Raw genomic sequence first — 130,601 nt, forward strand, 5'->3', positions numbered from 1 at the left:
CTGGTGTCTTAATAAGAAGATAACCACGTGAAGACAGAGACACACCTGGAGAATTCCACGTGACAACGAAAGCAGAGATTGGAGTTATGCAGCTGCAAGCCAAGGAACACCAAAGATTGCCTGCAAACCACCAGAAGCTAGGAAGACTAAGGAAGGACTCCTCTGAAGGCTTCAGAGGGAGCATGGCTGTGCCAAGACCTTGAGATGGTGGCATCTCTGTTCCTTCCCCATGAACCTGGGTGGACTTTTGTAACTGCCTCAACCAATAAAATGCCGTGAGAGTGATGTTGCACGACTTCTGGGGCTAGCTCATAAAAGGCAACATAGCTTTCACCCAGTGCATGCTCTCTCTCTCCCTCCCTCTCTCTATGTCCGTCTGTCTATCTGTCTCTCTCTCTCTGCCCTTGGAATGCAGATACTATGTTGTGAGGAAGCCCAGTCAATACGGAGAGACCAGGTGTGGGTGTTCTGACTGACAACCTCAGATAGGCTCCTAGCCAACACCTAGCATCAATTGTCACACACGTGAGTGAACAAAGCCTTAAGATGATTCCAGCCTCTACCTTCGAGTCTTCCAACTGAAACCCCAGACATCATGGAACAGAGACAAGCTATACCTTCTGATGCCCTGTCTGAAACAGAAGCCAAGGAGGTAATAAATGGTTTTGTATTGTTTTAAGCCACTAAGTGGAGGGGTAATTTGTTACACTGTAATAGGTAAGTAATGCAAATTGTTCATAGTTCATAGTTCTCTGGAATAATAAAAAGCTACCTCTGGATATACTTGTAGATGACAAATCCTGGACTTTGGAGCTGATGCTATAATAGGATAAAACTTCTGGGGTCTTGGGAAAGGTAAGTATATTTTGCATATAGGAGGAACATGAACCGCAGGGACGAGAGGGTGGACTGTGCTATATTGTTATATTAATCACCTCCAATGAACAACACCTCTCTGTATCCACGCCCTTGGTTAATCTTCTCCTAGGCTTGACCATGTGACTTGCTTTGACTGATGTGATTCAATCACAATCTTGAAAGTACTTGTACTTTGGGGCTTGTCCTTTCTCAATGCTGGGACCTGTAAGATCACTATGTGAAGAAGCATGGCCTTACCTGCTAGAGGATAAAAAAACTCATGAAGAGAGAACCCAATTATCCCAGTCATTCCAACTGAGACCCCAGAATTAACCATGCAAAAAAGGAGCATAGTCATGCAAGGCAGAAGGAACAACACGAGCAAGGGCACAGAGTTATAAACTAGCAGGCTTCATGCAGAGGACCAACTAAAAGCTGTTCTGTATTACTGTAGGGTCAATTTTGAGAGGTGGTATAGCAATAGTGTCTTGGAAGACCAAGCCACAAAGATATTTTATGCTTTGCTTTCATTCTTCCTGAGCATCATTAGGAGTTTTAAGCAAGGGAGAAACATGATCAGTTTGCAATTTAGAAAGATCACTTTGATGGCAAAATTAAAGATGGGTTGGAGAGGTGAAAGATAGAAGAGATATAATGAGGCTGTGATAATAGTGAGGACAAGAAATGATGAGTGGCTTAATTGGAGCAGTGGTAGAAGAAATGGCAAAGAGGGAAGAGATATGGGAAATATTTACGAGATAAAAACAGTAGGACCCTGGAATAGATTGAATGCCAAAGTTGCAGAGAAACAGAGATATCTAGGAGAGTCTCTGGTTTCTAGCTTGGATAGAAGTGGTACCAGTCACTGAAAGAGGAAATACAGGAAGAGTAATGAGGCCTTTGTTTTGTTCTGTTTCACTGAGGGGAGGTTGAGTTGAATTTTGAGTATGTCAATTTCAGTTGCTTGTCAGACATCCACGTAGAGATGTTTGGCTTGCAGTAGAGTATATCACCAGGCTAGAGTTTTAAACGCAGGAGTTTTAATTATATATGTGGAATTAAAACAAGAACACATGCAAGAGTGCAGTGCATTAAGAATACAGCTTTTGGGGGGAGCTTGGGAAAATGGCAGAGTAGGGGGAACCTAAACTCACCTCATCCCATGCATACACATAGATTACAGCCACATCAGTACAACTAACTCAGAAAACAACCTGAAAACTGGCAGAATAGACTCTCCTCAGTTAATCATAAAGAGGAGGCCATATCAAGAAGGTAGGAGGGGCAGAGACCCAGTTGGAAACCAAACTCTTGGGGAGACTAACCACAAATGGGAGGGACACCACAATCATGGGGAAGGGAGAGGAACAGACCCCACACCAGGCACCCCACACATGGAGGAACTACACTGGGAAGACAAGTCCCCTTTAACATTTGGCTTTGCAAACCAGTAGGGCTTAACTTCAGTAGTTTATACAACCAGTGGGGCTTAACTCTGGGTACCTTAAAAATCAGCAGCCTTGGCTCTTGGACAGCCCGATGGTTACAGGAAACTAAGTCCTCACCCTTAAAGAGACAGCATAACAAACAACCCCTCAGAGATACAGCATAGAAGCAGCAGTTTGAAAAGTATTGGGGTATATGGGAGGGAGAGTTATTTACTAATCTCAGAACACATGCTGGAAGGGCAGAGATCTTTGGGAGACTTCTCCAAGAACAAAAGAGTTGGAAGGCAACATTTCTCTCCCTGCTCCTCCCAGCCTGGACCCAGACACCTGTGGGAACCAGCATGAACACTCTCCACTAGCTTGTCAACACTGCAAACCCCACCCCTGCATTTTCCTGAGGAGCCACCCCATTCAAACTGCCCCACTCAGCAGGAGTCCCTCCAAAGTGGAGTCTCATTGTGCAAGCAGCCATGACAGTGACCAGTGCCACTCCAAAATGACTCCTGCCCTGGGGAGAGGGGAAGGTAACCACACATACCAGTTCGACTGCAGCCTGAGTGCAGCAGGCTGGGGGCGGACATCTGATCTGACTGCCGGCCCTACCCACTAACAAAAACCTCACAGGGAACAGCACAAAGAGAAAACCCTGTAGTCTGGGATCACTGAAAACCTGACAGACAGGCAGCAGTCATCTGGTCCGACTGTAGGCCACACTCACCAAAAAAAGCCACTCAGGGGTCAGCCCTGCAGTTGGTGCCACCACAGCCCCTGCAAATGAGCTGAGGGCAGGCATCTGGTCTGATTCAACTACAAACCCAAAGCAGCCTCAGACTGGACCCTTAAGAGCACAGGGACAAAACCCTGCCCACAAAGACAAAGTGGGCCATTGCAGCTGACTGGACTAAAGGCAAATGCAGCTCAGCCACAGAGTAGGGCGCATGCAACACACATAGGAGATACCCCTGAAGCACCTGGTTCAGGTGAACAGGGGACACTGCACTACAGGGCACTAAAGGATCTCTTCATAAGGACACTACTTTCAAGATCAGGATACATAGTTGACTTTCCTAATACATAGAAACAAACACAGAGTGTTGGACAAAATGAGGACACAGAGGAATATGTCCAAAATAAAAGAACAGGACAAAATCAAAGCAAAAGAGCCAAATGGAACAGAAATAAGCAATATGTCTGATAGAGAATTCGAAGTAATGGTCATAAGGATACTTACTGGACTTGAGAAAAGAGTGGAGGATCTCAGTGAGACCTTCGACAAAGAGAAAATATAAAAAAGAACCAATCAGAGATAAAGAGCCCCATAGCTGAAATTAAAAATATACTGGAGGGAATCAATAGTAGCTTAGAGGAAGGATAAAAATGGATCAGCAAGATGGAAGATAAAGTAACAGAAAGCAACCAAGCTGAACAGCAAAATGAAGAAAGAAAAATAAAAAATGAGTATAGGTTAAGGGAACTCAGCAACATCATCAAGCATGATAACATTCACATTATAGGGATCCCAGAAGGAAAAGAGAGAAAAAAGAGAGCAGAAAATTTATTTGAAGAAATAATAGCTGAAAATTTCTGTAATCTGGGGAAGGAAACAAACATCCAGATCCAGGAGGTACAGAGAGCCCCCAACAAAATCAACCAAAAGAGGTCCTTACCAAGACACATAATAATTAAAATGGCAAAAAGTGATGATAAAGAGAGAATTTTAAAGGCAGCAAGAGAAAACAGTTAAATACAAGGGAAATCCTGCAAGACTATCAACTGATTTTTCAGCAGAAACTTTGCAGGCCAGAAGAAAGTGGCATGCTATATTCAAGTGCTGAGAGAAAAAAAAACCTGCAACCAAGAATACTCTATCAAGCAAGACTATCATTCAGAATAGGAGACAAAAAGTTTCCCAAACAAAAACTGAAGGAGTTCATCACCACTAAACCAGCCTTACAAGAAACGTTAAAGAGAATTCTTTGAGTGGAAAGAAAAGGCCATAATCAGGAGTAAGAAAATTAGGAAAGGAAAAAATTTTCACAGGTATATAGAAACATAATAAAAGTAATAAAACTTATAAAACCAGTATGGAAGTTAAAGCACAAAAGCAGTCGAATCAATTCTATCCATAAAAATCAGTCAAGGGATTCACAAAATAAAAGGATGTAAAGGATGTAAAGTATGACACCATATACATAAAACATGGGGGGGGGAGTAAAAATGTAGTGCTTTTAGAAAGGGTTCAAACTTAAGCAACCATCAACTTGATATAGACAGCTATACGCATAGGATTTTTTTTAAAGCTTTTTATTTATTTATTTGACAGAGCGAGGGAGAGAACAAGCAGGGGGAGCAGCAGGCAGAGGGAGAAGGAGAAGCAGGCTCCTCGCCAAGCAAGGAACTCAACACAGGGCTCAATTCCAGGACCCCGGGATCATGACCTGAGCCAACAGCCGACACTTAACTGACTGAGCCACCCAGGCGCCCCCATGCATAGGATGTTATATGTCAACAGATTGGTAACGACAAATCAAAAACCAGTAATATATATGCAAAAATAAAGAGGAAGGAATCTAAGCATATCACTAAATAAAGCCATCAAACCACAAGGGAAGAGATCCAGAAAAGAAAGGAATAGATAAGACTACAAAAACAATCATAAAACAAGTAACAAATCAACAATGAGTACATACCTGTCAATAATTACTTCAATTGGAAATAGACTAAATGCTCCAATCAAAAGACATAAGTGGCTGAATAGATAAAAAAGCAAGATCCATCTATATGCTGCCTATAAGAGACTCATTTCAGACCTAAAGACACATGCAGATTGAAAGTGAAAGGATGGGAAAACATTTACCGTGAAAATGGAAGTGAAAAGAAAGCTGGGGTAGCAGTATCTATATTAGACAAAATAGACTAAAACAGACTGTAACAAGAGACAATGACACTACATAATCATACAGGGAACAATCCAACAAGATGATATAATAATTGTCAATATTTATGCACCCAACATGGGAGCACCCAGATATATAAAACCACTATTTACAGACATAAAGGAAGTCCAGACAAAAAATCAAAAGGAAACAGTGACTTTGCATGACAGATTGGGCCAGATGGATTTAACATATATTCAGAACATTCCATCCAAAAACAGCAGAATCCACATTCTTTTCAAGTGCACATGGAACATTCTCCAGAATAGATCACAGGTTAGGCCAAAACAAGCCTCAACAAATTCAAAAAGATTGAAATCATATCATGCATCTTTTCCAACCACAAGGGTATGAAACTAGAAATCAACCACAAGAAAAAATCTGGAAAAAGCACAAACACATGGAGGTTAAATAACATGCTACTAAACAATAAAAAGGTCAACCAAGAAATCAAAGAGGAAATTAAAAGAATACATGGAGACAAATGAAAATGAAACCATAACAGTCCAAAATCTTTGGGATGCAGCAAAAGCTATTCTAAGAGGGACTATTATAGCAATACAAGCCTATCTAAAGAAGCAAGAAAAATCTCAATTTAACCTTACACCTAAAGGAGCTAGAAAAAGAAGAAAAAAATCCCAAAGCCAGTGGAAGCAAGGAATAATAAAAATTAGATCAGAAATAAATGATATAGAGACTTAAAAAATAATAGAACAGATCAATGAAACCCGGAGCTGATTCTATGAAAAAATCAACAAAATTGATAAAACTTTAGTCAGACTCATCACAGAGAGAGAGGACACAAATAAATAAAATCAGAAACGAAGAAGGAGAAATAATAACTGACACCAAAGAAATACAAAGGATTATAAGAGAATTTTATGAAAAATCATATGCCAAAAATTAACCAACCTAGAAGAAATAATTTCCTAGAAACATATAACCTTCCAAAATGAAATCAGGAACAAGTAGAAAATTTGAACAGACTGATTACTTGCAATGAAATTGAATCAGTTCGGTAGAATTCACCTCTGAAGCCATTTGATCCTGGACTTTTGTTTGTTGGGAGTTTTTTGATTACTGTGTTCCAAAGTAAAAAAAAAAAAAGAATACAGCTTTTGGAATCAGTTAACTTGGATTCAAATCTCAGTTCCCAGTTCCATCACATAATAGCCATTGCCATTAGATGAGGTTTTGTGAGGATTAAGAGATGAGTGTTTAGCATAGCGTCTGAAATTAGTAAATTCTCAATAAATGGTAGTTATTGTTACTAAATGCCCAAGAGAGCAAAGAAGTAGACCAAACACATGGAGACAGCAAATGGCCAACAAGCATATGAAAAGCTATTCAACATCACTAATCAACAGAGAAATGCAAATCAAAACCACAATATCACCTCACCCCATTAGGAGAGCCACTGTCCAAAAAATGAGAAAAAAAATGAACAGAAAATAACAGTGAGGACATGAAGAAATTAGAACCCTTGTGTACTGCTGGTGAGACTTTAAAATGGTGCAACCACTATGGAAAACAGTACAGAGATTCCTCAAAAAATTAGAAATAGAATTATCACATGATCCAGCAATTTTTCACCTGTAAAATCCAGCAACTTCCGAGTATATAGCTAAAAAACTTTGAAGTAGGGTCTCTAAGAGACATTTGCACACCCATGTTCATAGCAGCACTATTCAAAATAGTCAAGAGGTGGAAGCAACATAAATGTTCATTGATGGTTGAATGGATAAAGAAAATGTGGTGTATACATACAATGTAATACTATACGGTCTTAAAAAAGGAAAAAAAAAAACCTACCATATGCTACACCATGAATAAACCTTGAGGACATTATGCTAAGTGAAATAAGCCAATCACAAAAAGACAAATAACATGTGATTCCACTTATACCACTTATGTAAGGTATCTGAAGTAGTCAAATTCATAGAAACAGAAAGGGTTATCAGGGGCTGGGGAGGAGGGAAGAAAGGGGAGTTGTTTAATGGGTATAGAGTTTCAGTTCTGGAAAATGAAAAACTTCTGGAGATCTGTTGCACAACAATGTGAGTATACTTATCATTATAAGATGGTAAATTTTATGTTTGGCCAGCTCTTTTATCACAATAAAAAGATGCATAAAAAAACATGGAGGCAAAGTACAAACTCTTGACACACCAGGTGCAGTCTCCAGCCCTTAATGTATTTACCGTCTAGTGAACTCCTAGGCAGCAGGGACTATGTTTTACTCACTGTTCTATCCTCAGCACCCAGCTCAGTGTCTGGCATAGGGCAGGCACTCAAGAAATGTTGGCTAAGCTAACGAGAAGGTAGAAAGAAATAGGAGAAAGGGGGGAGAAAGAGAGCGAGAGAAGGCCAAGGAGATGAGGAGCCCAAGACAGGAAAAGGGAAGACAAGGGAAGAAAGCATTGAGCCCTAAAAAAGTTATTGTGCCCTATGTGGGACCTGGAGAGATGGTATGCCTAGGGCAACGGGGGGTCATGGTATCTATAAAGTTGGCTGATGTGGAAAGCCAAGCCTCTGGCCCTAGGACAAACCACACAATTACTCGGGACATGTGTTGAACAGAATCACACAGCTTGTTGGGCGGGGGGACAGGAAGAACTGTAAGAATTACAGCCAGCTACCCACTGACACAAGTTGGTACATTCCGGTTTCGTTTAAATGAGGGAGTGTTGGGACTCCTGGGTGGCTCAGTGGGTTAAATGCCTTCCGCTCAGGTCGTGATCCCAGAGTCCTGGGATGGAGCCCCCCCGTGGGGCTCCCTGCTCAGCGGGGAGCCCGCTTCTCCCTCTGCCTGCCACTCCCCCTGCTTGTACTCTCTCTGACAAGTAAATAAATAAATAAAATCTTTAAATGAGGGGTGTTGCTTTCAGAGAGAAACGTAACCTCCGCCGCGCGCTCTCACACCACACCTTTGGACCACTTCCCCAAACTCTGAGGCTCTTAAGCCCGCGCATGCGCTGAAGGTTCGCGGCAGCAGCGTGAGTGGTGAGCGGTCACCGCTTCCTCTCCCCTCCCGGTCGGTTCTGCGCGATGAGGACGTCAGCACTCCAGCGCGGAGCGCCGCACAGTGAGGGGCGTGGCCTAGAGGACGCGTTACCCTGGCGACCACCGTCTCGGCGGCCCAGACTTGATCAGAGCTTAGAGCCGGAAAGGTGTGCGTGAAGAGGAGAAACGAAGACGGCTTGCAGCCCTAGCCCCCGGCACCCTGGGGGCTGACGGGCGGCCATGGATCTGTACCTCAACAACTGCTATAAGGCTGCTGAAGCCGCTGCCACTAAGGCAGCCGCCAGCAGCCTAACAGCCGACAGAGAGCACGGCGACACTGTGAGTGGCGCCGAGTCTGTAGTCACCCTCCTCCTTGCTCCTGGGAGGGGTCTCGGGGTGGCGGGCGGACGGAAGGGGCGGAGACCTCATCAGAGCGAGGGGGAAAGGGGTCGGTGCTTGACGACTCAGCTTCAGGCTCCCAGGCCCCGCAGCCAGTAGCGCGAGCTGCCTGTGGCCAGGACCCGCCTCGGGTGGGGCCCAGAGATAGGGCCGGTAACCCGGGGAAGCTGGGAGGCTTCCGGGTTGTCAGCAGGGAGGGTTCTTTCAACCCTGAGTGTAGGATGGTTTGGTTTATTTGGAAATATTAGCCCATTTTAATGTGAGTAGATTGGTCTAAACTAAAAGAACAGTTCGTAAAAATCGACAGACTTTCTCATTGTATCTGACAGGGCTCACACAAAAAAAACATTCCAGAGGTCGGAGCAGCTAATCTATTGGATCTTCCTCTTGGGGTCAAGCTGCCTATTATCCCAGGAAGCAACAATATATTCTATACTACAAATATAAATGAAAAGGTAAACTGAGTTTTAATAGTGCTTAAGTGATTTTCTTTACCCTTTTTAATAGCTTGCTATTAAACTTGAAACACTGCTATGATTTTGCTTTATGTCAACTTCAACTTAACACACCAAGTTAAGTTAAATGAATTGATTAGTGTCTGAACTTCACTTTATGATGGAAGGCCCCATGATATGCCTCAGCCGTGCAGTTCAGCCTTATCTCCAACCCAGAGCCTCAGTTCCCAAAGGTTGGGTGGGGTCTTTTCTGCCTACCTACACTTATCTTGCTAATTCTTACATAAGTGTCTTTGTCCATCTGGCTCCCACAACCTGGCAGGCACTCTTCTCTCCTTCCTGACCTTCAATTTGAGCCATCCTTTAAGAGCTACTATACAAAGCCTTTCCCAAGTGTCACAACACCCAACTATCTCATCTTTCCTTAGAATTTACCTGCCCTTGGTCTGCACTATCTTACTCAGCACTGAATCAGCACTGTTAGTGATGCAGTGTGTTGCACTCACATTGTTACACATTTTAAGGCCTCTGCCTAACACCCCGTGCTCTGTCCATAATTAAGGCCAAGCCCGAAGGAGGTTCAGAACTTTCTAGTTGAGAATGTGCTTTGATCACAATAGCAAAAGATTCTACAGGAATAATTCTGACTTCCTTACTCTTGCACTGTCTAGCACATCATCAAGGATGAGTAGGGGCTTCTTGGTATTTCTGATAATTGTCTAATATATATGATTATTTTAGGTTTTATTGCTGGAAAACAATAGAGTTTCTCTTTTGAAAACGCATAATGTTCTACTAAATATATGCCAACCTCACAGAAATTGACTGAGTCACACTCCCACAAATTAGCTTTCCTGAAACATACTCAAAACCTATTTCACTACTAGTAATAACACTGCTTCCTACTTTGTAACTGTGGCCCTATCTGCTGGGTTTTTTTCCTCAAATATCTTCTATTTGCTATTATTTCTATTCTGTTCCTGTTTTTCACTTGCTAACTACTTCTTATTTCCAGATTTTTTCTATACTAAATTATATTGATTATCTCTGTACTTTATTATATTGATTACCCCAAAATATATGCATTTGATCATGATCAGGCACTATATTCAGCTACCCTGAAGACTAACTTTGTGGGACCTTTATCTTTTACCAGGATCTCCTCAAGGAAGTAAGACTTTATATTTTACACCTTTAGGTGTTGTTGTTTTTTTAAACTCATTTTACCCTCATGACCACCTTGTAAGGTGAAGCTATGATTTATCTAAGGTCACAGGTAGATAGTAGCAGAGTTCAGACCAGAACCACTGTCTCCTGATTCTTAGGCCATACTCTGTTACCTGACCTTGCTGCTTCCTCAGCTGCAGACCACTTTAGCAGATCACTACAGAAACAGGGAATTTAAAGGTCTTTCATGTTGTTTTGAATGCAGATAGAAGCAAAATTATGGTATTTGACTGTCTTTTTTCCAGTCAGATTAAAATGTAACAATATAACCTACCTATCTTTAGCTATGCATTAATCCAAACCTGACAACTGATCCTATACAACATTTTGATACCAAACTTATTCTCAGGTAATGTATTTATAAATTAATTTGCTTATTAATGTACTATACTTAGGTAGCAACTGTTCACAAACTCCTTAAATTGCTTTTATTGAATGTTAATAGTAAATACTTTGCCAATTAACTTAGACATTCTGCTTTTAAGAAAAGATAACATGTTAAGTGAAAGGAACAATTTGCATACTTTTGAAAGTCTCCCTTGTGACCTCCCCCTGGCACATAGTGATGCTATAATAGACTCTTCAGTTCAGGGAAACCAATTACTGTAATTGACAATAGAAAGCTTACACTGGCCTCAACAAATGGATTTGTCTCTTGCTGGATAGGTCAGTAGCCCAGCGTTGGTCAACACATGTCTGTTACCAACAAAAGTCAACATCTAAAAGAAGAAGCAATAATCAATCCGCTAATTGCAGCAGTGTTTCAGCTGCCATCACTGTTGATCACTTCTCTTCTGGGAAAGATATGGGCTTCCTATCTAGTCTCACTGTAAATTAAATCATTGCCCAGAAGGATGTCTTTCTTTGCCCACATATGAAGCATCCTACCTGCCTTGCAGGACTCTTAGGGCCACACCTCAGTGTTCATGAATTGAACTGAGGTTGAGGCTACCACCCCCAGCCTAAAGACAGCTCTGGTAGAGGAGAGGGGAAGAGAAAGGGCGTTAGATTTACCTAAATCAATCCATTTTCCGGATTCCCTCACTTCAGGTTCTGCTTTCATGTTTCATTTTCACTGACCAACCTAGTCATTTCAACAACTTGAGGTTTAAAAGTGCAACTTCATTCATTTTACACACATAATACTTTTGAATCCGTGTGTTTGCAGCTTTATCAGCCTTCTTATGACTTTAACCTGACTGATCCTTATTGCCAACTTTTGGAAACCAGCTATAAAAGTCTGCATGATCCCCATTTAAAAGCATACCATAAGCGAAAGGATATCCTAAGGAGATTAAAGAAGGGCGGTTACATCACCAGCAATAATAAAGTAGGTTGAAGCCTCCTTCCTCTTAACCAGTAGAAACCCCTAGGGACTTGATAGACACTCGGTTCTGTACTTCACTAGGAGCCTGTTTCAGCTTTGGTTAAACAATAAAGAATATTTATTAGAAAACTCAGTTACTCAGTATTTGGATTTCTAAATAAGACTACTTGTTCCTTCTTGACCTTTTTTCTTTTGTCAAATATGTAAAGACATACATACAAATGTTTTTATTTATGTATTTTTTCCCTACTGTAGTGTAGTGCCCTTCCTCTGGCTTTAAAAGTAATAAAGGCACAGTATACCTATGAAGGGATATTTCCTATACTTTTTGAGAAGAGACAAAATGGAAACCTAGCAGAAAACAGCATGATGAAATAAATTGGGGGAGTGTTCAATGTCATTATTATACTGGTGTTTTAATAAAAAATTCATTGAGAATTGTAAATTTCTGATTATGATGTGAACCATATTATTGAAATAATACTATTTAGATAGAAATTTCCTGGTGATACAGCAGTTTTAGATACCGCTTTCCAAATTGCTCCCAAAATGTGCTATTATTACCCTTGATCCTAAAATTGTTACTAAAATGAATATTCTTATGACACTCTTCTCCGGAAAGCTTTATGATTGTTACAACTTTCTATTTATATGTTTGGTTTTTGATTTTGCTTTTATAGGTGATATGTACCTTGAAAGAATTGAATAAGTACAGGCAGTATCTGACCACTTTAAAATTAGATTTTGAAAGAAACTATGTAAGAGAACAAGTAAGTTAATACTTAAATTTGTTTTATTTTGGGGTCTGTAAGATAGTTTTTATGTAGGGTTTGGAAGAAAGGTTTGGTCCTTTGCAGAATATTTACTTATAATTACCTGACTTAGAATTATGAAGATAACAAATCAAATAAGATCCCTAGAGATTTATAAGATATAAAAAATTAGACCTTTGCCTTTAATTTACAGAGAGAAATTTTCACTTATCTGGAATGGAGACACACTAGACTTAAATGCAGGTTAACGGAATTAACCATTTGTAAAGTGTAGGAGGTTTACCAAGCCCTACACTTAAGAGGGCCTATCGAAGGACAGGTCTATTTCTAGCCAGTATAAAGACTTTGATTTTTTTTCTCTCAGAAAATGATTGAAAAACAAGTAAATAAATTGTATGAAACCAGAAGAGCCTATAACAGTTATGGAAACAAACCTTTCCAAGAATGGCTGTTACAGGAAGATACACAAGCAACTCCAGACCAAGAGCTGATAATAAAGCACAGGTACGGCTGAAGGCAATACATGGACATATTGTAGACCCTAGGAAGTTGTGAAAGTACTAGAAAGAATTGCAAGCAGGACTCAAAAAAAGGATTAGACACTACTGAACCCCCTATAGTTTTAATGTGGAGAGAAAGGAAAGGAGATTAAGAGGTAACGGGATTGGGAACCCCCTGGTACCAAGGCTTGGGGGGAGAGTTTCTACCTGAGAAACTGGACTCACTAGAAGCCCAAGAGGTAAGCCAAACTGAATCTGAAGAAATCCAAAGTCCAAATCCCTGAGCTTGGGAAACCCACATCCATAGTAGCAGAGAGAGAGAAAGTGTGTTAAGCATGTTTCAAAATTAAGTTGAAGGAAGTCACTGCAGGGTCAGAAAGGGAGAGTTCCTATAACTTTATCTGATGCTAATACAAACAGGTGTTGTTCCCCAACCAATCATGTATGTTCATTCGGCTACCACCCACACACATTCAGTGTTACTATTCAGAGGCCAAGCCCATGCCCCAAGAGGCAGAGATGAGCTATAGTTCTTTCTCTTTCTCCTTTATCAGGGACAAGGGCCAGTTCCCCTTACCCTGCCTCTTGAAGTCCATGGGTTCATGTCATGATATGCCAGAATACATGCTGATCCACCAGGGTCCCAGACTGGGAGTCTGCGGACCTCTCTGTACATGGAAGGTCATTCAAGGACTTGGGAATTACAGAGAGGCCAGTACCCACTTATTTTTAAAGGCAATTCAAATCGACTTGTGTTTTGAAGTCAGTCTGTAAGTTGATTTCAGCTGTCTTTGGAAATTCATGTTCCTAAAACTGCAGAGCTGTATGTAATCTCTATGTAAAATGCTTTTAATCACTCTGTTCCACATTTTGCCATTGTCCCAACCACAATAACAGATTTGTATAACAGGGTCTGGTAAAATTAGTGCAGTATGGTGAGCTGGTGGATCAGGTTAGCTTAAAGGTCCCTGAAAAACTCTACATTTTCTGTATTCAGGAAATAAAAAGCAACCCAGAAGGTGGTTTGGGAATATCAAAATTGATAATACCATCATAAGGGAAACACCTAATTTACCTTCCCTTATATTTGTACTTTTACTTAGATATTTAGATATGATTAGTAGGGAATTAGACAAGGTTGAGCACACGGCAGCAAAGCAGAGCATACTCCGGATGAAGGAAGAACAACAACGACATCAGGACCACATTAGAAGAAAACTTCATCTCCGTAGACAAATTGAAGAGGTGAGGAAAACCAAATTTTAAACATTGGAGGGGAAATTGCATATGTTTGTTGCATTGATAAACATTTTTAGCAGTCCCACCATATTACCTGAAGCTATTTCAGGTCTAAAAATTAAACCACTATTAAAAATAATAAAGAACCACTATTAATCTTTTATCACTGTTATAATAGACACGCTTTTACTTAACATAGTGAGATTGATACCACAAATTATTTTGCATTTATAGTAACACCTCATCTGCTCTTAAAGCTTTAGAAATTAACTAGTGAAAAATAATCATGGTTGTTGGGGTGCCTGGGTGGCTCAGTCGTTAAGCGTCTGCCTTTGGCTCAGGTCATGATCCCAGGGTCCTGGGATCGAGCCCCACATCGGGCTCCCTGCTCCACAGGAAGCCTGCTTCTCCCTCTCCCACTCCCCCTGCTTGTGTTCCCTCTTTCATTGTGTCTCTCTCTGTGTCAAATAAATAAATAAAATCTTTAAAAATAATAATAATAATCATGGTTGTATTCTCTCAAAATTCAGACAAGCCCATTTACTTATCTTCTCTACCAAAATACATTTAAGGGCAACAGATCACATATGATATACCCTTAGGCAATAAGAGAAAACCCTCTTGCCAACATCTTCTTAGATCCATCTTTGAAGCCAGGTTTATACTTGAATTAAGTTTCCAAAAGCAAAATAATTTCCTTCCTTTTGCCATTCCATTGCATCCACCAACATATTCCCAGTAAAAAGCAGTGAGAAGCCCATTCTAAAGCCAACATAAGATTTTCATTATTGTTAACCCAATTTTTGTAAGGCCCTTGACTTGATCTAATTTGCTTTTTGACATGATACCAAAAAAAAAAAAAAAGAAAGATAATGAAAGAGAACCCCTGCTAACTACCATAACATTGTGCTCCTTAGGAATGGAAGACAAAAGAGATGTTACTTTTGACAAAGATTGGAGAAGAAGTAAAAAGAGAAGCAAGAATTGAGGAACAACGTCAAAAAGTCAGGGAGGAAGCTCACCGGAAGGTAGAGTGAGCTTTTACTGATAACTTGGGCTATTTGAGGAAAAGCTTTTGCCAATTTTGATATTTTAAAGTGTGACTTAGCAAAAGTGGCCTAAACTCACGAGGATAGCTATTGATGGAGAAACCTGGTTTGGTCTGAACCTGGACTTCAAGGACTACTCTGAAATGGGACCAGTCTGCAGAAAGAGCACTCTTCTTCATGCTGGACAACAAAAGGAAACTTACCCCTTACTACCTTCCTAGTTTTGTACTCATTGTGACCAGAAATCTCAAAATAGGAATGAGGGTGCCCTTCAAGTAGACCATCATATTTGAAATATCTGTTTTGCATTTCCAGTGGCAAGCTGCTAATTAAATTTTTAAATGTTAAATATATATTTTTAATATTTTAGAAACAAGCACTTCTAGAGAAAAAAATCGCTTATCACTTACAAAAAATGCAAAGAGACGACGTTAAGAGAGACAGACCGGAGGGAAATATATTTGAAAACAAAGGACAGGATAAAAGAGAAGGTGAGAGAGAAACAATAAATGATAAAGTATCTAAGTAGAAGATGCATATCTATGTATTAAATATTGGTGGCTTGGGGGAAAAAAAAAAAAAAACACCTCCATGTGCTTATGTGGTGAGGTCAGAAGACCCCTGGAAAGGGAAATCCTAGAAGCTCACACTCCCTGTGCCAAGCACTATGCAGGGCATCTCCCCGTTACAGCTCAAGTTGTAAAGAATGTACACGTACAATATTATTATATACATTATAACAAATTCAACACTTCTATAAAGTGGCTCAGTAGACAACACTGCCTGTACCACAGGTTTAAAAAGGAGCCAGGGCCACCTGGGTGGCTCAGTCGGTGAAGCAGTGAAGCATCTGACTCTTGATTTCAGCTCAGATCATGATCTCAGAGTCATGAGATTGAGCCCCAAGTCAGGGTCGTGCCTGGCGTGGAGCCTGCTTGAGATTCTCATTCTCTTCCTCTCCCTCTCTACCCCTCTCCCCACTCCCGCTCATGTGCGCTGTCTCTCTAAAAAAATTAGTTAATTAATTAATTTAAAAAGAGCTAGTAAGATGGGACAGTACAAAAAAAAAAAAAAAAAGATACGACAAAGAGGGAGAAAGATGTATATAAAGGGAGAGAAAGACAGAGAAGAGGAGCCAGTAAGAGAAAACATTACCAAAAAAATAGACTGCAACAGAGGGAAACAAAAAAAAATATTTAAAAAAAAAAATTTAACTGAGGACTAGTAAGAAAAGATTATACAAAACACAAAGAGAGCAAGCTAGTAAGAGAAAGAGAGAAAAAAAGTGTTTTTTAAAGGAGACAAAAGAAGAGTCATTTAAAATATACCAAGCATGAAACAGAGATAGATAAAAAATAAGACCAAAAAGGTTAAAAAGTTAGTGGCAGTAAGAAAAGATGGTACAAAAAGAAAGAATGAAATGAAGAGAAGAAGAGGGAAAGAATGAATAAGAGAGAAAAAGAAAGAAAACTGAACAGAAGAAACCAGTAAGAAAACACACACACTCACACACACATATATACAACACACTGGATGAGGCGGGGTGGGAGGAAAACAAAGGCAAAGAGATAAGAGATAAGAGACAAAGAGACTAGACGAAGGATAAAGACAAACAGGCAAAGAAAAAAGGGAGTGAAAGAAAAGAGAGAAGAAACAGACATACAGGGGATAAAATATATGAACAAAGAGAGAGAAAGGGAGATGGAGAAGAAAAAAGTTTAAAAAGCATAAGTCAGTAGGACAAAGCCAAATAAAAAGAGAGATTGTGAGAGTGAGAAACAAAGGAGTTTGAAAGAGCATCTAAAAAGAAGTCAGTTTAGGGGCGCCTGGCTGCCTCCGCTGGGAGAGCACGCAATTTGATCTCGGGGTCATGAGTTCAAGCCCATGTTAGGCACAGAGCTTACTTAAAAAACTTTTTAGGGGCGCCTGGGTGGCTCAGTCGTTAAGCGTCTGCCTTTGGCTCCGGTCAAGATCCCAGGGTCCTGGGATGGAGCCCCGCATCACATTGGGCTTCCTGCTCAGCGGAGAGTCTGCTTCTCCCTCTCCCACCCCTCCTGCTTATGTTCCTGCTCTCGCTGTCTCTCTCTGTCAAATAAATAAAATCTTAAAAAAAAAAAAAACATTTTAAAAAGAAGTCAGTTTAAAAATACATTAAAATTAGAAGGATGGATCAATCAATTCATACATACTTACATACATACATTCATATACAGACACGTAGATCTGATTTTTAAAAAGAGAAGCCAGTAGTAAAGACAGGACCAAAAAATAGAGAAAAAAGGGGAAAATAAAGTAGCAAATATAATGAGATTAAAAGAAATGGGGGGAGTGGGGAGGGGATTGAATTAAGGGAAGGAAGGGGCAGGAAGTAAAGAAGTTTATAAAAGGGGTGAGTCTGGGAAAAGGAATTACAAAGAGTATGAACTGTAGAGACAGAGACAGGATGCTGAAAAGAAGAAGCTAGTGGGAAAATTACATAATCATGGACAGGAGGGGGGAGATTGAGATCTAAAAAGAAGAAATTAGTTAAGAAATACAGTAAAATAAAATAGATACAGAGAAACATAGACAGAAAAGACTGGACTTTAAAAGTACATTCCACTGAAAAGGAAAAGGAGCATAAAAAAAATAAATAGGAAGATGTTCTAGGAAGCAGGTATGACAGCTTAAGAAGGGAGGAAAGGATGGAAGGATGGAATGGAAAGGAGGGAAGGAGAAAGCAAAGAATTTTGAAAGGGATGAGGCTAGGAAAATTGGTAAAATAAAAAATAACAGGATGTGAGAGTAAGGGACATAGGAGTTTAAAAAGCAGGAGCTACTGTGAAAATTAAGTACAACTGAGGAAGGCAGGGAGAGAGAAAGATCTAAAAAGAAATTACTTAAAAATAGAGTAAAATAAAGACAGGTAAAGTGATGAGACAGCTCAACAGTAGTGGGTGGATGGATAGACAGATAGGATTTCATATAGGAGAAACCAGGAGTAAGACAGGACAAAAAAACATACAAAATGAGAGAGAGAAGGAAAGAAGTTGTTATAATGAGCCACAAAAAAGAAAAAGAAAGGGAGGGAGCAATAAGAAGCAAAGAAGGAAGAAAAGAAAAGTTTGTACAGGATGAGTCAAGAGGGAAACATTACTTACAGGGGACGGAAGACCAGTAAGAAAATCAAGTACAATTGTGTGATTTGCAAGAGAATTAAAAACTAGAAGGCAGTAAAGAAAGACAGTAAAATAAAGACAGAAAGATGATTGATAGCTGTATAGATAGCCAGCTAGGCAGGTGTATAGGTAGAAAAAAACCTGATTTTTTAAAAAAATTTATTTATTTATTTATTTGAGAGAGAGAGAGAGCACGTGCATGAGCAGGGGGAGGGGCAGAGGAAGAGAGAGAAGCAGACTTCCCACTGAGCAGGAAGCCTGATGCGGGGCTCAATCCCAGGACTCTGAGCCGAAGGTGGATGCTTAACCAACTGAGCCACCCAGGTGCCCCGAAAAAAAAGACTGATTTTTAAATAGGGGAAAGCAGCAGTGAAGGCAGGACAAAGATGCATAAAGAAAGAGAGGGGAAAGGGGAAAAAAGTTTAAAAAGAGGAGTAGTAAAAAAGAGAGTAGAAGAAGAATGGCAGGAAGAAAGGAAAGAGGAAGGAGGGGAAATCGAAGAAAGGAACGCAAATGGGAGAGAGAGGGTGAGCAGATGGGTGAAGGTAAGAAAGAAGGAAATAGGAGGGAAGGAAGGATGAAGGAAGCAGGAGGGAGGGGAAAGGGAAGGGAGGAAAGAGGAAGAAATAAGGCAAGCATGCAGGCAGGGAAAGAAAAGAAAGAAAAAGACAATGAAAGAAGGGAGTGAAAAAAGGTAAAGGGTATCCGGAAAAAAGGGAAGGAGGGAAGAGGGAGGAAGGGAGGAATAGAGGGTAGAGAGATGTAAAGAGAAGTCAGCTAAAAAATTAAGGGTGAGGGGCGCCTGGGTGGCTCAGTCGTTAAGCGTCTTCCTTTGGCTTGGATCATGATCCTGGGGTCCTGGGATCAAGCCCCACATCGTACAGCAGGGGGCCTGCTTCTCCCTCTCCATCTGCCTGCTGCTCCCCCTGCCTGTGTTCTCTCTCTCTGTCAAATAAATAAAATCTTTTAAAAAAAATAAAAAATAAGGGTGAAGGGATGGATGGAAACCACGTAGATAGGTAGACAGGATTTTCTGAGGAGGGTCTCATACAAAAGACAATATTAAAAGGTAACAGGAGAGAGTGTGAAGGGGAAAAGGTTTAAAAGGGGAATCAGTATAAAGGAGTATATGAAGAATGGAGGGCAGGAGGGAGGAAAGGAGCAGGAAAAAGAAGAAAGGGAGGAGGTGAGGATAGAGGGAAGGCAAGAAGTAGGGGTGAGGAGGGAGGAGGGAAGGCAGAAGTGCAGGTTCACCAAAAGAAGACAAAGCAATCCAGAGGAGGAGAATGAAAGGAGTAGGAAGGAGATGTAGACACAGGAGATGGAGGTGGAAAGGTAGAAGGGAGGGGAGGGGAGAGAGGGAAAGAAGAAGGCAAAAAAGAGAAGAATTCTAAACTGGGGTGAGACTAGGAAAATAGTAAAATAAAAAGAACAAATATTAGAGTGAGACACAGAGGAGTTGAAAAGGAGAAGCTAGTAAGAACATGAAGTACAGAGTGGAGGACAAGGAGAAAACAATCTAACAAAAGTCACATAAAATTGAAATAAAGATGGAAGGATGACAGCTAGATGGTAGGGAGGTGGATGGTAGCTATATAGATAAAAAAAAGGTGGAAGCCACTAGAGGAGAATATATAGGAAAGGTAGAAGGAGAGAAAGGAGAGAAGGAAAGGAAAAGTGTTTAGAAGTGGAGCCAGTACAAAGAAAGTAAAGGGAAAATGGGAGGAAGGAGGGAGGGAGGGAAAAATGGGGGCAGAGGAGAGGAGGAAGGGAGGGAGAAATGAAGATGGGAGGGACGGAGGGTTGGAGGGTGAAGAGAGAAACAGAGAAGGAATGTAGCAAGGAGAAGGGAAGGAGGATGAAAGGAAGGAAGAAAGAGCAGAAGTAGGAAGTTAAGGGGAAAAAGACAAGTGGATGAGCGATGAATCCATAGAGGAAAGTGTTAAATACAGGAGAGAGGGAGACAATGGGAGAGGGAGAGAGGGGCCGTTGAGTAAAGCAAGTGCAATTATGTATAAAGGGGGGGAGGGGGGAGGCCTTACAAAGGAGAAGTCAAGTGTGTGTCAACTATACTTCAATCAAAAACATAGTCAATAGGGGCGCCTGGGTGGCTCAGTTGGTTAAGCAACTGCCTTCGGCTCAGGTCATGATCCTGGAGTCCCTGGATCGAGTCCCGCATCGGGCTCCCTGCTCAGCAGGGAGTCTGCTTCGCCCTCTGACCCTATCCCCTCTCATGTGTTCTTTCTCTCTCATTCTCTCTCTCAAATAAATAAAATCTTAAAAAAAAAAAACATAGTCAATAAAAGATACAATGTAATAAAGATGGATAGATATCTAGGTAGGTAAATGTGGGTAGATGATGGATGGATGGATAGATAGACAGACAGGCAGACATGGATAGAAAGATATATACCTAAATAGATAAGCCTGATTCGAAAAAGGAGAAACCAGTAAAGAGTACATAAAAGAGAGAATTGGAAAGGGAAAGAAAAGAAATGGAAAACTTTTTTAAAGTGGGCCAGTAAAGAGAGAGTAACACAAAGAGTGGATGGGTGGATAGGATAGGATAAAATAGGGCAGGGGAGGATAAGATAGAGCAGGAGAGGATGGGGCAGGATAGGATAGAGTGGGATAAGATAGGGCAGGAGAGGAGAGGATAGAGCAGGGTAGGATGGGGCAGGATAGGATAGGGCAGGGAAGAAGAGGGAAGGGAAGCAGGAGAGAGGAAAAGGAATAGAGAGAAAAGAAGTTTTAAAAGGAGTACAGAAAGTAAAGGGCTTTTTAAAAAGATTTTATTTACTTATTTACTTACTTATTTGAGAGAGAAAGAGAGAGCATGAGCGGGGCGGGGGACAGAGGGAGAGGGAGAAGCAGACTGCCCACTGAGCACAGATCCGGACACGTGGCTCGATCCCAGGACCCTGAGATCATGACCTGAGCCAAAATCAGCCGCTTAACTGATGGAGCCACCCAGGTGCCCCTATATAAAGGGCTTTTTTAAAAAAAATGAGAGAGAAAATATGTGCAAGAGAAAGTTTTTAAAGGACGAGCCAGTAAGAACAGACAATGTGAAAGGAAGGAAAGAAGTTTAGGAAAGGGGAGTCAGTAAGGAAAGCTCATAATGTAGTTCAGTGAAATGATGAGGCTGTAACCTCTGCCTCCGGGATAAAAAAACATCACTTCAGCAGCTATATTGCTTCCTCCGTCTTTAACTGTTAACTCTTACTTTAGGTAGGAAGAAAGTTTCACATAGGCATCTTAAAGAGTGGCCACCTCAAATGGTTTTTAAAAAGGAAAATATAAAAAAAAATCATGTTCACAGTATCACATAGGTGGACCGGAGAATGAAGAGATCTCTTTCACATATGAAATAGACTTCTACCACTATAATAAGGCCGTCATCTTCCACCACGTAGACCCAAAGGGATCCACATCTTTTTTTGTAAAGATTTTATTTATTTATTTATTTATTTATTTATTTATTTATTTATTTGAGAGAGAGAAAGAGAGCAGAACGAGCGCACAAGAGTAAGGGGAAGGGCAGAGGGAGAGGGAGAAGCAGGCTCCCCACCGAGCAAGGAGCCCCATGCACCAGGAGTCGATCCCAGCACCCTGGGATCATGACCTGAGCCGAAGGCAGACCCCTAACTGACTGAGCCACCCAGGCGCCCCAGGGATGCACATCTTAAAACTCTAGTGGAAATCCAGTCAGCACACACAGTTTGGAATTTGTCTATCTAAATGATTAGCAACAGGAACTTCGGTCACCTCTTTCCCAGCTGAGGTCCATGCGCATTGTTGCCTCCACCAGAGCTCTGAGGTACGGCCCAGGATGATCACGAGCACTCTCGTGGGGTCTCCAGCATAGTTATCGCACTGCTGTGCCTCCCCACGCAGAGAAAAGGCCACATTCTCACTGGGCAGACTGGAGGGTTGGAGTTTTTCCCTTCTCCCAGAAGACAACTCTGTTTCCCCGAGTAGAGCTTTAATTACACAAGATAATGTAAAAGCGATTGTCCTGCCTCCCCATCGCATCTCTCCTCAGGTTTCTCAACCTTGCCGCTACCGACCTCTTGGGCTGGATAGCGCTTTGTTGTGGGGGCCATCCTTTGCCTTGTGGACTGTTTAGCAGCATCCCTGGCCTCTACCCACTAGATGCCAGGAGCAGCCCTCCCTCGCCACATCTGTAACAATCACCATGTCTCCAGACATTTCCAAATGTCCCCTAGGGGACACAAGTGCCTCCCACTGAGAACCCACTACTTACCCTCTCCAATTCCTCCCTACAGCTCCATATGTAGATTAGCATATGGCTCTCCTCCTACTGGGCCAGAAAGAATAAATAGAATCTATCTTGGATAACTTGGTCATTTCCACTATTTTAAAAAATAAATATTTTCCTGTGTTTCTCTAAGCTTCTTCAAAGATCAAGAAAGCAAGTGATACCACCAGTGACCAGCAATCGCACCAGGAACAAAAACGTAATTGAATTGATTACGACTGGAAGTGCTAGAATAGTAATTTTTGGAAAACGGGATTTGGTACTGACCTCCTCTGCTTACAGGGCAGAGAGATCCTCACTCTGTCCCCTGTTGTGAAAGACGGATTTCGAGGAATGCTTACCCACAGGGCCATGGCCTCTCTTGCCCTCTCGGTCAGACTCCCTGCTTACACACTCAGTTCATGTCGCTGCCCCCACACGCCCAGGAGCAGGGCAGCCCGCATTTTGCAGCTGACAAGTCCACACGCCCAGTTCAGGGCCCTTCTTCTCCAGGGCCCCTGCTCCCGATCTCCTTTCTGTACTTTTCCATTACCAACAAGACCCCGCGGCATTTTTTTTTTTAAACCTGTTCCTCACTGGCAGCCACTGCTACCTCTCCTTGTTCGGCCTCTGCCTCCCAGGGAAGCTTTCACCTGCAGCTCATGTGTTGCCTTCTCCTGGAGAGTCATCCTTGCAGACTGCTGACTGGAGGTGCCACGGAGGTTTCTGAAGCCAGTGGCCCTATGGACCTAGTGAGGACCGAGACCCCAACCAAAGCTCCTTCTCAAAAACCTGCCCTTCCTTAGACTTTGGACTTTCCGGGCCTGGAGTAACTTCTGTCGCTTCGCTGGCAGCAGAAATATTTTATTCTGCCACATATTTTTCTGCAGCAGTGGACCTGCTGCTCAGTGTTGCCCATTCTCAATCCCCTGTTCCTTTTAGAACAGCCTGACAGTAGTAGGTGTTGTCGTTCTAAAATGTCAACCTATTTCTTGAGTAGGCTTTAATACACGTAGGGCTAGCGCTGTTTGCTGGACCTAAGTGCCTTCCTTCCTTTTGCTTTCTTGCTCAGTCACCGATTTTTCTAACTTATTCCTCTGGACTTTGCCTTTGTGGGGCCCCCATAATGGCCCAGACTTTCAGGGAACCTCCCCCCATCTTTCTGCTTCTTTCCTGAAGATGATGTCCAGATGTCTGGGGTCAGAGGTGTGGCTTATGTTCTTACTCCTCTATGTGTCAGCAGTACGGGCAACACCTAAAGAGCTTGTTAGAAATGCAGATTCCCAGGCCCCACCCCAGACCTACTGAATCGGAATCTACATTTTCACAAGATCCCCAGGGCTTTATATGCACATTAAAGTTTGGGGAACAGTGGCTTCCGTGACCTCATGGAGGTGGAATAAAGTCATGGCGCTTGGACAAAATGTCTTCTGCCTCTTCTGGTCTCCAGAGAACTGTCCTTCCCTGCACTGAGATAGTGCTTGGCCTGTTGGCATTTACAGTTCAGTGACTCATGGTCTGGTCTCACTGAGCTTAGAGTCCTCTGGCTTTCCCATCCCACCTCCATTCTGGCTGGCTGCCCCATAACGCTTAGGGTGGAGTGCTCGCACCTCCACCCCAGTGATCCCCTTGGCAAGCTCCCCAGCTAGACTCTCAGCCCTTTCTGGGCCATGTCCATCACAAAGGAACCAAGAGTGGCTTAAGAAAGCAAAACCTCAAGAGGAAATAGGAAGAGGTTGGTTAAAAGGTACAAACTTTAGCTATAAGATGAATAACGTCTGAAGGGCTAATGGAAAAACATGGTGACCATAGTTGACAGCACTGTATATATAACAAATTTGCTAAGAGAGCAGAACTTAAAATGTTTTCAACAACAAAATATAAATACGTGAGGTGATAGATGTGTTAATTAACTAAATGGGGGGGGTCCTTTCACAATATATACATATATCAAATCACCACGATGTACACTTTAACTATCTTACAATTTTATATGTCAATTAGATACATCACTAACTGTGAAATTAGGAAGAGAGAGAGGGAAAGAAGGAAGGGAAGAAGGAAGGACCAACCTCAGAGAAAGCCTTGCTCTGCTTGACCATACTATATTGCAGAGTTTCTGGGCCATGTCCTAGGTGAGGAGGAGGAGGCAGCAAGTGGGAGGTAGCCTAAGAGATTTCTTTCTAGAGTCCCAAATGGGAAGCAGAGCAATAGTTCTCTTCTCTCTGTGCTAACTTCACTTGTCTGGAGCAACCAGGGCCCAAAGTAAGAAAAATGTGAAGCCTCATCTGATTCCTTTGCTCTCTAGCCTCTCCCACCACCCTTCCACTTTCCCACTATCTCTGAGCTATTAAAGGAGTGAACTTTCCCTCCTACCTTTCTTTAAGTCATGTCTTCCTTCTTTCTGAGCCCAGATAACTCTTGTTGGTGGGCTAGGGTATCTCCAATACACTAAGGGAGAGTTTTCTGAGCTAAGTATTCCAGTCTGTTGCTACACAAAAAGGAAGGTTAAATTTTGGGAAGTTCTCAAGACAGTTGCATGGCCTGCAAAGCATACTGTCTTGACCATGTCATCCTATTTTGAATGACAGGTGCTGAATATTACTTGGGTGTTTATTGTGGCATCCCTCCTGTTAAAAATTCTAACCTCCTCTCCCCTAGTTCCACCCCCAAGCAGGTAGATAATTATGGAAGACTAGGGCAGAGTTCTTGTACTTAGGGAGTCAAAAATGAGAAAATAATAGCCCTGTTGCATAATGGCTGTTTCGCATCTGTCAAGCCCCAAAAGTAGGCACAATGAAAGCTGGGTCTCCAGACCTACATCTAGAAGGTATGCTCACTGTAAAAAAAAATGTATAGAAAAATATGTGATACATAGAATGCAACAACCTAATAAACATGGGGAAAATGCACGGACATTTTACTGAAGACATACAGATGGCAAATAAGCACATAAAAATGCTGCTTAATATTATTAGTCCTTAGGGAAATACAAAGTAAACCACAATGAGATACCACTACACACCCAGTAAAATAGCTAGAATTTAAATAACTGAATTTAAATAAGTACTTGCAAGGACTTGAAGCAGCTAGAACCCGGACACTGCAGGTTGGGGTGTAAAGTGGTAGAACCACTGTGGAAAACAGTTTGCTAACTTAAGTTAAACTACCATGTGATCCAGCCATCCCTCTCCAAGGTATGTGCCCAAAAGAAATGAAAATATATGTCCACATAAAGACTCATAGCAGCATTATTCATAATAGCAAAAAAAAAACTGGAAACAACCTAAATGCCCTTCAGTGGCCCAATGGATAAAATGTAGTACATTCCCATACTATGAAATACTATGTAGTAAGAAAAAGGAATAAACAATTGTTGCAGGCAACAATATTGATGAATCTCAAAATAAATATACTAAATGAAGGAAGCCAGACACCCCCCCCAAAAAAGAGAGAGAGTATATCCTGTTTGATTCCATTTATAGCAAACTCTAGAAAATGCAAACAATTTATGGTGACAGCTGATCAGTGGTTGCACAGGAGATAGGGAGAACTAGAGAGAGAGGGATGAATTATAAGGGGAACAAGGACACTTTTGGGGGTGATGGAAATGTTTATCTTGATTGTGGTGATGGTTTCATGGGTTCGTACATATGTCAAAATGGAACAAATGGTATGTTTTAAATGTGTGTGGTTCCTTGTACTTCAATTGTATTTTGATAAAATTGTTTTAAAATTCTATTACTTCTCTTTCATTTACTTTTAGAACCAGGCCATTCTTATAGTTTTGTAAAGATTCCTGCCAAAAAACCATCAGTCTTCGTATCTTCTCAGCCTGATGTACAGAAAAACAAAGCAGGACAAAAGGTAGATGCTTTGTATTGATCATTAATTTATCTGGTTAACTGTTATTTCTATGGAATATCCTCTACACTGGCATGGTACTGACTGGTCAGAGATAATGGGGTCCTACACAGATCTGGCTCCTCTCCCTAGCAGAGAAGGTTCTGAGTCAGCTTCATGTTAAATGTACCATACGGTTTAGCAGAAACTGACTTAAATATCTGATGATACTGATGATAGCTAATGTTTACTGAAAACTTGCTGTGGGCCAGGGCCCATGTGAAGCTAGAAGGAGGAGAAAGGGGCAAAACAGTTGACATAGGATACAGAGATGGAAGAGACATCATCACTACTCATGAGAACCCACTGTCCAGAGATTTAGACACATGTAAACAAAAGTCCTTACAATAAAATAAGAGGAGAGTTTTGATTTGTTCAAAATGCAGGAGGAGCACAGAGTATTTAGAGACTAGTCCTGCCTAGAGGAGCCTAAAAAGGCCTTATTAAAGGAGGGCTTCATCGAATTAGGTCTTGAAGTGTGAGTAGGAAGTTTCCAGATGAACAGATGTGAAGCTATAGTGAGGCAGTATTACAGACAGGTGTTAAAGTGTTCAGCGAGAGCCGCAGTGCGAGCCAGCGAAGCCAGGGCACGGCCCGAGAGGAGACTGACAGGATAGGTTGCCGCCAAGGCTTTGTACGCCTTGCTGGAGAATGGGTTTAGCCTTTCCGTAGCAGAGAGCCGTTGCTGCTTTTTGAGTAGAGATGTGAAATAAGAATGAGATGGGTTTTAAAAGGACAATCTGGGGACGCCTGGCTGGCTCAGTTGGAAGAGCATGTGACTTTTGATCTCAGGGGTCGTGAGTTCAAGCCCCACGTTGGGTATAGAGATTACTTAAATAAAGACACTTTACTTTTTTAAAAAAGATTTTATTTATTTGAGAGAGAGTAAGCCAGAGAGAGAGCACGAGGGGGGAGGAGCAGAGGGAGAGGGAGAAGCAGACTCCCCACTGAGCAGGGAGCCCGATGCGGGGCTCGATCCCGGGACTCCAGGATCATGTCCTGAGCCAAAGGCAGACGCTTAACCGACTGAGCCACCCAGGTGCCCCAAATAAAGACACTTTAAAAAAAGAGAGAGAGAGAAGTCTTTTTTTTTTATTAAAAATAAAAAGATAATCTGGTTGAAGTGTGTGACATAGATGCAGTGTTTGAGAGAGAGGAGATTAGAGGGAAGATAGTTTTGAGTCTACTGGGATGGTCCAGATAAAAATGATATGGTGAGCGCTGTGAATTGTGTAAAACTGTTGAATCACAGACCTGTACCTCTGAAACAAATAATACATTATATGTTAAAAAAAAAAAAAAGAAGAAGATAGTAGGAAGGGAAAAATGAAGGGGGGGAAATTGGAGGGGGAGATGAACCATGAGAGACGATGGACTCTGAGAAACAAACTGAGGGTTCTAGAGGGGAGGGGGGTGGGGGATGGGTTAGCCCGGTGATGGGTATTAAAGAGGGCACGTTCTGCATGGAGCACTGGGTGTTATACGCAAACAATGAATCATGGAATACTACATCAAAAACTAATGATGTAATGTATGGTGATTAACATAACATAATAAAATAAAAAATAATTTTAAAAAATGATAGGGCACTGGCAATGAGGATGACCCAGAGGCCACAGATTTAAGATATTTCAGAGTCAGACTATGTCCGAATTTGGTGACTCAATAGACGTGTAGATTGAAAGAGAGGGAGAGGATGAGGATGATGATGAAGATTTAATTTTTGTATATAGGTTCTCTTGAAGTGGGATGTCTTTTCTCTGTGCCCCCATAGTGCTCACGCTGGCCTCTATGTCAGAACTCACTATACTGTATCATATTTTCCTGTCTGTCCTACTGGATGATAAACTTCTTGAGGTCAGGAATTGTATATCTTATTTTAATTCCAAGCAGTGTGCTCAATAAGCATTAGATTGGATTGGATTGGCCCTATCTGAAATAAATGGAGTAACTCTAAGCTTTCTAGAAGAGATCACTGGATGGATTGTTATGTCTTTAACCAAAAATATGGAAGACAGAGGAGGAGCAAGTTTGGAAAGATGGGAGTACATGGGCACATGATAAGCTTCATTTTGAACTAGTTAGTGTAGGTACCTGTGAGAGATATTCATCAAAGAGGTTGATCCTATGTATTAGCATTGAGACCAGAGCTTAGGAGAGAGGTAAGGGATCTGGAGCAAAGGGAGATATTATATCAATCTGCTTGCTCTAGAGCCAGCAAGTCTCTTTTAGAAGCTCAATTACTAATGAATGCTTTTTTCTTGAATGTTAGAACATACAGAAAGATAAAGAAATGACTAAAACATCACATACTTTAAATGATGAAGGTAAGAAAATGAACAATATTTATAATTGCTCTGTTATCTTTCAGTTAAAAAATTATAGTTTTGTCATGTAGTTTTCCAAGTTATGCTTTTTTCCCGATTATAAAATCTGTGATTATTTGGATTAAGGAAGATGTAAAAATTATTCATGGTTGTAAATGTCAGTATCCCACATTTTTGAGTGATTGCTGGGTGAGTAGGCCCTTAGGAATTTGCAAACCAGGGAGAAGTTAGAGTCTCTGCTGTGGCTGCCTATACAGATAGGCAGAGTAAGTTTCTGAAGTACTGCGATTTGTGCAGAGAATTCTCCCCCAGGAAAGTCTCTATCCTCTAATGCCATCCTTTCTCCCCAGACGTAAAAATACATCCAGTTTCCCATGTCCCCAGCTAGACTAGAGATGAGCTAAGTCTCTGTTAGTCTCAGCAAAAGATTCCCATGCATATTCTATACACACACCAAGAGCACTAGGACATCTCTGCCTGGGTGACCAATTAGCACCTCAAATCCAGTATGCACAAAACCAAATTCATCACCTTCCAGTCAGCCCCAAACCTGTTCTCTGTTCCTCCTTTTATTCAGGCACAAAGCCAGAGTCATCTTTGACTCTTGCCTATTGCCCATATTCTACATCCAAAAGTTGTCACATTTTGTCAAATCTGCCTCCTTTAACTATCTCATAATCTTCCCCTCCTTTCCATTCACACCACCCGTGCCCTTAACTACTGCAATAATTTGCCTCCAGTCTCTTTTTCCTCCTGTCAGTCTAGCCTACATTTTGTTGTGAATGTAATCGTCTCGAAATACAGCTTTGAACATATAATTCCTCTATTCAGAAGTCCTTGGTGGTTCCCCCTTGCCTACTGAGTAAAGTGCAAAGCAGTTCATTCTGGGGCAGGGGGAGTGGTGGGAGATTAAGCTGGCAGAGTAATTTAGGGCCAGAAGTTAGGGAATTCAGGCTTGTCCCTCACAGTGGTGGTAAGACACTGGATGGTATCTTGTATTTGGAGATACTGCCTTTACTTGCATAAATAAATACATCCCTGACTGCAGTAATTCCAGACATTATGGCAGCAAGAACTATATCATTTTTTCATATTTAAAGGTACCTTTTCTCCCCCCCCCAGGAATTAAAAGTAGCTCACATCAAGCTCCAGATGCTTCTGCTAAAACAGAAAATGTCCCCACACATTCTATACAGGCTATTTTGAAACAAGAGGTAAGTAACATTTCTTTTGTCCCAGATACAGATAGAACAAATGAAGTATGAAATTATTATCAAGATTGGTATAACAGGGGCACCTGGGTGGCTCAGTCCATTAAGCAGCTGCTTTCGGCTCAGGTCATGATCCTGGGGTCTTGGGATGGAGCCCCACATCCGGCTCCCTGCTCAACGGAGAGCCTGTTTCTCCCTCTCCATCTGCCTGTCACTCTGCCTACTTGTGCTCTCTCTGTGTCAAATAAATAAATAAAATCTTTAAAAAAAAAAAAAAAAAGATTGGTATAACAGAGTTTCATTCATTAAAAGACAATTCAGAACAGCCTTATTCCCTGAAATTAGCCACCCTATAGTAAGATTTTATAAAAACTGAAATGCAAACCCACGGTAAGAACGCTGTGCCACTTGAGACTTCTAAAGCTCACAGCTATCAGTTAGTGTTGTCATACTGTAAGTAGAGGGAATATCAGTAACAAGTTGTAAGCCAGCAAAAGTAGTAAGACTGAGACTTTAAATTTATTAAACAGATCCAAAATTTGAATGTTATATTTGCCTCCATTTTAATAGAGATTTACCAGAAGCAACTTGAATGCTCCCACTTAGCCCTTAGGTTAAAGGCTTCCTAAATGATGAGCTTCAAGAGCTTCAAAGTACAGACCTGTGCCCTGCAGAGAAAGCAACAAATCGGGCTTTGAGAATCATTTTCTTCTAGTGCTGATGGGTTGCGCAGAGACAGCCAGGCTGCCTTACCCTGTCCCCTCTGTGACCAGTGATCACTCACCTGATGGTGGAAAGTTGGCAGCATTCAGGGTGCGGCCTCTGGTCACAACATGGATTGCCTTTGTGGACTGCCAGATTGTCATTTTAAGAATCAAATCCACATCCTTGGCTCTGTTAGCACTGTATTAACTGGCTCAGCTGTTCTAAAAAGTTAACATGGTTTGAAAGAGATGTCATCAAGCAGGAAATTCACTAAAGTCTTCCCAAAAGTCTGCCTTCACAACTAAGGTAGAAAGTGGCATCATTTGCAGTGTCCTACATGAAATGCATAGAAAGCAACAGACCCAATTATATATAGCTGCTCAAATGTAGCATGTTAGCCACAGTATGCTTCTCTGTACAGACCAATATTTATCAAACACCTGCTGCGACAGGGCACTGTGTCACTGTGTCACTGTGTCCACATCCATAATCGCTATGCTTAGTTTCCAAAGAAAAGAAACTTCACTACTTTGAGTTAGTGTAGTAGTTGTACATCAGGAATTATTTTTTTTGCTAGCCTCACTATAGAGCCAGGAAAAAAAGTATGCCCTGAGTTGTCACACGGATGACAAACCTCATCCTACATACTTTGCCCCCCAAAAAGTCAATAAACAAATTTAGACTATCTGTTTTTAAAGGAGGCTTTAAAATACACATGAACAATATGACTACATCAAGTGGCCACAGAAACCTAATTTATTTTGAGAAATAGCATGACCACTTTTATTATAATAGAATAGGATACTATTTCCCAACTTATTTCACCCATTCCATCAGTGCCAGGAAAGGTACTTCTTGTGGCTTGTGTTTAGTTCTCAGACCTGGGAAAAAATTAGTCTACTCTGTTGGATTTATCTTTCTGTACAATTATCTCGGTAGGTAAAGTTTTCAGCCAAATCAAAGAGTCATATCCTATATAGGCGGAAAACCTGCTCTCTGCCTTCCAGCTTTCTAAAATCATGTCCCCTGTAGTTAACTTTGTTTAAAAACCACACATCATCTTTTTAGCTGTTCAATTGATTACCATCCATGCTGCTCAGTGCATTCCTCAGTTAATTTTAGAATACTGATGAATTCTACAAACCTGTGAATTTTATAAGTAATACATGTAGTATAAACCAAATAAAACATGTACTTTTATCACAAATGGACTTCTAAAATCATTTTCTTAAATTTCTGTATTTTAAATGTGAGAAATAGCCGATGTTCAAATTCTTTTAAAACTCCTTTGAGGATTTTCATTGTTTTTTTTTTTCTTGTGGCATATATAGGTGACATATGCTGATGTTAATGAAAAAAAGACCAAGAAACCAAGTTTTAACCATGAATCAGGTAAACAATAGCAACAGTTATTATGTAAATCCTGCCATCTACTCATCCATTCATTCCACGAACATTTATTGAGCTTCCACTACATGACAGACATCGTGCTAATTACTGCATACGTACAAGGTAGAAACCATACAAAATAGAAAAGCCATGCTCCCTATCCTGGATTTTACAGTTTAGTGGGGAACACTCACACCAATAATCACAACCCATTATGATAATTGTAATAATGGAGGTATGTACATAGTTCAGCGGAAGCATAGGGAAGCCAGGGAAACTTGTCCAGAAGAAGCCACAATTGGGCTGAGACATGAAGGATAAGAAAGAATTTCCTAAGCAGACAAATGGAAGGAGAACCTTCCAGGAAAAGGGAATACATTTACCAAGATATAGACATTAGAGCATAGTACGTTTTTGGAAATACAGATTTTCTCAGAATTGCTTTATCTAAAAGTTCAAGCTAGAGAATTGCAGGAAATGAAGCTAGACTGCTAGAGAAGGGTTAGATCATTAAGTTTCTGGTAGGCCATGCCAAGAAATCTACCTTTTATCCTGTTATTGAAGGGCAACTATTTAAGAATATTGTCAGGGGTGTAATATAATCAGAATTTGTCTTTTCTAAAAAGGGAAAGAAGAATTAGAGGTGAGGGGACTAGAGGCAATGAGACAATAAAAATAATAGCATTTATTGAACACTTAACTATATGCAGTTACTACACTAAACTCTTTATATCCTCTCATTTAACCCTCCCAACAATTTAATGAGGACAGAAGTATTTTTATCTACCATTTTACATATAAGTAAACTAAATCTCAGTAATCCTGCCCAAGGTTTCACAGTGTATGTGACAAAACCAAGGTTTTAACCCAGGTCTGTCTTACTCAACCAATTCTAGCCGCAATGCCATGCTGCCACTTAACTGCAATTAAAGAGACTATTACAATAGTCAAGGCTAGAAATGAGTCTTGAACAAACTCAGTGACAGTGAGGGTACAGATTTGACTCAAACTAAGGAGGTCGAATGGATGAGATTTGGTTACTGATTGAATATGGGAGATGAAGGCACTGAAGACAACACCCAGATTTCTAGACTGGGCAACTAAATGGGTAGTGAATAGTGGTGCCATTCAGTAGACAGGCAGTACAGAAAGATGAACAAGTTTGGAGGCGAAAAAATTAGTTCAGCTTTTTGAGGTAGATTATACTTTGTCCTCTTAATTCCCTCTTCGATCCGAGAGTTATCCATAAGTATGTTTCTTAATTATTAAGAAATTAATATTTTGGGTCACAATTTTTTAATTAAATTTGGAGAATATAGCCTGTAAATCTTGAACACACTGAAGTTGTTAAGGTTGTTGTTTTTGTTTTTGTTTTTTTGTGGCCAAATATGTGATCGCTCTTTGAAAGTGCTCCGTGGACATACCAAAAAAAAATGTGTATTCTCTATTTGAAGGATGGAAAGCTCTAAATGGATATCAAATTACATTTATTGATTTTATGTCTTTACAGATTTTTTTGTCTACTAGACTTTTTTATTGTCTACACATGTGTCCAGCTATTAAAGAGGTGCATTAAGGTTCTACACTCTAATTGTATATTTATCAAATTCCCATTACATTTGTAATAGGTTTCACACAGGCTCTTCAGGATATTTAATCCACCATATTCCTAGAAACCACAGAAGAGTTATTTATTTTTTCTAACAGTCACATTAGTTATCTATTGCTAAGTAACAAATCACCCCAAAACGTGGCAGCTTAAAAAAAAATTATAGTTTCTGTGGTTAGGAATCCAGGAATAATTTAGCTGGGTGGTTCTGACTCAGGGTCTCTCATGAGTTTATAGTCAAGTTGTCATCCAGAGCTGTTGCAGTCATTTAAAGGCTTAACTAGGACTGGAGGTTTCTCTTCCAAGATGACTGTCAGCAGGAGGCCTCAGTGCCTCACCTTGTGGACCTCTCTATAGGGCTTCTTGAGTATCTTCATGATATGGCATCTGGCTTCCCCCAGAGTGAGTGATCCAAGGTAGAGGGGTTGAAACCACAATATATTTTATAACCTAGTTTCAGAAGTTATATACCATCATTTCTACCCTGGACTGTTCATTAGAAGCAAGTCACTGAGTCCAACCCACACTCAAGGGGAAGAGAGTTAACCTCCACTTCTTGGAGGGAGTATTACCAAAGAATTTGTAGACATACTTTGAAACCACCACAACAGTATTATCTTCACACTTAATTTTTCAGGTTTATACACTATTAATTCCAGCTCCTTCCAAAACTGTACACATGCAAAAATATGCTCATACACAAACTCAAAAAGGCACATAGAATTTTAAGTAAATGTTTTCAAACAGATCGTTGGAATTTACTGGTTACTCCAAATACACTTTACATTTATTAGGAGAAAGATAAATAGCAATTTGCCTTGACTTTGAACTGGCTCCAATTGGTAATACTACTTTCTATTACTCAGAGCATTCTGTTTGTCTAAGACTTTAGTGGTGTATGTGTATAATTGATATACACCATTCCAGTATTCCTATGGAGATATTCTACATGAAGACTTGCTTTACTATAATTACCTAGAAATATTTTCTAATATCCGCTTATGGAACTTTGCTAGGTGGCATGTTAGACAGTATTTGAGTGGGAAGAGATTAATGACTGTTAGACTAATAAACAAACATTGATCCAACACCTGTGTTAAAGAATTGATTCAATAAATAAGTGTTAATGAGTGCTTACTATATGCCAGACACTGTAAACTATAGCACAGTAAGTCCTATAATAGAAGGAAGTACAGGGTGCTTCAGGAGCATTGACAGAGGATGCCTGTCTGTGTAGGTGATTTCAAAAGGCTCTTTGAAAGAGGTGACACAAGCTGAGTGAATCCTAAAAGGTGAGGAATTTGGAAGAGCGATATTAAAGTTATAAACTAAATAGTAAGGGCACAGGCAAAGGGAATTGCATGTTGTTCAGGATCTCTGGAGCACAGAATCTATGTAGAATGGTGACCAGAGGTGAGGCTGGTGAGGTAGGCAGCGGCCCCAGATCATAAAGTATATTTTATGCCTCCCTGGCAGTCCCTGGAGGGTTTAAACACAGCAGTGACAACAGGGAATAAAGACCTATTAATAGATGTTAATTATCATTTACAAGTAGCTTGGGAAGGCTACCAACAAGTAGTTATTTTCTTTTTCTCTCTGAAAATTCACCAACAAGTAGTTATTTTCTTTTTCTCTCTGAAAATTCACCTGTAGCTCAAGGAATCTTCCCTTCTTGTGATTCGTCAATTAAGTAAGTATCTAAGAAAGCTTAATAAATTAATGTGTTATTTTAAATTAACCTTTTAATAATTACACCAGAGTGCTGCTTGAGGGCAGATGCTCCCATGGAATCTTTAGTTCTTGTAGTTCTACTTGCATTCATTTTTTGCAACCTCTCAGGACTAAGCTAAAATTACAAAGCAGGCAAAGTTATTTATGTTCTTTCACCTTCCCTGTAGTCTCACTTTTGTTCTGTACTCCCCTAATCCCCAGGGCCTTCACTCCCCTACCTCTTCTTTCAAGGTAACTTTCTGGGATCTATACCTATTCTTTTCCCCTCTCCACATTCAAACATATATTACTTGTGCCTTTTGAGGTTATTGGTTCTCTAATGATGATGAATTAGTCTACCATACAGTATTAATGACTTAATCTGGTACCCCATCCTGAGGATATTTGTACTGCAATCTAAAGTAATGAATCTCTAATGATACAAAAATCAAGGACAATGGAGAAGATTTTTTTTTTTTTTTTTTTTTGGCCTAGGTGCCTCTCAGCCCTGAAACCTTGGTGGCCCCTTAGTCTGCTAAAGTGCAGTTCCCCTCAAACTTGAATATTTCATGCATATCAAATAACCCCTGATGGAACACACATATCCAACACCATCATCTTCTAAACCCTCAAACCAAATGAGGTCCAGGATAGGTTTTATAAATTCCGAATTCTGATGAAAATGGTTGGGTAAGGTGAAGTAGCGTGTGGTGGTAAATGGTATTGACATTCAGAGCGAGCTTCCTAGAAGAAGGATTTTATGCTTAGGAGTGATGAAGTAAGTTTGACTTACTGAGTGCTCATAAGATGCAAAGATGCTGAAGGAAACTGACTAGCCCAATATTAGGACAGTTTAAAGAAATAAAGGTGAGGAGTGATGATTATGTAGTTTTAGAAAGTATTAATTCCTGCTTCCCTCTTCCTCCTGCCTTCCCACCACCCTAGACTACAGAGCTACAGAATCACTTGAGTCTTTTCAAAAGCAGATGCTCTGGATACCCTTTTGCTAAAAATCTTAGCTCAGCTAAGATGAAGAGCTCTGCACATGACCTGGAGCTTCTTCCCCATTCCTCTCAAATACACAGGGTTAAAGTACTTTTAGCTATACCTAGGACAATTCCAGGCCAGAGCACAATAAAACATGGCTAACAAGACCATCTGGTCTGACTCTGCCCATTGCACCCATGTCACATCACCTTACCTTACAGAGAGGAACACAGGCTCAAGAGCTTGGACTTTGTCCTCTTTCTCTGATGCAGCTCCTTGCTTCCCAAGCCTCAGTGCTAGATGCATCACATGTGTTCCACCACTTTCCTCTCTCCCTTCTCTCCTCTCAACTTCTTCTCTGTTTTTCCTAACGCTTACACAAAGGCCATACACAGTAAGCTTAACAAAGTAGAATTAGAAACCAAAGAAATCAGGACAAAAGGAAGCAAATGTGATAAGATAGCCTTGGGGTAGACAGTTGGAATAATTAAGCTTTGCATTTAGATACTGAGTATGTTCTTGTGATTGGGATGGAAGATGGGAGGACAAGACCATGCTCAGAAGTCTGTATTTCATCCACTGAATGACAGTTTAATGGTTTTGAGTTGGGATGTGATATTATCAAGTCAATATCTCTGCTGAACACCTGTGACAACAGCATGTAGGACAAATGAAAGATAGTTAAATAGGCGCCCGTTACAGAAGTCCATTAATGATTTATGGCCTTCCTTTTGGAGTAGAGAGAAGTATGCATCTAAAACATGTTAAATGGGAATTTCTGTGCCAAACTTTCTTGAGAACCTACAATGTTCAAAGTATAGTTCTGGGTATTAGAGGGATACCAAGATGAAAAAGCACTACCTCTGACCTCAGTTGTGCTTTACACAGCAACAGGACAAAAGATAGGGAGACTTGAGGAATGCCAGAGAGTGAACTGAGTGCAGGGCAGTAGATAAAATGTCAGGAAAAAGGAAGGCCACCCGTGGTACCACCTAGTTTTGGGGTTTCAGATTAAACCACTGATGTCAGGATACAGAGGTGCTGCTTTAAATTCCCAGTTAGCCACTGGAATGAGTAAATAGATTTGGCAATAGGATAGGCTACGTGTGTGGAGGAGCAGGAGGTATCCGGCATCACCTCAAAGCTATGGGCCTGAGATACAAACAGAAGGCCACCAATTACATTAAAAATTAGATACTCAGAAGGATTAGGCCGCCTAAAATTTAGGCTTGTCACATTAATCCTCAAGGGGTGCTGGGCAACCATATGAAGATGTCTTTAAGTTATCTTCTGGATTAAAGTGAGTTTGTATGGTGGAGAAGGTCAGAAGCAGAAAGGTATATTTATAGTTTTGTGACATGGCAAGTTAAACTGTGAAAAAGTGTGCCTTCTCTTTGGGGCTTCTGGACTAATGGTCATTAATATCACTGCCCTCTTTAAGAAGTAGGAAGTTAGCAGTACAGATGACCTAAACCTTAGACACTTTTCTCTAGTAGCGTCAACCTGTCGAGGAAAACCACCTAAGACTAGGGAAAAGTAGGTGGAATATCGTGTCACTCCTGGAATGGTGATGGACCTTTCCAATATAACAGCAAGTTCATTTGCATGTTTCTGCTCAATTGACTCCAACAAAAATTTGATAATTCGTTGTGAATTGTAGATTGTATGTGGTATCACAACTATTTTCTAGTGGTCTTATATGAGGCTTTCTCATTTATCTGGTTAGTTTTGTTCTCAGATCTTTGCTATTTCCTTTTATCTAAATGCGTGCCTTTAGGACAGAAAGCCTTTGAGGACAGGTAGCAACAAATACACAGGACTCACTGGGTTCCACTTGCTGCCAGTTGTATGAGTTAGAGAGAGCAGAAAAAAGAATCTGGATGCATTAGGTTGCAGAGAACCTACAAGAAGATATTGAGCTGGAGTTGGCCTGAGAAACTAACTGAGTCTTAGAAAAATAAATGAAGCCAAAGGATAGGAACTGTGTCACTGACATCAGCACTCATGCTCCAGGTTCCATATTACAAAAAGGTACTAGTCCGAGGATGGGCTATTGCTCCCTAACCCTAGCTGAGACCTGTAAGTTTTTCTTTTCCTACTAGGAGTTAGGTTGTAATTTCAGAGATGGGCTATATTTTTCAAAATTGAATTGTAGGCCTTGGGGGAAAAAGAAATTTTGATAACAGAAGGGCAGGCCAAGTAAAAATGAAGATAGAGTATGCTTTTTCCTTTAAGAAGGTCGGGAAGAAGAGAAGCAAATGATCCATGTAGGCAGGAAAATATGAAAATAAATTGGAATTAGAGTCTTAGGCCTTGTTTTTTATAACTTTTTTTAGTATTCTATAATTTACATGATTGTGTTGTTCTCTTGCTACAATTTAGTAAAATATATTTTTGGTTCCATGTAGTAGGTGATAATAAATAATTTTGATTAAAACAGAGAATAGATTGCAATGACATGGCTGGAGCTAGAGAGTATAATGCCAAGTGAAATAAATCAGTCAGAGGAAGACAAATACCATATGATTTCACTCATATGTGGAATTTAAGAAACAAAACAAATGAGCAAAGGGAAAAAAGAAAGGCAAACAAGAAACAGACTCTTAACTATAGAGAACAGAAGGATGGTTACCAGAACTAAAGGATGGTTACCAGAACAAAAGGATGGGAGAAATAGGTGATGGGGAGTAAGGAGGGCACTTGTCGTGAAAAGCACTGGGTGATTAAAATAAAAACTTTTAAAAAAGAGAAAAAGGAATGCCTGGGTGGCTCAGTCTGCCTTCGGCTCAGGTCACGATTCCAGGGTCCTGAGATTGAGTCCCGCATCAGGCTCCTTGCTCAGGGGGGAGCGTGCCTCTCCCTCTGCTTTCCACTCCCCCTGCTTATGCTCCTGCTTGTTCTCTCTCTCTCTGACAAATAAATAAATGAAACCTTTAAAAAAAATAAAATAAAATAAGACGAAAAAAAATCATAGAATAGAATATTATAATACCTAGAAAAGGGCTACATCTAATTTGGTATTGCATATGATCAGAAACCCATTATTTTAATCCATCGTTATCAAGAATCATCCATGGATCTTTTCCTACTGTAGGGTGAGGGGAGGAGACTAGGAGTTTTGAGGAGGTGGGCAGAAAGTGAGTTATCAGGAAGCTCTGATCAAGCAGAGCAGGCAGAAAGGACTAGCCCACCCCCTCTCTCCCCAGCCCCATGCTCTTCCCAACTCACTACGAAACAAACGTGGCTAAGTGGTTCATGAATAGTAATATCAGACAGATGTTAGTTTATGCAGCAGCTGTTTACTATTCTACTGTTTATTCAGCTATCATTCTACTCCTGTGAGTAATGGAGCATGTCCTGTACCCACGGGCCAATATCTAAGTAGGAGGCTAAATAAGGGAATTAGACAAAAAATAAAGCCTATTCTTTTTTGTGAATTGCTAGGGAGAAAAAAAATCTCCCAAGCACAAAGGATATAATCTGATTCAATGCTTAGGAATTGGGGGAGGGGGGAGTTACATAAATTATTGATCAGAAGTAATAAAATTAATCTCTTTACTTTTCAGACAACAACAATATCAAAATTGCTGTCAAGAAAAAGTATGTATGATGAAATTCACTGATAAAGCAACATGTTAAGGATATTTTGTAATATGAAATTAGAGAAAAGTCTGTGAATCAGACAATGAGCAAAATCATCTGCTGACATTAGTCAGTTTCCCTCTTTGCCTTCTTCTCTTCTTGACTTTCACTCTCAGTTAATCTTGAGTTTTGCAGGGGTCCAAAGTTACTGTTATTGGCCCTTTGGGCAAGGGGCTCAGGAGGCTAGATTAAGGGAGCATTAGGAGGTTTAGTTATCATGAGAAAAGCATCAAATACCACAAACCGGCTCCATAATGGGAAACCATTCAGGGAAATGCCTTTGCAGACCACTGAGATCTGGCTTAGGGCTGAGCATCCTGTCCCTTGGGCATGTGAGCCAGGATGCCTAGATCTGTCTCCTAATTTTCCCGGGAGTAAGAAAAATCTTAGGATGGTACTCCATCAAAAGAAGGGACCTGGTCACCTGAGAACTGCAACTTGGACCAGGCAAAGATGAGGGTGAATTTGATGAGCCCCAACTCTGGGGCTAGACAGAGGAATTATGAACATGAGAGGGGTTCAGGGGAGTAGTGCACACACACACTCTTTCACATCTACACCCACTCAACTCAGAGAACATGCAACAAACACAAAGACCTAGACATACTGGCACCCAAAGGATATTTCTTGGTTTAATGTATAGTGAAAATAAGCTGAAAATCAGATTCTATTTATCACATTTCATTTCATTAAAAACTTTAGGAATGCCCTTTTTTTTAAATTTTTTTACTGTTATGTTAATCCCCATACATTACATCATTAGTGTCAGATGTAGTGTTCCATGATTCATTGTTTGCGTATAACACCCAGTGCTCCATGCAGAACGTGCCCTCTTTAATACCCATCACCAGGCTAACCCATCCCCCCACCCCCCTCCCCTCTAGAACCCTCAGTTTGTTTCTCAGAGTCCATAGTCTCTCATGGTTCGTCTCCCCCTCCGATTTCCCCCCCTTCATTCTTCCCCTCCTGCTATCTTCTTCTTTTTTTTTTCCTTAACATATATTGCATTACTTGTTTCAGAGGTACAGATCTGAGATTCAACAGTCTTGCACAATTCACAGCACTTACCAGAGCACATACCCTCCCCAGTGTCTATCACCCAGTCACCCCATTCCTCCCACCCCACCCCTCACTCCAGCAACCCTCAGTTTGTTTCCTGAGATTAAGAATTCCTCATATCAGTGAGGTCATATGATACATGCCTTTCTCTGTTTGACTTATTTCGCTCAGCATAATACCCTCCAGTTCCATCCACATCGTTGCAAATGGCAAGATCTCATTCCTTTTGATGGCTGCATAATATTCCATTGTGTATATATATATATATATATATATATATATATATATATATACACCACATCTTCTTTATCCATTCATCTGTCGATGGACATCTTGGCTCTTTCCACAGTTTAGCTATTGTGGACATTGCTGCTATAAACATCAGGGTAGGAATGCCCCTGTTTTATATATCAAGGTTGAAAATGCCTCTTCTCAGCTACCTTAAGAATAATAATGTACGTCTTCTGTACATTTTCTGTGGTATTAAGAAAATAATATATATTGAAATTCTTAGCTCATATGTATTAGAACAGATTTGGACCAATTTAGACCAAGAAGGTAAGTAACTTACCTATTAATGGTTAGCTATTATTCTGAGAAGTGTTTGATTTAGGACATGTTTATGTAAAAGAAATGTTTCTCAACCATATGTTGTCATCCCAAACTATGTTTTTCAAACTCAATAGCCATTTTCTAGTCGGGGCAGAAGGTGACAAAGAATGCATTAAGAGAACTAGATAGTGGTGATGTTTGCACAACATTGTGAGCGTGCTTAATGTCACTGAACTGTATGCTTTAAAATGGTAAAATGGTACATTTTATGTTCTGTTTATTTAATCACAATAAAAATGCATTAAAAGATTTGGGAATTGGAGTGGGGAAAAAAATGGCTTTATCTGAAGTGGTTCTCAAACCTTCTCTAATGGATCAGGAGAGATATGTTATATTTGACAAAGTGTTAACTTTTCATTGAATATTGGCCTAAACCTGAACAATCTGGAAGCTAACTCTGGAGGTAACTGGGAGGCCACAACCACATTCGAGGGAATCTGGTGCCCAAATGCCAGGATATCAAACAGTGCATAGCCAGAATGCAAGGCATCCCACCTTTGCTGCCAACTTGTATCCACAGCTTTGAGAAATGTCTTTGAGAGTGTCTGCAGAAGGTATGCATTCTTGGTCTGGCTGTCTTGAGGGTAACAATAACTTAAAAACAAATACTATTTTATTATAGGCAGGAGGATTTTTATGTTCCCAAAATATATCTGCAATAAGAAGTACATAAACAAGTATAGAGTTTTGCAGGTGCAGTTTGCATCTGCCCCCGGTCCAGTCTAAGCTGTGACAGTGAGTACAATTAACCATTGAGGAAAAGGTCATTCAGGTCTGGTCCCTGGGTTTCTACTTCAGCTCACAGTGAAGGAGACCCCCAACTTCCCTCTACTGCCCAGCCTTCTGGCCCTTTGAGTCCATCCCAGTTCTAGCTCAGCCTTTTTGACCGAGATTAATGTGTTTCTTTATTTCATGAACCATCCTCTGCCTCCCTCTCCAAGACAGTTTGCACTGATAGTCTCTTGTTGGACCCAAAGCCTATTCATTTCTGCTAAATCATGACTGCTAATTGTTGACCATTCATTAAACCTTAACAAGTAGCTGTGGTCATCTGCATACATAAAAACACAGTGAATGGACAAAGGAAGGCAGCAGCCGGTGGGCCGCAGAGCCCACAGGCTGACCCTTCTGCTGTGGTACTTTTTCACCCTTACCTGCTAGCTGGACAGATGCCTACATAAAAGGAGGCTATCTCTGCGAAGGCACATAAATGTTTCGACTGCAAATTTTTTTCGTGAAATAGTTTGTCAGAGGTAATCTGGTTTGTATTTTTTTTATTATGTTATGTTAATCACCATACACTACATCATTAGTTTTTGATGTAGTGTTCCATGATTCATTGTTTGCGTATAACACCCAGTGCTCCATTCAGTACGTGCCCTCTTTAATACCCATCACCAGACTAACCCATCCCCCCACCCCCTTCCCCTCTAAAACCCTCAGTTTGTTTCTCAGAGTCCATAGTCTCTCATGGTTTGTATTTTTAAGAAATATTGCTTGGATCATCAACACAGTTTTACTTTTTGCCAGAGCATTTGTTTTCTATGAGTCTAGACACCCTCTTGGCTATTTTTTAAACCAGGAAGCCATTTATGCTCAGCAATAAATGCTGAAAATCAATGTTCCTAGGGATTTTGAATCAAATGGAATCGTATTCAAAGAACAGATCACAGCCACAGAGAATAAACCAATTTGAAATTAATCTCTTATTCTAAGTAGAGCCTTTCCTATGTTCTCTCTATACACCATGGCTGGATTCTAGCTATGCATTGTTTGATACAAGGAATTAAAGGTTAGCCCCTGTCCCTACAATAGAGTAAATTCATATGTGATTTCCCTTGTGTGCTGCTTACCTCCTTTCCAGGTAACTTCAGAAGAACTGAACAGTATAGTTCATAATATAATGACCTGGGTTGTGGCTGCAGTGACCAGTATATTATATCCAGCCATCACAAAATACGAAGAAAGGTTGCAAAATATTATATACCCGATGCCTGATGACTCTACCCTCTCTTCAAATAGCGCAAGTTGCTGTAGCACATGCAGTGAAATGCTTCTATATGAAACAGGTATTCAGGCAGAGACATTTCTGGCAGAGGCCTGTGCGGACACAGATGACAGGTCAATAGGGCAACCAGCGGCACCCGTAAAACCATCTTCTGCCCACAAAGAAAGAACAGTTACGGGAAAAACACATCACAAGAAAGGACAACCTAAAACCTCTGAACCTAAATATAATAAGACCGCTGAATCCCCCAAACTTAAAACCTGTAAACCCGACAGTCACCTTTTTGCACCGATTGAAACAGGCACAAAGAAATCTGAAGATGCTACCACTAAAACAGATGCCTTAGAACATCCACCATCTTCTGATGAAAAAGCAAAAGTCGTAAAGGAGATGCAGGAGTTAAAGAATGTTTTTGATAACTTTAAATATCACCTAAAAGAGGAATCTGAGTTGATTTTAGAAAATATTTTTCATGAAATGATGTCTGAATTAACCAAGACCATCCCCACTCTTGCTTCTGTTACAGCCAAAACTTTGGTTGATCAAACTGACACTGACAAAGGAGACTTGCTCTCCAATGTCAATATCTCCTCAGCAGCTGCTGAAATTATGGAAAATGTGCTTGAGAAGCTACAGTCTGCAGTTGAGAAAAAATGTATTGAGGTATTTGCACAAGAAAATTTGTCAGTTCACTTTAAATCAGACTTAACAGCCAGTGGGGAACATTTCATTTCACCAGAAGAAAAAACGTCAAAAGCTTCACCGCCTTATACTATGGAGAACATGAGTGGTATTGCAGAGGATATGGTTCATATGATTTTAGAAAAGCTGACATCTCTTGCATCTTCTAAGCAAAATGAACTTGCTCATCTTGAAATCACGACTGAACCTGCTTATCAGCAACACAGGAAAGATCCAACATATGCATTCCTTCAAAGAGCCAGCAAAAGTAAATCCAGTGCTGAACCTGATGCAGCCAATTTGATTAGCAAAGAAGACATAAAAAATTTAGTGTCAAATATTTTTTCCCAATCCTCTCTGGTTGGTTATATAGAGGAAGCAATCAACACTATACTAAGTTATATACAAATTGAACTTAATAACGAGAGACTCATTGCATCTGAGGAAACAGTGATCATCCTTCATCTACTTGATGATGTCTTGGCTCAGTTACATCAGAAACCAGCAAAAACAGATGTCCAAAAGAGAAGACTCCCAAGACTGAGTAGTCCTTCTGGCACTGAAGAAGAGCACAGACTCACCAGCACCAGCGTAGCTAATGATCCTAGACATGGATGCCTCTTTCCACCCATTAATGTTCCTGGCATGGTCCTTTATTCTGAAGATGAAAATAAAGAAATAGACAAGATTGTGGAAAATGTACTGATTTCATCTATCAAAGATGAAAAAGCAAAATTACAAGAACAGGCTCCTGATCACTGGTTAACAAGGGAAAATGCTGATTTAAAGTACAAAAGAAATATGAACTTATCTACAAAGCCTGCTTATCAAGACGAAGTAGCATTTCATGATTGGGGATTAAAGACTGACCTTCCAGCTTTTAATAATAAGGACCTTTTTAAGGGCAAGCCATGTTTGAATAAAGACCTTTTGATTTTCAGCCAAGATGAAAAGCATCAAATACAAAAAGCTTCAGAAGATATAATTACAAGTATTTTAGCACAGATGCTCCAAGACCTATCTTCTGGGCTCTCTGGTCACTCAGGGTATAAAAATGATAAGGAAGCTTCACTTCTTACATCAGGAAGCCCACAAGATCTGTCCAATCAAGAATGGATGAACCAGATGTTCTCTGCGTCAGAAATCCAAATAGTAGCTCAAGAAATTGTAGATGCTGTATTAAAAATACTTCACATAGCTTATAGTCACATTATCAGACATTCTTCATCAGTACCTCAAACTTCTCTAGATAATGCTGACGTACCAAATAAAGAGCCATTAGAAATATGGCTTGAGAGTAACAGGAAGGTGAAATTTTTATCTGTACTTGACATAGACCCTACAAAACATCCCTGGTTAGAAACTGAAGAAACTGAATCAACACCTGAACCTGTAGTTCACATTAATGATAGGATCACTTACACAGTTTTTAAGAAGCTGAACTCATTTATTTGTCCAAAATTGCAAAACTGCTTTAAACTAGAAAGCCATGCTGACCATTCAAAACCTGCACCTGACAAGAAATCTTCATTTCAATCTCACCTTAGTACTTACACAACTAAAGTGGTAAAAATTGTTTTGGATGCTATCCGGAAAGAACTCAAGTACAATAAGAAAAATCTAAATCTTGGGAAGTGTGGCCCTCCCAAAGACTTTATAGATACAGGAGTTTTTGCTGACAATGAAAAGGAATTAGACTTTGTTGTCACAAAGCTAAATAATGACATTATGACAAGTTCGTTAGCAACTTGCATTTGTGAATTGTTAAGTGGAAATACAGATAAAAGCAATGTTCTCCCTTCAGATAAGCTAAGGTCTAAAATCTCATATGAAACTGCTGAGATTGATCAACAACACCTTGTGCCTTCTCAGTGCCCTCATATGCAAGAGGAAGTCCACAAATGTACCAGACTGCAAGTGTTAGGTAGAATTGGGGATACCTTATATGACATGTTACACAAGCTCATAGGAGACCGTCCATGTTCTCCCCTATCTGATGAACAAAATAGAGAGTGGATCAATGAGAATTTGAGAACAACCACTGCATTGCAGTCTAATATTCAGCTCATTTCTTATACAATTCTAGAAGATATCATTAGAAAATTATGTAGTGCTGAGATGGATCAGATTTTCACAAATTCAGAATTTAAGGCTATCTCAGATTATATTGATACTGACAGCCTATCACTTGCTTTGCTTATTGAGGAAATGGGCATATGCTCTGACATAATCTCCAGCATGTTGTTCAGCGTGATCCAGCCAGGTAGTCAAGAGGTGACTAACAACAAGGGAAAGACAACTGCCCCCAAAACAGGAACCACAAAAGAAGAGCACCCAAATAAACTGGAAGTCATGGCCTCTGATATCTTTGAAATGGTTTTTGCTAAATTGAAAGGGTTTGCCAAAAGAAATTTAGAAACTCTGGGCACTATAATCAATGGAAATAAAAAGAGCAACAAGAGGTCCTGGGAAAGTGAAAGTATCAACATTTGCACAAACACACATGAAAAACAACTGCAGTCTGCTTTATACATGCATGCAAAGAAAGTATCAAGTACTATTTTGAAGGCTATTCAAACAGAATTAAATGTGAGCTTGCCAGATTTGGAAACAGGCATAACCAAGCCACTACAGGAGAAAGAAATGCTTAAGAATCTAGTCGATTTAATTTTAGGGCCTCCTCATATATTTAACGAAACTGAACCAGAAGAGCAAGGCATTGAAAATTACAGATACAGGCCAACCTATGGAAATTTTCTTCCAGGAGGGGCTGACCCAGAGTCCTATCTAGAAGAGCCTGCAGATACAGAGAAAGAAAGTGCTGGAGAGGGAAGACCACCAGAAGAAACTAAATCAGAATCTCTTAAGCAACGGGAACTAGAAAGAACATTTAAAGAATTTGAAGTAGAACTCAAAGAACCAGAAAAGTCCCCAGTTGTGCCCATTATAAGAAAGATTTTGAATGAAATTTTTCAGAATGACTTAATTGATCAATTAAATGTGCTTACTCTCTCCCAGTCCCCTTTATGTGACATTCCTCATCCTGGTGATAAGCCAGTTGCTCACAGATCAATTCAATCTATGGATAAAATAATGAATCCTTTAGTGTCTGAGGCAGATGTAACCGTTGTTGCAGATAATGTTGTTAGAACCATACTTCAAAAACTTTATTCTGCTGTCATGACGGATAGAAATGCAAGTGAAAATAGATCTAACATTATCACCTGTCCAGCAAATATCTCTTTTCCTGAACACGCCAGTGGAGAAGAGGCCTCTCTTCAGTGTACCATCCTGGACAGAAATCCATGCACACTTCAGTCCACATTTAGTAGTGGTAAAATGACCAAAATGAATGTAGTTGAAGATATTATACAGTCAGTATTAACAAATTTAGAAACATTTGCTACTTCCAAAGTAAAAACTCTCTTTTGTCCTCACATCAGTTTCACAATTCCAATGGCTTTGCCTCTACAAGAGGATGAGACTGCTTTCAGCCAACCATGGCTATCAATCAAAGATTCATATTCTGGTGGTCAGTTTTCCTATTGCTCAGTGGATCATAACAAGTCAGGAAAGACCACCTCAATATGTCAACTGACTGCCTGTAAATTAAATTCATATGCAACAGAAGTGGCTAGACAAATTTTACAAGGAATCAAACATAAGTTAGATAAGGAAATGAAAAGTCCATTCTTAATCCATAATATTGTGGTTTCCCACAGTATCCCAAGCCAGGCTGCTAACACAGTGTTAAGTATTCTGTCTACTAAAGGCAAATATGAAAAAAACCTGTTTGACAGAGAAATTGATCCAGGTCAGCCAGAAGCTATTGTTGAAAAGCTGTTCAATAAAAGTGACTATCGAAAAAAACTTCAATTTCAAATACTTGATACCATCGAAGGCATCTTAAGTGACATCTGTGAGAAAACACTAGACGAGAATAATCTCCTACTTGCTGCATCCACTCTTAACAAGTGTAACATAAGTGGGAAACATTTAGAAGCAAACTCTGAAACAAACCCCAAGTGTGCACATAAAGCTATTCCAATGCTTTTAGTTCCTAAGTCGTGTGTCACAGTGATTTCCAATGATATGGTGGATATTGTTCTTCAAAATCTAACTTCTGCTATCATGCTTGGCATAAATGCAAAGGATTCTATTTCTCTGAAATGGCCCCTGACATTTTCTGATGCATTTCCCAAAGCAGAGCATCAACCATCTCCTGTTACAGACTCAATGAATGAGGGGAGAAAGGAGATAATTACATTTGCAAGAAAGGGAAGAGATGTACAGCTGAAATCAGTTTATTCTGATGATAATCAGACAACTGTACTTAAAAAACAAGATGCCAAGAAGTCTGCTTCCAACCCATGTGAGGAAAATGTTCACTTTATTACTAAAGCCATTTTGAATAGATTAAAATCTTTTGCCACAGAAAGAATAGATTTGATACTTACTCTTGATACTAAGACTACAGAAAAAACATATGTTGGCCCAGAATTTACAAGTTGTAAACAAAACAACAGTGTATTTCTTGAAGCAAACCAAACGCCATCGGATGTGAATATCCTAGAAATCTCAACAGTTAGAACCGTTCTCAGTCAAGAGGTCACAGATTACACATTTGCTAATTACAGGGGAAAACATGGACCTGCAATTAATATATCACAAGCTAGTCTTAGGGAATATGCTGACATAATTGCCAATACCATTTTGATGCTTATAAAAAATGACATAGATTCAGAAATCCAAAAGATGTATTCGTATCCAAACAATACTTCATTCCAAGAAAACATAATTGTGAGTGAAACTGTCAACAACATCTTAAAGAGTTTACATGATAAAATATCTTTGAAGGCAAGTAGGTTTTACTCACAGCAGAATCCCAGCCTGTTTACACAACTAGCTGTACAAAATGAAATATTGCCAGGTCAAAGGAAGATGGAAGACAACTCTGAACTGTCTCTTTCTTCAAAATACTCATATCAAAACCAAATTATATCAGAAGCAGAAAACCTGAGAAGGGTTTTGGAAGAAATATTTAGAAATGGAGACTTTAGACAGGAGAAAACAACTGCCTTGTTAAGGGCGGTTAAGGAAATTTTAAAGAAGGTATATCAGAGGGTAATGGAAGACATAGACCACTGGCCTCCATTTAATGAACCCCCCCACTCTACATCTGATTCTAAAATGAAAACAGCAGCAGCTTGGAAAAAAACCTTGCAGTCACATATAAGCAGTGTTGCAAATGACATAGTTGAAAGTGTTTTCAGAAAAATGTTCTCAATAGTCATGACATCCTTATATGAAAAGAATGAGACCAGGGGAGAATTGGAAGCATCTGGCCGTGATGAATTACCGGTGACCCCATCAAGCTTTCGGGAATCAAAACAAGCAGAACGAAGTGTGCCCCCTGAACCTGTGATACTGCGAGCTTATCCTTACACAGGCAGTATCAGTGTCACTTCATTGGAAAACACCTTACTGCAATTTTCTCCATTGCGAGTGGGCGAAGAATTGGTCCAAAAGGTTCTCCAAAAGATTACGAATTTTGTTTTGCTGAATCTAGAAGAGAATTTGTCCCTGAAAGATCAGTCTGATGGAATGCAGTCTCTGAGGCCATGCAGTTCTAATGCTAGTTCCAAAGGCAGCCCTAATGTAAGTTTTAAAACAGACTTCAAAGCAAAATCAGAAGTTATCTCTTTGCCTAAATTCGGAACAAAACCACAGCTAGGACCTAGTGGTGCTAAAGCCAAAAGTACGTCCAGGTTAAGTCCTAGAGAGAAGACTTTCAGAGGCAGTCAGTCCAGTACTGCCATTGGTCTGCCATACCTGCTATCCACAGGGGATGCCGAAAACTCCTTGGTGAGAACAAAACTCCCCACTGCAGAACTAAAAATGTATGCCAAGGATATAGTAAGCAATATTCTGGAAACAATTGTGAATGAATTTCAAAAGGTGAGGCAAAACAGACTAATGGTAAATGTAAACACTTTAACTTCTGATCAAATCATGACAGCAAGTAAAATAGTTAACGCAGTTTTGCAAGGATTATATGCTACAAAGAATGACAATTTGGCCGACCAGATAAAAGGCTCATACTCACATGATCTCAAACTTTCACAGAGGAATTTTAAGACAATCTCTCTTGCAAATCCAGAAGTCCGTTTCTCTTTGGAGAATGTTTCTTCCCAGCTAGAGAAAATCGTCCCTAAAGAAGGTATTTTTAGTCAAATGTTTGATAAATGGCAAATGGAATCAAATGACATGGAAAATGAAAAATATAAGCTATTGATGATAGCTGAGACTGTTTTGAATGAAATTTCAATGAAAACAAAGGAATTAGAACAATCTGTTTCACTTTTAAATTTGTCACCTCTTGAGGCTTGTGAAAGCAGGTACCATAACTTTAAAAGAGCTGCTTCTGGAGCTGAGGGTTCCCAAGCACAAATTAATATATTTGGTCAGGAAATTGTTGAAAAGCTATTAGAAAAATTAGAGGTGTACTTCATGACTCAGAAGTTCAAAACAGATGGTAAAGAAATGCTAGAAAGCAAGAAAGAAACTACTGCTAAAAGTCAATGTGGCTCCTTAAGAACAAACAACCTCAACAATGTACCAATCTATAACGCAAAGCTGAAAGACAAAATACACGGGGGCTCTAGCCACCAAATTGCTCAAGAGATCATGGAAGGGGTTCTGAACACCTTAGAATCATTTGTAGACCTACAATTTAAACATATCTCTACATACGCTTTTTCTGAAATTGTGAAAATACCTATTGAAAACTTTTTTGCTGTCCAACAGAAGCCATTCATGAAAACAATATTGCCCAAGCTACAACCACTGAATAAGTTTCCTAATGGATCTAAATCAAGTAGTACGATTTCCCAGGAGAACATGCACAATACCCTTCGACAGCTTCACTCGTTCCATTCAGAACTGCTTACTTACGCTGCTAATACTGTCAATTACATGCTTGGTATACTTAAGAACAAGTTAGACAAAGGAAAATGCCAAATGGAACCATCTTCAATAAGCATATTTGAAAAAAACATTGTGGCAAGTCAGATTATCAGCACACTGATGGACCAGTGTACTCACTTCTATGAGTCGATGATCAAAAGCCATCCAAAGGAAAATCTGCTCCAACTAGCTGAAAATGCCTGCACTGCCAATTGGCCCAGATTTGCAACTGGGACGGGAATGTTCACTTCAAAGTCAAAGGGAGTTAGCTGTAGGGATGATCTTCCACAAATCCCTGGCTTATTTTTTTATTCAGAGGAAGATAGTAAAGTAAAGGAGAAGGCTTCATCAAATCTACCTTCATGTGTCAAATACTCTACAGGAGATACCCTTAAAACCACAGAGCCGTTGGAAGGGCTCGAATCAGAACTTAAACTGTTGTATTCTAGAAGTGAAGCCCAAGGCCTTAGCCATTTTGATCAAGCCGTGAAAGGAAACAGCTCTCTCCCATTACAAAAACCACTTCAGAAATCCGGGGACTCTGTGCAAGCAGCACCAGAGCACCCCATGTCCTTCATAGAAATGGAAGAAGGTGAAAATCCAAAAGTTCTTCACTATGAGCTCCCCAAGCCAGTTATTAAGCCAAACCAAATACAGACAACCGTTTCTCCACTCAAAATAGGTATAGCTGCAGAAAATATTGTCAATACCATGCTGTTGAGTTATGGCCTTCCAAGCCAAACCCCATATACTAATGAAAGTATGGAAACAATGAAGCCATTTTTTGTATCAAAGGAAGGGCCTTTGTCTGTGATGTCTGAAGAACAAAAGGATGAGAAAAGTTTGCTTAAAATATGGGAAAAAAGAATCAGCTCTAAAACCAAAGAAGAAAACCAAAGCCTTGCAGCAAGTGGAAAAGATTTCACTTTACTGGAAAAGTGGAAAGATAAGTACCCAAAGTTAAAGAAACCAGAACCTCCTGAAGAGGCTGAAGTCACTGCTTTTGCAGATCAGGAACTGGGACCACATGAAATCCACCTAGTAGCAAGATATGTTACTACAGCTGTGGTCACACATTTCAAGAACTTTGAAACCAGAGGTGAGTGAGGGATGACTTATAAAGAGTTGGCATCATTTTAGAGAAAAAAACTCAATGAGTTTTGGCACTCTCACATCCAAGAAGCTGTATTCATTACTTCTCTGAAAATAGCCTTGGATTTGGGGTGGCTGATTAACTATGTGCTTTTAAACTGGTCAGTATGCTAAAAGAAAAAAAATGTTGAGCACATTTACCTAATTGTTATTTGAAGGAGTATTGTTCAGTTTTTGCTATCAACAGATGAAATTAAATGGGCATAATTTAAAGTGAGATATTTTGGGTGGGCATGAGTTATGACTATGACATGATGAAACCAGTTGTCTTGCTTGGGACATACAACTGCTCTAAAGGCAATTCCCAAATTGAAGTTCAAAGAGGGTTTTCTTTTTCATGTGCTTTTTAAAAAAAATGACTTCTTAAAGTATAGTCAGACTTCATACATAGTTGACTGTAATGATCCAACTTCTTTTTGAGATATACAGTTAAAGTCTTTGCAGTTATTGATGATAGAATTTATAAGAACAATGGCATTAAATTTCTTGTTCTGTTCATATTCCAGTGTTCTGACTTAAGTTCTTTTTAAGTACAGTACTCCAAACCCATGTTTACAAATAGGATATCTGCACTCCCTTTCTATGAATGCTTACATGCATATATTGGGTTGAACCATATGAAATAACCATTTTGTGTGTCAAAACTGTCAAACATCAGTAGTTTCATCCAGTTCAATTTACTGTATACTATATAGTCCCAAACTAGATAATTAGATAAACAGCTGAAAATATTTTCAAGAATTATATGAGGTCTGTAGTCATCACTGGAATCACTCTAGGGCTTTGCAACCAAAGCTAAAAATCATTTCTCTGCCCTAGGATTTCCAGCTTTTAATTCCTTATACAAGGAAGAAACGAGCAGTTAGAGATCTGAATTCTATTAGGCTATTTTCTTAACTTCATGGCCGAAGTAAGGTTCCACAGGTGGGAAATAGAGATTTGAAGACAACTCAGGTCCGAAATTTCTTGACTAGGTTTTTCTATTTCTTGAGTTAGGTAAAATTCATGTATAAAATATTGCTAGTATTTTGAATGCTCAACATTTTCCCTTAATGCATGTTAAAAATAGTAATGTTTTCTGTTTTAAGGTCCTCTTGATGAAAAAGTATTTGTTTCCACACCGTTAAGGAAAAAATATAAATCAAAACAGCCTCTAAGAAGCATTAACTATGATACTTCACTTTATCAATTTTGTGAACATCTCACTGAATTGGTTATTTCCTATATAATGTCAAGCATTTGTGATTGTACTGAAGATGGTGGAACAAAACAGAAATCACTGGAAAACCAAGATGCAGCTTTTAGCAAGTTTATTTTAATTCATTCACAAGTATTTGTAAGTCGGTCAGTTTCTATCAGAGGACTTGCTTTAAGCATTTCTGAAATCATTATTCGAATCCTTTTTAATAGCGACATTTTAAAGGTAGACATTACACAAGAAATGGTTTCTGAGAAAACAAAATATATTTACTGCCCAAGAGTAGCTGTGGCTGACTTCGATGATCTCTTTCAGGATCTCTTAATAGGAGTGATCCATGTTCTGTCCAAGGAAATAGGAATAAAGCATCAGCCTGACAGGAGAGGAAGAAACAAACCACTCTCCAGGCTTAAAAGTCATAGTTTGCCCATTCGCAACAAAACCAAAACTATGAAAAGACAGACAGGCTCCAGAAGTTGGAAATCACCTATTCACCGAATTAATCAACTAGTACAGAAAAATAAACTAAATTCTCTGGCATGCAAATTAGGCACTCTGGTTGGTAGCCTAAAAACTCATGAATCCAAAGAAGTAGTCAATAAAATTTCTAATATTGTTTTCAATTTGGTTTTGCCAGATGAATGTCCAAACTGGAATATGGACTCTGGTAAAATATCACGAAAAAGGTTCCTATCTTCAAATAACCAGCAAAGTCATAGAATACCTAGAAATAACCCAGGGCTCTCCCCAAAATCAGTTTTGCTTCTGAACATTGTATGTGAGAAATTTATTAAAACACTTTTGGAAGAATGTACAGCCAACAACCTCCTTACAGATGGTGCTGTTTCTGGTGAAATACCAGCAGAAGGCCAACTGCCCAACATACTTCAAAACATAGAGAATTATTGCAGGGGAACAATGGACCGTGGCTCACCATTTGAAGAAAATAACATGTCAGCCCTTTTGGAAAATCTGGCAGAAATAGAGCAAGAATCTTTGCTTAGTATTACTTCCCATACCTTGGTAAAATCCTTAATGGAAAAACTGTCCTGTGGTATAAACCGACCTCCCAGAAGTCCACTTTTTGCAAACAAGCATTTAATGTATAGAAGAAGACAAAGACTCCCTGGTTTCCCAAAAAGAGAAAGGCCAAAATTAAAAGAATCAAGACAGGGTAAATGCTCTGCAAGATTCATGAATTATGACAGCAAGCCTTTGAGAGAACCACTGAATAATCTCACTGTAACTCATTCCAAAATACAAGCCCCATTTGGTAAGCAGTTTTCAGGAAAATTCCCTCCTCTACCTCCTCTTCGAAGACCAGGTAAAAAGGAAGAGAATGCAACAGCTATTCTTAACATGCAATATCCAGGAGGCATGAACACAGGAGTTTACTCTGCCACATTTCTGGAGGAAATAATTGCAGACATTTTCCTTAATCTCTCCACCTCTTTGCGGGGCAAAAATGTAAACATCACTGAAGCTCAGCTCAATGAGATAAATATATTAGATGTCAACTCTGTGGTGAATGAGTTTAACAATGCTCGAGTCACTGTTTTACGAGATGTTGAAGAAAGGGTATGTTTTCCACCAATTGATAAAGAAACTGTTAGGAAGATTGTTGACTCAGTTAATAGTGCTGTTTCATGGGAATATGCATTACAAGTTACTGGTGGCAGTCATCTGACACATGCTACCACCTCAATAGCAGAACAGATAACTAACGGCATATTGAGAGAGAGTGCAGACTACCAACTCCCACCGTGCTTTGTAGGAAAGCTCAGGCCTAATTCATATTACCCTCTTAAAGCTGAAAATATACTGCGGAAACTTCAAAACAACCTGAGAGAACTTAATTACCAAGGTCAACATTCAATGGGCTATACTACCATGTTATCACACTCATTTTTAGAAGATGTCATCAGGAAGTTATTATCTCAGCTCATTTCTCCACCCTGCAAGCCTTCGTGCTTGGGAAAGAAGTATTTATTGACTTCAGATTTTAATGAGGTATCCACCTGTATAATAAATAAGATTTTGTCAGCCATTTCAAAGCATAAGATTTGGCTCACTAAATATGATTGTCAACATCTATATACAGAAAAAAGCCTTCAAAATATGGTGGAGTCTGTTTATAATAATGTTTTAGAGATGTCTGACTCTCTTGTGTCAGTCCAGAAAAGTATAGTAAGCCAAAGCCCAATTATGATTGACCGAATGGCCAGTCTCATTATTCAAGAGATTATTGAAAATCATCTTCAACCCTTTTTGTGTGGAGAGGGCTTACCTTGTTCAATGACTTCACCAGATGAAATATCAGATATGGTTAAAGAGGTTCTCAGTGAGGTCACAGGGTCACATAGACCGCAGAAGCCATCATCACTAGGTATGGACTTTTATCCTAATGCATTTGTAGAAGATATTGTTGCCCGGCTATTATCAAAGGTCTTCAATCCAATATATAACACTGAATGTGAACTGGATAAAATGACCCAAAAAATAGTAAACTCAATAAATAACCATTTTAACAAAGCTAAAATCTGCATTCTTCGTGATGACCAAGAGCAGTCTTTCCCCACTGTAGATCTAGACACTGTGGATGAACTCGTCAGTTCAGTTTATGAGAATGTTCTGCAACAGCATGGACTAACCACTGAGGTTGATAATGAAGAACTCAAAGACAGTGATATTTTTGCAGAAAATGTTACCAATTTAATTGTAGCCGCTATTTCTGATTATCTTTTTCACCCACTGTTTTCTGGGGACTTGTCGTCTTCCTCCTATGCTACTTTAACAGCAGAGAACATTATTCAGAACATCTTTAGCGGCAGCAGTGAATCTACCAAACCAAGCCAGCATTTATCTCCATATAACACCTTGCTGCCATACACACTTTTAGAAGACATAATTAGAGTGCTGTTATCTAGAATCTTTCCTTCTACATATAACATGGTTCCATACAGCAAAACTCCAAAAGGTAGATCAGGAATTAATTGTGATGAAATCTCTTCAAAGCTAATCAGTGATATTAGGATGAAAATTTCCCAACATGAAATTCGATTTTCAAAAGATGAAGAAGAAACCAAATCTATTTATTCAGAGGATGATGTTCAGCATCTCGTTGATTCTGTACTTAGAAATATGTTGCAAAACTCTGGGTCTCAAGAAGCAGTTGAGCACAATATTACAAGCAGTAACAATGTTCTTATTGATAGAATAGCAGGTTTTATCATTAAAAATATCTGTCAACAGCATCTCCATCCATTTGTGTATGGAAAGTCATTACTTCCTCCATCATATACATACTTTGATGATGTGAGAAGGCAGCATTTTTTTGCCGGTGTTTACTCCTCAGCCTTTTTGGAAGATGTAATCTCTGGGGTTTTAAGCAAAATATTCCACAGGGTGTTAGGTATTGTGCAAACAAACTCATTAAGAGATTCAGGAAAAGAACTGTTGGAAACAGCTGAAAAACTCATATATTTGATAACGGAAGAATTCTCAAAAGCTCAAGTTAGCATCCTAGAAAATGCTAAGGAACAATTATGTTTGCCACCAGTGCATACAGAAGTAGTGATCGAAATTATTGACACGGCATATAGCAAAGTTTTACAAGAATATGAACTGGAACCTGGTAAAGACTTTCTCAATGATACAAAAACATTGGCTGAAAGGGTAACTAAAATTATCCTGGCTGAAGTTTTTGATTTCCAAATTCATCCAGATTTCATAGCAAAGCTGCCTTTTAAATCATATTCAAGACTCCATGCTGATGCTTTGATAAAGAGAGTTCATTATGCTATTAGTAAATCAAGACTCCAGAGACAGACTTATACACCATATACCACCATATTATCACATACACATTTGGAAAAAATCGTCACTCAGGTTTTATCTCAGATAAATCCATTGAACTGCAGTGCAGAAGACCCAGACATTTTGCAGTCAGACTTCCACAACACAGTTGTGAGGCTGATTGATGAGATCATGTCAATAATTTCTAAACATGCAATATGCATTATTAAACATGGAAATGAAAAACAAAATGCGATTTCAGAGAAAGATATCCAGGCTATGATTGATGCCATTTATGCCGATATTTCTCATTCAAATCTATACCAGTCTCTTACAAAAGATAAAAAAGGCAAAAGTAATATACCTATTACGAAAATAGCAAGTTATATAATAAAAGAAATATTTAACCATCATCTTGAGTCATTTTTATCTGCAGATAAAACTCTTCCTTCAGGTACAGTGGGTCAAACTTATCAACAGAGAGCAACAGATCCTCAACAAAGAGAATTGTTGTTTATTGTGAATTCAGCTGTCTTTTTAGAGGATGTAATTTCTGATCTTTTATGCAGAATCCTTTATGTATTCTCACATAATGTCTTGGCTGCCGAAAACCCATGTAAAGCAAAAACCAATGTAACTAACATTGTTACAACATTAGTAAAATCAATTGTGCTGGAATTCACCACATCAGAAATTTTAGTTGCAGATCACTTGGATGAAAATCTGTATTTTTCAGAAGGATATAAAGAAATAGTCAAAAAAACTGTCAGCCTAATTTATGAAAAACTATTAGATGATTATAAATCTCTGATTCATATTTATAGAGCTATACAAAGTGATGCTGTCAGTTTTGGGCAAAAAATATGTTATTTGCTATTAGGAGAAATTTATGATTCTCAAGTGGAGTCATTAGTTTTGGGAGAATTATCAGCTTCTTCCTATTCCTCCCTCCAAGATGAAAACATCATCAGAAATGTGCTTGACAGCATCAACGATGACAGCCATGTCTTGCCATCATGCATCACTGTATTGCCGCGTTCCCTTTTAGAAGATATTACTTACAAGCTTCTAGCACATATATTCCCTTCATCTGAGACTGAAACTGAACTCAATGAGAAAGAGGTGCCACCAGATTATGAGTTTGTGAATGCAGCTTCAAAACTGACAGATGAAATTATAACAGAAATTTCTGAACATGAAATTAGACTTGCCACAGCAGGGGAGCACGTGGAAAGTATGCAATTAGAGGCAAGTGAGAACTTTGTTAACTCCATATGTAATGGTATTATGAAAAAACTTAAATTAGAAAATGAAACAAAGAGTGATACATACAAAAAGGGAGGCTCGTTCCTCAGGAAAATAGCTGGTTTCATTATGAAAGAAATTGTGGACCACCATCTGCAGCCATTTTTACATGATGAAGAATCACCTCCCTGTGACTTACCCAAAAATGACCATATCATTGAACTCTTGAATCCTGATAAAGAAAAAATACTCACAGGCTTCCCACAGGCTTCTGTGTATTCTGCTACATTTTTGGAAGATGTCATAATTGACCTTGTTCGCAAATTTTATACTCTCCCAAGTATTGCTGAAAACCCTAAGAACAAAGAGACATCAGAAAAAGACCCCATGGGCATGGCTATAAAATTTGCAAATGCCCTGGTAGGAGAATTTAGGAAAAGTAAAATTAAAGTCCTAGCAAATTCCGGAGAAATGTTTTCTTTTCCACCAATAGATAAAGAGACAGTCAATAACATATCTGATTCTGTGTATGATGAAGTCATAGAAATGTATGGATCTAACAATGTTCAGAAAGGTGATAGAAGTAACATTGTTATAGAGATGATAGCTGCTTTAGCCAAAAAGGCAATCTCTGCTTTCAAGATTCAACCACTTTTTTCAGGAGACTGGTCTTCCACCTTCTTTTCATTTCTAAATGTGGAGAACATCATCCAAAGAGTTCAACACCTACCATATAATACCTTTACAAAAATAAATAAAAGCTTGAAGGAGAACCCAGTTTCTTCACTAGAACAATTACCTACACTTACTCCTCTAACCTCAGGCCTGAAAGACATAATGGACACTTTGGAAATAGGTAGAGGAGCACTTCATGGAAAAGAGAATTTCAAAAAGGAGAAGACATTTATGAAGACAGGCAGCATCCAGGAGCCGATATGTACCGCTCTAAATAGCATTGTGAAGGGCGAATTAACTACCCTAGCATCAGGTTTAGTTGGAGGTGTGGCAGATAAAAAGAAAGGGGATGAAAAGAAAAAGGAAAGGTCAATTGGAAAAGAGAATGAGAAGGCATCAAAAGTTACTTCTCCAACAACTACTGTAGAAAGTGAAGATACTCGGGGACCAGATTTGAGTATGGCACCTAAAAAGAATGAAAGCAAGAAGAAAGACACTTTGGGTATAAAAGAGGAAAAAGGGCAAGATGATGAGGTATACCAACATCTTTCATCAGCTACTGATGATACAAAAAACAAGAAGGTTGTCCTGGAACCAGATTTAAAAATAGATAAAAAGAAGAGTGACAAGAAAAGAGGGAGTTCATTAGAAAAAGACAATAGACCTTCTGAATTACCATCTCTGAAATCCAAAGTGAGAAATAGAAAGATCCAAGAGAAGAGGAGAGATTCTCCAGCTTATGGAGTTACAGATGACAAAAAGACCTTGCGTCTTAAACGTGTCCAAAATTTCACTGAAAGCATTCACAGAAATGTTTTATTATTGTCTCCTTTCCGAGAACCAGTAGATGATTCAAAATCCCCAAATCCCCTAGGTGATAAAGCGGTATATGTAACTCAAGCAGATGGCAAGGGTTTTGCCCAGCCTGACTCAACAAATCCAGCTAAACACAATGCTCTTGCAAAAGAGGAAGAGAATAAAAAAAGTAAAGATAAAGAGATTAAAAGTAAACCTAGTAAACCAGACAATCCACCAGAAAATAACCGTGGGATTTTTCCTGCTAACTTTTTAGAAGATGTTCTCTCGGAAATAGTAAACAAATTGGTTTTTGATTCCTCACTGGGTACAGATGATGCATGTCAAAATGTAACCAAAAATGTAAATCAGACTGAGCTCTATGACACAGCTATGAAACTGATTGATTCCCTGTTAAAGGAGTTTTCAGATGCTCAAATTAAAGTATTGAACCTAGGTCAGGGAAGTCAGTTCCTCCCATGTACAGATAAAGTTTCATCAGTTCACAATGTACCTCTCAGGCAAAAAGAACCATCTGTGAATAAAGCACCTCGAGAGAAAAAAACGGCAGCTGCAACTAAGATGGATTCTTTAGATGAGGCACCTTCTATGGCTAACATACCATCAAGCAATAAAATGTTGGTCAACAAGATTGTCCACTCCTCTATATGCAATATTTTGCAGGAATATAGATCTCAAGACTCCATTTATAAAGACATAAATAGTAATGGTGAAAATTTAGCAAGAAAGCTAGCTAATGCAGTGATAGAAGAAATTTTTCAGCATCAGCTAAACTTGCTACTTTATGATGAGGTGCCGGCTGCAGCATGTTTGCCTCTAGAATCTAAGGAGGTTATGAAAAAGGTCCATAAGGTAGTCCAAACAGCCTGCAAAGAATGTCAAACATCATCGCCATATACCATAATGCTACCTTATGAATTTTTAGAAAGTATAATTTCTTTTCTTTTATCAAAAATTTTCTCAACAGTAGCCAATGCTAAAACAGAAATATCCGAAGATAATTTGCATGCAGAACTGGATTTCCTTCAAATGAAGTTAGTAAGTACAATTATGACGGAGATCTCCAAAGATAAAGATATGATTGTACAGTATGTAGAATCCTTACATCCTAATGATGATGAAATTATTCAATTAGTGGCTCAGACTATTTATAATAATCTCTTGCCACAATTTGGATCTCAAGAGCGCATACAAAATTGTGTCAGCAGTGGTTGCAAAATCCTTTCAGAAACCATAGTTAATTTAGTTGTACAGGAAGTGGCTGGCAACCAGTTGCAGAACTATTTTTCTGGAGAGCTAACGTCACATCAGTGTACAGAAGTTGACAGTGTTATTGAAAGTATCCTTAAAGATGTCATCCAAACCACTGAAGTTCCCCAGCCTCAGCCGTCACGGGCTTACAAACTGCCTTTTTACATAATAGAAGAAATTGCTGTGAATTTTTTGTCAAAGCTTTTATCTATGTTTCCAAAAGTGGATAAGAAACAAAACAATTCTCTAAACGCTGAAATGCAAACAATAATCTCAAAAATCCTAAATTCATTCCAAGAATATCTCTCTAAAAGTCGAATTATAGTAGTGCCACAGGCCAAAGAATCACCCACTGTATCTTTAGCAGACAGTACAACTATTGAAAAAGTAGTTACTTCTGTTTATAACAGTGTTTTAAGGCGCTCTGGCTCCCATATTTCAGTGTATAAAGATTTAATGGGTAAGAGCAATGTCCTTTCTGATATAATAGGATTTTTAATGGTGAAGGAAATTTCCAATTCAGAACTTCATCCTCAAGTAGAAGAAGAAGCATCAAGTTCAGAGTTAGTTCTGGAAGCTGTCAAAATTATGGAAAAAGTGGTTAAGATCATTGATGACCTTAAGTCAGAGAAAAAGCCTTCAACCAAAAAAGAGACTGTGTTAGATGCTAGATTTTTAGAGGAAATGCTGGCCTTGTTCTTGGCTAAACTAGTAAAGTTGCCAAGTGCCTCAAGCAGAGATGTGAAAAACTTATCAAAGTCTGAGGTAAATAAAATTGCATCTCAATTGACAAAATCTGTGACAGCTGAAATTTCCAGAAATAACATTAGTGTTGTAGCTGATAAACCTGAAGAAACATTTTTAAGTCCAGAAAGTACAGAAATTATTTCTCAGATCGTCGATTCTGTTTATAATCAGGTACTACAACAATCTGGAACTCATGAAGAACTTTATTATGACATGAAAGGTACAAACAATGTCTTCCCTAAAGAGGTAGCTTCTTTACTCATCAGTAAAATTTCCAATTGTCCATTAGAAACAATTAGCCCAAAAGATTCACAGGCTGATCTCTTTGGCGATTTGGATCTTAGTCGAATTGTTGAAAAGGTGCATGAGCATGCTGTTAAAAGAGGGCCTGAGCTAGAGCAAAAAGAATTAGGTCAAGATTTAAGTGAAGAGGAACTTCCAATTAAAATAATTCCTCACCTTGGGAAACAACCAATCAATATCGATCCAGACATTGTGGCAGATCACCTAGGAGTCATTTCTATAAAAACACAACCTCTTGAGAAACTGCAGTTGGAGTGTTTAACTAGAACCGGATGCAGCATCAAGGAACTGAGAAGACTGTCAATGAGTGGGAGGAGTCACTCAATAGGCATACCTGATGCAGGAAAGCAAAAGCGAGAAAGACGCATCTCATTGGATGAGGTGGGACGACTGAATGTAAAACCATTAGAGGTAAGTGCTAAACGCAATGGTGAAAAGAAATGAGTAGTTACTGAGACCTGGTTGTCCTGTGATTTCCTTCCTCGGGGAGGTCTATGGGAATGCATTTATAAAATATGGTCAATTTCCTCTTGCCCAGCACAGTAGAATTGGGACACTATGATTCAGCCACTTCTCTGCTTTCCTGGGACTCACCCATCAGCAGTGTGGCTCAGTGTAAAAGTGGCAGGCTATTTTCCATTAGCCAGTCAGACTAAACTGCCATTTCTTGAAGAATGGAATACAGGGAAATACCCTTACCAGCAAACAGGACTGAATGGAACTGTAGTCCTCATTTGGCAACCCGAAAGAAATGCAATTTTTATAGTCCCCACAGTTCTTTTTAATGGATATACATTATCATAATATTATATGGGTCCAAAAGGGCCAGTTAGAATAACAGGTCAACCTGTTAAAGATTGAAATCCTCAAACTTAAGGCTCCACAGTAGTATTGTTTTTACTTAGCAACATTCATCAACAAACATCAGACTGCAAGCTCTTTAGAGTTCATTTGCTTCTTCTTATTTCACTTCCATTACATAATACTCTCCCAGTTCCCTATACTCTTACATACTCAGGAGGGACCCAGTTTCTTTCCTAGTCTACCCTTGTTCTAGACCCAGCTGTCTTCATACTTCTATTTTTATGAACTAGTTTTTCTACAGTCTTATATTTGGGCTTTAAATATACTTTAAAGGGGCTTGAAATGCCAAAACACTGTCCTTGGTACAACATAACAATTGAAAAAGTAGTTCTGTTTACAGATCTTAGGGCACGAGGACATAGGGATGGTCTTTCCGGGAGATGGAGTTACACTAATCCAGCCCCACATTCTCACATAATACCAAAGTCCATCTGCATAAATGAGCCTCCTGCAAGGATGATGGTGTGCACTCACACTCAGTATATAGTCTGTGATTTACAAACTGAGCAAAGTTCTATAGAACCAGCCTGCTTGGAGCACAAGCCTAGGAGCGTGTTTTCCTTAGCATTATTTTCCAGCCCACTGAACTAAGTCTCAGAGCTGGTGAATACATTACGGATCTTTTTTTTTTTTTAGTCTCAAATACTGAGATTGTCGTAGGCACTGATGGAGTCTCCTTGGTCCTTAGTTTCTTGGACCAGTTGAAGGTCCTTTCCAGTTCTAAAATGTCCTTTTCTCTCTATAGAACATTACCTCTAAGTGATTACCTCTGAATCACCTGTCAGTTTTGGCTACCTGCTTTCTTCTTTTACATCCTTTATCAGTACTTTAACTATCTCTTTATAGCCCACAGAAAGTTGGAAGAGAATAGCTAATCCAAAGAAACTACTGCTGCTACTCGTAAGGGAAGCAAAAGCTATCTCAGGGAAAGCAAACAGACTTAGCTAGCTCAGTTAAGACAGATGCTTTGCAGCTAGGTGGACGGTGGTGCTGACCATCCCCAACACGGGCATGGAGGTTTCAGAAAGAACGGGAGATCAGTTTAAGGAACCCAGGCAACTCCCAGGCTAGTCCTCAGTCAGGAATCCATAAGCAGTGCTTCATTTGCTATTCTGAGGTACCAAAGCTTCCCAACACACCAGACAAACGCCTCTCAAAGATTCCTACAGTTACACATCCTGGAGCCATAGCGATGACTCTGAGCTTTTGAACCACTATTTCCCTCCCCCAGCACAGATCATCAAGACTGATCATGTTTCAGTTTCTTACAGGAGTTCTTCTTTCATTTTGTTTTGCACAAAAGATACTACTGTAAAGGCAGCATTTATCTGAAACTCTGGGTTGCAGTTTTACAGAGATCTAAGAATGATAACCCAAATTAATGTAAAGGTTCTGTGGCATCATCAAAGGCTACAGAAATGAAAAAGTCATTTATGACTGTCTTTTCCTTGATCTGTCTTTACCATTGCAAAATGGAAAGTAACATTTGACCAGGGAGGTGAGGAGGAATGAAAAGTTACTCTCTAAAGCTCCCTTTGGAAAATATGTTCAAGGGTTAGAATGTGGAGGGTGAAAAGTGAACATGCGAAGTCTTTCACAATCATGTTTTAAAATCCAGGTCAGCCAATACCTTGTCTTTTGTTCATGAAAATATATACATTTAGATTGCTCTTATGATTGGTTCTCTCACTAAGAAGTTTAGAAAAACATGTCCTAAGTCTGTCACAGAACTTTCCAGGTAAATGATGAAAACAGAATGTAATTACAGTATTTGTGCATTTTGCATTTCTTGGCAAGTAAAAAGTAAAATTTGAAGCAAAAACAAAACTTACTAGGGTTCCCTTCTTTGGACTGGATAACATTATTCTTTTTTTTTAAGATTTTTTATTTTTTATTAGAGAGAGAGTACAAGCAGGGGGAGGGGCAGGCAGAGGGAGAGGGAGAAGCAGGCTCCCTGCTCAGCAGGGAGCCCGATGCGGGGCTCGATCCTAGGACCCCGGGATCATGACCTGAGCCGAAGGCAGACACTTAACCATCTGAGCCACCCAGGCGGCCCAAGGATAACATTATTCTTGAATGCAAAAAAAGGATTACTGAAATGAGCAAATATTGCTTATGATTTTTATTTATTTCTTCTTTTAAATATATCACATATTATTACTCTACCAGTAAGTGGCATTTGAGGATAATTTTACTAAATTGAAACTGAAAACCATGTGAAAATTGCTTTATTACTATAGAACCATAGGAAAAATGACTGAGGCAATAGTTTTTAATATTTTCTCTTCAATTCCAGACTGCTAGTAGGAATTCATTTCAGAACTTAATAAAGCCTGACATCACCAAAGTGGAGCTTTTAAAAGATGTCCACAGCAAAAAAGATCTTATCATTCGTTTGGTAACTCATGATATTAATCAAGAAGTTTCAGAAAATAAAGTGGAAGAGGGCTTAACTTCTGATGAAGATGAAGTTGTTTTACAAGACATTGAGAAAGAAGAACTTCCAGAAGGCCCTTTGGAAGATCAAGTAAAAGAAAAGATAAAGCCCATTATAAGCACAGTGGCTTTTCCCAAGCCACTGAAGAGCAAGAGAAATCTGAAAAAATTTTTGTCACTAGGAAAATGTTGTCATTGCAAATCCACTGAAACTACAGCAAATACTGAAGCATCACCAAATCAATGGACAGAATCTGAGGAGACACAACGAAGAATTGTTTTTAATTCTGATACGACTACCTCCAAATCCTCGACTGGCACAGATTCTTCCTTTTGGGAGAGAAAGACACAACTAAGTGTAAGTGACAAATGGGACTCTCAGTGACCGGGTTTCTATAGAGAAGGTACAGAGTTTCACAAACTTAGTCCAAGTAATTTACATTGGGTAGGAAGAAGAGGGCAAAAACTGAATCCGGGCAGTCTCTCCCAACTTTGATGATATTTACAACCACAGGGAAATGACTAACAGATGAAGTCAGAAGCCTCAATTGAAGAAAAATAGATCATGGAAAATGTCCTAGGTTAGTCAGAAGGACAAGAAAAACAGAAAAAGGAAACCAGTTAGGAGAAAAGCAGTCTAATTATTTAAAATCATATATTTAATTTTTCTTTATACTCTGACCTATAAATAGTCACTGGAAGTTTTGTTTGCAGAAACTCCATGCCAGTGGGCAGGACCAGAAAATGGGCTGGAGGGGAGTAAAAAGATTCATGCAAATTCGGCCTATCTGGGTTTGAATTCTGGCTTTGCCACTTAGTAGCTATGTGACCTTTGGGCAAGCTACTCTCAAAAATTCCTTACCCAACTTGTTGAAACGTAGCAAGTTACTCAAAGTATGTTGAATATTCCTCAGTCCATAAGCCCCACTATCACTCTGACACACAGCTCCTGTCCCTGGTTCTGTATCATTCTGGTGACTGATCACTTATCATCCTCTTGGGTTAGCCCTACCAAAAAAAAAAAAAAAATTGCACTGTACATGCATTTGGAAGATACACATGATTTAGGATTTCCTGGTGAGACAATCCCCCTGGATTATCCATTTGCAATGATTTCCAGGTTAACCCAGAAACTACAAGAAAACACAGAGATACAACTCTGGCCAATTCAGAGGCTCACCAGGACAAAATAGCCTCAACACAAACTCACATTTGTTTATTAGGATCTATTTATTAGGAAGCCATGTGAGATTTTAGGGGCAAACACAGTGTGCCTGATCAGAATGCTGGCTACATAGATAACTAAGGAAACATTATAGTGTATTTTACTTAATTTATTACAAAATCTCCTTTTTATAATTACCTGACTTGTACTTTTCCAGAGAGAAGAAAGGAAAGCTAGTACTGAACCGGCATATTACTTCTTACATAGAATTATGAGTTCATCCTCATACAATGAAGAGGATCTGCCTTCATTTTCTAGGTACAGTCAATTAAAGCAATATGAGTTGGCTAAGAAAATAGAAATCCAAAATGAAAATTACATTAATGCGAAGCACGGGCCCCTCAAGTAAACATGTGAGAAAGCCAGTGTCTCTCCCCTCAAATTCCCCTCACTCCTTCCCCTCATTCTCCTCTGTGGTTACTTCCTGGGCCTCCCCTTTCCATGTTCTCTCCTATTTCTATTTATCTGGTCTCTACTTCCTTCTTTCTAGTATAGTGGTCTAGTATAGTTAGATTAAGTCTTTAATGTGTTAGATTCTGGAACCTAAGAGGCCCTGGGTCAACAGTAGTTCCTGCACTAAGGGCTTCCTACTTAGTTTCCTTATGTACCTAAACACTCAACAGTGTGGCACTGTCACAGGGATCCCCAAAATGGAGGGGTTATGTAAGTTGGAGCATTCAGGGAAGAATTCTCAAAAGCAGTGGAGTTTGAGTTGGGCCTTGAAGGATGGATGAGCTTTAGACAAGACCATCCAAATTGGGGAAGACTGTAAGAGAAAGGATGGACTCTGCAGTATTTATAGGAGACAAAGAGGAATAAAGTACACTGTAGACTTGAAGTCTGATTAACACTTTTTCTAGAATAGCCTAAACGTGCCTAAAATTGTTCCAGTGTTTATAAGAATATTCACAAACTGGGAAGCGTAGCATTTTGTATCATGGGAAAACTAGGGTATAAGGAGAAAAATCTACCTGATTGTAACTATATTCTTTTCTACTTGGCACTATGAAATTAAGGTGTCTTTTTGACCTGATGCCGTTTTAGGACACCTACCCCTGGCCCACCATTGATCCTTTCTCCCTTCAAGATTGTTGTAACAGATCTAAGTAGTAAAGCAGGTGACTCTCAATTATTTGTGTCACCGGAGAAGATGAGAGGGCATATATAAAACCAAATAAAAGTCAATGTAGCAGTCATTTTCACTTGATTTGAGAACTCAGAGACATACCATTCTAGATTTACTTCTATATGAGTAATGATTTTGACATTGTTCTTTTACTTAACCAGTATTCCTTCATGTATTAAATACATAGTAAATAAAATGTCTTTTACCTTTTTTTTAGTGATGATGATGATCGTCCCTCATATCCAAGTGCCAAAATAACAGAAGGTTGGATTGATTTTTTTTCTTAGATACTATTTAAAGCAGACTTTGTTCTTTGCATTGATAAAATTTCCTCTTATGAAACATGAAATTAACACTAAGTTTTCTAATAGGTTGACCTACTTTGGGGGAATAGTTAACATTAGCCAATGAGTTTGCTTTTTCTGAATCACCAAAATTTCATTAGTATAAAGTACATGAAGTACAAAATTTTTGGTATAAAGTACATGGTGTGATATTATGGGTTTAAAATTGCCATGCTTCTGTAGGAAATATCCAGAAAATATGGGTTTATCGCATCTAAATGTGGACTGGAGCTCATGCTGCGAGGATTTAATCTCTCTTTAAGAGTATATCCTTCCTTTGTAGGACTAGCTTAGCCCCAGTAAAATATATTTAAAAAGCTTTTATTTTTTTAAGATTTTACTTATTTATTTTTGAGAGAGAGCACTAGCATGGGGAGAGGCAGAGGGAAAGGGAGAAGCAGACTCCCTGCTGAGCAGGGAGCCTGCCCTGGGGCTCAGTCCCAGAACCCTGGGATCATGACCTGAGCCAAAGGCAGACCCTTAACAAACTAAGCCACTCAGGTGCCCCCAAAAGCTTTTAAAGCTAAAAATTAAACCTAAATTTATTTATGTTAGAATCTGGCTAGGGTAGACTCCACTTTATCTTTTGTGTCTGTTAGAACTGACTCATTAAAATATTTACAACTTGAGTTTTTAGTCCCCTATTCTTTTATTTTTTTTTCTGAGTACAATGTACTTCACAATACAAATTTAAAGAATTTTTAAAGCATGAAATAATATACAGTTTTCAAATATTTATTTTCCTACGTGATGTGGCCATCTCCCAGGTTTTTTTTAATTTTTTTATTGTTATGTTAATCACCATACATCATTAGTTTTTGATGTAGTGTTCCATGATTCATTGTTTGTGCATAACACCCAGTGCTCCATGCAGAACGTGCCCTCTTTAATACCCATCACCAGGCTAACCCATTCTCCCACCCCCCTCCCCTCTAGAACCCTCAGTTTGTTTTTCAGAGTCCATCGTCTCTCATGGTTCGTCTCCCCCTCCCGTTTCCCCCCCTTCATTCTTCCCCTCCGGCTATCGTCTTCTTCTTTTTTTTTTTCTTAACATATAATGTATTATTTGTTTCAGACGTACAGATCTGTGAGTGCTGTGAATTGTGCAAGACTGTTGAATCCCAGGGGTTTTTTTAAAAGATTTTATTTATTTGAGAAAGAGAGAGAGCATGAGAAGGGGGAGGGGCAGGGGGAGAGGGAGACACAAACTCCCCACTGAGCGGGGAGCCCGATGCGGGGCTGGATCCCAGGACCCTGGGATCATGACCTGAGCCAAAGGCCGAAGGTGGACGCTCAACGGACTGAGCCACCCAGGCGCCCTGGTCCCTTATTCTTTTAAACTGCAAAGGATCAATGGGTTCTCACAGTGGCAGCACTGGCCTAAAGTTGGGACTGTAATGTTTACTATAAAGGTGGCCTTGAAATACAAACTGCAGGACTGGAGTTGACCTTGATTATTTCAAGCCTGCAACCCACTCAAAAGGTTACTCAAGAAAGCTATCCTCTCCATTTGTAAGTGGAAACATGTATTAAAAGATGAACCATAGAGTATTGTTAAGTTTGCCAGAATTCCATGAACAGGTCATAGTCAGAAGATGAGATAATGTATCAATGGTGTGCAGCCTGCAGTATGGAATCATCATAGGCTGTTAGAGCCAGAAAGAAGCCATCTACTATAACCTCACTTTAAAGATGAAGAGCCTGAGGTTCAGAGTGGGGAAGTGACTTGTCCAAGGTCATACATTGAGTCAGAGTATAGATCCTAAGTCTCCTAAACCTGAATCCATTGCATTGTTTTCCTCAACTTCATTGCACTACATTATGCTTAGTTCCTATATCCTTTGGTAATATTGCACCTGTCCAGTTGGTTCATTCAATCACGTTCAACAAAGATTCTCTGAGCACTTTCTTTGTGCTGGACACTGTTCTGAGTTCTGGAGATAAAGCCATGAGTAAGAGAGACAAAGTCCTTACCCTCATTCTAACTTGGGAGCCAGGGGGCAATATAAACACAATAAATCTAGATAAAAATAAGTACCCCGCCATCTCAGGGTAAAAGCCAGTGGCTTACAAGGCTCCACATGGTCTGGACAGCATTCCCCCCTCCCCATGACCTCTCTGACCACCTCTCCTATGATCCCCTCTTAATCACTCCACTCCAGCCACACACACCCTCAGACATGCCAGGCATTCTCCTTTCTCAGAACCTTTGCACTTACTGAGCTGCTGAAAACATTCTTTTCCCAGGTATCTGCATAGTTCACTTCTCACCTTCTTCAGATCTTTGCTTAAATATCATCTTCTAAGTAAAGCCCCCTCTGAGCATCTTCTTTAAAATTGCAACCCCAGCACTCCCTATCCTGCTGCCCTGCTTTAATTCGTTCCCTAGCATTTATACTATCTGATAGATTGTATGTTTTTGTTTGTTTGTTGACTGTCTCCTTCCCCTAGAATTTAGCTCCATGCGGGGAGGGATTTTTGTCTGTCCACTATATCCCCACATACCTAGAAAACAGGCACACAGTAGGCACTCAGTAAGTATTTGTGGAATTCGTGAGTGAATAAGAAGAAAAGAGAGTGGCTGGCTAGATTAGTCTGATCCAAGAAGTTCAGAAACATCAGACCTTAATGACAAAAGAAAGCAGCCACAGGAAGATCTGGAAGCAGAGGATCCCAGGCACAGGGTACAGTAAGTGCAAAGACCCTAGGATGGGATGAGCTTGGCATGTTAGAGGAAAAGAATAAAGCCAGTGCCTAGAGCCCAGTGAGAAGGAAAGTGGTATGAGATGAGGTTAGAGAGATAGATAGCTAGGGGTCAGATCATGTTAGGGCCTGTTATAGACAGTGGAAATGAGCGTAGGTTACTTTTGGGTTGCTGTAGGAATCCTGTGGGGGATTTTAAGCAGAGAAGTGATATAATCTAATTTATGAATTTTTTTAAATAAATCCCTCTGGCTACTATTTGGAGAGTGAACTAAGTAGAGATAGGATTAAAGCAGGGAGAACAGTTAGGAGGCTTTCATAATAATCCAGCCAAGAAATAATGGTGGCCTGGACTAGGGGTATAGCCATGGAGGTGGTAAAAGTGAACAGATACAGAATGTATTTTGAAGGTAGAATCAGCAGGAACTGCTAATGGAGTGGATGTGGGAAGTGAGGAAAACAGAAAAATCAAGGATGATTCCTACAATTTTGGCTTGAGCAACTAAGTGGCTTGTGGTACCATGTGGTGAGACAGGCAGTGGACTGAAGGTGGAGGGAACAAGAATTCCATTTGGGCTGTGTGAGATTGAGGCCATTGGACACTCAAATGCACAGATCACATGAGCAGTTGGATAGTTAAGTCTAGAATTCAGTGGGGAGGTCAGGGCTGGCAATACAAATTCTTCGTTTCACAGAAGAGACAATAAAATCTCAACTTGACTCTGACCATCTGGAACTCTCAAGTACCTGGAATGTTTCCATTCCCTCTTTATCAAAACAACTTCTTAGATATATCTAGAAGGGATGCCATGCATTTAGCCTAGATGCTTGAAAATTATATTGGAATGATGGCCCAGATAAACCCAAATGGCCCCAATCACCAAAAAAAGTCAGTTCAAATATGTACAGTATACAAGACTTCCTAAAATAGGAAAGTACATTCAGACACTTTTGAACAACTAGCAACTGATAATAAAATTGAGTGGATATTCTGGTTAACCAATTTCATCAGATAATTCAAGTAATGGGATCTCTCTCATATTCAAGGTAACTGAGGTTTTACTGTATTTTTTCTAGAATTCTTGGCCCAAAGGTTAATCCAGAGAGAATCTTCTCATCTTGGTCCTTTATGATTACACATGTATAAAATGTATATCAAATACACATTACTTCACCTGGCCCTCTTGTGAGAAAGTAGTCACATCCCCATTGTACATATGAGGAAACAGAGTCAGAGAAGTTAGAACTTACCGTATTCACAGAGCTTTAGATGGTTAAGCTAAGATTCAAACACAGTTTTTCTGACTCCAAACAAGTCCATTGCCCCTTTTACTACTCGCTCCCTCCCTCGCTGTGGGTCTTTTGGAAACTTCCCTCTTGGTATCATTTCTACCTCCTTAGGCCAAATTTCAATCGCCGATGTCTCCTGGAATTCAGGATAATGCCTCAGCGCTCTCCTGATTTTCACAGGAAGTTAACCATTTCCTAAGACCAGCCACCTTCCTTTCTAGCATTCCTTTAGCTGGCAGCCTCATTCAATTCTTTTCAACTGTCTACAACCAGAGAGCTGTGGGGGTCCTTAGAAATCACCCATGGCCTAATTTCTCATTTTACAGATGAACAAAGAAGCCCACAGAGTTGTTGTGCAAGGATGCGTAAGCTAGTTGTAAGGCCTGCCTTTCCTGATGTTCTGGCTGGTGCTCTTCCCACCACATCATGCCCCATCTTTCCCAGTTTGGGAGTGAAGAGTCAAGACCTGTGCCCAGAATTCTAGGGAATCTCACCTCTTTTCAGCTTTTTCTGTTTGCCTAATTTCTGCAATTCTTTGATAAAACTATTGAGGTAATTTTTGTGTCAAAATTTGTATATCTCTGAAATAACTATTTTCCAATATTGTATTTTGACCACAGAAAGTTTTGAATATCCAGATCTGGAGAATGCAAGTAGTATTAAGGTAAATATTTTTCACTGGCCCCTTATTGTGGCTAGTGAAGCCCTTACAGAAATAAGGGACTCCCTTCAAATAAGGGACTGCTTGTGTGTCGTGCTTTGAGGGGCCTCAGGAACCATTCCCTTGTTCACATCTTCCCACACACAAATCCCTCCCAGCTGGGGCCAACCCCAGGTGCCTGAAAATCCCTTCATGGAAATCCTCACAGCTGGGTTATTGTCCTTCTGCAAATGCACAAAGTAAGCCATAGCCCCCTTAGCACCTTAGAACAACGCCACTCAGTTTGGTCCCTGTGGCCTCTAGAGGAAAGCTGAACAGGTAGGCCCAGGCAAGGGGCCTGGTGAGGGCAGGGGGAGAACAGATGCTTTGACCAGGAAGGGGCACTGCTTGAGGGAAATGAGTGCTGATTCCAACGACTTCCAAATGTCCCTGAGCACTGACCCTTCATAGGCAGCTTTCCAAATGTCTGGCCAACTCCTCAGTGTGATCCCAAGAAATTCCCCTTCCCTAAGGCGCTCTTAGGAAGTTTCCAATAATGGCTGAAGCCATAGATCTGCCTGGACCCTCTTCTCTGTTTTGTATCACTTTTGCTTTCCTCTAGGTTTACTCTAACCACTCCCCAGTGTGCGTGTACACACACCCTCTCATACACCCCTCATCGGTTTTCTAGACACTTCTCATTTAGCAATAGTAACATCTATTTGACAACCTCAGGCATCACTTAGAGGCCAGTCTGGAGGCCTGCTGACAGGCTTCTCCATTGCCAAGCTGATTCCCTGGCTCATTGTGACTCCTTTTGCTGATTGTCCTTCTTGCTTGCTGAGTTTTTTCCCATTGTAAATTATAGTTAAAGGCCTGATCCATTAAGATATTCAGCATTCTTTATCGAGTAGCACAGAAATTCCTGCTTGCATTCAGCTCCAGGTAAACATTAGTCACTGTACACATGAATACATACACTCTCCAGTGTCAAGACACAGAAAAAGAAGCCATCATGTTTCCCTTAATGCCAAAGGCCTTGCTGTAGTCTACAGGGCCCTATAGGAGCTGCCCACCCTCTCTCTTCCCAACCCCCATTACCCGTATGTCACTCTGTTACCCCTCTGTCCACTCACTGTCACTCCTCCAGCCACACTGGCCTCCTTACTGCTCCCCTAAACTGCCAAGCAAGCTTCACCTCAGGGCCTTTGCACTTGCTCTTCCTTTGCCAGGGACACAACTATCCCCAGATAGCTGTGTGTCTTCCTCCCCCATCTCCTTCCAGTCTTTGCTCAAAAGTCACCATCTCTGTGAGGCCTTCCGTGACCACCCCATGTAAGATGGGCACACACACACTATCCTCCCTTACCCTGCTTTATTTTTCTTCACAGCACTTAAGTCACTATTCAGTCAACCATTCATTCATTTAACAGTTTTTTATCAAGTGCCTACTATGTGCCAGGCACCGGAGATTCAGCAGTAAAGAAAGCAGACAAATATTCCTGTTCTCATCCTCTGGTAGACTTTATATTCACTTGAATATAAGCTTCATGATGGCAAGGGCTTTGTTTGTTTTGTTCATAACTGTATGCCCAACACCTAACACGGGACTGAAATATAGTAGAAGCCCAACAAACATTTTTTTGAAAGAACAGCCTTAGCCATCAGAACCAAATTTAATCTCCGTGTTGGGAGTTCCCTAGCCCTCTCCCCATTAGTCAGATGTATAGCCATATTTGGGAACTACTACACAGAGCAGAGGTTCTCGATCCTGGCTGCACATTGGAATCACCTGGCAAACTTTAAAAATGGATTCCCAGGCCTCAGCCCCAGAGATTCTGATTGGTCTGGGTTGCAGCCTGGGCCTGGGGAGTTCTAAAGGCTGCCCAGGTGATTTTAATGGATAGCCAACATTGCAAACCATTGACTCTACCTACTCATGTCAGGCCATTCAGAAGTACCCACCCCCCACCTTCCTTTAGATCAGGAGCGCTCAGCCTGGCTGCACGTTAGAGTCACCTGGATAACTTAGAAAACAGATAAATGCTTGCCCCACCCTCAGGGGTTCCTGTTCAATTGGGTTGGGGCCAAAGCATGCCTATTTTTAATATTTATCCAGATGGTTCTCTTGTGCTGCTAGTGTTGAGAACCAGTTCTTTAGATTGTCCCTGTCCTGGTTGATCCCTTTAAATATCCTATTTTGCAATGTCTTAATCCATAAGCTGCCTCGAATCCTCTTAGAAGAATTAGAGTCAACTTTTACAATAATACTCTGCCCCATCAATATAAAACACAACTTCTCTCATCTTGCATGCATTTATGCCTCAGTTCATGGATTTGCTATTTCCTTTTTAACTGCTGCCACCATGGAGTGGCTACCCTGCAGCCTGTCCTTCTGGGATCAGGCCGCTTCTGCATCCTAGGTGGTGATAAAGGTCCATAGAGCAGAGCCAGCATCCGAGCCACTGTCCGTGCCCTACCGCCTCCATGCTCTTGCAGCCCCACATGGCCACTGACTTGCTCCACATCTCACAACTGTTAAGAACTATTTAAAGGAAGACTGGGGTAGTGAATTGGACATCCCTTTTCCCCCTTCTCCCCTAAAGAACCCCCCCACCATTATCTTCTCTCAGAGAAGTATCTAAAACATGTCATTTATTCCAAGCCCCAGGAGGGGACGGGGGCACGCATGGCTGGCATTTTTTGCAACCTGGGACACTTGAGCCCTTGAAATGATCCTAAAGGGGCAGTGCATGTCCAAGCCTGGGGCCAATCCTGGGTGTCATAATTGGCAAAAATCATGAGAAGTCATGCCTAGGAACAGCCAAAATCCCAGAGAATTAGTCTTCGAGACTGCAGAGCACCACCACTGGGGTGTACAAATGCCACGTGGTTGTGCTTTGTCCCTTGAGGGTTTCTAGGTACTTCTGGTGTTTGCTGTCTAACAAAGGACAGAGGCTTAAGCTAGTATTTCACCTCTGTCTTGGCAGTTTATCACCCTCTATCAATGCGAAAGTGCTCTGGCCGGCCTGTATTCTTCAAATGATGACACTTCAGGTACAACATATTTATGATTTTCTAATAAAGCTTTCAGTGATGTCATTCTAAATATATTCACTCCCCCTGCAGTGAGTGGCTCCTGCCTTGCACCCTCCTCTGGCACCAATATGGGGTTGCAATAATATTACTATGTATATAGATTGTGATTTGCAAATTGGTATGCAGTTCTCAGCTGAACCTCCCAGCAAAGGGGTGACAGTTCCTAGCAGTAACATTTATCAGGCATTCTGCTAAGTGCTTTTCTCACATCCACCCTGTGAAGCACCATGTCCCAGGGCAGTGTCCCAAAGTGTTGTTCAGTGATGGCTCGCTTGTGTCATGATCACCCAGGATGCTTACTATCAATACAGAATCCTGGCCCCTCCCCAGAGCAGCCCAGTTCGTATCTCTGGGAAATGGGATCCAGGCATCTGCATTCTTAACAAGATCTTCAGATTGCAAAAACAAATCTTCATCTTTCCCCTTCAGTGAGATTTCCAGAATATGGCCCTGTAGCGCATGCCTCAATCCTGTAACTAAAAGTCGTTGGCTTGCTTTTTCAGACTGTAGATCTCTCCATTCAAGCCTTTGTCTTTGCCTCTGCAGACTTTGACTTTTTCCTGACTAATTTCTAGGTGGTTCTTATTTTGTCAACTACTAGCACAATCCAGTACTGCATTATTACTTTGAAAAGCTAAACTTTTTCCCCTTATTTGGGAGCAAATTTGCTGTCTCCTACCTTACTTTTAATCATAGATTCTTGAGATTCCCAAGGTTATGTGGCTGGAGATTAAAAGCTAGATAACTGCAAAAGCTAGAGGAGAACTTTGTCATTTACTGGAAACAAGAAAGTCTGTGCTTTATTGCCCTGTGTCTTTTCATGACATCCTGTCATGATGCATCAGCAACACAGATAAATGCTCATTTCTGTCCTTTAATCATTCTGTTAACATAAACTATGAGATGATTTGCACAAAACAAGTGGTGCAGAAAAAATGGGTCCAAATGGAGACTCTTATTGGCCACACAAGTCCTTTATAGCTCACACAACAAACAGATCATTTGGGGTCAGTCAACTGAAAATTTACCCAAAGCAAGTCAGAAACGATAACCTTTTTTAATGCACTGCTGCTTTTACCTGGACATTCTGAAACGGATGCTCACACTGTTGAGAACTGGAAGTTACTTTTTCGTGTGGAATCAGCTCCTCAGGCTGTTTTGGATGAGGGAGAAGGTACTGCTGAGCGGGCTTGAGAAGCGTCACGTGCAGGGAGCACAGAGCTGCGCACCAGCGCCTGGGCTCTAGTGCCGACTAAGGCCTCTGACATGAGGCATCCAACCTCACTGAATGTCTCTGCTTTCCTTCCCAGGGGGCTCAGAAGGAGCAAATAAAGAGTGTGTTATCATGATGAGTACTGAGTAATATATAGAATTGTTGAATCACTATGCTGTATCCCTGAAAGTCATATGCGACTGTGTATTAACTACCCAGGAATGAAAATTAAAAACTTTTAAAAAGGGAGGGGGGGCGCCTGGGTGGCTCAGTCGGTTAAGTGTCTGCCTTCAGCTCAGGTCATGATCCTGGAGTCCCAGGATCGAGTCCTGCATCGGGCTCCCTGCTCAGCGGAGAGTCTGCTTCTTCCTCTGACCCTCCCCCGCAATCATGCTTTCACTCTCTCTCTCAAATAAATAAAATCTTTTTTAAAAAAACTTTAAAAGAAGACTCTTTGTGAAAGCACTTTAAAACTCAAAAGTCATTATATAAATGCTTCTTTCTGAATCCTAAATCATCAACCCCAGCCTGACAGCCTTAATTGGAAAGCCCAATAATAAATGACCAGATTTCTCTTTTGGTTTGTTCACAGATGCTGATAAGCCCAGTACTTCCAAACAGGGTTCTGAAATGATGAAGAAGGTATCATCAGCTCTGTCCAAAGTATTTTCAAGATCTAATGCCAATGTTTCCAAATCTTCCTCACCCCCACCCCCCCCTCACCAGGACAGAAGCTGAGACTGCGACAGCTAACATCAATAAAGGTGCTGACCTTCCTCAAAAAAAAATAAATGGTTTTTAAAACATGACATTGTGTCCTACACACTGATTCTTATAAATACTTTTAAATTCTTATAAATAAATAAGAGCAAAGAATGTACAAAAAGGCGGCTGGAAAAAAGAAGGATTTGATAAATGCTTCTGATAGGCATTTGGCACAAAAAGAGGGACTGTGCCTCCCATCGAGATACATCTGCCAGTGGGACTCAATCTCTGCTCTTGAGGGCACTGACGCCTTGCTGGGAAGAGAAGACTAACTTAAAACCAAAAGGAGCTGGAATTGAGGCAATCCTCAAAGGGCAGGTAGGTCTGGAAAGCACCAGGAAGGCTTTCACCTCTGGTCCCAGAGCTGCATATAAAGCCACCATGCCTGAATGATCTAATTCAGTGTTGTCTAATGGAATCTTCTATGATGACGGAAATGGCGTACACACACACATAGATATATAGATATACTCCCTCTGGCCAAATTTTCATTCCAGTACAGTAGCCGCTAGCTCCACATGGCTATTTAGTCACTAGTATAAGTAAAGAACTGAATTTTTCATTTTATCTCCATTTAAATAGCCATGTGGAGCTAGCAGCTCCTTCATTCGATAGTGTCAGTCTAGTTAGTACATGGCTTCATGGGCAGTAGCCCATTCAGATCAGGAGAAGAATTCCCTGAAAGTTCAGTTCCAAAGTCTATCCACAAATACCTAGGGCAAGGCAAGGATCTGACTCCTCAGAGGGGTTTTGAAGCCTCCAGTTACCCTCTTGGCCCCTTCAAGACACATGAACCACTGAAGTGACCAGAGGGAGCTCATGCTTTCCAGTCATATCTCTGCTCCTGCACTTGCCAAAATTCCATTGATGGGGACACCTGGGTGGCTCAGTGAGTTGAGCGTCCGCCTTTGGCTCAGGTCATGATCCCAGAGTCCTGGGATCGAGTCCTGCATCAGACTCCCTGCTCAGTGAGGAGCCTGCTTCTCCCTCTACCTGCCGCTCCCCCTGCTTCTGATCTCTCTCTGACAAATAAATAAAATCTTAAAAAAAAAAAAAACTCCATTGATGGAGAAAGGATAGGTCCCTTCTAGAACACCAAAGTCAAGGAATCACAAAGAGCAAATCAGAACCTGTACCTGCCAACTGGCTTCAAACACAGTGCTTGGCTAGAAACTGCTTCCATGAGACAGAAACACCACTCTGGTACTGAAACCACCACTCCAGCCTCCCTCTATGCAGTCAACAGGAAGAGGATCACTCAACTAGTCATTCTCATACCCCAACTTTATCCAAAAAGTTAGGTCAGAGGAAGGTCCCAGCCTTATCCAAAACTCCCTGGGGAAATATTTCCAGGCAAGTAAATTTCTTTTATGTTGTACCTATAGTCCATAAATGTTACGTTAACTGAACTTTTGCAAATAAAATGGCAGGCAGTTCTGCCCAAATATCACCTATTCCCAAGTTGGCCGCCTTCATCTGTTCCCTCATTCCTTCCCCTACATACTGAAATCCATCACATGCAGCAGCCTAAGTTTTAAAGTCATTTTGTAATGGTTCACAATAATGACAAATACTAATCTTACATATGGATTTAATTTGTCTTTACTAATAAGTAATACAAATCCAGCTTGGAAGTCAAAAGTACAAATGGTGCGGTGAAAAGTAAGCCTTTTCACCTCTGTTCTTCTAGCTGCTACCTGGCTCTGCTCTCCAGAAGCAATCTCTTTTATCAATGGATCCCTCCTAAAGGCAGAAAACAGAGAAAGGAAGAGGTGGAGGGAGGTGAGAAAAGAAGGAGAGAATGCAACCATGCTATTTGACAGATACTATTGCCTCAAGCCACTGATTTGGTCTGTTTCTACGGTTGCATTTGTAGCTTCAAATAAAGTTGGACCTCGTTTTAAACAAATGTTTTTTGTCAAATGAGCTAAATGCCAAAAGGCGAGCCCCACAATGGGAGGAAAGATGCCTACCATAGTGATTCAAAGCCTGCTGGTCAAAATACACTAAGCATGTTTGAGCTAGTAGCTACACTCCTTGGAGATGGAATCATCTAAATGTAAAGAAATAGATGAAAGTACTAAAAGTAAAAATGCACAGCTTCACTTGCAATGAAAGAAAATGCAAATTAGAATAACCTGAAGTTATCACAATATACCTTCCAGAGAAGAAAAAAGGAAATGATAAATACCAGTATTGTCCAGAATGTAGGGGAAAAATTATATTTGAACTCTACAGTGCTGATGGTTCCACAAATTTGATCTTTCTGGAAAGCAATCTAACAATAAGACAAGCTATGGTTCTGTCTGCACTTTTGGATCTGGTAACTTGGGGAATGTAGTCCGAGGGAGTAATACAAAAGGAAAAATTTTAAAAGGACTCTGTATAAAAATGTTCATAACAGTAGTATTAATCATGATGAAAAATTAAAACAATCCAAGTGGGGGGAACTGGACAGCCTATTAACAAGAAAGAATGCTATATAGACACTGAAAATGACAAGGATTAGTGACAACCTAAACAAACAGAAATGCACATTTGAAATAAGCAAAACCAGCCTGCAAAGTAAGATGTGTGCTCTGACAACAACCAGAGTATACTTTATGATTTGGTAATCATATGGCATACTAATAAAAAATCCAAAGAAGTTAGAGATTTAATAATCATGAAGGGCTTTTGCTGTTGTTAGCTACTTGCTAATAAATGCCTTTCTCTTGAAGAAACATCATCGTAATCATCATTGACATCACTTCTTAAGCCACTTGTAACCCTCTTCTAAGCCAAATGGAATGATGTCTAATACCTCAGTTTCTTCTGAGGCATGACGAAAAGGAAAACATCAGTTCAGACTTTTTAAAATGGCTTCTTTAAAGAGGCTAGGTCATCTCCAATCATCCCCAAGGTACTCTTCTAAAGCCTAAGCTGGCAAAAGGTAGTCACATTTTTGACTGAAGTTCATTGTAGAGAGTATACTGGCCTTAAATTAAATATACAATCACAACAGCCATATATCTGCATGATACACATGTTTTATTTTTAAAATTTTTTTTTCACATATACTTTAGAGTAACAATTAACATGTCATACAGTTTTGCCCCTTTATAGGACCTGGCACATCATTTCCGTATTTTTAGTGATTTATTTAGAGACCAATGTATCTTTGATGACATACTATTGGTCATATTTAATTTACAGAACACCAAATGCTTATCGTAAATGTAATTGTTGATTATTTCCTACTGAAAACTGACCTGCTCTTATCTATTTTATGATGCAGTTTCCAGTAACACTTGCAGGAATCAGGAGCCACTTATTTAGTAAAGGAAGAATGCTAGGTTAAATCCTTCTAGTGCAAATAATCACACCCCAAATTATGTCTTCAAAGTTTACATTTTCAAATAAAATAAAAGACATCAGGAAACATTTAACTTTATTCTTTGGTCCTAACAGCACAGGGAAGAGCATTTTACACTTCACTAGAATCCCACTTAGATGATGACCAGGTTATTCCTTTCAAAGAGCTTCAAAACATGTTTACAGGAGGGATGTCCTGTACCAGATAAGGATTATCTCCAATTTCGGATTCAATGAGTCCATAAACTGCTGAGATAGATACTTATTAGGTACATGCCCCAATAGGTTAGAGGAAGCAAAAAGGGACAGACAGACAGACTAGGGTGTTAATTAGGCCACCATGAAAGAAAAGCTGATACGGCAAGAACCGAAAAACGTCCTTAAAGAGCACTTCATTCAACGTGGCTGTTTAGCCTTGAGATCACTGGGAATTTGCCCACCAATGAATTCCAACTGTCCTGTGTGAAGTGAATCCATTAAAGGAACAAGGAAACATTCACGGTTCCCAGGGATCCGCTACAACCCGTTGCTGGCTGCTCGTGTCAGGCTTGGCCTGCTGCAGCGTGTACGTGCGCCTCTCAGATTGCCGACTGCAGGGGGCGCGGGTGACGAGCGGCTCCGGCTGCGGCCACGGCAATCCGTTAGCCCTGCATCTCCACGAAGGCCAAGCTTCCGTCAGTGCCCGAATGTGGCAGGGACACTGAGACAGGCCATTCCTGTGAGACGCGGGGTTCCCTTCACAGGCAACTTGGGAGTCAGAGATGCTACCAGGGAAGAAGTCCAGCCTCACAAAGGACAGCAAGGACTAGACCTGTCACCACGTCACAGGGGCAGGAGGTAGACAGCGAGACTTACTGGCTTAGAACAAGACGGCGTATTACAGCACAGCAAACAGCATCAGCAGGAGTACTGGCGTAGTTGTGCCGGTCCCCCTGTCCCAAGTCCCACAGGACAATGCAATGGGCTCAGGCGGATGCCACCCATGCAGTGGGTTGCATGGCAGCTGAGGAACCCGGGCTCAAGGGCCTGGGACTTTTTGAGCAAACAAACCAGTGTCCCTCCCCTGGGAAGCAAGCAGTTAAACGGTAGTCACACTGTGGTCACCTTGCCCTACAGAAACGGCTCAGTATTTGGAGACCAATAAGCCTGGCTTTAAAAACCCTCACCAAGAACGTGCAAGGATGCTCACGACCTACAGTGGACTGCCTCTCCCAACAGACGCATTTGCTTTGCCAGATGTTCTTAGAACTGCACCGCACAGTCCAAGGTCTTCCCTACCCACCGCTCCGCCCTTCCTGCTCTCCTCCACAGGATTTAGACCTGCACCTAGTCTGTCCGGCAGCTCTCCTTGACTCCTCTGACATCAGGCATTGCCTGCTGGACAGAATGGACACTGTCCTGAGGGGGACAGATGGTCCCAGGCACAGGACGGCAGTCCAACTGCTCAGGATTTCTCCGGAGATAACCTGGGAACACTGGGAGAATGGCCTGGCAGATGTGGTGACTCAGATCTTCGAAATACACGAGAAGAATAACACCTAGAGAGACGGTGGAGATGGCTGGACACTGTGAAGTTGTACTGGACGCCCTGCAGCCGGGGAACGGAAATGGAGGACAGTTAATAAGGAGCTAAAGACCAAGCGTGAGGGCCAGAGGGCTTCTGCCGGAGCTCACAAAGCCCCTTTCTCCTGTAGTGAAGGAGCAGACCAAGGGAGAACATAATGGAGTGGCCGAACTCAAAGGAGATCAAATACTCAATATTTAACATGTGGCATGTCTGCTTTGTGCCAGTCAGGGCCACATGATTCCATGTGGTTGGGAAATCCTGGGACCCTGAGACATGGAGTGGGAGCATCTGGCCAGACACTCCTCAGGGTGTTGGCTCTGTGGACACCCCCATCCAGGCTTCAGTTTGCAGAGGGGACCACTCTGCCCTCCTAACAGCTAGCATTTCCTCTGTGCTGGAAGATGCTGCAGAGCCTGTTCCCCCAACAAAGCCACTCGCGTCCCCCTCCAAGAAGTTGTGCCTGGCCCCTCTCCTGGTTACTAAGCTGATAACTAGGGTTAAATCCCAGCATAACCTGGCCATGTTAGTCCTGAGCCTAATTAAGAGAAGAAAGTATACACCAAAGAGCTGCAAGAATTAGCTGACGGGTACTGACAGGAGCCACAGAAGCACTGGGGTTGGATTTCAAGGGTGCTATATCAAGAGGGGCAGAAAAGCAAAAATTCAGAGACTTGGGAGCACATTCTCAAAATAGAGATTTAATCCCCTGGCAAGGACCCACAGGGGATACAAAGTCTCTACTAAGTGGTTCTTAGAGGCCTGGAGAAAGTGATGGCTACCACTGAGCAAAGTAGAAACGCCTGAGCTGCCTTGACCGACGGCAAAAGAAAGAATGAAAAGGCAGAGGGAAGCACACATGATGCAGTGGATAAATTGCACGAGGTAAAAAACCCCGTGAGAGGGTAGTGTTCCACGGTGCGGGGTGGGGGGCTCAGCGGGAGGCAGAGGACACCTCATTTACCAAGGCCATCAGGAAGGCTGTGGTAAAAGGGGCACCAGCATCACTACATTCAGAGGTGACCTCCTCTGTAGGCCAGGGATGGCGGCAAGAGACCATCACAGAGCTGGGGCCCAGAGTAAGAGAGACCAGGTGGAGGTGCCACCCATCAGAAGCCAGGAGGCCACAAATACCAAAACAAACCACAAGGCCTGAGGGGCAGCCAAGGAAGCTTTACCCTCAAGGAGTTGCAGAGATGGCAAATGGACTAAGTGTCCCTAGGAATAATACAGATGGACAGCCAGCAAGGGTATCGAGATCTACAAGCTGAAAAAGACAACAGTGGAGGCGCAGGGGTGTGAGGGAGCTTTCCCAATAAAAAGTCCTCTAATTCCTTGCTCCATTTCCAGACTTCAGCTGTTTTCTGACCTGGAAGAGGTAGCTGGGTCACTAGAAGGAAGGACAATGACGAATATCCCCCCCCAGTACTTCCCCTAACGGGACCTATACCCACTAACTTCAGTGTATATACACAGTGTACATAGTCGGACATTTGAGGAATACTGGGCTCAAGATCAAAGTTGACATTGATACCTAGAGACCTGAAGCATGACCACGGCCCAGTTAGACTGGGGGCTTCAGGGTTGAGTAATCACTGAAGTCCTGGCCTGAAACAAGACTCACAGGGGGCCGGCAGACCTACCTAGTGATCATTTCCTACTCCTCAGGGGTGTAACTGGGACTGAGGTGGTGCTTGAGAGTAATGCCCACGGGGGCCCTGGGCCAGTAGGGTGAGAGCTGTCACGGTGAGGAAAGTCAAGTGGGAACCTCTGAAACTGATCCCCTCCCCCAGGGACAACAATAAATTGAGATGGTTACTTTTCTGTGTCAACTCGGCTCAGGCTAAGTACTCAACTAGTCAAACATCAATCTAGGTTTTGCTATGAAAGTATTTCATAGTTGTGATTAACATCTACCATTGGTTGATTTTAAGTAAAGGAGATTATCCTTGATAATCAGGGTGGGCCTTGTGCAATCAGTTGAAGAACTTAATAGCAGTTCCCTGAAGAAATTCTGCCTGTGGACCACAGTTTCAGCTCCTGTCCAAGTGTTTCCAGCCTGCCGGCCTGCCCTACAAACTTCAGACTGGCCTAATCAGTCCCTACAACTGCATAATTCAATTCCTTGCCCTACACACACACACACACACACACACACACACACACACACACCTACCTCAGAGCTATTGGGGGTTCAGTTCCAGACCACAATAAAACAAGTCACTTGTATCTTTTCATTTCCCAGTGCATATAAAACTGATGTTTACACTATACTGTAGTCTATTAAGTGTGCAATAACATTATGTGTTAAAAAAAAAAAAACAATGTGCATACCTTAATTTAAAAATACTTTATTGCTAAAAATTACTAACCATCATCTGGGCTTTCAATGAATCATAACCACTGATCACAGATCACCATAACAAATGTAATCATAATGAAAAAAGTTTAAAATGTGATTACCAAAATCTGAGAAATGAAGTGAGAAAATGCTGTTGGAAAAATGACACCAAGACTTGTTCAACACAGGGTTGCCACAAACCCTTAATTTGTATAAAAATAACCACAACAGTTATCTGTGAAGCACAATTAAGCAAAGCACAATAAAATGAGGTATGCCTGTAGGCTTTCTCATTAGGAATTGGCTTACAGCAGGATACATATATCCTACTGGTTGTTTTCCTGGTAAAACCCTAATTGATAGATAAAACAATATTACATCTCAGGGGAGACAGAGTAGATCAGTGCAACTATTAAGACCCTAAAAGACACAGAGAATGGTAGCCCCTATATCTTTGCACCTATAGCCAAATGGGGGTTCCTGTGTGACCAGCAGAGGCAGAAAACAGCTTGAGCTGGGTTTATAGGTGGGTCAGCTCAGTACGTGGGTACAAAGTGAAGATGAATGGTATCTGCATTACAGCCACATTCAGGGGTGCAGAAGGAAAACTTGTCTAATGGACAGGACCTCAAGCAGTGCACCTGACTTGGTATAAAAGAAGCAGCCTAACGTGAGAATATTTATCGGATATGCAGACTCCTGGGCAGTGGCCAATGGCCTGGCCGTCTCGTTGGGGGACTGGAAGGACCAGGGCTGAAGATCAGAGACAAGGAGAGCTGGTGTGAAGACTGTGGACTGACACGTGGGAGGAGCAAAGCGTGACTAGTTCTGTATCCCATGCTAACAGCCATCAGAGCATCCACCATGGAAGAGGCACTGAACTGCCAAGCAGACACAGTGGCTAAGCCAGGCGCACGGGCCTTTGGTCAGCGGCCACCACACAACTGGCACAAAGGACACATAAACACAGAGCCACACGACTGACAAAGGCCCAAGAGCAAGGACTCCCGCTTCCCAAGGCTGATCTCGCGGGACTCCTCATGATAGGTGCTCTGCCTCAAGGACTCACCGCATCATTGGTCTGGCTGACCCATTCTCAGAACTCCACGGCAGTGTGAGACTTTTCCTACCCAACCTTCCTTCTTGCCTTCCCTCTTCTCCAGAGGTTAGACCTCTATCAGAGTCTGACTGCTTTCCCAGACTCCTCCAACCTCCTTTCCCATTTTCTTTCATGGGCATTTTCCCCTTAAAAAAAAAAAAAAAATCTCTCACACATCTAATCTTGGACCCAAACTAACATACCAGGTAAACTAATTAAATGTGCTCACTATTAAAGCTCTATTCCTTTGTTTTGCAGGGTCAGAAGTTCAATTTTAGTGATTCAGCAGCAGTATTAAGGTCCTGTGAATTTATTCCTACCTAACTCATAAGGGACTGATTGATAAAATAAAAGGACAAGATTCTCCAAATGAGAAAAAACTGCCAAGGAGACCAGAGAGATATGCAACGAAGCTGACAAAGTATTCCCATCTCAGCAATAACAGCTACTTGAAAAGGAAACTCAGCCCACAAGTAGCCTGGTAGGTCTGAAACTCGGAAAGGGAGCTGGCTAGCCAAAAGGTAGAAACAACCCACATGTCCATCCACTGAGGAATGGACAAACAAAATGTAGTCTATCCATACAATGGGATATTATTCAGCCATAAAAAGGAATGAAGTCCTGGGACGCCTGGGTGGCTCAGTTGGTGAAGCGTCTGCCTTCGGCTCACGTCATGATCCCAGGGTCCTGGGATGGAGTCCCACATCGGGCTCCTTGCTCAGCGGGGAGCCTGCTTCTCCCTCTGCCTGCCGCTCCCCCTGCTTGTGCTCTCTCGCTCTGAAAAAATAAATTTTTAAAAATCTTAAAATAAAAAGGAACAAAGTGCTGATCCATGCTACAACACGGATGAAGCTCAACAACATACTAAGTATGGCCCAGACACAAAAGGGCCATATGTTGTACGATTCCACTTATATAAAATGTCCAGAATAGGTAGTTCCACAGAAATGGAAAGCAGACCGGTAGTCGACAGGGACGAGGAGGAGGGAATGGAGAGTAACTGCTTCATGGGCACAGGGTTTCATTCTGGGGTGATGGAAATGTTTTCGAACTACACAGGAGCGGTAGTTTGGCACACTATGAATGTACCAAATGCCACTGAATTGTTCCCTTCAAAATGGTTAATTTGATGTTATGTGAATTTCATCTCAATAAAAATAAATAAATAAATAAATAAATAGCAAGGAGGTGCGTGGATGTTAAAAAAGAGACGTTTAAAAATTTTTTAAAAAGAGGGTGGGGTGCAGAGGGAGCGGCCTGGCGTTGAGAATCACCATCCCATTCACATCGAGCTGTCTAGACCTAGTTAAACCACCCTTCTCTACGCACGGCTGTACCTGCCAACTGGAAAGGTCACCTACACCTCTAGCACAAAAACTAGAATTCTAGAATTGCCTGCTATTTCCCCTTTCCTGGCAATTTCATCATACACTGGGGTCGTAAATTCAAGGACCACATTTATGAAACCAAATTTAGGATACCTCCTCTGGTAAGTACTGAGCATATTCCCAGGAACAATGGATTTCGCTCAAAAATCCAGGCCTATGAGGCTGTTAAAACTACAGCTCTCGATGACTCTAATACTCAAGGGATTGGAAGAATTCGGCCTCAGATATTTTACTTACATTAACAGTAAAAGCATAACTTGAGTATGATTGCATTTTAAAGACCAAGTTCATTTCCAGTTCCAGTTCTACCGGGAAGAGAGAGAGGCCGCAGCTTCAGTGGTGTCTGCGGTCACCGGGGTTAGAGGACTCCTGGTCCCACGAGTGCCGGGCCCTCTTCGGCCTGTGGGACCTCTCTCGGCTCCTACTTCTACTTCGCTGACTACGCCCCTCAGGACGCCCATTGGGCCGGCTGGAGTGTGTGTCTGAGCTTCGGCCCCAGTCTCTATCTCTGTTCTTTTCTTCTCTGGTTGAGGACCTATGTTCATGCTTCAGCTTCTCCTTCTTCGGCTCCCTCTCTCTGTCCCCTGCTCCACCGCGGCAGGTCGCCCCGACCTCGGGAGAGCTGGGCTGGTGCTTCCGCACCTCCCTGGGCTCTGACTTCTGACCCCACTCTGAGTTCTTGCTGTGCTTTGTAGAGCCACGGTCGTCCTTTTCCTTTACCATCTTGTTTCTGGGTGGCGAAGAGGGGGCTGGCTGCTCCGCCTGTACCTCCCGGTCAGACTTCTCTTTGTCTTTCTTTCTTCTCTTTTTTTCCTTTTTGTCTGGAGGAAAAAAGGGGCACAACCAATGAGGAAAGGAAGATGGAGGAGGGGAGAGTATGCAAAAGGAAAGCACTGCTGGCAAGCGGTGGCAAGCAGTCGTAATCGACACTTCCAGAAAGTGTCTCCGAGAAGCCAACTTGGAGGTCTGTCCCCCTTGATATGTCAAGTTGCTGTATAAGGCAATTCTCACCCTTAATTACCTGTCTGAAGACGCTGCCTCCAAATACAGTCACATTCTGAGGCACTGCGGGATTAGGACTTCAACATATGAATTTGGAGGAGACAGAATTCAGCCCTTAATATTAGTCTTCCACTGACACCTCTCTTTTCCCAGTTAAAGTAAGGTTCCCCACACCTTTCCCCTTCATACGTGAGAAATGATTATCAACTCTCAGTGAACGCTAGGAAGAGCAATCACTAAGACTACCCAGAATCTTCTCTTGGGTCTTAACGCTTTACCTTTTTTGTGTTTTTTTGTCAGTTTGTCATCTTCAGAACCCTCAGATGAACTCACTGAGGGGGTGTGGGCCCCACAGCCCCTCTCCTGGAGTTCTTTGGTCACATCATCTATTTCTTCAGAGTTCTTGGGAGCTCGATAGTTGGACACATGATCCACTCGAATAGTTCTTCCTTTGATCTAAGACAGACAGGCAGTGCTTCAGCAGAGATGGCCCTCCCGTTGAACTATTTGAACCCAGCTGCAAAAGCCATGGTTTGAACCACACCCTTTACCTTCCTGCTAATTCTATTTCTGGGGAAATTACTCTAAAGGAGACCTGCCCAACTGATGTGTCACAGCACATATACCTAGATAATAATTTGCTCAGCCCTTGGGGCAGACAGGTAGGGCCTGGGGCAGCTGGAGTCCCTGAGGCACTTGTACCAGACAGCCTCCTCAGTTTACCCCAGTGTGCCACACAATAACCTTCATGTTCTACGTGTGCCATTAAGTGAAGAAAGGCTGGGCAGTACTGCCCCAAAGCACAAGCAGCAGGGGAAAATGAGAATTTACATGCATAAACAATGAATTGCCCTCAATCTGTAACATTTATTCACAGTAAAACATACTGTGGCCTGGCAGCTAGAAAGAATTCCTGAAATCAAGTGCAGTGCTGCAGCTGTTTTCTTGATACAGCAGTCAGGATGAGGCCAAGGAAGACCAATAGCTAGAAAGGGGGAAGGAAGCTTTTTTCTTAAGCCCTCACACCTTGCTCTACCCCCACCATAATGGACAACTGGCTCACACTGATATTTTTGCTGTGAATCACAACTCTCTGGGTGAACAACAAAAATTAACCCCTCACTTAAAAACATTCAGGCAGGGCACCTGGGTGGCTCAGTCAGTTGAGCGTCTGCCTTCAGCTCAGGTCACGATCCCAGACTCCCGGGATCGAGCCTCAGGGATCGAGCCTCAGGGATCGAGCCCCAGGGATCGAGCCCCATGTCGGGCTCCTTGCTCAGCGGGGAGCCTGCTTCTCCCTCTCCTCTGCCCCTCCCCCTGCTCCTTCTGTCTCTCTCTCTCTCTCTCTCAAATAAATAAAATCTTAAAAAAATTCAGGCAGATACAGACCTATTCTATAGGCAAAATCATCCAAAATTTTAAAAGTCTGGCTTTTATTGTTCCCACACAAGAGCAGATTTTTATTCTTACCTTTAAGCCTGAGCAGTTGGTCATCTTTCCTATTCCCCTTTTGAAAACATTTTTGAAAACCTCCCTTTTATGGTGACTCCATTTGACTGCTGGCTCTCTTAAAAATCAAGCCTAGTACCTTGTTCCACCCTGTCCTATAGTCACCAGCTATTCCATACTGGTGCAATCAGTGACAAACTCTCCAAATCAAAAGTCACACGCCCCCCCCCCCAAGCTATGACAATGCTTAACCAACTGCAGTGCTTTTCCTAAATAAGCATCGGAACCAGGTAGAGCATACATAAGCCTGACTTGCCCATCACCTTCTCTCAGGCCAAGGGTGGAGTAAGAGCGAACAGAGGAGAAACAACTTCAGAATGAGTTACTTTTGTAGAATTTGTCATCAGACTTTTAACTAGAGAATTTCCAGGGCCCAGCAATGCTAAGTCAGTGGAGATATATGACAGACCCACAAAGCTATGTCTTAGAGCATGAAGCCATGAGAGAGCCCCAAATCCCCTGACAGAGCATAGCATGGAAGTCTCTTTGTTGCCCAATACATCAGAGATGAGAGTGGGGTTTGAGAATGGAAAGGTGAGAAACCAGAGGCTTGGGTGGGAGTGGGGGGCATGGTACCTATGCTCCTGGGAAGATGAACATGAGGAAAAGGAACAAGTGTTAGCAGGGTCATACGCCAATGAAATTATTTCCTGGGATCATTTCCTGGTCAGTATGTCCCCACACCTCTGTGACTCTCTCAACGCACCCAGGTGACCAGTACTGCCTTTGAACCTGTGGCAATCAGGTGGGAAATTAAACCGAACACGTACATACAGGGAAAGTCCAGCCAAATCCTGCTTAGTGAACACACTCACCTTGATCCCATTAAAATTGTCAACAGCCAGAATTGTGCTCCTCTGGTCTTCATAGCAAAGGAAACAGAATCCTTTGGATTTCCCAGTCTTCTTGTCCCGCACCAGATTAATGTTAACAATCTCCCCATATCTATTTATTTTATAAAAGAGTAAGACACTATTGATTTAAAATGCAAAAACTTTCAGACTGAATGACAAAACAAAATTCAAATAATATAATCTGTACAGGAGACACATCTAGAACAAGATAACATAAAAAGGTTAAAAATAAAAATTAGACAAGGACAGAGCAGGAACACCCAATTACAAAATGGGTGGTAATATTAAGATCAAAGATGAATTCAAGGCCAAAAAAGATATTTAAATGGGACTAAGAGAGCTCTTTTACACTGAAAAAGGTCCTGATATATTACAAAGATATGTCGTGAACCTTTATGCATAAGCTCACAAATCAAAAATTTAATTAAAGAAACTATTAAAAATACAAAGAGAAACTGGTAACAAAGGTTATGAGATATTTTAACATACTACTTAAGTTTATAACACATAAAATTGGTAAAAATAAGGTCAGATGAATTAATATCAATATATAATTATATAACATAAATATAAATAAATAACAATTATGTTGGTAACAAATATTAATGTCAAACCAGTGGATATATAGATATATTTGAATCTTACAAAAAGAGGACAATTTCTTCTCAAGAATCCATGAATTATGTATTAAAACTGACTACAAAATAAAGCTCAATAACTTCTAAAAACAGAACAGAATATGTTCTCCAATCACAATGCTATCCAGCTGGAAATAATAATTTAAATAAAAAATACCCTACTAGCTAGAACTTGAAACCTACTCTCCTAGCTAACAACTGGATGAAAGTGAAATAAAGAAAAAAAATCAACAGCAGATTACTTAAAAAATAACAAAAATGAGAAGAATATATACCAAAACTTATGGGATGCAGCTAAAACCACACTCAGAAAAATCTGTAACCTTAGAGAATTTTACTGTTAAAAAGGCAGAATGAATATAAAAGAAAACAAATCGAAGGAAAGCAGATGGGAGTTAATAAAGATAAAAGCAGAAATTAAGAGAAAATAGAAAAAAATTCAACCTTACTCCTTATACAAAGTTAAATTCCAGATAAGTTAAAGATTCATAAATTAAAAAGTAAAGTCATAAAAATAAAATAGGAATTGGTGGATACTTAATAACATGATTACATACATACATTCCGGCCAGATATCTAGCATCTTACCTAACAGAAAATACAGTAGCATCTTACCTAACAGAAAATACAGGTTTCCCCCGCTACCCGAATGTTCATTTTATGTCACTTCGCTTTTACAAAAGACCTACATTAGTACCTGTTTTCACCAACTGAAAGAAAGCTGAAGAGGATTTTCACTCTTATGACATGGTAACTGCTTCATCACTTTATGCCGTTTTAGCTTAGAAAGCTTTCACAGAACACTCTACCTCCGGATAGCAGGGGAAACCTGTACTGGAGCTGATTCAACTAAGGTCAGGAACTATTTAACACTATTTGACATTGTAGGTATAGGCCAGTGCAATTAGACAGGAGAAAACAGATGTAAAAAAATGAAAAAGTAAAACTATCTCTATTTGAAGATTTATATATAATAGTATGTATAGAAAACCCAAGAGAATTAATGATAAACAATGATAAAAACAAACAGTAGAATAATTCAGTAAGGTAACAGGATATAAAGTTAAAAAAATAAAACACTCTCTTACAAAAACGATAATCAGTTAGAAGATATAACCAAAGAGAAACCCCATTTGTATTAGCAACAAAAAACTTAAAATACTTAGAAATAAACTTAGCAACAAGCAATGTATAAAGTCTATATAGAGAAAATTTTTTAAAACTGAAAGACACACACACAGATTTGAACAAATATAAAGACATCCCTTGTTTTTGGATAGGATGACTCAACATCTTAAAGACAGTAACATCTTCCCCCAAGTTAATACTTAAATTTAATGTAGTACAAGTTGTGTTTTACTTTCCTGGAGCTGGATAAGTTGATTCTAAAGTTCTCATGGAAAAATGAACATGTAAGAGTAGATGGAAAAACTTTAAAAAAGGAACAATGAGGGAGAGTAACTCTCCCAGATACTAAACACACTGAAAACATTGTGATTAATTAGTGTGGTACTGGTACATGAAGAGACAGACAGACCAATAGAACAGAATAGAAAGCCAAGAAAGAGACTCAAGTATATATGGAAAAATTAGTAAGATGATATGGGTGACATCCCAATTTGCTGGGGGAAAATATGAACTTTTTTATAAATATTGGGACAACTGGATAGCCATTGAAAAAACATGAAATTGGATCCGTGTCTCACACTATACATCAGAATAACTCTAAATGGATCAGAGATTTCAATGCATAAAATTGAAACCATACAAGTACTAGAAGGGAACACAGATGGGTGGGTGGGGAGAAATACTATCTAATTATGACTCAAAATCCAGAAGCAACAAAAAAAGACTGATAAATCTGACCATATAAAACACTAGAGTGTGAGACTATACAGGGTCTGCACAAAGGAGTTTTTTGGGGGGATGGAATTGTTCTTCATCCTAACTGTGGGGGTGACTACACAAATCTATACACGTATTAAAGCTCACAGGACTGTACACTCCCTTAAAAAAGTCAATTTTACCATATAATTTAAACACATGAATAAATTTTTTTAAATTTTGCACAGCAAAAAAAAAAAAAAAACCCCACAACAAAGTCAAAAGACAAATGACAAAATAGGAGAAAATATTTACAACTCATATCACAGATAAAAGACCAGAAAGTAATTTTTTTCCTTTTTGCTATAAAGAACATCATCAGGACAACTGGTAAAGCTTAATAAAGTCTATGGATTAGATCAGTGTTAACTTCCTGAATTTAATCACCATACTGAGGTTAAACAAGAGAATGCTCTTGTTTTGGGGGGAAACAAATATTGAAGAATTTAGGGATAAATGGGCATCATGCCTGCAACTGACTCTCAAACGGTTCAGAAAAAAATAATAGGTATATGTGGGGAGAAATGACAAACCAAATATAGTAAAATGTTAACATCTGGGGATTCTAAGTGAAGGGGAAACAGGTATTCTTTACACTACTTTATAACTTTCCTATTTTAAGCCTGAAATTATTTCCAAATAAAAAGTAAAGAGAATATAGGAACTCGTTTAAACGGACTCCTACAGACCAAATTGGGACAATCTGAGCGTCAAGAAATAATAATGATGGCAATGTAGTAAAACACATCAAATTAAGTAAAATTAGTCCACAGTAACACAATACATAACAAAGTGGTATAACAGAGTTGAAACCATTAAGAGCTTTTGTAAAATCACTAAGAAAATGAGGAACACATCAACAGTAGAAAACAAGCAAAGGATATGAAAAGACAACTTACAAAAAACAAGAAATAATGGCATGTAAATCTATGAAAAGATGTTCTACTTCACTGATGATTAAATAAAGGCAAAGTAAACTCATAATGAGAAACCATACGACAAATGTTTTTTTAAAATAACCACTGCCAATTAGGATTCAGAAAAATGGGCATTCTAGTGAGAGTAGAAACTGATACAACCTTCTCAGAGAGCAATTTGGCCATATTTACAAAACATCTTAAAAATGCTGATCTAGTAATTTCACTAAGGAAACTATCAGCAATGCATACAAAGGATGTATATACTACAATGTATATACTAAATATGTATATACATATACTATAATGTATATACTAAATATATATATGTATACATATAGTGTGTGTATATATATATATATATACACTAAAATGCAATACAATTTATAACAGCAAATAATGCCCAACATTTAAAAAAAAAAGATGATAAAGAAATACACCAAAATGTTAACGGTTTTTCCTTAAAGTACATTCTGGTTTCTTCTCTATGCTTTCCCTTTTTGCCAAATGTTCTATAGTGATTACATATTACCTTGATAATCAGAAAACAAAACATTTTTTGAAAACCACTGTTACCAACGGCAAAGGCAATCTTCATGGAGAGCAATGTGTACAGCCAGAAGAGAGAATTAGAATAAACAAACACACTAGCTGATCATCACTCAATGCAAATAAGACAAAAACAGCCTCTAGATGGAAGGCTGGACCAGGCAGAGGTATCATAAGGGGTGGAAATTACAGGCTGCACCCGCTGTGACCTTCCAGCTCCCCAGAAGTAGGAGGAAACAGCCTCTGTCCCTCTCTGGGCGCTCTGCAGTGTGGGCTGCGGAGGCCCTCTCCCATGGCCTTCAATGTGTATTGCCCAATTGCTTTCCCATGGCCCTCTCCCCCATATGCTGCCCGATCACTCAGCCAGGGTCCTCCTCCTATCGGACGGCCCAACCATCCCCTGCCATGGCTGACTGTGTTTGCTTCCCCAAACCCTTCTGCCGTGGTCCTCTGCCTGTACATGCTGTCCAACTTCTCTGCAACAGTCCTCTGCCCTCGGGGCCCCTCTGGCCTTACAGACTGTCTAACCACTCTGTGTAGCTCTGGGTTGGGCCCAGCCCCTCTCTACCAGCTACCACAACCAGAGCAAGCTGCCAAGACGCTCTCCCACCCAATGCTGCTGCTTTCATCTCATAGCGGAATGAAGAATATATGGTTGACCTATTCATTCTTGTTCCTCAACAGCCTATAATTCTCAGCTTCTGGGTAAAGAGACTGGCTCTGCTCAGTAACCTTATGCTCATCTAGAAACAAAGAAAACAAACTACTGCCTAAACCTTTTGCTTTTTCTCCCATTCTTCTGTGCTTTGCCCTAATCCTGCAACACCACACAGGTGTAAGCCAGAAGGGCTCTGTGATCATGGATAACCCTTAGTTTGCAGGAGCCCAAAGAGCCCAACATGGTAGCTTCCTGTGAGTTCCAGTCTGTTCTGGTGTTGGCCCAGGCTGAACAAGCCTCACTGAAGAAGCAATAAAAACAGACCAGAATCCCCAAGACAGCCTCCTAAATCATCCAACTTCTTGGATTGTCCATATTGGAAGAGTTCTACAACCATGTCCTGGGGCTCATCTAGACTAAAGCAGAAGCTCCAGCCCTCCCCATGCAGGGAGGCCAGTGAGCCTACAATAAAATAAATGGATTCTGTGATGCCACAAAATGTATTACGGAAGCATACTCTGGTGACCCAGAAGGCAGGAAATGAAAAAGGACTTACTGTGAGAACACACAGATGATGTCCCCTTCAGTTAGTTCATAAGGAAGCCCTCCTAGAAGAGAAAACCACATTTCAGTTCCACAAACATTTACCAAGTGTCTACTACATACCATGCACTGGCACTGGGGGGTGCAAAGAAGAGTAAGCCACAGAGCCTGCCCTCAAAGAACTCACAGTCTGATGACACAACAGAAGCATACATAAGGTGCAGCATTAGTGCAGCAAAAGGAGTGATTAACTTTGTGGAAAGGTTGGTGTCCCCGCTAACCAAATACTCCTCACACCCAAAATCTTATGGACAAAGCAGATAGTTTCTGGCATAAAACTCTGCTTCGACAAACATATCTTGAACTCACCTGCTCTTTACCCACAAATTCACAGCTAAGATCCAAAAATCAGTTTAAATATGAAAATATTAACCCCACCTCACATAGACTAAGGAGTTTATAATCCTTAGTTGTCTTTATAGACAACTGTTCAGCATTTCATAGGAAATAAATTCCCCTGCAAATCTTTCCTTCCTCATCTGTAAAATGGGGACTTTGGTACTTACTTTACAGAATTGTAAGAATTAAATAAAACAATGGATATAAAGTGCTTAGCACAATATAACAGAACAAACTGTCAAATTACTGGAAGTGACACAAAGTGAATATAGAGATGACAATATGGCCATGGGCAGAAGGCAGGAGCTAATTAGATGAGGAAAATGAATTCTGATGGAAGGGGAAAGGGCAGGGGACTAGCAGTAATACAGGATCGTGCCTGAGACCATGAGTTCTAGAATCCCATAGTGCTGGTTGTCCCACTTACTAGCTATGTGACCTTACGTAAGTCCATTAACTTCCCTGCACCTGTTTCCTCAGCTGTGTAATAGGGGGACGCGGTATAACAATGGTCTCTGAAACCAAGAAACCAAGTGGCAAGACTCTTACCACAGTGAATGGCAAAGGGTAACTATCATGGACACTGGTTTGGCAGGGGGAGCAAACTAAAAATGGGAGAGAAAAGAGATACGGAAAACGGATTTACGGGGCAGCCAGCAGAAGGAAATAAAAGTGCGTGATGAATGCCGGGAGGAATGAAAGGCGGGAATACTGAAAGGTTAGGAAGTAGGCCAGGAGAGGAGGAGCAGCCGTGCAGGGGAAAGATGTGGACCTCACCCAGGAAGATCCAGGCGCTGTCTTTGTACTCGGAGTGCCAGGACACCTTATCTGCCACCCCAAGCTGGACCTCACGCTCATTCAGCTCGTTGATCAGCTTCACTTTAGTTAAAGGGCTGCAGAGAGGGCGGAAAACCGGACCTGAAGTGCGGCCTGGCCAGAGGTAAGGGTGAGCAAAACTAGGGGACTAGTTTTCCAGTCTCTGCGCCTCTCCCATCCCTCGGCCCGGCAGACGCTCTACCACCCCAGCCCTGGTGGGCCACCTCCCGCGGCCCATCCCTACTTCTTCAGAGGTAAACTGAGTCCTTACTTCATCTTCTCAGGTTCGCGCTCAGCACCGAGACACTGACTTCCGGGCGAGTCTGCACCGCGCGTGCGCAGCCCCGACGCAGCGCTCCCATTGGACTCCGCGGAGCTCGCGTCGCGCCGGAAGAGCTGGGCCGCGCCGGGGTGTGGCGCTTGCGCAGTAGCGCGGGAGGGGACTCCTCGCTCTGCGTGTTTCGCTCCACCAAAGAATTTTTGTCTAGTCCCTCGGTCCGTCCCTCTGTGGAACGGGGACGTGGGTGTGAGCCGGGTTTATTATAGGACCCTCAGCCCCTGCACGACGCCTGGCATTGATTGGGCTAGCTATAAATGTTTGCTGAATAAAGACTGAAAAATGTGCCCGTTATGGCGACTTTAGTCCCAGCCTTTGCTTGCTCTCAGTGCAAATCCCTACTGGGGCTTCATTCCCAGCCAATTGCTCACGCACACACACACCCATCAAAGCATCCCTGTTCAGGAATTACAGCAGAAAAGTGAAGAAGATATGTGAGAGGGTAAATCTTTTTTTTTCTTCCTCAAATTCAAATGCACAGGCAACTGACCAGTGTGCCTCCATAGGCTGAATTGAATACCCAGATTTGTGTTAAGAGCTGTTACCCTCACCCACCCTTTTCCATTGTCTCGCTCCTACTTAAGCAGGAGGCAGAAAGAAATAGTGAAAAAGCTAATAATTGAGCAGATGCTAGATTGTGTGCTAAGAAATTCACATGTACTGGCCCTCCATCCTCACAACCACCCCCATAGAGTCTATACATACAATTACCCTCCTCATTTTACAGAGGAAGAAACTGAGATTCAAAGGAGTTAATTAGTTAATTCAAAGGAGGTACTCTGCCTCTACCTATCAGGTCTGGTTGATTTAATCAGTTCTTACTGAGTATCTATATTTGTCCTATAAGGCATGTCTGTAGACAGGAATGTAAGGTGAGGTTCTCTGCCCGAAGGAGCTAATATCATTGAGGAGACAAGATAAATTTGCTTGGTAGATTTCACTCCGGAGATAACCAGGAATCCATAGAAGAGATGGTGGCATATAATGTGTGATTTAAGCCATATTGAAGCTTTGACTCTGTCTTGCATGTGTCCTCATCAATAACTGGTATCAGACCACGCCTGGTATAAAAATGAAGTTCCAGAGCTGTGTAGTTCTCTTTGTAAGCCTAGCTCAGAACCCCAGAAATTAGGCACTTCACCAAGTACTCTGATGATGATGGTGATGATGACAACTCTACCCTCAATGACTCACCATCTACCCATGTCCTGCCAAAAAGCAGGAAACTCCCCACCAATGACAGTTTCTCTTCATTCATTCTGTGTTTGTGCCCCTCCCCCAGTCCAAACCAGCTATTCATTAACTTTGTGAAATTATCTTGGCAATGAAAACTAAACAGTGACAGATTGCATACAGGTTTCATCTGCTCCTGGGAATCTTAGGTTGCTTAGTTGTAGGGTTGAAGTAGCCACTGCAAAGTGGTAAACTAGCATGCAGCATTATCTGGCTGGATTCTTCAGGCAACTGTGAAATGAGAGAAATAGGGCTAAACCTGTGTCTTGGTCATCAGGAGGGTTCAAAAGGAAGCTGAAGTGAAAGAGGAGATTAAGACCAACCAAAGGGAAGGACAATTTAGTTGGAGGAGGGCGTGGGAAGATTGCTACTATCTAGCTAGTAGGTTCAGCAGAGATATTCTGAACCTGGGAGAACTTAAAACCATCCCAGGTTACCTGGGACATCTCCATCAACATGCTTCCAATTGGTAGGAATTGGTAGGTAAGATGATGCCTAGAGATATCCACAAGTCTAAGTGGAAAGGGGATGAGGATCGAGGGGACCCTCTGATCTTAGCATCTGAGAGGAGGACCAGGGTTTGCTATTCAAGGTGGCTACTAGTGATCTCCACCAGTAACATTGATTTAGCACCCACTGGATGGACAGCTCAGGTCTAGGTCCTCTGGGCAATGTTAAGGAAGCCAAAGGCAATCCTCACATTCAAGGCAAGGCCAAGCAATATGTCCAGCCAATTTCATCTCTTCACTTCCCACCACACCACATCCCAAAACAGCTTTCCCTCCTGACTTCCCTATTTCAAGCAATGCTATCACCATTTTCCTGGTTGCCCAGGTACAAAACAGGGGTTTCATATTTCAGTCATCCTTATTCCTCACCCAAAGATATCTATCAAATCACTAAGTCCTAATAATTGTGCTACTGCAGTGTCTATAAAATGCATCTCATCTAGTCACAATTCTGTTTCTTTTTTTAAAAAGATTTTATTTACTTATTTATTTGAGAGAGAGTGAGAGACAGAGCACGAGTGGAAGGGGAGGGGTGGAGGGAGAAGCAGGCTCCCTGCTGAGCAGGGAGCCAGACACGGGGCTCAATCCCAGGACCCCGGGATCATGACGTGAGATGAAGGCAGATGCCTAACCAACTGAGCCACCCAGGCGCCCCAACAGTTCTGTTTCATTATCACATGCCTTCTAGTTCTTTCACTACTCATAGAACTGCCTTGGCCCCTATTCTCCTGTCTTTCCTCCCACTGCTCCCCAACACAAAGCCTCAACTTCAGCCAGGTTTCACTTCTATCCATTTCCTCAGGGGCTCCTTTCATTTCCAACCTAGACACCCTGCTGGGAGAGCCCCACACCCCTGGACGGCTCTTCTCTCTCTGAAACCTGCCCAAGCTCCAAACCCCCATCCAGGCACCCCTGAAGCAGGAAACATTTCCTGACCTCATCAGTACACAGTGATGGTTCCCACTTCTGAACTCTGCAGCACATCATAACATTTTCATGTTATCTCCCCAGAAAGAGTGTGAGATCCTGGAAAAGAAAGGTTCTTTCTTTTTAAGCCCTCAGCACCTCAAACACTTTTCTGCACACATAGCAAGCAACCAATACAACTATTGGTTAATGAAATTGAAAACACACAGAGCTATGGTTACCTTTGGGGAAGCAGATGAAGAAAGGAGGAGAGAAGCTTTTACTTACCCTTTGTTTCTTTCTATACTGTTAGAATTTTCTTCCCTTTATCCAGATTATCACTTACATTTTTTATTTTTATTTTTTAAAAGATTTTACTTATTTTACTTGACAGAGAGCACACGCAGGGGGAGCGGCAGGCAGAGGAAGAGGGAGAAGCAGGCTCCCTGCTGAGCAGAGAGCCCAATGCAGGGCTTGATCCCAGAACCCTGGGATCATGACCTGAGCCAAAGGCAGACGCTTAACCAACTGAGCCACCCAGTTGCCCCATCACTTACATTTTTTATTGCCATGTTATCTTGGCAGACAGAGCATGACCTTTATTTTCTCACTTTTGTCTTTTGTTCATTCAACAAATATTTATTGAACAACTTTTACATGCTAGACACTGTTCTAGGTGCTAGGGTTATAACAATAAACAAGGCAAGGAGAGTTCCTTTCCTCATGGAGTTTACATTCTTGGGGAAGAAGGAAAATAAACATATAAATATACATCCAACGTTGAAAAGTGCTATAAAGGGTAAGGGGACAGAGAGTGACAAAGTTTTGCTATTTTAAAAAGGTGATGGGTCGAAGAAGCCCTCCCTGATAAGGTGACATGGAGGCAGAGACCTGCAAGAAGATGGGGAGCAAGTCATGGGGATGTTCAGGAGAGGAATGTTCAGGCAGAGTGAACAGTAAGTGCAAAGGTCCTGAGACAGGAGTGTGTTTGAGAAACAATAAGGAGGCCAGAGTGGCTAGAGAGGAGCAGGCAAGAAAGAGAATGACAGATTTTTGTTTATTTAACAAAATCTGATTTAATACCCACCATGTACCAGACATTGTTCTAGGTACTTTATATACATTAACACATTTACTTCTCACAACAATCCTATGTGGTAGATACTATGATCCCATGTTGCAGATGAGGAAATTGGGGCACAGAGAGGTCATTTGCCCTATGTCACACAGCTGGTCAGTGGTAGAGCCAGGATTTGAATCCAGGTGGTATGGCTCCAACGTCTGCACCCTTAGCCACTATGCACAGGATAAGTGGGGTAAGAGGAACAGATCAGGCAGGGACATGTTGGGTATCAACTTTAGATTTGACTCAGTGTGAGGTGAGAAACCAACAAAGCATTCTGATCTGGCTTACAATTTAGCAGGATGACCTTGGCTGCAAACTGTGGGTTGGAGAGAGTGCCTAGGGTAGAGTCAGGGAGACTAGGAAGCTTTGCAATAATTCAGGCAAGAGATGATGGTGGTTTGCCTCAGGGAGCAGCTAAGGAGAGGGTGGCCCATGTTGGTATTTTTTAAACTAAAAAATATATTAAAAAAAAATAAAGAACACACATGACATCAACAGAAAGGTATATTACGTTTATGAGTGCTCGGGTGCTGGGCTAGATGCTGAGGATACTACAGTAAACAAGATCACAAGACCCAGTCCCTGCCCTTGAACAGCTCACAAAGTTGCCAGATAGTTGTATATGTGAATAAACATAATACAAAGGGATGAGGGTCAAAATGAAGGTGTGAGTGAAATGTCATTGGAACCAGTTGAGGAATCAATTAATTCTGACTACTGGGGGTCAGAGGGAGGTGGGGGTGGAAAGCAGAGTGTCAGGGAAAGCTACAGTGCAGCAGGGGACAGTTGAAAGGCAGGGAGGAAGACTGGGGTGGGAGAAAACAGATGAATTTGGTTGGCAAATTGTTGAGTTTAAAGCACCCAAGGAGCCAACAAAGGAGACCAAGGAGGAGGAGGACAGATGAAGATGAAGCAGCAGGAGAAAGTAGGATTCAAGAAGAGAGCAAAAAGGGGCGCCTGGGTGGCTCAGTCATTAAGCGTCTGCCTTCAGCTCAGGTCATGATCCCAGGGTCCTGGGATCGAGCCCCACATCGGGCTCCCTGCTCCGCGGGAAGCCTGCTTCTCCCTCTCCCACTCCTCCTGCTTGTGTTCCCTCTCTCGCTGTGTCTCTCTCTGTCAAATAAATAAATAAAATCTTTAAAAAAAAAAAAAAGAAGAGAGCAAAAGGTCAGCAGTGCTGTCAAACACCACATAAAAGTTCTCGTGGTAGAAGCACCTCTAGGTTTTCAGTGTTTCTGCCTACTTATTTCAATCGGTCCAAAACAATGTCTGTTCCTTAATTATAAGTTGTCTGGAGGAATAGAGAATAAGAAATGATGGGTTGTGTTAATAGCATCTTACCATCTCTTCTGGGAATATTAACCTGAATCCATACACGGGCTTCAGTGAGTCTATAAGGACCCTGCATTTGTTTGTATGATGTCTATGTTACATGAACATGTGCATTTTTAAGGAGAAGGTCCATAGCTTCTAACGGATTCCAAAATGGTTCCATGGTTGGGAAAACAATAGCTAAGGACCACCGCCTCAGAGCATCTAAGCATTATCTGTGAATATCGTCATGCACAGATAATTCAGAGCAGTTTGCAAAGCTGTTGCAGGAGAACTGGCATGAGCTATGTGAGTCAGATATTGACCAATTGGAAGCACACCACACCCCCGCTGGCTCCCCCCAGGCTCAGCACAGCTGCTTGCTCCCAGCAATCTGACTCTTAGGTATAATCTTGAGGAGCTGGACAGAGAATCCCAAAATCTTGAGGAAGAGGAGGCCAAGTCACTTCCAGGGGTGAACATGCCTTCTAGAAGATACACGGCAGATGTCCTTTTATCACCTGCTTGTCGTTGTTCAACTTTGCCCAGGCCAAAGCAGTAGCTTTCCAAACCTCAAGCAACACAAATTTCAGAAGTGGCTAAGAATTCTGACGAGCTGACTTTAAAAACAGAATCCAGTTTCTAAAGAAGAAATTGCTGGGGCAGTAGATGGCTCTGATTCAAGTGGAGCCCACCTGTAATCACAAATTTACTCTCAATTCATGATGTGAAGTCCCCATTGGCATACAGGCCTAAGGACCATGTGAGCAGAATTGAATTGAATGGGATCATCGGAGCGGGTGGGATGAGGAGTAGAGGTGGCCAATCGGACTGGAGCTGAATAGAAAAGTATTTTTGAGGGATGGCAGGAGCCTGCCTAGAGTAGGAGTTCCTAAAAGGTCTTGGCACTGAAGCAGGTCAATCTCCAAGCCAATGACTAGTGAGTGCCCTACCCTCTAGTCTTCAAAATATTCCTTGCCTTACCAGCTTTTATTGCCCTCTCCGTGATTCTCACTGTTTTGAGCCAGACTTCTTCTAGGGTGTTCTGTTGCTGAGCCACATCATAGGATGACATACTGAGACCAAGGGGGAAGAAGCCATTTAGCAGGGGTGCCAGGTGAAACACTGATCCAGAGGGTAGGAGACAGTCTGTAGATTAGGAAAAGGGGTAGGTGGCCACGTGGCTGAGAAGCCAGACAACTGAGACACATGCTTGTAGAGACTAGAGCAGATGGGTGACCAGAGGGACAAACTGAGAAGCAGGCAAAGCCCTCAGAGATGAGACACGGGACAGGCCTGTGTCTTGGCTCAAAACCCAGTGACATTGCAGGCAGGCTGGCTGCTTTCCTCTTCTGCACGGTGGACGCTGGTATCTGTCACGAGGCTGGGCACAAGCTTTCAAAGCCATAGGGTGATGCCACACGGCTTTCACTCTGCCTCTGTTCAGCAACTTACACTTCTGTAACAACATTGCAATTCTGGAGAGACCGGCTGGCATAGTTAGATGAATATAGACTCCGAGACTCGGCAGGCCTGGGTTCAAATCCCACTTCTAGCACATGCTAGCCGTGGAACTTCGGGGGATTTAATGAGCTTCGATTAACTTCTATGTGCATTGGTGATAATATCACCTCACGGGCATATTGTGAGGATTAAATGAGTTCATGCATGGAAAGTGTGTGTGACAGATCTGTACCTCTGAAACAAATAATGCAATATATGTTAAGAAAAAAAAAAAGAAGAAGATAGTAGGAGGGGAAGAATGCAGGGGGGGGAAATCGGAGGGGGAGACAAACCATGAGAGACTGTGGACTCTGAGAAACAAACTGAGGGTTCTAGAGGGGAGGGCGGTGGGAGGATGGGTTAGCCCGGTGATGGGTATTAAAGAGGGCATGTTCTGCATGGAGCACTGGGTGTTATGCACAAACAATGAATCATGGAACACTACATCAAAAACTAATGATGTAATGTATGGTGACTAACATAACAATAAAAAAAAGAAAAATAAATAAACCTTATTTGAAATAGATTGATCCCTCCCCAAACAACTGATTACACATTGTGAAAGCATAATGATTTGAGGCATCATCAAATTAAAATTCCCATATTTTACAGAATGCCAACTTATATATCCACTTGGCCACGCTGTTTTCCTACTTGTAAGTTGAATTCCTGTTTTAAAACTGGGCCAACTCCTCGTGGGTGTTCTGGTGATGAAAACGACTTTCCTTAAGTTTTAGCCAAGACTTTTTCACTCTGGTATCTGATGAAAAAGGATGTGTGGGGGCACACACCACAATGACCAGGCAGGGGTGGGGAGAGAACTAATTTTTAGACAACTATTTTGATGTTTAAAATAAAAGGGGGACAAAAGGGTGCATTAAAAATAATATGCTAATTAATTTTTAATATATTCTGTGATTCCACATACACCAAGTTTACTGAATACTGAATTACTGATTTTTTTTAAAAAGCTGGATATGCTTGTTTAGAATATATTAGTGGGGCACCTGGGTGGCGCAGTCAGTTGAGCGTCCAACTCTTGGCTTTGGCTCAGGTCGTGATCTCAGGGTCGTGGGATTGAGCCCCACATTGGACTCCACGCTCAGTGCGGAGCCTGCTTGGGATTCTCTCTCTCCTTCACCCCGCCCCCCGTGAAATAAATAAATAAATCTTAGAACAAATACATTGTTGTATATGTAAACACATGCAAACAAGTCAAACCAAAGAAAGAAGAACACAGAAAATGATAAGCTCAGGGAAATGTGCATGAACCGGATGAGAGCAGAAAGTCTGACGGCTCTGAAACGCTTCTAACCCAAGGACTCCTGGTCAGTTGAAGCAGATACATGACCGCTCTCTCACCCGAAAACCATTCACCTCAAGAGATGAGACAGATCAGCTCTGCTACCCAGAGACCTCGACAGGAGACGCAGTGTCCCAAGTTCCTGGAACTTCTCCATCTGTGTATGTGGTTTGGTAAGTCTTTTTTTAAAAAAATGTGACAATACCACAGTCTAGGAAAAAGTAGTAGTACCACGATTGAGCTGAAAGGTGACCCACTCACCTGATTGATGGAGTTGGCAGTAAGGATGCAAGGCCAGTGCCCAGAGAAGTAAGCAGAAAGCAGGGCCAGTCAAAAGGTCCTGGGGCCAGTGCAAATCCGGCCGAAGTGGTGCTGACGACCAGAGCTGCAAGACAGAAAGAGAGCGGACATCTCATCACTGAAGCGCAGTCCGGACTATAAACGCCAAAAACCCAGCCCTCTTCCATACAGACCAATCCATTTCATCGGTGACACAAACTGCAGGCTAACCCTCTCTCATTAAAAAAATTAAAAATTTTTTTTCTGATTATCAAAAAAAAAAAAAGAGTGTGTGATAAGAGGTATTATTAATATTAATAATAATCCTCTTCTCAGATTCCAAATACCTCCGGCCATTGTTACGATCCCTCCACCCCTTCTGCAACCCCCAAATCTTACCCCCAGATCTTCCTCGGGAGGAAGCTGGAAATGGCCATCTGAGAGCCGGAGGGCTGCAATATAAAACTAGGCCAGAATGGCCCCTTGAGTGCAGTCTTTCTTGAAAAATACCCTGAATAGACTTCAAGAAAGACTTTCAATGAAAAAAAGCAAGAAATGTTAATTGAATGTATACTTTCTCCCCTCACCCAGCCCCATTGCACAAGCCATGGGAATGAACCAAAAGTATTTGTACCTCATTACCCAACTCCTAATCTGCAGGAGAGGGAAGGCTTTCCACGCTCTAGTCCCAACAATAAAAATAAAAGGAGCAAGAAACTTCTGAGCCCTGGGTGGCAAATGAAAACATCTCTGTACTCGCCGTGCCCCTCTGGCCTGCATGAAGGCATAGCTAAGAGGCAAAACAATCAGAGCAACCCAGAAGTGCCTAGAAGGATCTTTCTTCCTTTTAAAAGACCCCTCCTATGTATATAGCTAGATGGGAGCAAAGCTTTCCAAGGATTGCTTTCTCCCTGCAGAGTGCCTGCCCTCTGCTGGGCTTCATGGTCATTGGCATTTGGCACCTCAGTCCAGCAAGCTGCTCTTTCCTGGTAAGTAGAAACCTTCGTCGTATCACAACCAAATGTCTCTCAGGCGGCAGGCGCTGCCGAGCAGCAATATAACCAGAACACAGTTTTTGAACTGTCTCCTCATATTAACCCTTTAGTTCAATGTATGAGTTTCCTATTGCCGATGTAACAAATCACCACAAACCTACGGCTTAAAACAACATGAAATTTATTACCTTACAGTTCTTGAGGTCAGGAGTCCGAAATCGGTTTCACGTCAAAGCATCAGCAGGGGGGAGCCTGGGTGGCTCAGTGGGTTAAGCGTCTGCCTTCGCCCCAGGTCATGATCCCAGGGTCCTGGGATTGAACCTCTTGTGTCGGGCTCCCTGCTCAGCGGGGAGCCTGCTTCTCCTTCTCCCTCTGCCTGCCGCTCCCCCTGTCTGTGCACACTCTCTCTCTCTCTGTCAAGTAAATAAATAAAATCTTAGGGGCGCCTGGGTGGCTCAGATGGTTAAGCGTCTGCCTTCAGCTCGGGTCATGATCCCAGGGTCCTGGGATCGAGCCCCACATCGGGCTCCTGGCTCAGCGGGGAGCCTGCTTCTCCTTCTCCCTCTGCCTCTCTCCCTGCTCATGCTCTCTCTCTCTCTCTGTCTCTCTGTGTCTCAAATGAATAAAAAAAAAAAATCTTTAAATAAAATCTTAAAAAAAAAAAAAGCATCAGCAGGCCCAGTTCCTTCTGGAGACTCTAGGGGAGACTCTGTCCCCTTGCCTTCTCTAGCTTCTAGAGGCCTCTCGCAATTTTTGTCTTGTGACCCCTTTCTGTCATCACTCCAACCTCTTGCTTCCATCTTCCCCAATATTACTCACTGATCTCCTGCCTTCTTCTTATAAGGACCCTTGGGATTATATCATTGGGCCCACCCAGAAACTCCAGGATAATCACCCCATCTCAAGATCCTTACTTAATCACATCAGCAAGTCCCTTTTGCCATGTAATGCAAGATATTCACAGGTTCCAGGGACTCGGACACAGACATCTTTGGGGGTCATTCTTCAGCCTACCACACCCAGGCTTCCGCAGCCTGGAGGAGCAAAAAGCTAGTGGACAAAGAGTGATGAGAACTGGATGCCGCTCCCAGCTCTGCAGCCGCTTCCTGGCTGGGTAACCTCAGGCAGGTCCCTTGGCCTTTCCAAGCCTCAGCTTCTTCACTTGTAAGCTGGGGAGAATAATACCACCTAGCTCACGAGGTGTCATACACTTGAATGTATGAAAAGCTCTAAGCATAGTAGTAAGCACAGAGCAGGCGCTCCATGAACACGCTGGAAGGGGAAGTTAACATGGGGAAAGACAGGACGAGCATTTAGAAGACTATGACCACAACGCAGATGAAAGATAATAAAGTACTAGGGGAGCCTGGGTGGCTCAGTGGGTTAAGCATCTGCCTTTGGCTCAGGTCATGATCTCAGGGTCCTGGGATGGAGCCCCGCATCAGGCTCCCTGCTCAGTGGAGAACCTGCTTCTTCCTCTCCCTCTGCCCCTCCCCCCCACTCATGCTTGCACGCTCTCTCTCTCAAATAAATAAATAAAATATTTTTTAAAAAGAAAGACAATGAAGTGCTAAATGAGAGAGGCACTAGCAAGAATGGAAAGCAGGAGTGGGAAGATAAATGGAGAAGTATAAGTGAGTCCAGAATCCTATATTTCCTTGGGCTCAGGGTAAAAAATAATCCTCATTTTCCACAATCACTGGGCTTTAGTGACCAAAAAAGAGGGGAGGATCTTCTACTTAAGTTCAGCTCAAGCACCTGTGAAAAAACCCAAAGCATAGACGTGTCAGCTTGAAGGCCTGAAGTCGTAGGATGGGCAAAGGCACAGAGGCACAAACTGGCAAGAAAAGGGGACAACATGTAGTCTCTATGGTTGACAAGAGCCAGGACAAACTCTCGGTGGCTGTTCCACACAGGTTTCTGACCTGTTTCCAACACCTGCTGCTTATGAGCTATGTGGCCTTGGGCAAATAAGTCAGCCTCTGCATGACTGGGTTTTCCCATCTGTAAAATTGAGGTATTACTAGTACCTACCTTATAGAATTTTTGTGATGATAAAAGGAGAAGATGCTGTATATTTAGCACACTACTCGGCATTTAAAGGCCCCATAAGGGATACCTGGGTGGCTCAGTCGGTTGAACGTCCGACTCTTGATTTCGGCTCTGGTCATGATCTCAGGGTCGTGGGATAGAGCCCTGCATTGGGCTACACGCTGGGCGCAGAGTCTGCTTGTCCTTGTCCCTCTGCTTCTCCCCCTGCTCTCTCTCTCTCTCTCTCTCGTAAATAAATAAATAAAATCTTAAAAAAATAAAATAAAGGTCCGGGGCGCCTGGGTGGCTCAGTTGGTTAAGCATCTCTCTGCCTTCGGCTCAGGTCATGATCCCAAGATCATGCTCAGCGGGGAGCCTGCTTCTCCCTCTGCCCCTCCCCCTGCTCATGCTCCCTCTCTCTCTCTAATAAATAAGAAAAATATTTTTAAAAAATAAAAAATAAAGGTCCCATAAATGTGAGCTTGTATCACTGCTACAAGGAGGCTCAAAAGCCCCAGAAACCTTCAAGTGCCTCCCACCCCACGAAGAGACTAAAGCCTCAAATACTGATTGATTTCTCCCCCGTTTTGCCCTGCCACTTCTCCCAATCCACACACACACCTCCTTCTACAACTACAGCACAGGCAGGTAACAACAATATGAGCAAAACAAATACATTACTATATATATTCATATATAAAATGTGTGTGTGTGCCACATACATTTTTGTGCGGTCTGCAAAGGGCCTTGGCAAAGTGGTGCTTGAGCTGGAATGGGGAGGGGTTTGAGGGTTTTTTTCCTTCTGAAACTATATGAATACATCCTCGCTGTGAAAATACATAAAAAGTCAGAAGTAGTCAAAGTAAATTGTGACAGTTACTCTCCTCAGTTATTCTCTCTCTGTTAACATGCATTTATTGTGATTTCTACGCATTTTTCACAAAGCTGGGGCTTGGGGCTTTATTTTCATAAGTGGGTCCAGACTCTACATACTGATGTGTGACTTGATTGATCAATCAACAATATGCCTTGGAGGTCTGTGTCAGGACACAGAAACCTATCCCGTTCTTTTCATACCACTGCATAATATCTAATAGCAATGGAGGTACCAGTCTAGTCATTCATGAAGAGATATTAAATGTCACTGCTGCCTTTGTCCTTGGGCAAGATGCAGCTAAACTATAGAAACAGATGGCTGGTCTAGGCACCACAAGGAATCAGGCGTGACTTGTCTTGGATAGCTTCCTAGAGCTCCTCTCCCAGAGGCCCCACTCTGAAGGTGGTCTCTACTGAAGCCTGGCTTCTCCTCCACGCCCATTCCAGGTGAAGCCTCTGGTCCTCGGTCCCATGCCCTCAGGGTAGACAAAGCACCCTATTGCATCGTTGGTGACAGCCCGCTATGACCAGCATTTAATGCATTGGTTACGGGATAGTTTGACCAGAGAATAAGCCCTCTCATCCTTTACCTTCCTCCCCTTTGTCAACCCCAGCTTGTTTACCTTGTCAGTGCTCCACTCTAGAGACTGAGAACCCTCAGCCTCAGGATCGTGAGGACCAACCACCGACCTTCCAGGAAGGAACCATGTTCTCTGTAGTTTTGATGCCCCAGCCTGGGCACAGTCATAGGACATACAGCTGAGTCCATGCGTAGTGTGAGAAAGGGGACAGAAAAGCCCAAGGAGGACACAGAGGTGGGGATAGCTAAGAAGGAAGGGAGGGGGCTAAGGGAGGGAAAAGACTCCCAGGGGCCCATCAAAAACAGGTTGTATAGGGACTGAAAGCCAACTCAATGGGAATAACAATGTTTTGCAGATGTTTTGCACTGCCGCAGGAATTCCCTCTAAGGCCCTCCCGACAGGTGAGCATTCAGGTTCTGCTTGCATACTTCCAATGACAGGGAGTTCACTATTTTCCAAAGCTGCTGAGATTAGTTTAAATCAGCTTGTGGATGCCTGAGAGGACAAGACAGAAAACAAGAGAGTGTTGATGGCTAAAAGAAATAAATGTCTAGGACACGAGCAAAGGAAGATTACACTGAGAAGAGCACCTTTCGGGGATGGAGGGAGAAGATGTGAGCAGCAGAGAAGACTGGTGTGGTAGGCAGAAAAATGCCCCCCCCACAAAGGTGTGCGTGTCCTAATCCCCAGAACCTGCGAATATTTTTTTTTAACCTTACCCAGCAAAAGTCACTTTGCAAATGTGATTGAGTTAAGGATCTTGACATGTGGAGGATAGCATGGATTATCCAGGTAGACTCAATATAATCACAAGGGTCCTTAAAAGAAGGAGGCAGGAGGGTCAGAGTCAGAGAAGGAGATGGGACTATGGAAACAGAGGTTGGAGTGATGTGCCATGAACCAAGGCATGCAGGCAGCCTCTAAAAGCTGAAAAAGGCAAGGAAACTGTTCTCCCCTGGAGCCTCCCAAAGGAATCTAGCCCTGCCAGCACCTTGATTTGAGCCCTGTAAGACCTGTTTTGGACTTCTGACCTCGAGAATGGTAAGATAGTACATTTATACCCAACCTAAGTTTGTGGCGGTTTGTTACAGCAGCAAAAGTTAACGAATATAACCAGGCACCTGAGAGTGGGAGGGAAGAAAGGACAACTTGAATGTGCATACAGATCACCTGGGGATCTTGCTCCAAGGCAGACTCAGCTTCGGTAGGTCTTGGGCAGGGCTTAAGAATCTGCATTTCTCCCAAGCTCACAGGTCATACCGATGCTCCTGATGTGAAACACACCTTGATTAACAAGAGACTAGAAGGCATTCCATAAAAATACCTGTGTAACATTTTACAGTTCATTAAGCCTTTTAATATCTATCATACCTCAGGGGCACCCGGCTGGCTCGGTCCATGGAGCATGTGACTCTTGGTCTCAGGGTCGTGAGTTCAAGCCCCACGTTGAGTATCGAGATTACTTACAAATTATCCATCATACCTTATTTTGTCACCCCTGCAACCCTGTGACATCAAAATTATTGTCCCCATGTTACCACATGAGGAAGCCAGAGCTAAGTCAGAGAAGTGAAGTCATTTGTCCAAGTAAAATGATATCAGAATCTCTTGGTGTACAACCCAAACATCCGTATTTTTGGAACCCCCAAGTAATTCCACAGCACAGCTAAGGTTAAGAAACATTTCACTAGAATAGTGCTTCTCAAATGGGGTCCCCGAGTCAGCATCAGCATCACCTGGGAACTTGTTAGAAATGCAGATTCTCAGGCCCACCCCAGCCATAAAGAATCCCAAACTCCGAGTGAGGCCCAAGATTCTGGGCACAAACACGCACATCCCCCTTCAGGGGATTCTGGTGCATTCTCCAGTTTGAGCATGGGCTTCAAAAGGACCATCCTGACACCATGCACGTACTCAAGAGCTAGGGAAACAAGAGCACAACCTTCAATCCAGGCATAAAATCAGGCCAGGTACCAAGAAACTGAAGTCAGCTTCCTAATGGGGGTACCAAAGAATAAGAATAAGAACTGTTCTCAGACTGGCAACTGGGATACCGAGCCCCCATGCCATGGCCCTTCTGCTCCTTGTAGAAGAGACATCTGTCAGAGGCCCTCTCAGGCTGTCAAAACATCCTGGAATATAATATTTGCCTCCAACCCTGTACCTTGCTCTCCGCTCCCTCACTTAAAACACTAACCTCGCCCATTTGTGCTCTCACCTGAACTGAGTAAATACGCTTCAAACCACTCTTCTCCCCACCCCTCTCTTCTTGGTATCCGAGAGTAGCAGGCAAAAGGTTAGTTCTAATGTACCCGAACAAATGGATATACGACCTAAAATAGGAGTGACCAACACAGCTGCCTTCTTGAGCAGATCTCCCTTACCTCAGCAACACTGCCACCCTTCAGCCTAACGCTATTCCACAATGGAAAATGGAAAATTCCACAACCAAACATGAGAACAGATACTTTCCAGAATGCAGCCCACCTCCTCTTCTCATGTCTCAACCCCTGGGTCTACAGGATCAAGAAGGGCAAGGTTGGCGGCCACTACTTATGATCAGAGACATGTTTTCAATGAATATACCCAACAGACAGCAGCTTTTTTAAAAAAAATTTATTATTTGTCAGAGAGAGAGCACCCAAGCAGGGATAGCGTCAGGCAGAGGGAGAAGCACGCTCCCCGCTGAGCAGAGAGCCCGATGTGGGACTTGATCCTGAGACCCTGGGATCATGACCTGAGCCGAAGGCAGATGCTTAACTGAATGAGCCACCCAGGTGTCTCCAGACAGCAGCTTTAGACAGGGAGTGGGCTCTCTTCTAAACTGAATAACAACCATTAACAATTCTCTCCTTTCATTTTCCTGCCCCTCTGAATCAGCTGAGTTATGAGGGATGAGAACGAGGGGAACAGCACACCCTATTTGAGAGAATTAGAATCCGAGGTGTTAGGAAACAAAAGATAAAAAAAAAAGAAAAACAGCTTAAATGTGTGGTGACTCCCCTTAAAGTATGCTGGGCCCTGAAATTGCCTGCCGGCCCTCACTTCCCACTTCAACTGATTCTGATCATCCTGCTGGATTGAAGGCAGTAATAGTAGTGACTGAGAATTCATTATTAAGTAAATGCTTCATTAAGCCAAGATTAGCTGTTAAGCTAGTCCTGAGGCTTAGGAAAAGAAGAAGTGGAAGTTTAATATCAAGCTATGGAGGAAGAAAAAGTGTGATTAGAGTCAAATCTATCTGCTGCCAGACAGGAGACCCGATGAATGCCCCAGTCCCTCCAGAGAAAGTCCTTGAAGCATCAGTGAAGGAAGAAAGCCTGGGGAGCCAGGGTGCACCAGGTACTCGGGAGTTGTCTAGCAACTGGAGTGTTGGAGGGGGAGGGCCTAGCTCGGGGCCCGGGGGGAGGTCCGCACTGGGACTGCCGCCTTCAGAGAGCGGGAGAGGCAAGAGGCTGAGGACTGAGCGAGAGCGGGAGATTCGTGGGGAGCGGCGAGATCTGCAGATGGCAAGCTGCCGGCCTGTACTGTGTTGCGGCTCTGAACTCCGCTCTTTCCCCCCCAGCCCGTGACCATTTGAGCTGGAGAGCCGGCATGCCCCGGTAAGTGGAAATCCTGCCACTTCAAGCCATGGAGTCATCTCTCCCATTTGGAGCCATCCTTGCTGTCCTGGCCTCCCTCATTATTGCTGTTAATGTGCTAGTGGCCGTGGCTGTGCTGTTGTTGATCCACAAGAATGATGGTGTCGGTCTCTGCTTCACCTTGAACCTGGCTGTGGCTGACACCTTGCTTGGTGTGGCCATCTCTGGCCTAGTCACAGACCAGCTCTCCAGCCCGGCTCGGCCCACACAGAAGACCCTGTGCAGCCTTCGGATGGCATTTGTTACTTCTTCCGCCACTGCCTCTGTCCTCACGGTCATGCTGATTGCCTTTGACAGGTACCTTGCCATCAAGCAACCCCTCCGCTACTTCCAGATCATGAATGGGTTCGTGGCCGGGGCCTGCATTGCCGGGCTGTGGTTGATGTCTTACCTCATTGGCTTCCTCCCACTTGGAGTCCCCATATTCCAGCAGACCACCTACCACGGTACCTGCAGCTTCTTCGCTGTGTTTCACCCACGCTTTGTGCTGACCCTCTTCTGCGTTGGCTTCTTCCCAGCCCTGCTCCTCTTTGTCTTCTTCTACTGCGACATGCTCAAGATTGCCTCCATGCACAGCCAGCAGATCCGCAAGATGGAACAAGCAGGAGCCATGACCGGGGCGTACCGGTCTCCACGGACTCCCGGCGACTTCAAGGCTGTCCGCACCGTGGCTGTTCTCATTGGGAGCTTCACTCTGTCCTGGACCCCCTTCCTTATCACTGGCATCGTGCAGGTGGCCTGCCAGAAGTGCTACCTCTACCTGGTGCTGGAACGGTACCTGTGGCTGCTCGGTGTGGGCAACTCCCTGCTCAACCCACTCATCTATGCCTACTGGCAGAAGGAGGTGCGGCAGCAGCTCTACCAGATGGCCCTGGGAGTGAAGAGGGGGCTCACCTCGTGCCTCCGCCTTCTCTCAGCCAGGGATGGTGGCCCAGAGGGGCGCAGGGAAAATTCCTATCCTATTGCCATTATCTCCCACTCACATCACTCACATCTTGATAGCTAAGACGGTAAGGGCAGAGACATTTCAAAGTGTCTTCTCCCTCCCCTCTCTGGGCCCCAACTAGGAAATCAGATGGAGCTAGGAGAACGAGAGTCCTTGCTTCAGGCAGCTGACCACCCCTCACCTCAGACTGAGAGAAACAGAGGTAGGGTGCCGACTTTCTTCTATGATCCATTTCCTTCTCTGCAAATCTCCATTCCTCCCTATCTTTCTTTTGCAATGAGTCTGTTTCTCCCGTACAGGTATACTTACCGAAGGACATGTACTACTGAAATGATCACAAAAAATCAAATCCTATTTTTGAATGCCCTACAGCAGCACTATCCGACAGAAATATCACGCAAGTCACATATAATTTTAGATGTTCTAGTAACCACATTAAAAAGGTAAAGAGAAAGAGCCAGGCAAAATTTATGTTAATGTTTCATTTAACCCAACATATCTAAAACATTCTTTCAATATGTAATCGATATAAAAATTACTGCACTGTGTTTTTCATGCTAAATCTCTGAATCTGGTGTGTATTTTACCTTTACAGAACGTCTCCATCCAAACTAGCCTGATTTCTAATGCTTAGTAGCCACACACGGCTAGTAGCTACCATATCGGACAGCACAGTACTAGAGAAATGAGGTGGTTCCTTTTAACTGTTGACTGGTGACTGACTATAATAAAGTGAGGAGTCCTGCCCACCCTGATGTAAATCAGACTTTTTAGGCAGTGAGTTTGCCTAAAATGTAGGGACCTGAATTAGATTCTACAGTTTGTCTTCTTTTACATTTCATGGTGTTCAAAACACCGTCTCTTTGGAAATAGCCAATCTTGTGGTTATTTCTGCTACTACCCCTCCCAATCCACCACTTTTCTAACTAACTCTGTGGTGCCCTTTCCCCTCCGTTGGCTTCTTATCTCATGTGTAGCTACTTGCTGATAACAATGCTGAACCACCAAGTCTGAGACACTGGAAAGGGAAGGAAGAGGAGAAAGGGGTAGGTACCAAGCTCTCCACACTGGACCCACTTTTTCCCTTTGAGCTTGACCTTCTTAAATCCGCATTTTCCTAAGAAACTCAGTGGCATAAGAGGATGCCTCTGACATGTCCCAAGAGACCAGCTGAGGAAGCGGTGTCTCCTCCTGCTTTCTGTGGGTACAGAAAATGGCTGTTGGCAGCCAGGAATTGTGGCCGGGCTCCCCCTGGGCACCCCTGGCAGCAGAAATTCAAGAACCGAGTGGGGAAGAAACCCGGGAAATACGCTCAATCTTCCTGAGCGTCCCTGTAATCCCTTCCTCAATCTCCTGGTCTCCACAGTGGATTGCAGGAAAGTTTGCCTCTTAAGGCCCTCAACTAGATTATCTCCCTAGAAAGCTGCTGAGTGGACAACCAAAGAAGGCAAGAAGAAACCAATACAGAATGGATTAAATTTGTCTGGGATTTGGTGCCAAAACAACCTTGGAAGGTTAACCCCTTGATATGTCTAAATTGATGGCCTGAGGATGCATTTGAATCCCATGTGTAAAGGCTAATGCCAAGAGGCCCATGAAATTTTTCATTCAAATCTGAAACTATAATGTTCAGAACCAGGAGGGAATCTGGCCATCCTCCTCTCCAAAGGATGGCACCACACCATGATGTTTTGCACTTGGGTTTTAATTCCCCTTCAGTCTTAGATTAATGCCCCGCTGGCTTCCCTCGGTTGTTTGGAGGTTCACGATCGTCCCTTTCCATTTCCATACTCTGGAAAATTCCCTTCTCTCTATTTTCACCCTCTTCCTTCAGCACAAATGGTCTGTTGCTCACTGATCTATTCTAATACACACCAACCCTCCTTTGGTAGACTTTTTTTTTTTTTTTTTTTTGCGGTTGCTTTGCTTGCCACTCTGGCCCAGAGGAGGATCGTGTGTGCCTTCACCACAGCAGGCTTTATGTTCCTACAACTGAAGAACTTTTTGGCTTTCAAGTGGATGATGAAACCCAATGTGCTTTGAAGTGCTGAGCACCCAGCAAGTACCACTTATGCCACCAGTAAGGCACCCTCTTGGACTGGGGTAGGAGTTACTGGAAACTATGTAAAACACAAACAGTAACTGGGTTTGGGGACAAGATGGGAAGCTGGCTCAAATCCATGCCCTCCTTATTGGTAGTTCAAAGCTTAATTTCCTGGCCTTGCTGCAAAGGACTGATCCTGCCAAGGTAACACAAGCAAAGTGGAATGGAAATCAGTCAGTTACAGGAGAAAGGCAGGAGCTGAGGGGAAGCTAAGTGACTGCTGTGTTGTTAGGTTCAGTGTAAGAAACCTTGCTATCCCTGGGAGGCAGTATGTTGAGTAGAAAAATCACAGGCTTTGAAGTCCGATAGACCAGTGTTCAAATTATGATTCATTTGTTTAAACTGTCAAAGCTACAGTTTCCTCATTTGTAAAACCGGGGTAATAATGCCTACCTTATATGATTATAGAGAAGATTAGCTCAGATAATGTATGGGAAAATGCCTAGTAAACTACAGCAGATGGTTAGTACTCAGAAAATGTTCTCTTCCTCATCCTTAAAAATCCTGAAGAATAAAATATTCAGCTGACCAATTTAGGGAGTCTGTCATATCTGTAGATATTATGGCCTCCAGGACAAGGACAATTAGGCTCCAAACTGTGAATTCCTCAACCCCTGAATGTTTTTGAAAATGAGTGATGAGAGAGGACTCAGGTTGAAAAAGACAAACAGTAAATCTAATACCTTAGCAGGATCAAGAGACAGCAGATACAAACAAGGCACTATTATCATACACTTGGGTTTAAGAGTAACTGCAATCATGGACATGGTATTTAATAAGCCACCAAGAGCAGAGATACAGAATGCTATGCAAAATCTAATGGCTCTTTGATGTAGGCTCCGGCACAGGTAAGGGAATGCATTGGAGAGGAAACATTTAGATTTCATTCATACATCTGATGCTGTCTCCTGGTGGACTTGCCAGATCCTGTTCAGCAATTTGATCAAAATAGCCAAAAGATATTACAAGGACAGAATGTAGGTCAATCGGTTCCATTTATAATTACCATAAAGAGCTTGTGAATTTGTTATAAAAACTGCGACATGACTAAGTTTTCTACTACTTCTTTGGGTAGCTAACATTATGCATAGCACACCTGTTTCAGAGGACTACTCTCAAATACATAAGAACACACAATCCTCTGTCCGGGGGCATTCTGAGTGGTCTCACAAGTGTTAGAGGCAGGTTGCCCTGATCTACCAAACTCTCCTGCTTGTGTAATAAGCCCATCTCTGAGAGTTGGCCAGCCAGAGTTAGCCTTGGGATATCTTCTCCCCATATGGAAAAGTATTTACTGATTCAAATGGAAAATGAACTCGTGACTTTGAGTTCATTCACACTTGCTCAATCAATGGCCAAACTGAATAGAGACCAATGAAAATAGCAAGCACAAGTTATATTTCAAGGACACACATTGAACAAGAAGAAACATGGTGTTGATAGCTGGGCAACAAGAGCAGCAATGGACCCAAGGCCAGACCACAACTCCTTAGCTGCCATCAGCCACTCATTTTGTGACTCCTTCAGTACCTCCCATGCCATCCTTCAAACTGCTGACTGGTCTAGAATCTTCTCCTTTTAATTAACAAATCATTTGTTATTTCTGCAGTCATATAAACTAGATAATGGTACCTACAAGTGTCAACTGTTATTCATTCATTCATCTGTCCATCTATCTATCTACTTACTCCACAAACATTTTTTGAGAGCTAGGTGCTAAAATTTCCCCAGCTTTGCTGGGATTTCTTTCAGAGATATATAATGATGGTATATGTGAGGTTCGTTATTCTTTTCTGATTATAAAAATAATCTTTGTTCATTTCAGAAATTTTTGAAAATACAGAAAATCATAAAGGTCCCCGTAATTGTACCATCCAGGGATGATCACTGTTATTCTCCATGTGTTTTCTTCACTTAACATTATATTGTGCATATTTTCCTATGTAATTAACTTTTCTTCAAAAACATGACTCGTGGGGCCCCTGGGTGGTGCAGTTGGTTAAGCATCCAACTCCTGGTTTCGGCTCAGGTCGTGCTCTCAGAGTCTTGAGATTGAGCCCCGTGTCCCTCTCTGAGCTCAGAGAGGAGTCTGCTGGAGTTTCTCTCTCCCTCTGCCCCTCCCTGTGCTCGCTTGCTCTAAAATAAATAAATAAATAAATTTTTAAAAACCATGACTGGTAATGGTTGCATGTTATTTCAACATATGAGTATATAATATTCTAACCATTTCCCTATAGTTGTACATTTGTTATTTCCAATATCTCACTGTTATAATACCACTATAAATACCTTTGTGTACAAATCTTTGACACATCTGTTTAATTCCTTAGGATAAATTCTACAAAGAAGTATTACCAGGTCAAGGAGCATTAAACATATATAAGAATTTTGATTCATATTTTTGCTGGCATTTCTTAAAGTGTAACATTTGCCTAAGATATTTGTTAAGAGAAGTCAAGAGCAAGCCATAAATGAAAAGACCACACTGATATGAATATCTCAAGGAAATAAAAGTACATGGCTTCTGAAGGCATAAACCATGCCAAGGGTTTAACCAGTTGTTTGTTGTTGTTGTTTGTTTGTTTACAAAAGGAAGCCTATTGACACGTCCTACTGCTAGAGTTAATCTGCAGATTTAGAAATCTGGATTAATGGGACACAGCAGTTTAAGAACACCTCTTACAACTGCATCATCAATATGGCACTGTGTAATATTCAGGTATCAATTTCAGTGTGTTTTCACTCTTCAAATTTTCTGAGTTAGTTGCTTTGTGCAACACCATAATCACATGGAGCCAGGAGACCGGTCGTGATGCACATGAGGTCTTGAAGCCATAGTTTTGCTGAGTTGCTGAAAGGGAAAGGTGTGCTCCACCTAATGGATCAACCGTGCAGGGTAAAGTGCATGAGCTTAACATGCTACTACCCAGCCATATGTTCACTGGCTTTACAAGCTGTTGGGACCATAATCAGCCACTGGGCTCAAAGAGCCCTCTCATGAGGAGTCCTAGAAACAACCAATGCAGCTGTTAAGGGTCTCAGAATCTGTTTTAATGACAAAGCAGTTCCTGGTTCTGGAAAATGCCTTCTACACAATAGGGCAGGCAGGATCCATTTGCTCCAACACACAGGAGGGGACTAAAGTCATGTAAGACCCAGAGCCTGAGGACAGTCTCTTTATTGGTTTAGGTTTATTTTTATTTGGTGTATGTTGCCCAACAATCCCATGATTGAATCATATTTCCTATTTACTATAATAAATCCGTATCAGTTCCAGTTCTGTCTCTGTTGTGTTGACATTAAGGCACTAAAAAGCTGATAAACATGCTGAGATAACAGTTGTTGGCCCAATAAAATGCCACACTGTCTTGTAAAGCTGTTCATTGTGCTTTTACCACTCATAATATTTTTGCAGATTTGCCCACTGAGCCATTCAACAAATACTAAAGCACTTTCTATAGAAAAGCAAACTGGTGTCATGTCATCTCAGAAGTGGCTTAAAAAGTAAGACAACTAGGGGCACCTGGGTGGCTCAGACAATTGAGCATCCGACTCTTCATTCTGGCTCAGGTCATGAGATCGAGCCTCGTGTGGGGCTCTGCGCTGGGTGTGGAGCCTGCTTGACATTCTCTCTCTCCTTCTCCCTCTGCCCCCACCCCCTTGCTGGCATGTTCTCTCAAAAAAAAAAAAAAAAAAAGAAAAGTAAGAAACCTAAACCAAGAAATCATAGCCAAATGGCTATGAGGTTATTTCAAGTGTGGAAAAGATTCATAATCCAAAATTCCAACTACCACTTTAAGATTACCAGGTCCCTTAGTAATCTTTTTTTTAAGGTTTTATTTTTATTTATTTGACAGAGAGAGAGCACAAGCAGGGGGAGCGGCAGAGGGAGAGGGAGAAGCAGGCTTCCCGCTGAGCAGGGAACCCGATGCGGGGCTCGATCCCAGGACCCTGGGATCATGACCTGAGCCGAAGGCAGACGCTTAACCGACTGAGCCACCCAGGCACCCCTCTCTTAGTAATGTTAAGCAATGATGCATTAAATTGTTTTTCTTATTTGCTAAATACACAGGAAAGACAAGAATGCATAAAGAGTGTTTATAGTGAGTTAGGCACAGTCCAAAATACAACTGAATTCTGATGCTGAGAAAGTTATTAGAGAGAAGAAACATCCTGTAGTGAAATCTCAGGAATTAATAGAGTAGCTACTATAAGAAGATATTTGGGGTTTGTTTGTTTGTTTTTAAAGATTTTATTTATTTATTTGACAGAGAGAGCCACAGCGAGAGAGGGCACACAAGCAGGGGGAGTGGGAGAGGGAGAAGCAGGCCTCCCGCCGAGCAGGAAGCCCAATGCGGGGCTGGATCCCAGGACCCCGGGATCATGACCTGAGCCGAAGGCAGACGCCTAACGACTGAGCCACCCAGGCGCCCCGAAGATATTTGTTTTTTAAAAAGCAATTTTATGACTTTAACCTACATGCAATATTCTGACTGGGCTGGGCTAGCAAAAATATTACCCCTCAAGTGATATGCTTTAGTAAATAGAAAATAAGTATTTATAATCAGGTTCTTAGTAGTTTAATCATTCCTCCCATAAATCTGTTTATAAGCCTAACAACACACTTGTTTGCGCTGGAGGAGAGAGGGTGAGAAGTCTAGCCCCATGTCCAAGTTATTCCATTTCAAACTAGTGGCTTCTGTATCAATAATTCCAAGTTCTTCAACAAATATAACAACATACAACAAAAACAAGTTCCTGTGTGTATGGTGAACTGCGCTCACTTAGACTGGAGAAAGAAGGGGTAGGCTCGTGAGGAAGGAGGTTGTGGAGAAGGCCAACAGAGAAAAGAGAGGGGGGCGCCTGGGTGGCTCAGTCGTTAAGCGTCTGCCTTCGGCTCAGGTCATGATCCCGGGGTCCTGGGATCGAGACCTGCATCGGGCTCCCTGCTCCGCGGGAAGCCTGCTTCTCCCTCTCCTGCTCCCCCTGCTTGTGTTCCCTCTCTCGCTGTGTGTCTCTCTCTGTCAAATAAATAAATAAAATCTTTAAAAAAAAAAAAAAGAAAAGAAAAGAGAGGGAAGAAGTAGGAAGTGGAGAATAAGAGGGACATTATATATTTGCAGTTACAGGTCGCCAGGAAAATAATTTAAAGCCAGTGTTACAGTGAAGTGTCAAAGAGTGACCCACCACAGCTATTGACCTCCTTTCTCCCAGGGTTCTATAAAGATAGGGGAATTAATGAAATCAGTATTCTTTACTGCTCACCTGCCATAAACTTTAAGTGACCCTGGACAAGGCTGAGTCGGTACACCTCTAGCATAGTGATTATAAGCATGGACTCATGAACCAGACTGCCTGGGTTAGAATCCTGGGTCTGTCATTTCCTAGGAACAAAGTATTCTACCTTTCTGTGCCTCGGTTTCTCATCTAAAAATAAGAATAGTATCTACCTCCTAGAGTGGTTGAAAGAATGTAAACAGTTTTATAAACACAATACACTTAGAACAGTATCTGACATATAATAAAGGCCATATAAGTATTAGCTATTACCATCTGAGTTGCCTCATGCTCTAGCCTCTCAAAAGAAAGGAAAAAAACAGTGAAAGTTTTTTCATCTTATAGCCTACAGATTTTGGTCATTTTATCCCTTCAAACCTGGGGTTTCCTGGTCAGAAATATAAGTTGTTTGGTCTAAAGGTTGCTGGTAACAAGGTGGATTTGCTCATTCTAAAGGAAAATGTGATCCTCTGGAGTTAATATGAATCAATCTTCATTTTGTTACCATCAGCTTCATGGAAATTCCTCACTGGCCATCCTAATCAAGCTAAACCACATGCTGGGTTTTTAAAAAGTTTTATTCAGATGTAATTTACATACCATAAAGATCACCTGTTCAAAGCATATAATTCAATGTTTCTTAGTATATTTAGAATTGTGCAACCATCAACCATAATCTAATCTTAGACAATTTTCATCCCAAAATGAAACCTTATACCCATTAGTGGTCCTCCCCATTTCCCCCAGCCCTAGGCAACCATTAATTTACTTTCTATCTTTATGAATTTGCCTATTCTGGACATTCTATTTAAAACTGGGATCAGGGGGCGCCTGGGTGGCTCAGTCGTTAAGGGTCTACCTTCGGCTCAGGTCATGATCCCACGGTCCTGGGATCGAGCCCCGCATCGGGCTCCCTGCTCGGCGGGAAGCCTGCTTCTCCTTCTCCCACTCCCCCTGCTTGTGTCCCCTCTCTCGCTGTGTCTCCCTCTGTCAAATAAATAAAATCTTTAAAAATAAAAAATAAAAAAATAAAACTGGGATCATACAGGAGCGCCTGGGTGGCTCAGTTGACTAAGCGTCTATCTTTGGCTCAGGTCATGATCCCGGGGTCCTGGGATTGAGCCCCGAACTGGGCTCCCTGCTCAGCGGGGAGTCTGCTTCTCCCTCTCCCTCTGCTCCTCCCCGCGTGCCCCACCCCCGGTTGGGCTCTCTCATTCTCTCAAATAAATAAAATCTTTAAAAATAAAGAAATAAAACTGGGATCATAACAACAGGTGGACTTTTGTGTCTACTTCTTGCATTTAACATGTTTTCAAGGTTCGTCCATGTTGTAGCAACGTGTCAGCCCTTCATACCTCTTTACAGCTGAATACGCCATTGTATGGATATACCACAATTTGTTTATCCATTCATCAGTTGATAGATATTTGGGTTGTTTCCATCTTTTCGTTATTATGAATAATGCTGCAATGAACACTGGTGTACAAGTATCTGAGTCCCTGTTTTCAATTCTTTTGGGTACAGAATTACTGGGCCTAATGGTAATCTTATGTCTAACTTTTGAGAATGTGCCCAACTGTGTTCCAAAAGGGCTACATCATTTTACAACCTCTCCTGCAATGTACAAGTTCCAATTTCTTCACATCCTCACCAACTCCTGTTACTGTCTGGCTTTCTTTTTGATATGCTGGGCTTTTTACCTGGGAAAATCATTATTTCTCTACCACATCAGTGGTGCCTGCTCATCTTTGTGTTACACCTTTTCATTCTAGCATTTTTGAAAAATTAATAGACTCTGTTTTTTATTGATTTTTTAAAGACTTTATTTATTTATTTGAGAGAGAGAGCACGAGCAGTGGGGGGAGGAGCAGAGAGAGGAGAAGCAGACTCTCCGCTGAGCAGGGAGCCTGATGTGGAGCTTGATCCCAGGACCCTGAGATCATGACCCGAGCCGAAGGCAGACGCTTAACCGAATGACCACCCAGGCGCCCCAATAGACTTTGTTTTTTAGAACAGTTTTAAGTTTACACACAAATTGAGCTGACAGTACAAAGAGTTTGTCTTATTTTGTTTTTTGACCAAAAGGTTTTTTTTTTTTTTAAGATTTTATTTATTTGACAGAGAGAGACACAGCGAGAGAGGGAACACAGCGGGGGGAGAGGGAGAGGGAGAAGCAGGCTTCCTGCAGAGCAGAGAGCCCGATGTGGGGCTCGATCCCAGCCCCCTGGGATCATGACCTGAGCTGAAGGCAGATGCTCATCGACTGAGCCACCCAGGCGCCCCGATAAAAAGGTTTTCATCCAAAGTCCTTAGTCCCTTTAAAGACTGTTTCCTTGTACTCACTGACTCTGAAAGATTTCCCTTATCAATCTACCTTCAAAAGACACTGGTGGGTCTATTTCATACCGTTACGTCCCTAAAAAGTTATTTTTCAATCAAAAATTGCAATTCATACATACAATGGGGAGCTATTACTTAAGGGAACTCTATGGTGAATATTTTTGTGAAACACTGAATTCTTCATACACGTAAAATAATTCCCTTCAAATGTTCTGTGGTAAGAGTCAGACGCTTACTTACTCTCTGAGGCGCCCTTACTGTAGTAGCCTATTTCACTATAGAAATGGGTTAGTCCTTAGTGTTCAATCAAAATACTCTATTCATCATATTGGTTACCTGAGGGGACACTGTATTAATCCATGACTAAGAATAGGATAGGATAACACACCTAAAATAAAAATAACAAGTCAAATTCTTTAATTTGAATTACCTACCCATGATTATGGCTACTATAAAGGTATCCATCTTTAAAGCTTTGGTAATTTGGATAAAGATATCATCAGCTTCAAACTCTTTTTCTTCAAATTTTGTATTGAAAATAATTGGCCCTTCCTGCCCCTTCACTCTGTTTCTACCATTAAAATATTGGGTTTTTTAATACTTCAGACTGATTTTTAGTCATCACCAGTGTCCTCTGCAATGTCCTCCCCAAACTGTTTTATGCGGGACTGGCCCAGGCTCAGGTCTTGGACCTCTTCTCTCGCTACTGACACTCCCTTGGTGATCTCCTTGTCATGGCTTTAAGCACCATCTATATGCTGATGATTTCCAAATGTACATCCCTGGCCCATGCCTCTCCCCTGAACTCCACACTTCCACATCCACTGCCTACTCTACATCTGTATTAAAATCTAGTAGGCACATCAAACTTAACATGTACAAAACAAAACTAGTACTTTCCTGACCAAAAACAAAATCAACCTGTGCCTTCCAGAGCCTTCTCCATCTCTATGGCAATACTGACCTTCTAGAGACTTGGGCCTTGGAGTAATCCTTACCACTGCTCACTTTCTCTCTTACAACCCACATCCTATGCCCTAGCGGGTCACTATTCGCTCTTCTCCAAAATATATGAATTTCAACCACTTCTCAAGGCCTCCACTGCTGCTACCTTCATCCAAGCCATCATCACTTCTTGCTTGAATCATTAGACTCCACGTAGACTCTCACCTCAGAGCCTTTGCATTTGCTTTAACCCTAGAATGGCTCCTTTTCTCACCCCCTATAGACTTAAATTTGGCTTTCTCGGTATGTGACCTTACCCCAATATTCCCCCTCCCCTGCTTTGTTTTTCTGTAAATGACTTATCACCATCCAGTAAACTATATATTTTACTCATTAATCTTTTTGTTATAACTCCCTTCTGTACACAGTAAGCTCAATGAGGCAGGGACATTTGTTTAATGATTGAACAGATAATCAATTAAAAAGATTAGGTGTATCAGGGCACCTGGCTGGCTCAGTGGGTTAAGTATCCAACTCTTGATCTCAGCTAAGGTTTTGACCTCAGGGTCATGAGTTCAAGCCCTGCATTGGGCTCCACACTGGGGATGGAGCCTACTTTATTATATAAAATAACAATAACAATAATAAATAAAAGATTAGGTGCATCTCCCTCCCCAAGCACCTCTATTTATCCTTAATAACCTATTCTTTATCATTCCATCCTTATCTAGTAATTCAAAACTTAATTTCATTCCATTTAAATCCCACAGTATTTGTTTAATCTTTGCCATGTTTTAGGCATTTTATCAGCTCTTTGGATACAGATAAATTCATTTTTTCATTTAACAAATATTTACTGAGTATATGTGCTAGGCATGGAGAACACAGCAGTAAACAAAATCAACAGAATCCCTATTTTTATGGAGCTTACGGACTAATGGGAGATATTGATATTAATCAAATAATCACACAAATAATAGTATGTAGTTATAAATAAATATGTGGTATAAGAATTACAATGAGGGGCGCCTGGGTGGCTCAGTCATTAAGCGTCTACCTTCAGCTCAGGTCATGATCCCAGGGTCCTGGGATCGAGCCCCGCATCAGGCTCCCTGCTCAGCAGGAAGCCTGCTTCTCCTTCTCCCACTCCCCTTGCTTGTGTTCCCTCTCTTGCTGTGTCTCTCTCTGTCAAACAAATAAAATCTTTAAAAAAAAAAAAAAGAATTATAATGAAGAAAGTTAGATTGGTAGAGAGAAAATCAATGTAAGGTTTCCCCAAAGGAATAACATTTAAGCTGAGGTGAATAGAATGCCAATTTCCAATATATATAAACCCTTTAAGAAACTACCTTTCAGTCTATACCCTTGTGAAAAAATGACTTCCTTTTTGCTAATCTATTCAGGAATGAGTAGGGTATCTGACTAGGGTAGTAGTCTTAAAAAGCATATGTACACAATGGAATATTATTCAGCCATAAAAAAGAATGAAATCTTGCCATTTGCAACAACATGGATGGAGCTAGAGAGTATAGTGCCAAGCAAAATAAGTCAGTCAGAGAAACACGAACACCATACAATTCCACTCATATGCGGAATTTAAGAAACTAAACAAATGAACAAAGGAAAAAACAAAGAAAGAGACAAACCAAGGAACAGACTCTTAACTATAGAGAACAAACTGATGGTTACCAGAGAGGAGGTGGGGGGATGGGTGGACTAGGTGACAAGGAGTAAGAGTACACTCATCATATGAGTAATGAGTAATGTATAGAATTACTGAATCACTATATTGTACACCCGAAACTAATATAACACTATATGTTAACTATCCTGAAATTAAAGTTAAAAACTTTAAAAAACTTTTTAAAGTGACAACTGATAAGAAAAAAAACAAATAAAAACAATGAGATACCACTACACACCTAAAAGAATGGTCAAAATCCAAAACACTGACACCACCAAAAGCTGGCAAGGATGTGGAGAAAGAGGAACTCTTGTTCATTGTTGGTGGGAATGCAAAATAGTGCAGCTACTATTGGAAGACAGTTTGGCAGTTTCTTACAAAACTAAACGTACTCTTACAATACCATCCAGCAATTGTACTTCTTGGTATTTACCCAAATGAGTTGAAATTTGTGTCCACACAAAAACTTGCACATATTTATTTATAGCAGCTTTATTCATAAATGCCAAAACTTGGCAGCAACCAAGACATGCGTTAGTGGGTAAATGGATAAATACACTGTGGTACATCCAAAAGAAAAGAAAAAGAAAGTGAGCTATCAAGCCATGAAAAGACATGGCATGAAAAGACAAGAACTTAAGTACATATTACTAAGTAAAAAAGCCAATCTGAAAAGGCTACATACCACTGTCTAACACTCTGGAAAAGGGAAAAATATAGAGATAATAAAAGGCTCAGTGGACTGCAGGGGTTAGGGGAGAGGGAAGGATAAATAGGCAGAGCACAGAGGATTTTTTGGGCAGTGAAACGATTCTGTATACTATAACAATGGATACATGTCACACATCAAAACCCACAGAAGGCATAACCCTAAGAGTGAATCCTAATGTAGATAATGGTTTTGGGGTGATAATAATATGCCATTGTAGATTCACTAACTCTAACAAATGAATCACTCTGGTGATGAATTTCAAAGTAGGGTTAGGGGTACACAGGAAATCTCTGTACCTTCCACACAATTTTGCTGTGAACCTGAAACTTCTTTTAAAAATAAAGTCTATTTGGGGCACCTGGGTGGCTCAGTCAGTTGGGCCACTGCCTTCGGCTCAGGTTATGATCCCAGGTCCTGGGATCGAGCCCCGCATCGGGCTCCCTGCTCATCAGGAAGCCTGTTTCTCCCTCTCCTTCTGTCTGCTGCTCCCCCTGCTTGTGCATGCTCTCTGTCAAATAAATAAATAAAATCTTAAAAAAAAATAAAGTATATTAAAATTAATTTTAAAAAGATAGTACTTTAAACTGATAGTTAAGAAAGCACTGTGGAGTGGTAGAATGAGACAGAGAAGAAATCTGAGAACTATGCGCTAGTCTCAAATCTGCCACAATCCAGTTATGTGACTTAGGACAAATTGTCTTTGTTTTTGTGGACCATATTTTATCTACCTGTACATACAAAGGAGTAGATTTCAGTGGGTCTTAACCTTTTTTGGGTTGCTCCCCTCCAGGCTACCCTCCACAACAGGGTTATCTTCCTAAAATTAAAAGCTGGTTATATTATTCCCCTATTTTTAACTTCCTTTGCCTACCCCCCACTCCAGGATAAAAAAGTCAAACTCTTTCCTAGTGCATATAAAGATCCCTCATAATTTGACCCTTTTGGTCACACTATTCTTATTTCATTTCATTCCAGCCCACAGTTCTGTACAAGTGCTTCCCAAAGTGTAGTCCAAGGACCACCTGTGTCAAGTATCCGTGATGAAAGCAAATGCCTTTGCCCCAGATAAGGTTAGGAGGGCAATGGAATGCAAGAATCTACATTTTCACAAGATCTCCAGGAGATTCTGCCTCACACAGTATTTGAAAACCACTGCCCTACATTTTAGCTCCTTGAACTTTCCCCTATTTCCCTGCCTGGAATGTCCTTCCCTGCCTTATCCATATGGTAACATCTGCTATTTACCTCAAATGTCATCTCTGCTATGAAGCCTTTGGCCAATCCCCTAGGTAACTGGCTGTTCCCTTCTCTGTGCTTCTAGCACTTTGTTCATCTTTCACATAGTACTTAGTACCTACTATAATTATCTACTTACATATCTCTTTCTCCTCCTATAATGTGAGCTTGAAAACAGAGACTCTCTCTTAACTTACTTTTATATTCCCAGCATCTAGGACATAATAGACACACAATAAATGTTTGTTGAACAAATCAATGAATGGATAAAGATGAAGAGCTAAACTATTCATTCCACAAATACTTTTTAATTTTTTTAATTTAAAATCAATTAATTAACATACAGTACATTACCAGTTTCAGAGGCAGAGTTCAGCGATCCATCAGTCTTATATAATACCCAGTGCTCACCACACCACGCACCCTCCCCAATGTCCACCACCCAGCTATCCCATCCAGCAACCCACCCCTCCCTCCAGTAACCCCCCCTCCAGCAACCCTCAGTTTGTTTCCTGTGATTTTTTTAAATTTTATAAATTTTTATTTTATTTAAATTCAGTTAGCCAACATATAGTACATCATTAGTTTCAGATGTAGTGTTCAATAATTTATCAGTTGCATGTAACACCCATCATATCATGTGCCCTCCTTAATGTCTATCACCCAACCACCCCAGCCCCCCAGACCCCTTCCCTCCAGCAACCCTCAGTTTGTTTCCTAGAGTTAAGAGTCTCTCATGGTTTGTCTCCCTCTCTGATGACTTCCCATTCAGTTTTCCCTCCCTTACCCTATGATCCTCTGCAATGTTCCTTATATTCCACATATGACAGTGTTTCCTATGATTAAGAGTCTCTTATTGTTTGTCTCCCTCTCTGATTTCAT

At 41.5% G+C, this 130,601-nt stretch overlaps 3 protein-coding genes, 1 long non-coding RNA gene and 1 other non-coding gene across 6 annotated transcripts; 4 read left to right on the plus strand and 1 right to left on the minus strand.

The window, feature by feature from the left end:
• Positions 1 to 8,341: 8,341 nt before the first annotated feature.
• On the plus strand, positions 8,342 to 78,365 carry LOC118554172 (fibrous sheath-interacting protein 2-like). The gene is made up of 22 exons (XM_078065250.1): positions 8,342 to 8,584; positions 8,974 to 9,099; positions 11,495 to 11,656; positions 12,334 to 12,423; positions 12,791 to 12,930; positions 14,030 to 14,171; positions 15,083 to 15,193; positions 15,585 to 15,705; positions 22,788 to 22,853; positions 26,400 to 26,500; positions 28,809 to 28,863; positions 29,986 to 30,077; positions 32,111 to 32,171; positions 35,431 to 35,467; positions 40,041 to 40,074; positions 43,652 to 50,070; positions 50,128 to 52,541; positions 53,683 to 63,035; positions 65,785 to 66,282; positions 67,307 to 67,407; positions 68,493 to 68,539; positions 78,157 to 78,365. Exons 1-22 carry the CDS (start codon positions 8,486 to 8,488, stop codon positions 78,300 to 78,302), a joined length of 20,415 nt encoding a protein of 6,804 aa, XP_077921376.1. The 5' UTR covers positions 8,342 to 8,485; the 3' UTR covers positions 78,303 to 78,365.
• On the plus strand, positions 27,285 to 27,358 carry TRNAK-UUU (transfer RNA lysine (anticodon UUU)). Its single transcript has one exon. It is a non-coding gene; the product is annotated as a tRNA-Lys (tRNA).
• Positions 78,366 to 85,582: 7,217 nt separating the features above from the next.
• RBMX2 (RNA binding motif protein X-linked 2) lies at positions 85,583 to 98,219 on the minus strand. Of its 2 annotated transcripts, XR_013444676.1 has the most exons (7): positions 98,116 to 98,219; positions 97,806 to 97,921; positions 96,643 to 96,694; positions 91,402 to 91,531; positions 89,356 to 89,533; positions 88,313 to 88,896; positions 85,583 to 87,464 (listed from the first exon to the last, which is right to left on the minus strand). XR_013444676.1 is itself a non-coding variant. In XM_036083618.2 (6 exons), the coding sequence occupies exons 1-6, from the start codon at positions 98,118 to 98,120 to the stop codon at positions 88,409 to 88,411; spliced, it is 969 nt and encodes a 322-aa protein (XP_035939511.1). In that variant the 5' UTR covers positions 98,121 to 98,219; the 3' UTR covers positions 85,583 to 88,408. The 2 variants fall into 2 exon arrangements, 1 of the variants encoding a protein (XP_035939511.1); XM_036083618.2 differs by having other exon boundaries at positions 85,583 to 88,896.
• LOC144380498 (uncharacterized) lies at positions 97,836 to 98,468 on the plus strand. Its single transcript, XR_013444677.1, has 2 exons — positions 97,836 to 97,968; positions 98,129 to 98,468. It is a non-coding gene; the product is annotated as an uncharacterized LOC144380498 (long non-coding RNA).
• A 15,996-nt stretch (positions 98,469 to 114,464) lies between these two features.
• On the plus strand, positions 114,465 to 115,481 carry GPR119 (G protein-coupled receptor 119). The gene has a single exon (XM_036076785.2). It carries the CDS (start codon positions 114,465 to 114,467, stop codon positions 115,479 to 115,481), a length of 1,017 nt encoding a protein of 338 aa, XP_035932678.1.
• Positions 115,482 to 130,601: the final 15,120 nt, after the last annotated feature.

Source organism: Halichoerus grypus, chromosome X (genome assembly GCF_964656455.1).
Source record: "Halichoerus grypus chromosome X, mHalGry1.hap1.1, whole genome shotgun sequence".
Lineage (NCBI taxonomy): Eukaryota > Metazoa > Chordata > Mammalia > Carnivora > Phocidae > Halichoerus > Halichoerus grypus.

What these genes read in the sequence shown, in the direction of transcription:
- LOC118554172 (XM_078065250.1), top strand. Translation starts at nt 8,486, where the DNA reads ATGGATCTGTACCTCAACAACTGCTATAAGGCTGCTGAAGCCGCTGCC. An exon ending in AAAACAAAGCAGGACAAAAG is followed by an intron (nt 26,501 to 28,808) that starts GTAGATGCTTTG and finishes CTTGAATGTTAG; the next exon opens with AACATACAGAAAGATAAAGA. An exon ending in GATCTGCCTTCATTTTCTAG is followed by an intron (nt 67,408 to 68,492) that starts GTACAGTCAATT and finishes CCTTTTTTTTAG; the next exon opens with TGATGATGATGATCGTCCCT.
- GPR119 (XM_036076785.2), top strand. Translation starts at nt 114,465, where the DNA reads ATGGAGTCATCTCTCCCATTTGGAGCCATCCTTGCTGTCCTGGCCTCC.
- RBMX2 (XM_036083618.2), bottom strand. An exon ending in ACAATTTTAATGGGATCAAG is followed by an intron (nt 89,534 to 91,401) that starts GTGAGTGTGTTC and finishes TGTCTGTCTTAG; the next exon opens with ATCAAAGGAAGAACTATTCG. An exon ending in GACAAAAAAACACAAAAAAG is followed by an intron (nt 88,897 to 89,355) that starts GTAAAGCGTTAA and finishes TTTTTCCTCCAG; the next exon opens with ACAAAAAGGAAAAAAAGAGA.